This window comes from Physcomitrium patens, chromosome 20 (genome assembly GCF_059467195.1).
Source record: "Physcomitrium patens ecotype Gransden chromosome 20, ASM5946719v1, whole genome shotgun sequence".
Classification (NCBI taxonomy): Eukaryota; Viridiplantae; Streptophyta; class Bryopsida; order Funariales; family Funariaceae; genus Physcomitrium; species Physcomitrium patens.
The window spans coordinates 2,101,082-2,243,372 of NC_143429.1; the positions used below are offsets into that span (position 1 = coordinate 2,101,082).

At 34.0% G+C, this 142,291-nt stretch overlaps 13 protein-coding genes and 1 long non-coding RNA gene across 42 annotated transcripts; 6 read left to right on the top strand and 8 right to left on the bottom strand.

The window, feature by feature from the left end:
• Positions 1-2,928: 2,928 nt before the first annotated feature.
• LOC112273577 (2-oxoisovalerate dehydrogenase subunit beta 2, mitochondrial) lies at positions 2,929-7,451 on the bottom strand. Of its 3 annotated transcripts, none has more exons than XM_024502513.3 (12): positions 6,820-7,451; positions 6,578-6,689; positions 6,337-6,372; positions 6,160-6,219; positions 5,977-6,034; positions 5,784-5,881; positions 5,578-5,667; positions 5,355-5,423; positions 5,061-5,243; positions 4,789-4,866; positions 4,491-4,577; positions 2,929-3,232 (listed from the first exon to the last, which is right to left on the bottom strand). In XM_024502513.3, exons 1-12 carry the CDS (start codon positions 7,050-7,052, stop codon positions 3,140-3,142), a joined length of 1,197 nt encoding a protein of 398 aa, XP_024358281.1. In that variant the 5' UTR covers positions 7,053-7,451; the 3' UTR covers positions 2,929-3,139. The 3 variants fall into 3 exon arrangements, with proteins under 3 accessions (XP_024358281.1, XP_024358283.1, XP_024358282.1); XM_024502515.3 differs by lacking the exon at positions 2,929-3,232 and adding an exon at positions 3,750-3,851; XM_024502514.3 differs by lacking the exon at positions 2,929-3,232 and adding an exon at positions 3,951-4,304.
• Positions 7,452-19,470: 12,019 nt separating this feature from the next.
• LOC112273109 (vacuolar iron transporter homolog 2) lies at positions 19,471-21,594 on the bottom strand. The gene is made up of 2 exons (XM_024501511.3): positions 20,640-21,594; positions 19,471-20,153 (listed from the first exon to the last, which is right to left on the bottom strand). The coding sequence occupies exons 1-2, from the start codon at positions 21,030-21,032 to the stop codon at positions 19,698-19,700; spliced, it is 849 nt and encodes a 282-aa protein (XP_024357279.1). The 5' UTR covers positions 21,033-21,594; the 3' UTR covers positions 19,471-19,697.
• Positions 21,595-47,514: 25,920 nt separating this feature from the next.
• On the top strand, positions 47,515-49,808 carry LOC112273248 (uncharacterized). 2 transcript variants are annotated; one of them, XM_024501750.3, is made up of 6 exons: positions 47,518-47,997; positions 48,409-48,515; positions 48,635-48,707; positions 48,828-48,889; positions 49,045-49,135; positions 49,288-49,808. In XM_024501750.3, the coding sequence occupies exons 1-6, from the start codon at positions 47,682-47,684 to the stop codon at positions 49,374-49,376; spliced, it is 738 nt and encodes a 245-aa protein (XP_024357518.1). In that variant the 5' UTR covers positions 47,518-47,681; the 3' UTR covers positions 49,377-49,808. The 2 variants fall into 2 exon arrangements, with proteins under 2 accessions (XP_024357519.1, XP_024357518.1); XM_024501751.3 differs by lacking the exons at positions 48,409-48,515; positions 48,635-48,707 and having other exon boundaries at positions 47,515-47,997.
• A 528-nt stretch (positions 49,809-50,336) lies between these two features.
• LOC112273247 (digalactosyldiacylglycerol synthase 2, chloroplastic) lies at positions 50,337-55,753 on the bottom strand. Its single transcript, XM_024501749.3, has 8 exons — positions 55,405-55,753; positions 53,700-54,490; positions 53,430-53,562; positions 52,750-53,237; positions 52,254-52,520; positions 51,669-52,018; positions 51,194-51,525; positions 50,337-51,033 (listed from the first exon to the last, which is right to left on the bottom strand). The coding sequence occupies exons 2-8, from the start codon at positions 54,453-54,455 to the stop codon at positions 50,810-50,812; spliced, it is 2,550 nt and encodes an 849-aa protein (XP_024357517.1). The 5' UTR covers positions 54,456-54,490; positions 55,405-55,753; the 3' UTR covers positions 50,337-50,809.
• A 2,310-nt stretch (positions 55,754-58,063) lies between these two features.
• Positions 58,064-64,624, bottom strand: LOC112272938 (uncharacterized). Of its 4 annotated transcripts, XM_073529579.2 has the most exons (15): positions 63,956-64,619; positions 63,559-63,787; positions 63,219-63,320; positions 62,946-63,116; positions 62,647-62,796; positions 62,153-62,239; positions 61,873-61,995; positions 61,408-61,590; positions 61,050-61,241; positions 60,716-60,934; positions 60,392-60,583; positions 60,095-60,274; positions 59,707-59,994; positions 59,322-59,584; positions 58,064-59,144 (listed from the first exon to the last, which is right to left on the bottom strand). In XM_073529579.2, the coding sequence occupies exons 2-15, from the start codon at positions 63,757-63,759 to the stop codon at positions 58,892-58,894; spliced, it is 2,604 nt and encodes an 867-aa protein (XP_073385680.1). In that variant the 5' UTR covers positions 63,760-63,787; positions 63,956-64,619; the 3' UTR covers positions 58,064-58,891. The 4 variants fall into 4 exon arrangements, with proteins under 4 accessions (XP_073385680.1, XP_073385681.1, XP_090101283.1 ...); XM_073529580.2 differs by having other exon boundaries at positions 60,392-60,493; positions 63,559-64,624; XM_090245157.1 differs by having other exon boundaries at positions 63,559-64,618.
• Positions 64,625-64,998: 374 nt separating this feature from the next.
• LOC112272940 (uncharacterized) lies at positions 64,999-66,089 on the bottom strand. The gene is made up of 2 exons (XM_024501140.3): positions 65,775-66,089; positions 64,999-65,494 (listed from the first exon to the last, which is right to left on the bottom strand). Exons 1-2 carry the CDS (start codon positions 65,958-65,960, stop codon positions 65,339-65,341), a joined length of 342 nt encoding a protein of 113 aa, XP_024356908.1. The 5' UTR covers positions 65,961-66,089; the 3' UTR covers positions 64,999-65,338.
• A 973-nt stretch (positions 66,090-67,062) lies between these two features.
• LOC112273317 (uncharacterized) lies at positions 67,063-68,083 on the bottom strand. The gene is made up of 2 exons (XM_024501955.3): positions 67,855-68,083; positions 67,063-67,678 (listed from the first exon to the last, which is right to left on the bottom strand). Exons 1-2 carry the CDS (start codon positions 67,922-67,924, stop codon positions 67,317-67,319), a joined length of 432 nt encoding a protein of 143 aa, XP_024357723.1. The 5' UTR covers positions 67,925-68,083; the 3' UTR covers positions 67,063-67,316.
• On the top strand, positions 67,063-74,089 carry LOC112273314 (uncharacterized). 6 transcript variants are annotated; one of them, XM_024501943.3, is made up of 8 exons: positions 67,063-68,620; positions 69,634-69,857; positions 69,986-70,063; positions 70,282-70,489; positions 70,778-71,020; positions 71,461-71,670; positions 72,007-73,523; positions 73,633-74,089. In XM_024501943.3, the coding sequence occupies exons 2-8, from the start codon at positions 69,675-69,677 to the stop codon at positions 73,816-73,818; spliced, it is 2,625 nt and encodes an 874-aa protein (XP_024357711.1). In that variant the 5' UTR covers positions 67,063-68,620; positions 69,634-69,674; the 3' UTR covers positions 73,819-74,089. The 6 variants fall into 6 exon arrangements, with proteins under 6 accessions (XP_024357711.1, XP_024357710.1, XP_090101282.1 ...); XM_024501942.3 differs by lacking the exon at positions 67,063-68,620 and adding an exon at positions 68,663-69,181; XM_090245156.1 differs by lacking the exons at positions 67,063-68,620; positions 69,986-70,063 and adding an exon at positions 68,664-69,181.
• A 1,018-nt stretch (positions 74,090-75,107) lies between these two features.
• Positions 75,108-78,976, top strand: LOC112273315 (uncharacterized). Of its 9 annotated transcripts, XM_073529412.1 has the most exons (8): positions 75,165-75,319; positions 75,582-75,706; positions 75,988-76,076; positions 76,195-76,363; positions 76,517-76,784; positions 77,594-77,874; positions 78,445-78,504; positions 78,765-78,976. In XM_073529412.1, the coding sequence occupies exons 2-7, from the start codon at positions 75,703-75,705 to the stop codon at positions 78,501-78,503; spliced, it is 870 nt and encodes a 289-aa protein (XP_073385513.1). In that variant the 5' UTR covers positions 75,165-75,319; positions 75,582-75,702; the 3' UTR covers position 78,504; positions 78,765-78,976. The 9 variants fall into 9 exon arrangements, with proteins under 9 accessions (XP_024357715.1, XP_024357717.1, XP_073385515.1 ...); XM_024501947.3 differs by lacking the exon at positions 78,765-78,976 and having other exon boundaries at positions 75,108-75,255; positions 78,445-78,713; XM_024501949.2 differs by lacking the exon at positions 78,765-78,976 and having other exon boundaries at positions 75,120-75,255; positions 75,593-75,706; positions 78,445-78,713.
• A 973-nt stretch (positions 78,977-79,949) lies between these two features.
• On the top strand, positions 79,950-82,973 carry LOC112272930 (uncharacterized). Of its 2 annotated transcripts, XM_024501122.3 has the most exons (4): positions 79,950-80,442; positions 80,963-81,055; positions 81,242-81,858; positions 82,008-82,973. In XM_024501122.3, the coding sequence occupies exons 1-4, from the start codon at positions 80,341-80,343 to the stop codon at positions 82,024-82,026; spliced, it is 831 nt and encodes a 276-aa protein (XP_024356890.1). In that variant the 5' UTR covers positions 79,950-80,340; the 3' UTR covers positions 82,027-82,973. The 2 variants fall into 2 exon arrangements, with proteins under 2 accessions (XP_024356890.1, XP_024356889.1); XM_024501121.3 differs by having other exon boundaries at positions 79,953-80,442; positions 81,242-82,973.
• A 466-nt stretch (positions 82,974-83,439) lies between these two features.
• Positions 83,440-86,338, top strand: LOC112272931 (uncharacterized). Of its 4 annotated transcripts, none has more exons than XM_073529599.2 (7): positions 83,440-83,960; positions 84,365-84,506; positions 84,735-84,892; positions 85,272-85,325; positions 85,426-85,467; positions 85,691-85,749; positions 85,886-86,057. In XM_073529599.2, exons 1-7 carry the CDS (start codon positions 83,739-83,741, stop codon positions 85,908-85,910), a joined length of 702 nt encoding a protein of 233 aa, XP_073385700.1. In that variant the 5' UTR covers positions 83,440-83,738; the 3' UTR covers positions 85,911-86,057. The 4 variants fall into 4 exon arrangements, with proteins under 4 accessions (XP_073385700.1, XP_073385699.1, XP_024356891.1 ...); XM_073529598.2 differs by having other exon boundaries at positions 83,448-83,960; positions 85,894-86,338; XM_073529600.1 differs by lacking the exon at positions 83,440-83,960 and adding an exon at positions 83,967-84,191 and having other exon boundaries at positions 85,894-86,338.
• Positions 86,339-114,750: 28,412 nt separating this feature from the next.
• Positions 114,751-119,692, top strand: LOC112272914 (amine oxidase [copper-containing] gamma 1). Of its 3 annotated transcripts, none has more exons than XM_024501070.3 (6): positions 114,751-115,400; positions 116,220-117,459; positions 117,731-117,844; positions 118,139-118,597; positions 118,824-118,918; positions 119,059-119,692. In XM_024501070.3, exons 2-6 carry the CDS (start codon positions 116,227-116,229, stop codon positions 119,225-119,227), a joined length of 2,070 nt encoding a protein of 689 aa, XP_024356838.1. In that variant the 5' UTR covers positions 114,751-115,400; positions 116,220-116,226; the 3' UTR covers positions 119,228-119,692. The 3 variants fall into 3 exon arrangements, with proteins under 3 accessions (XP_024356838.1, XP_024356844.1, XP_024356839.1); XM_024501076.3 differs by having other exon boundaries at positions 115,118-115,304; XM_024501071.3 differs by lacking the exon at positions 114,751-115,400 and adding an exon at positions 115,514-115,609.
• A 6,218-nt stretch (positions 119,693-125,910) lies between these two features.
• Positions 125,911-128,747, bottom strand: LOC112273576 (uncharacterized). Its single transcript, XM_024502512.3, has 2 exons — positions 127,636-128,747; positions 125,911-127,380 (listed from the first exon to the last, which is right to left on the bottom strand). Exons 1-2 carry the CDS (start codon positions 128,023-128,025, stop codon positions 126,652-126,654), a joined length of 1,119 nt encoding a protein of 372 aa, XP_024358280.1. The 5' UTR covers positions 128,026-128,747; the 3' UTR covers positions 125,911-126,651.
• A 10,163-nt stretch (positions 128,748-138,910) lies between these two features.
• On the bottom strand, positions 138,911-141,044 carry LOC149987251 (uncharacterized). Of its 4 annotated transcripts, none has more exons than XR_016498990.1 (5): positions 140,881-141,038; positions 140,286-140,775; positions 139,705-139,929; positions 139,270-139,453; positions 138,911-139,105 (listed from the first exon to the last, which is right to left on the bottom strand). It is a non-coding gene; the product is annotated as an uncharacterized LOC149987251 (long non-coding RNA). The 4 variants fall into 4 exon arrangements; XR_016498992.1 differs by having other exon boundaries at positions 138,911-139,453; positions 140,286-140,420; positions 140,711-140,775; positions 140,881-141,021; XR_016498993.1 differs by having other exon boundaries at positions 138,911-139,453; positions 140,286-140,420; positions 140,881-141,044.
• Positions 141,045-142,291: the final 1,247 nt, after the last annotated feature.

The following is a 142,291-nucleotide window of genomic DNA, read 5'->3' on the forward strand; positions in this document are numbered from 1 at the left end:
TAAGTAAAAAAAATCCAATAATTTCTATACTATCCACAAATTTTTTTTAAACTATTATGCAAATTTTATCTTATATTATATTAATAATTAGATAAAATCTTTAAAAAATCTATTAAATAAGAATTTAGAATTTATTTATTAAAATAATAAAATTATAATAAAATTATTAGTAATGTACTATAAATTCAAAGTTTTTCAAAAAATTTATAATATAATAAAAAATTACAAAAATAACCAATTTAATAACTCTTAATTCACAATGTGTCTTATTTGTCTAATTTTTATTAACATCAAAGTCAAAATATATGATTGCAAGGTATATAAAATTTAAAACATATATATATATATATATATATATATATATATATACCTCAAGAGCTTTTAAAAACTATTCCAATATAAATGTCATAAGAAATTCTAACATCTATAAAAGAATTTTTAATTAAAACTTTCAAAAAACATATGTTGATCTTAATTATCTAAAATAGTTCAAAATGGTGAAATTATGTAACTATTATTTAAAAAATCAAGCATCATTGAGTATCAAAATTAAACAAGCATGATTTTATTCAACTATAAGGTATTACTTCTATTCAATTTTAGATGTATGGTATGAATCTTCTTCTAAATTAATTATTTGTCTTAATTTATATTTAAAATTATTGTATATATATAATACAAAGTAAAAAATATCATAATAAATTAATAATTTAAAAACCTAATCTTATAATATAAAAAAGATGGTTTATCATAATATAGAAAGGCCACTATTATTATTGTATTTGTTTTGCAACATCCATATGAAATGCTTAAAATCTTACTTAAATGATCTATATATATTTTATGATTTAGTAGTATTATTTACATCCAGCAAAGTTCAAAAAAATTATAAGATAAAAAATATATCTTATGACATATTATCTAATTTCTTCACATTAGTTACAAAAATATATAATACATATCAATATACTATAATTAAAGTACTTTAATCTTCAATATAAAAATTTATAAATTACCCATTATAAATATACTATTAAATTTATACTATTAAGTCTATAATATTAATTTGAATAATTGAATTCTATATAATATTCAAATAATAAAGAAATCTTACTTATTATTAAAATACTACATTGTATAATAGAAATACTAGAAGTATACACAATAAAATATAAATAAAAAATATGAATATGATCCAAATCAAAAAATAAAAATAAAAACCTTGACAAGGAAAAATATCATTCTTCAAAAGTTTCTAAATCTAATAATTAAAAAAGTTATAATTTAATATCACACCTATTGTCAATGTCATATGAACATATTTATAACATCTTTAACACAAAATTCTAAACAATTCAAGACTTCAATGTCAAGAATAAATACAACTATCATAAAGTTCAATACATATAATTTGCAAGAAGATCGTTGTTTAAACTATTTCTTCAAGTCAAAAGTTTTTTTAATATTACATCTTGAGTCAAAAATAAACCTACAAAATCACCATCACTTATTTTGAATAACATTTGTTTTTTTACTTTTGATTACTTCATTCTACAACCTATAATCTACATCTTAACTCTCATATAAATCATTCACTATATATTAGTTATGTAATTATTAGAATAATTCAAAACAACACATATTTTTAAGCATTTAAAAAAAAATCACCAATTCAATTCAACTATAGCAATATAAAAAATAAAAATCATCCAAAACATACAAAACAAGTAAGACTTTTTTACATTATATATGACATAAACATAAGCCAAAGCAAAATTCTACATAGCCAACCTAAAATAACATGCAAACTAAATCAAGTAGTAATTTAATCAAATATAAATTCTAAAAAAACACTTCATATAAAACTAAAAGTCATCATCTAATAAGTCAAAAAAGCAAATGATTTTGTAACTTAAGCTAAAGTGAAAATCTTTATTAACAATTATATGCAAATCAATCTATTGATGATCCAAGTAACATTGTTGTAATCTCAAGTAATAAATCAATTTGGCCTTGAGGATATTAATCTCAAATACTAGTATTCATCCTAGAATCTATCTAATCTACTGCACTCTCAATAGATCTCTCCTTAGTCCAAATGGATTTAAACAACCATGTATTCATTGAAAGAAGCAAATAAAGTAAAGAAATCTTCATCAACCTCTTTGATGACAATATCTGCATCAAAGAGAGCAACGTCATAGCCTATGGATTTGTGAGCAAGAAAAAATACACGAAATCTTTAATAATTGTGAGATAAGACAAGAAACTATAGGAGAGGTTAAACAAGGCTTTGTTTATTAGGATCTCATCATGCTACGGATGAGAATGAAACTAATTGGTGGTCATTATCTAATTGACAAATAAAAACTTGACAAAGACATCCACTATATTGGCATGCAAAGGCATGGTTGTTAAATGTAGTCATCATTGTGTCAAAATCTTATCATTGGCTTATCATAGACATATACATTTATGTAGATTGAAGAATTAGATAGAAGTAAGTAGAAGTAAGTAGATTTGATAATATGTTATGGAAAAGCTTCTTAAAAGCTTTCTAAATGTGAATTTGACTTTATACATGTTTGTAGGTGATTGGTAAGTTGAAAACTTGGCTAACAAGTTGGCCATGTGGTGCACATGTTGGTGACTTGTACAAGTTGGCCATGTGTTGCAGATGGTGGTGACTTGTACAAGTTGGCCACGTGGTGCACATGTAGGAATTTTTTTTTCCTAGTTAGATATGTATCTTCCAAGTTGGAAACGTTTCAAGGCTCTTTTAGAATGTTGTCACATAGCTCCTAATTTGATAGTATATATAGAGATATAAATAAGCTTTTTTCATTCTTATCAATATCTTTCTTATACTTAGCCATGAGAAAGAGAGGAAACCTTCCAATGACAAGAAGCACACAACAACAGGAAAGAAACGCACCTCCAACTGTCACATGCATGTAGAAACTTGATTAAGAAACATGAAGTAAACTTCTTACATTTAGCAAGTTGAGTAATGAGATTATTGGTTCCTCTACAATGAAAACACTCACCCATTGATAAGTCAAGAGCACCTGGATCTTCAAAAGCTAACCCCTGGAATAATTTGTGGGCACGATATATATCTTCAAGCTTCTCAGCTTCATCACAACACAGCATGCGGCGCTCGTTTCCCAAATAGAATCGGTCTGGTGCAGTCTATATCAAGGATGACGTTATTTTGATTCGAGAGAAGACACTGCGTTTGAAAAGCAAAGGCAGCATCAAGACACACAACCTATCACAGATAGATTTAGATGCCATCCTGTTGTAATACATGCTGTAAAGCCTCTGATTCATACAGGATAAAACTAGTGAACTCAAATAGCCCTTGATAGACTTTGTACACGTGACTGACCATGTTTAACCAACATCAATCAACCTTGTCGTAGTTTAAAAGTGACATGTAATTACAAAAAATTACATGTCACTTTAAAATTTAGACTATCTCCTATATATCTAATATTGATAAAATAAAATAAAAAATTGGGAAAATTTATCAATTTAGTGTTTGTACTTCCAATTTAGTGTGTCATACTTCCAATCTTTTTTGAGGAATGTCAACATCTTTATTCAAGATACACTTCTCATCAATTGATGCTATTTCCTTTAAACAATTTTCTTCCATGCATCCTTTCCGCTTTCTATTGTTAAGTCGATCACCAAAAACTGTAAAACATATATTTGACACCCAATCAGCAGGATTTGGATTCCCATCTTCAAAGTATCAGTTACGTAATTATGGTTCTATTGTGAACAAGTCTCTCGGAAGAACTACCAAATCAACTCCTCACTTATAAACCTAAAGTTTGTAGTTCCTGTGCACAAGATCAAAAATTCGAAGAATGGGCTTAGAAGACTCTCTGATCTCGTCTTCAACATTTCATATAAATCGCACACAAGAATGAAGCTGCATAGGTAAGCGAAGCCAAGCTGAAGTTGCTCTCAGCAGCATTGCTTAAAGCTTAGAGGATCCCTCACAAATGTCATTTACATAGGTCTAGCATCCTATTGATACAATCTTCATGCTGAAATTCTATACAGTTGATACTAACAGAAATCTCATTCTGAACTTGACAATTCAATCACAAGGCAGCATCTGATCATGTCTCCTGATATCCACTGGAAGTTTTTTGCCCTAATAACTCATGCTCTTGGACTAAGGGGAAAGAAATTGCCAGCATGCCACGCTTCTAGTTTGCAGCTCACGAACAAGTTGGGTGTTTCTTCAAGTGCTAGAAGTTCACAGAAGCCTTGATGGCATCCACTATCTACAGTTCAAAAAGAAAAGAAAAGAAAACAATAGATGCAAGAAATCAGCCACAATAGCAGTTTTCCCCAATTGGAAATCTGAAGTCGACAGCAGAGGTTTACAAGATCGAGAAATCTACTCAACCACACATGCTTTGGAAGCTGATTCTACAGTTTGTATGCTTGGAATGTTGTATCATGCTTACCTTGTTCTTGGTCGGCATGTAGAAAGGCTCGAACACCAACGGAAACGGGGTATCAAGGCCACAAACGCGCGACACCGGAGCTTGCAACTGTGCTCAAGCAAAAAGAGTCAACTAAGAACTGAGAAGAAAAACCTGAGAGTTGAGGAGCTTAACGGAAGAGACTGAGTTTGCTGGTGCAAGTCGAATCATAAGAATGTCTATGTGGAGCAAAATGGAAGAAGTGACGACCTAGATTTCCCATGAAGGGATTCTAAGAAAAAGCAGGTGTTGAAATCTGGGGTTGTGTGAGAGATTGTACTCGCAAGAAGCAGCTGTTGGTAATGGATGCTGCTATTTCAGCTCCAAATCCTCCGGTAACTGGCGCCTCGTGACTCACCTGCCACATTTAAAGTTCTTTCAGTTTCTCAAAGGGGAAAATAAGCTTGCCAGACTACTATATCCGAACCAACTTCAGTATTGCGAACATTAAGTTTCCAAGCTCGAGAGGAACCCAATAATCCGGCAGAGCTGACATGCAACTAGAATGAGATTCGAATCGCAGTATGCATGTCTGTTGAGCTTGTGATTTACCAACAGTCTTCCTGTTTTGTTGACAGAATCTTCGACGAGCTCCTTGTCCCATGGTATGAGCGTCCTCAGGTCGATGAGCTCGCATGAGATGCCCAATTTGCTAACCTCGTCGCAAGCTTCTTCCATGATCGCCAGCTGCGCGCCCCATCCGACTAGAGTGATATCGCTTCCCTTCCTCATGACCTGGTTTGCAACCACAAAAAAATTACACACATAGTTTAATGAATATGCACGATACACAATCACCGATGCGAAGTTCGAGATTTCTGACAGCAAATTTTAGGGTTAGCTCACCTCTGCGCTTGATAAAGGAAGCGTGTAATCATCCACTGGAACTTCCTCCACCGCTAATCTGTACAGCCACTATCTTCCCCAACACAACAGTCCCACCGTGCAAGAGCTCAGGAGGTTGAAAAGCAGAATCACCAGAACCTTAGCAGTACTATTTCAGATCCCTTCCAGCTTGGGTATGATGTTAAAATTTGTCATCTATGGCAAAATTTTGTAGAGTAGAAACCTTAGGCTCGAAGAAGACGACAGGATTAGGATCGCGAATCGAAGCTAGAAGGAGTCCTTTCGCTTGAGACGGGCTCCTCGGAATAACCACCTGGATTCCAACGAAGCATTGTCTCCTTCAGCTCAAGCCTTCAAAATGATTGACTCACCGTGTCAACTGCTTTTGTTGCGACACACTTTGCTACAGAAGAGAAGGACACGACTAACCTTGATGCCAGGGACATGGCAGAAAAAGGCTTCGGGAGACTGCGAGTGGTAGTGTCCCCCGTGTCCCACCGCTCCGTATGGCGCCCTAACCGTAAGCCCTGCATGTAGCGAAGCACCCGTTTGGGCTCAATATTCGACTAAGCTGTTGGAATCTGAACAAGTTACAGCCAATTGTGTTTAGTGGAGCGTTTACCTCCACAATTGAAGAGGTTTCCGCTCCTGTACCGGTACTTTGCGGCTTCATTCACGATCTGAAGTTCCACAAGAAGCAATCACGTCAGAAGCCAATGCCGCAGTCAAAGACCAGACACAAGATAATTGAATAAACAACAAGTGGCCTCAACAGAAATCCCCCCTGGATAACCCCGCCCTTTACCTGGTCCAGCGCGGGGAAGATGTAGTCGGCGAATTGAATCTCCGCTATGGCACGGTTACCCTGTTCGCAGCAAAAGCGGATAGCTTTAACTTAAAGAAGCATTCAAAAAATATCAGAAGTAGTCCCTACAGATAGCGAAGAAGCAGCGAGAGCGAGAGAGAGGTTACAAACTCTCACCATGGAGGCCAACCCGATCCCAAAACCTACAATGGCCTGCACACGACAATTAAAAAGGCAATTGAATACAGAGTATGCAATCAATAGGAATCGTAGGATTCTCAACTCAAGTCCCTTGCCTGGTATCTGTGGCTCAGGGAAAGGTGTATTCAAATTGCAGTAGCGAACTCGCTCACGATTTCAAAGACATGTAAAATTCTACTGCAAAGATTCCTGATCGAATGGCAAATATGAGAAGAACCTGTTCACATAGGGGAGTGTTGAAGACACGATGCCTTCCAAATTTGTCACGTAATGCTGTTGTGCACCGGAACACGCCGCCGAACCCCACGTCTTCTCCAAAGACGTATGATCTGTGAAGAGCGCCCACAACGTAAACGTAAGCCTCCCGTCGATCGCACAAAACTGGACCATTAATCGCATATCTAGTTCAACGGATGGAATTAACAATTGTGCCATCTAGTGGAATAGGGAGTACAGTACTTGGGATCGGAGTCGAGGACTGTATGTAGAGCTTGATTAATAGCAGAGAACATATTTATCCTGTTCGTGACTTTCTTCTCCGGCTCCTCGCTTTCCACAAGATCCTTCGCTGTCATGAAAGACCTCTTCTGGCCCAAACATGGCGTCCAAATGCCTCCCGAGCACGGGCTTCGGCCATAAATCGGCGACGAGAGCCTCGAAACCAAACCAAAAGAAAACCTTCGCCGGACCATTGTCGACCTAATCGTGCAGTTCTCCAAGCTCACATACTCAAAAGCGAAACAAAAACTGCGAAGGGCAAAGAATCATAACTGCAGGTAAAATTCCAAAGCCGATGATTTCAAATCCAACACGGAAGTAGCAACCAAGGCCAAGGCTGGTTTGTGAAACGATTCTCGCGGTGGGTTAAAAAGCAACAACAGCTACGAAACTACCAAATTCTTCGAAAACGGGGTTCCTATACAAATTGAAAACGCTTTCTTCTCGTTTCTGCAACTCATCTGAGTCCCAACCGCCTTCAGATTCCCCCTGTCCACAGTGAACCCACGAAACTGCGAACCCAGCCGTGGTACAGAATGTCCTGGAAAACACCCCCCACACACACAGCCCTGGCACTTGTATCCCCGAATTGAAGCAGCAACAGCAGCACGGAGCTGTGGAAGTGATTCCTTGATATACGCTTTGGATCGAAGGGAGAGATGATCGCGGCATAGATCCATCGATGCCAGGCCAGGGCAGATTGCTTGCGTCGATGGGCCGCACTCCGACGAGGCTGGGTAACGACGACGACGGGCAGGCCAGCCCAGGCCAGGCTGAGTCGGAGCCCACGAGGCGATAGGGGCTGTCCTAGCTGGCAGGTGGCCTCCGTGACGTGGTGGCAGGACCCCACTTGGCCTTGTGTGCACGCGTCTCCTTTCTGCGATAGGACCCATTTCAGTGGGCTGGGTGAGTGTTAGTTCCTTGGTTGAGGAGGGATCAAATTTGATTCAAGAGGAACATGTTAGAGTAACAAAGCTTTAAATAACTTTTAGGGACGTGGAAATTAATTGCTGCAGCAGCAGGGAGTTTTTTTCTTTACAATAATATCATAGTAATAAAAATTGAACTAGAAGAATGTTGTGTGTCTCTTACAAATTGATTAAAATGTAATTAAAATCCATGGAGTTGAGACCCTTGATATCAAATTTTGATGTTGGATCTCTTCTTCTTTTTTCAATTATTGAGATACTTAAATGAGACAGAAATCAATTATAAATTTTAGTAATTTTTTGATAAAATTATAAAAAGATGTATGTATAAAAAGATAAATGGTGCTATAAATGGATGCATATCAATAGACATTACAGACTTTAATATATAAGATAGATATATTTATATTTATATTTACACTTATTTTTATATGTATAAGTATATATTATAGTTCATCAAAAAAATATTTGATGTATTAAATTTAGAAGAATGATAAATTGTTCCTAACTTTTATTAAATCAATCCACCTATCAAAACCATTATTAAAACCCTCCCTTCTCCTTGTCCTCCATCCTTGATCTCTTGTCTTTTTATCTCCATTTTTAGCCTCCATTTTAATTCTTAGCATCTATCTCTTATACCAACATCCTCATCTTAATTTTCCTATTCTCACCATCCTTCGTTCCAACTTCCTTGTTTCAACATCTCTATTCTCAACCTCCTCAATCTCAACCTCCTTGTTCCAACCTTCCTATTTCAACCATTCCTCATCCTTATTCCCTATCTTTGATTCATTCCTTCTCCAATGTTCCAATTTATAATACTTTAAAATAAAGACAAATTTTTTTGAAGCTCTACCATTTGATATAAAAAAGGTTATTGTAGCAACAAATATTGTTGAGACTTCTTTCACAATCAAAGGAATTTATTATATTGTAGCTTTTAGATTTGCAAAGCAAAAAATTTACAATCCAAAATTGAAATTAAACTGTTTGATGATCACTCTAATATTGCAAGCTTTTGCAAAGCCATGAACATGACATGCAAGAAGAATTAAACCTAACAAGTACTAGTGATTGTATATAAGAAGCATGTATATGAATGAAATATTGCCAACAATAGTACCAAATATGCAAAAGGTCAATTTGTATTTGACAACATTGATAATTAAAATAATAGAAATAAATGATTTTTTATTATTTAATTTTATGGATTCGACTCTACTTCAAGTACTTATTTCACTATAGAATAAATTTAGAGCCTTTGAACCTTAAATGAAGAAGATCTATTGATTAAGGTAGGAAGAAAGATGATGGAGTTTTCATTGGAGCCACCTCTTTCTACAATGCTTCTAGCTAATGTGAACTTGGATTGATGTGATATCTTAACTATTATTTCTATGTTGCAAGGTCAAATTATTTTTTACCAACCAAAAGAAAAATAAGCATATATTAATCAAAAGATGATAATTTTTTTTCAAGTATAGAGCAATCATCTGACACTTCTAGTAGTCTCACGGGCATACACATGTAAGCCAATAATTACTTGTATAAATAGGTAGAAATAGATAGAAGTAGGTAAAAGTAAGTTAATTCTATAATATCTTCTAAAGAAGTTTCTTAGAAGCTTAATAGACACTTCTTTGACTTTATAAGTGTCCATTATTGATTTTTAGGTTAGAAACTTGATCAACAAATTAATCATATATCATACATGTTGATAGCTTGAAGAACAAGCTAACTATGTGGTGCATGTATAGAAAAACTTGCCTTGTAAGTCAAAGCATGTGTCCTACAAAGTTAACACATATTCGAGGTCCTATAGAACATTGCTACATAGTCCCTAGTTAGATAATATTTTTAGAAACAAGAGTGAAGTCCTCTTCACTCTTGTCATTTTTTTTTTTTTGTTTTTAGTCTAGTTTCAAGAGTCTCACGTTTTCTTGTCTTTTGACAATAAGTTATTCTAATTTCTTTTTAATTTACTTACTTCTTTATTTTTACTTTTTTACTTTTTTCTTTGACATGGATTTCATTGATTTATGCATCATCTTCCAGTTCATGTCCTTGACAGATTGATAATAATACATTTACAATATCAGAGCTTTGTCTTGTCTTAATTAAGAATAGATTATTCCTTTCTCATGATAAGACATAAGCATATTAGAAGTTGTGGATTATCCTCTTCTAAACTGATATTGTTCTTACTATTTTCTTTGTCCTCAAGTCCTTTCTTCTACTTGTTTAGAGTGGTATTAGATATTTTTTTAAGTGTTATTATGATAGAGCTTATTGAAATGAAGAGTGCAATGACACAAATACAAGAACAATTGAAGAAATTGATGCTTGCAATGCACCAACCTAGCTTACCACCATAAAGATCAACAAGAATGGCAAGAAGTGAGGATAAAGAAATGATTAGAGTTGTCTCAACATCTGCACCAAATCATGTCCCTCCACCTATGGTGAAACATCCTTTAAGTATTAGAGAACTAAGAGTTGCCCTAATTGAGAAGTTTGATGGTACAAGATCCAAATTTTGAGGATTTATCAATCAAGTACAACTTGCGATTGAACTTCAATCGCAAAGCTATCCAATTCCAATATCACAAGTTAGATTCATTAGTACACTTCTTTCAAGTTTAGCACTATCATGGTTTTCATCTTTTTTTAAATGATAAGATCAAATATTAGATAATTTGGAGGCATTTTTGGTAGAATTTTGTTTCATGTATGGAAAATATGATGCAACTCGTATTGCAACCAATAAGATCCATATTTTATAACAAGAGAATTGATCTATAACATTATATATTTTACAGTTTTGACAACTATCAACTGCTATGAAGTGAGATGAAGTTGCATTTATTAGCCAATTTTTTTATGGATTATAATATGAAATAAAAAAATTGATGTTCAATTTATGTGATCCTCAACCATTGAGTCAAGCAATTAACTTTGCTATGAAGTGCAACAATTTTATTTTTAAATTTTGATCTGAGAGTTGCACAAGTGGGATTTAATATTACTACAATTTGATGGCAACACCAACATCTTCTCAATATATACATTCAAAAGTAGAGGATATGCAAATTAATAAAATATGTTTTAAACCTCTTACCAAGCAAGATAAGACTCATCGATGTTAAGAAGGATTGTGCTTATATTATGAAAAACCTAAATACAGTACTCAACATTATTCAAAGAAGTGACAAAACCACAAAATGAGGAGCATAGTTGTCAAAGAAGACAATGTGACAGAAAACAAATTTGTCCAACTACAATAGGAACTGTGCGGTTAGAATCTTATACAATTTCTAATGAAGGTCTTATCCTCTCTTCAAAATCCTCTCTTTGTTTTATAATAGATGTGCATTTAGGACCTAATAATTATAAAGCCTCCATCTTGATAGATTCAGGAGCCTCAGCTTATTTTTTAGATGTAGAATTTATTAAAAGTTATAAAATATCATTAGTACAAAAAACTAAACTTGTTCATGTAGAAATTATAGATGGTCTTCCATTATCTTTTGAAGATGTTACTCATAAAATACTTCCTATAAATGTAGCAATAAATAGTCATAGTAATTGTATAATCTTTAATATAATTAGATCTCCTTCTAATCTAGTTATTTTAGGTTTATCATAGTTAAAAAAGTATAATCCTTACAAAGATTGGATTTCTCGTATTCTTGACTTCTTGAAAAGTATAACTAAGAATGAAATTAATGTATAGAAAGTCATAAGTCTAGCACAATAAAACCTATGTTTTTAGGTGCAAGAACTTTCTTGCATGCTATGAAAGAAGGATTACCTTATGTCATTTATGCCACACTTATTTCTAATAATGTAAAGACTTCAAGTGGCATTCCAAGCCAATATCAAGAATTTTAAGATATATTTAAGAAAAAAAATGCACATATTTTTTCAAAACATCATCTCTATGACTACTCAATTGACCTTCAAGAAGGAGCACAATCGCCATTTGGACCAATTTATAATTTATCACAAAATGAATTAGCTGAATTCAAGGAATATATTAAAAAAAATCTAGCCAAGAATTTTACATGTCAATCCAAATCACCAATAGGAGCTCCAATCTTATTTGTAAAGAAAAAAGATGGATCATTCTGAATGTGAGTTGATTATCAAGGATTCAACAAGATCACCATTAAGAATAGGTAACCTTTATCTTTGATATCCAAACTTCTCGATCAATTGAATGAAGCTAAGATCTACACTTTAATAGATCTAAGAAAAGCATTCAATTTAGTACAAATTAAAAAACGAGATGAATGAAAGAGTGTATTTTGAACTAGATATGGACATTTTGAATACAACGTCATGCCTTTTAGACTTACAAATATACCAGCAGCTTTTTAACACCTAATGAATGAGATTTTAAAAAAAAAATTAGATGATTTTTTTATTTGTTATTTGGACAACATCTTGATCTACTTTAAAAACATAGATGAATATGAATTTCATGTTCGTCATGTGTTATAAAAATTAAAAGATGGAGGATTCTATGCTAAGATAGAAAAGTGTGTAATCTATACTACTCAAGTCGACTTCTTAAAATACATCATTTCAAATGATGAATTGCTGATGGATCTTAAGAAAGTTCAAACTATTATGGATTGGAAGATTTTAAAAATGGTAAGAGATATCCAATGCTTTTTGAGCTTTATCAACTATTATTGGATCTTCATCAAAGACTTTTCTTGAGTTGTAGCTCCACTTAAACATTTGACTTGCAAAGACAAACTTGAGTGGAGCAGCAAAGTTGAAGCATCTTTTGAAGCATTTAAGTCAGATTTTTTTTTTGCACCAATCTTGTATCAGGTTGACTTTTCTAAGGCATTTTTTATGGAAACGGACACATCAGACTTTGCTTTGGATGCCATATTATTACAAATAGGAATAGATGATAAACTTCACCTAGTAGCTTTTCATTCTAAAAAAATTTTAGCAGCTGAGATTAACTATGAAATCTATGACAAAGAGCTTCTTGCAATTCAGGATTCATTTTAAGAATGTCGTCATCATCTAGAAGGCACTTCGAATCCAATCACCATATATACAAACCACAAGAATCTCAAGTACTTCATGTCAACACGTGTTTTGAATCATTGCCAAGTCGATTGGACCATGTCTTTATCAAGATTTAATTTCAAAATCAGATATCGACCCGAAAAATAACAAGGTTTGTCAAACATTCTTTCTAGATGTTCTTATCTTGTACTAAAAGAAAGAGATGCACCTTTTGATCTACAAAGAAAAATTTTCTTGAAACTAGAGCATTTTCATCTTTGAATAATGAAATCAACATTGACTATTGATTCTACCGTTGTGAAATAAATCCAATCTAGTATGTCTTCTAATCCTCTTGTTCAAAATATCAAGAATCCTTCTTCTAAGTCCTAAGATACTTCTAAGTTTGAGTTCAAAAATAACCTACTTTATTTTGAAAGTCGATTATATGTTCAAAAAGAAGAAGCATGATTACATATTCTTCAAACACATTAGGATTTTACAGCAGCATAACATTTTGGATACAATAAGACTTTGGAGCTTATATCCAAAGATTTTTGGTGGCCACAAATGTAGAAGGGTGTAAAAGAATTTATTTAGTCATGCAACATTTGTTCAAGATCAAAACTCCCCATTATCAACCTTACGGACTTCTTCAACCATTATCCATTCCAAAACAACTATTGTCTTCCATTTCTATGGATTTTATTACAGATCTTCCAATCTCAGGTTCTTATGATTTTATATTTATGATAGTAGATTGTTTTTCTAAGATGGTAAATTTTATACCATGTATAAAATCTATCACATGTGAAGAAATAGCTAAACTCTTTCCTAACAATATCTATCCCTATCATGGATTATCCAAGGATATTACATCAAATAGGAGAACTCAATTTGTATTAAGATTTTGGTGGACTCTTTTTAAGATTCTAAAAGTAGACATAAAACTATCTTCGGCATTCCAACCTCAAATTGATGGACAAACACAGCGTGTTAATCTAGTTTTGAAGCAATATTTCAGATGTACCATCAACAACCAACAAGATGATTGGATAACTCTTTTCCTATTGGTAAAGTTTGCTTATAATAATACCATATATTCTTCTAGAAAATAAATACCTTTATTTACTAATTATGGTTATCATCCATGATTTGATACTTTTAATTTTTTAAAAGTTGATAATTTGTGACAAAAGATTTGACAAATCATTTGTCAAAGCTATATGCAACAATGAAGGTGTAATTAAAAGAAGCTCAAGAACAACAAAAGATGAATGTGGATGTCTATCAAAAAGAAAACCACCATTCCATGTGGATGACAAGATATGCTTACTTCATCGCAATATCAAGACTACTCGTCTTTGTAACAAGTTGGATTATCATAGGCTTGGATCATTTCCTATTTCTACACAGATCAATCCAATTGCATATCATTTATACCTATCAATGTCAATGGAAATCCATCTAGTATTTCACGTGTCTCTTCTTGAACTATATAAGACAATGGACATATCAACAAGAAGACATGTACCACATCCTTTTATAAAAGTGGATAATAATAAAAAAATTTAAATGAAAAAAGTCTTAGACTCAAGGTGGCACCAAAATAAGTTAGAATATCTTGTTCATTAGTATGGATATAATATTAGTAAACACACATGGAAATATCTCCTTCAAGACGTTTATTAGAAGTAGGAACAACTCCTGACAGATTTTTAAATGTTTTATTTGAAGGAAGTTATGAAGGCCTCAATAATTATCAAATAATATGGTGGTCTTCTCGCCCTAGTATAAAACACTGTCGATGGTTGAAAGGCCCTACCAACCATCTTTAAAGAGAACAAAGATCTGAGTATGTGGCGAATATAATTCATCACATCATAGATTTTTTCAACATATAATGACCGCTCTTTATAGAACTCATCCCTAGAAAGAGGGAGAATGTCACGGACATACATATGTAAGCTAATAATTACTTATATAAATAGGTAGAAGTAGATAGAAGTAAATAAAAGTAAGTTAATTCTATAATATCTTCTAAATTAGCTTCTAAGAAGCTTTATAGACATTGCTTTGACTTCATAGGTATCCATTGTTGATTTTTAGGTTAGAAACATGGTCAACAAGTTAACCATGTACCACACATGTTGGTAGCTTGAAGAGTAAGCTAACTATAAGGGGCACATATAGAAAAACTTGCCTTGTAAGTCAAAGCATGTATCCTACAAAGTCAACACATATTAGAGATTCTATAGAACATTGCCACGTAGCCCTTAGTTAAATAGTATATATAAAGATAAGAGTGAAGCCCTCTTCACTCTTGTCAATTCCTTTCTTGCTTTTAATCTAGTTTCAAGAATCTCAAGTTTTCTTGTCTTTTGGCAATAGGCCATTCCAGTTTCTTTTTAATATACATACTTATTTATTTCTATTTTGTCACTTTTTCTTTGATACATATTTCATTATTTTATGCATCATCTTCTAGTTCATGTCCTTGACAAGTAGTATACAAAGATTAGAAAGTAAAGAATATTACAAGTCTTTGGTGCTTTGAAAATTTTATGCAATCTTTGTGATTGAAGAGGGCTGAAGATGTATCAAAGTGTCTTCTTATAATTATAAAAACGTACAAGTTGAATATAGTAAGCATGAGTAAGAACTTTAGTAGAATAATGAAAGCAATAGGAGTAGGTTTTTTCTTCTATGTAACACGGAAGGACTTATATTAAGATTATCAAACTCTAGTAAAAAATCAACCAATTTATATTCATTTAAATAGTGCTTTATTTTAGAAATAGCTTGATTGGATTATGTATCATGAGTTGGTCATGACCACAAAGAAAACACATGTGAGAAATGATCATAATGGATCCTAAATGGTAAATTGAATTAATTCTTTGTTTCTTCAAAGTTATTGATCTAACAAAGATGAACAAGCAGGAACAAGAAGAGAAAATCAAAGTTCTTAATAATTGGTACCATGAGCCAAATTCATAGCAAATTAATAAAAGATGAGCTTAAGTGCCTAACATTGGAATTAAATTTTATGTAAGTTAAATTTTTCTCCACTTTGATGGAGGTGATGTTATGATCTTTAAGAAATTATAAGAAAAGACTAATATAAAGCAAACTCTCTACCAACAAGTGACATTTCTCTAATGTGTTAATTTTGCTCTACCAAATCTTAATTGTCATGATTTTACAGTAATGCAAAGAATTGGAAGAAGAAACAAGTGTTAAGAATAAGAATGGAGAGATATAAAGATAGTTTTGAAAGGTGGATTGATTTAATAAAAGCTGAGGTTAATTTGACATTCTCTCAAATTTATCATATATATATATATATATACATAAATAAAAATTTATTTTTTAAAGTGCTTTAAAAAAAATAAATGATTATCAATAAAAATAAATATATTTTATATTATTTTAGTCTTAAATTGACTTTATTTTATAAATTAAAGTAGTCTTTGGCACATTAGTATGAGATATATGACACAATTAGTATTGTTAAAAATATATTCTATTCATGATATGAAATAATATAAATTAGATATCCATTAATTAGAGTATATTTTTAAAATACGTTTTTACCAAAACAAATCAAAAATTATTTCTTTTAAAAATATATTTAAGATAATAATAACTAAATATTAAATTCTATTTATTTAAAAAATAAAAATTTATAAATAATATGAACATTGAATATAAATCATATAAACTCCTTTAAAAACAGAAATTGGTATAATTTATATTCTATCAATTTTATAATTGGTTTTGAAAACTAGATATTCTAATTAAAATTTTTATATTATACAATAAAAAAAATATTATATCTTGTATATTTTTTCACAAAACTAATAATTTTTAATATGTATTAAAATAAATAAAATAAATATTATTTTTTTAATTAAAAGATAAAATTATTTTTCATACTAAAAATATTATACATTAAAAGATAAGATTACAATATAATATTAAGAAAGAAAAGAATAAGACAAATATTTTTAGAATTTCTAAAAACTTTCTTAAATCTTCTAAAAATTTCTACGAGATTTCAATGCCTTCCATAATCTTTTAAAAGCTTTTGTACAAAAGTTTTAAGACTTCTAGGATATTTTACAATACTTAGAACTTCTTCTCAAAGCTTTCAAAAATGAACTACTTGCTTACTCACAAACATGAGAGCAAAACTAAGAAGATCCTAATTCAAACAAAAAAACTTTAAAACTATTTAAAATATTTTCATCTATCTAAATTAATATCTTATTCTTCTAAATTTTTTATTTTTTAATATCCTTGTCTATATGTTTTATAAAAGTTGGCTAATTTTAAATACATATATTTTGTATTCTATTTAATTACTTAAATATATTTATTTATACTTAATAATTAAAATATTATTAAAAAAATGTGATATTGCAAGTAAGTTTGCAATCTTGAAGTGTAATAGCTATGCATAAACAGTAAGGTTTGGTTTATCAAAATAATGCTTGAAGTTTTATTGCAAAAATTATAAAAAAATATTATAAAGAATTAATTAATTGATTGATATAAAAGTTTAAAAAATTAAAATATATTTTTAATATGCTATTTTTATAATTAAATGATAAAGTGACCCAAATTTTGACTAAATCAACCCACATGTTTAAACCATCATTGTACCCTTTTAATCTCATCTCTATTCTCAACCATTTCCTTGTTCCCAACTACTGCCCCTGTTTCTAACATCCCCATCTCTCCCCCCCCCCCCCCCTCCTCCCTCTTATTATTAGCAACCGTTGGGAATAAGAAACACTTGAGAATAAAGATGAAGACTACAAGGGTGCAATGGTGGTCAAGATAAAGTGGGTCTTTTATCATTTCTCTAATTATATATAATTTAAATTTAAAAAAATTAAGGTAATAAAATATAATATATAATGAAAAAAATGCTATATATTCTATGCTCAAAAAATACTAATAACTTGTATAATCATTTATCATTTTAAAATTATTTTTCATATTACAAAAGTTAAAATTTTGTAATAATTTTATAAAACAAAAAACAAAAAATATATATATATATATATATATATATATATATATATTAAATCTAAAAAATTTATAAAATTTATATATTTTTAAAAAACCATAAGACTTTAAGAGAATTAAAACTAATGTATCAAAAAAAAAAAAAAAAAAAAAAAAAAAAAAAAAAACATAAACATAAACATTAACATTAACAAAACAAGTATGTGTTTTTTAAGAAACATGTTTGTTCACATAAATATAAGAAATAATATTTTATCTTATATTATGTGTATGTGCGTATGTATGTATGTATATTTATTTATACATACACACACATATATATATATATATATATATATATCACCATACATAAAAAAATTATAACTCTTAAAAAAACCAAAAATTTGTTTTGTATATTTTTTTTATTGTTTCGTTATTTTATACCGAATTCCATGGTATACAAAACAAATTCTGTTTAAAGAAGGACAAAGTAACTGAACTTTAAGTTAAAATAAAAAATAGATAAATCTTCCTTATTATATGTATATGCAATATTATAAAGTTAATCTAAAACAATGGAACCAAGTTGTTATGTTAGGGAGTATGACTATAGATTGATAAAAAAAAATAGAAAACTAAAAGAATACCTATACTTTAAAATATATAATTGGTTAAATACTGATAAATTAGTTGTACCTGTATACTACATATAATTAGAGAAAATATTGGATATTTAAATTTATAAACACATTAATATATAATATTTATTTGATTTTTTATCCTAACATTACAAAATCTATGCATTACCATCGTATCTATTATAAACTAAAAATAGTTATATTATATAGTCAATTAGATATTTATTTGAGAAAATTGAAATTTATTTTCATAAGTATATTAAATTTAAAATGAATTATTAAACCAGACAAAATATATAATTTTCTGTTTTGTAAAGTAGACCTACAAATAAATGATTAGTTGAAGTGGCCATAAGCTATTATTTAACTATTTTAATATAATAAATATGTAAAAAATGTTTTCCTTAAATATTTCTAAATAATTCATTTAATAAACCAACCAAAAAGTAATATTCTTTGGATTTAGGTGTTGAAAATATATAAAAATTCTTTTTTCTCATTAAAAAGAGAAAAAAAGAAAATTATATATTCATCAATATATATATATATATATATATATATTGTTATTTTATATTTTAAATGCTTTTGAAGAACATTTATGTGCAACAGCTTAGTTGTTAATAATTCTAAACATCAATTATTTTGTAGACAACAGAAAAAAATAATTCTATAAATTTTCAAGTATTGGCCAATTCCCAAAAAAATTAAAAGTTAAAATTAAAATTGTGGCTGCAGTTTTATGTTTTGTACACAATAAAACATATCCATATTTATATGAATGAATGGGCATATGTGTTTATATAAAATGTAAATAGAGAAACTATAAGCATTGGTTATAACGTTGTGAACAATTCACTCCACCACAACATCCGACGCATGATTTCCGAGGATGAGGAATTTGAAGAGTTGGGTGAAACATTAGCAACCAAATTTTGATCACTTCTTTGTGAGGTTCATGACTCCGCTCCAATGCAGATGAAGGCATTGCAACAATGTGGAATAAAACAAATGACCATTTCAATAGAAAAGGTGGGTATTTTCACCAGCATTCTGCACTTCTTCATTTTATAGGGAGGCACTACAGGAGGCATACTGTCATTCTCTAATGACCGGCTAATATTTGCATGTTTCTCTTTATGGGTGTGTAATATACAATATCGTGTTCACAACAGAATGAAAAAGATCCGTTTTTTTCGACTACTATTATCTCCTCGTGCTCTCTCTACACCGACACTCCGGCGACACCGAAAAGCTTGAGAATTCCAAACGTGAGCAACATGGCGATCACACCCCCAGCTAAGACCCTGAATGCTGCTCTTGTCATGGGGGCTCCGCCAAGCTTAGCGCCGACGGCGCCAAACAGAGCAAGAGCGAGAGCAGTACAAATACCCACCGACGTGACCCTATACCTGATGTCCTGGATGAAGCCTCCAGCTAGGAGAGGGACCGCGCCCCCCGAAGCGAATGCAATAGACGAGGCGATGGCTGCTTGCATGGGGTTAGAGTAATCGTCCATGTCGATCCCGAGCTCGTCCCGAGCGTGCGCTCTGATTGGGTCGTCTTTTGATAGCGCTTCCGCTACCTGCTTCGCCAAGGAGTAGCTGAGCCCTCGTCCCACGTAGATCCAGGTTAATTCCTCCAGTTCTCGAGCTTGCGCCTCGGGTCCTTGAGCATGCTCCTGCAAAAGCGACAGGGTGATGATCGTTTACGTTAGAGCCGCTAGGGAATGCCAACTAACTACTGTTCTCTATCAGTTTTTACGCAACTATGGATTGATTTCATGAGGGACAGTTATAAGCATCGAGTCTTGGTAAGATTCGTGGTTTTGGTTGAGCTTCATGAAACAATCATGAGCGAGGACCCACCGGGTAACCAGATGATAGCTTGGTATGCCTACTCTCCACAAATATATATATATATATATATATATATATGAATGAAAGCAGTTTCTCTGGAGCTATAGTTATGTTCCAGAAAGTTTAGCTGTGCTATGATGGCACGTGTTTCTGCAGGTGTCTGTTGGGTGAGTATGTCTTAACATCACAAGGCAAACCATACGAAGAATCCATTCCGTCGAGATAAGGTTCATTCGGATAGAACTCGCAATCATCAAGATAGTTTTCACCGAAACATTCAGGAGAGGAGGGTAGGATGGCCGCCTCACCTGGCGCTCCTTCTCGACGTCGGCTTTCTCGGCATCTCGCTGCGAGAAGACTGAAACAAACTCTCCAATGGCCATGCTGCAAGCGCCTGCCACAAGGCCCGCAAGCCCGCCTACGACCATGGTCTTGACGCTGTGCTCCACGGCCCCCACGCCCAGCATGAGCGACGCAGTCGACACCATTCCGTCGTTTGCCCCGAGCACCAGCGCTCGCAACCACGGCGCTCTGTGGGAGTAGTGCTTGTGTCCGCATACTGCCTTAGACGTCTCTTCAGTGGTGGATGTTTGCGTGTCGCAGCCTTCTGATCCAGATTCAACATCGGGATGCACCTTAGGTTCTACTGCATACAATGATGCGGATCCTTGTGTCGAGTCGGTAGCTGCAGAGATCGTCATCTCTTTCGCCGTAAGACCAAAACCAGTTGAATCTTTGCAGAGATCTCTTGAAAGTTACAAATCATCTACGTATCTTATGAAGCTACGGAAATACAGTCAACATGCTCTTACAAGCCACACAGAGGATCACGACCTTCTGTTACAGATTCAAAGCTTCGCCGAAGTATCATATACGCATTGCAGCAACTTCGATTTCCAGTAAGGAAGAAACTGGTTCCAACGAGACAGCTAACGAAACCAAAATTCGAAAATACACAGATATGTGTATGTATATATATATATATATATATATTGTTTGTCTCATGAAACTTCTTGAGACAGGAGGTTCTCCCCCAAACGACCGAATCACGGCGCGAGCTCAACGCAGTGTCATCGAGGATCAGACGTCACGAAACGGAAAGACGACCATGCATGCGAAAGCTGCTCTCCTCGTACAAGAATGTGCACTGATCGATCAGCTGCGCGGCAAAATGGGGAGTACCTCGAAAACGGAGTCGATTCTCCAGACCCAGAACAGAAGCGTAGTCACCGTGCCTCAGGTACAGTCCTCACCTGAATTGCGTTGCACAATTAGCTTCGAAGGACGCACACTCTTATAGGCCCCATGCACAGCGGGCCTCAGCAGAAAAACGCCTCGCGAGATTGAATCCCTGCTTGGGACTCTTTCACCATCAGATTACGAAGGGCATAATCCTCATCACCCACATCGCCGGCTCCACGCATTCGATCGATAATTCGACAAATTTCCCAATTAAAGCCACAAATTCATTCGTCGTTTTCGCATTGCCGAGTGGGAAGGATCGAGAAGCAAAATAGAAGTGGCGGGTTCGTGTGCGGCACGCGCCCGCAACGACGTGGCGCCCCGCGTGCCACCGAGGTGCGCGACGCTTCACCGCTCGATATGCTCCTTGCGCATCGGACGGCCTCAGCGGGAGATAATGTGGGCCCCAAGGCGTGTGTCGCCCATGCGCAACTTGAGAAAGTATCGCGGGGACCCGGAAATTCCGGGTGGTGGATCGGGCCGCCACCCAATTTGTTTTGGTGTTGGGAATCACGCCGTGTATGTGTGTTTTTTTTAATCTGGGTGGGTTGGCCCCTTTTCCTGCGAGTGGGTGTCTACCCTTAGGAACACACTTGTGTATCAAAGCAACAAAGGGGCATGAGGAGATGGCCTCTTCAATGAGATTAGTGGATGGTGCCATTAAACGTGATCACTTATGACCTTCTACCAAAAGAAAAACGAAACTTTGTGTGTGCATCATTCATTTTTGTCCTTGTTTCGTTTGGATTTGGTCATACCATGGAGTCTTCGTGATGGATTTAACAATCCTGGAAGGAATATTGGAGCCTTCAAAAAGAAGTTGATGCAGTCCATCTATCATCATTTGATAAGATTTTGTTTTTGTTCTTGTTTTGTTTGTTTGTTTGTTTTTTCTTTTTTCCCCCTCTAATGGCACACCAAAAATGAGTTTTTATTTTCTTTTTTTTTTGTCATTTTTTTTTATATAGATGTAATCAATATATTTTAGGTAATGTATGAAGAATATAAATGGACTCTTCATGTAAAGTAGTCTTTACATTTAGGGGAACAGGTGAGAAGCCACCACTTTTAAACTCCTAGATTTATTTAAATTTAGAGATTTTAAAATTTCACCAAGATTTAAATGTTAAGGTATCTCTTTTTGTCCCCTGAAATAAACTTTAGTCTTCTGGAATATGAAGTATACAGAACAATTTTGAAACAAGATTGAGTGAGAGAGAACTGATTTATTTATATTTATATTTATTTTGTTAAAGTAAAATACATTAATAGAATTTTAGTTTATATTTTATTCTACAAATGCAAATTTGTGTTACATGAAATGTCACCAAACATTCATTTGTGGTATTTATTAAGAAAGATCAACATGTTTAAGATACCAAAGATAAAAATAAGTTTTTTTTTTTTTAAATGTATTTGGTTAAGATGTCACTTTCAATCCCAAGCTTTGTTCTGTTTTAATTTTTTTGGATGTACTAATGAGGCTTGATAAAATTGTAATTTCATATTATTTAACAATCGTTTTTGCAAAACAATAATATAGAAATAATTAAGTTATTTTTTTTTTTCAAAATGTAAATGAAATGTTTATATAACTATGGGAACAAATCAAATTTAAATTCTACAAAAGAGTTATACATATAAAATCATATATATATATATATATATATATATAGAAAAAATAAAAGATGATATTTTATATTATTTGAGTATATAAACACACAGAAATAGAAACATATATAAATGTCGTTTTCATGATCATTCATATAAATAATTAACATTAGATGCACCAATAGACATATTTTACCTTATTTTTCATTTCGGTGCTCGTTTAAAGCTCTCTGTCTATTGAAGACATCGACGGTTTTTTTCTTTTTTTATCACATACAATAATGAAAATAACCATGAATCTAAATATATATATATATATATATAATGAATTCAATTTCTTAGGTTTTTAACTAAGTATTGTCTAGATCTCAATTAATAAATTTACCTTGTCATCATTTTAGTGTGGGTTTTAGTATGTGTGTTGTGATGACTGGTATATATTTTTGTCTAATGTGATTTAGAATATTTATTATTCATTTTAAAATATAACTATCAACTTCTGTTTCATGAGCAATTTAATTATTATTATCATTATAACATATTGTCAAATGTTCAGCACTTAGAAGTTAAACAAATGAATGTTAAATGTGTCCAGAATGAAACTTTAAAGTACGTATTTGCTACCATGTTAGGAATGTACCAATTTATATATCATAACAATTTTTTAGTATATATATACATATATAAATAAATGTGTGTGTGTGAGAATAAATCATGAACTAATAATAGTCAGTCATAAAAATTGCTGGATAATTCATGGAATCCAATGTCCTACATGCATCTAAAATCATCTATACATGAAAACCCAATAACAATATCCATGACAACTACCAAACTCTGCAATATAAAAATAAAATAATCACATACTGAGAACCAAGAAAGCATTTCTTGTAGGTGCATTTAGTAATCTTGGTAATTCTTCCATATTTCCTTAGATGCTTTTATGATACATCACACGCTGTACTTATCATCATCATTAAAATAAACAACTAAGTAAGCAAATCATCCATCCATACATTCTCTGTACTAGTTTACCCCCAATTATTGAAAACCTTTCAAATGCCCCTTATGCTTATGTTTGGTGGGTGCATACCCATAAATAATAAGCAACATAGTGTGATTACAGACATAGTCTCCTGCTGATTCCACAAAGGTTGCTTTTCCCTATGACTGTCCCTTTTGTCTCTCTGTCACATGGAACTTGAAAATGTGACTTGGCAGAATCACAGCCAAGTGGACAGGCCACCCCAGTCAGCATTGTGATTTTACAAGGGAGTTAAACCTAATTATCTCACCCAACATGCTTTGTTTATCCAGCCATTCCTCTCATTTAAGTTCTGTCACCCACTGTGCCTCCCACAGAAGCTTTGTTCATGTGATTCCAGATGTGGTCTTTGTCTTCTTCACTTCTACCACCACCACCCAGGTTCCCAACCATGTTCCTATAGTTTCCTAGCTCCGCGCCCAGACACCCACCCTCACATTCTTCCCATAGTTCTCCCCACACAGCCCAACAAAGAGGGACCCAAATTTGTTGTGGAAAGAGAAACAAAAACCTGAAGTGCATTGTTAGGGAGGAAGAGGGAGGAAGGATGGGTGTGTAGATGAATATTGCGGATAGTTAGTTTGATGAAGAATGGACGATATATTGCATGGAGCAGTTAGGTCTGCCATATTAAATGTGCGAGAGCTGGGTACTGTGCAATGATACTACCTCAGAGGCTGGCCACACACACACACACACCAGGCATGGATTGCCACCAGCTCCACCAGGCAATAAATGATCAGGATAAACAATTGCATATTGTGTGACCGTATAACTCTGTTCATTTTGTTACTCATGTCACATCCCATTTTTCACCTTCCAACAGCATGATACATCAAAATGTTGTGACATGCTTCACAAGTTTGTGAAATGTGAAGCTGGGTTGAATAATATTAACATATTTTTATCACAAAATAAAGGACTGGATGGAATGTTTAAATCTATATATAGGGAAACTGAGCATTCAGGCTTGTAAGGTTTGTTCACAGAAAGAAAAATCCAGGTAGTTATGGCTTTCAAGTTGCCAGTATTTGAGCTTTGCTGCAGTGAGCAAATTAGAATATAATAATTTATTCAAGTCCTTAATTAAGGATTTAATGTCTTCACATTCAACTGTTGCATCTAATGTCTTCACATTACAATGTGTGAATTGAAGATTGTTCAATCTTTCCACCAAAACATTTCTCAACACATGCAAGTTTTAAGCATAGAATTAATAATTATAATAATAACTTGTTGCATAATTCTGTGGCAGTGGGTGAAGCCATATTAGTTAAGACACAAACATATAGATATATATATATATATATATATATATATTCCAGTAAAGTTGTCATGTTTCTTTAAAAAAAAGAAATTGTGAAAACATCACAATGTATTAAGGTTCAATTTACAGATTATTCAACAATCATTGTTGCCCACAATTTACTTTGGAAACCGTCATGGACGGAGTTCATCCAATTCGGAAGGTGGATGACAAACATCAAATTGAAAGCGAGAGACGTGTAAGCCATTAACACCAACAAAGCGTGTGGCCTCCATGCGGTGGATCCACGTGGGCCTCCATCTCAGAGCACCTCGACGGTCAAATTTAGCGGGAAAACGTGCTACAGTCATAATTTTCCAGCCTGGCATAGATGAGTGTGCCAACCACGCTCCCCCTCTTAAATGCGCAATTTGGGGATGAGCTGGATATCTTTGGATTGTTTTCTACTTATGAAAATGGCGGGAAGAAAGAGTATAAAAGGATAAATCAAATTTATAATGTGTACATAAATAGACAGGTTCATTTAGAGCCCACCTACTTTAATTCTGAAGTTTTTACAATGAAAACAACTGTACATTTTACCAGAGTGGAAATATCCATGCAGTTTGGCTTATAATTTTGAATGTAAGTTTTTTTTTATTTCAGTTGGGTTTGAGAGTGCATGATATCATTTTAAGTGATAGGTCATTTAAGATGAGGACCTATACTAGCATAAGAATGTTTGGACAAGGGGATGGTGTTGTGTGGCATTATTGAAGTGAATGATTGAAGGGATTTTTGACTTCCAAGATACCCATGCTACCTTGTCACCTTAAACTTGTCTGTTTTGAGTTACAAACATACTTTTTCGTGTATACATATATATAATTAAATAAATAAACAAATAAAAATAATTATTAAACTGACCTAAACATTTACTAAATCAACCTACCCACCTTAACCATCTTCAAAAAACTCAGCATTTGTGGATCTGCAAAAATGCCATTATAAGGACTATTTGTGCCAAACTCTTTCAAATGATGATGTTTCAAAAAACTTTAGAAATTTGACCTTTGGAAAGGCAATCTAATTTTTATGGGGCCATGAAAATCTCTACATGTTTGGTATTGCATGAGTGTCTATGTCCATGCCACAGAAGTGAGAGAAAATCATTGTATTGTCATTTGAAACTGTAACCAAGTTCACATGATGTATTTGAATTTGAAGAAGGTGTAAATATATATTTTGCATTCATGCAAAATTTTGTAAAATTGGCAATAAAATAAGGTCAGGGTTCAACACCTGTCGATGCAAAAGAATCATACAAATGATTTCTATGCAAATCATGAGAGAGAAGGAGAAAGGAGGGGAAGAGAATGAAAAACACTTTTTTGATAAGATTGTGTCTAGGCCATCACAATTAGAAATAAAAATAAAAACATCCATAATATCTATAAATATAAATATATATATACACACACACATAGACTAATTTTATTTAATTCTTCAAGATTTTTTAACCTTAAATACTTCAAAATAGTGATTTCATTTCATCCTTGTTTATAAATGTATTTTTTCTTAGTCTTCCTTTTTCTTATATAGTTGTATGTGAATATACTTTCTATAGTCAAGTTTTTTTTAGATTCTTGCTTTTAACAATTGAAGACCTCTATAGTTGCAGCACATGTAACAAAATGTGACAACTCTTAAAAAATTCATTAAAAATATTACAATTATCAAATAATCATAAAATATCTTTGAAATTATATTAATATCAAAAAAATGAAAATATAAATTACTTTAAAATAAAAATTAAAAATCTAAATTAATATAAAGGTAAAATATGTTGGACTTTAGAAGAAGCTCTCACTTCTTTAAAATATGCATTAGAATATAATATATTTAATCTATTTCAAAAAATCTAATAAAGACAAAATATATAAAATAATAATATTATTAAATTTATAAGTTATATCTTTAATAAAAATTAAGAAATAATAATTTTACTATTAATAGAATTTTTATGATAAAAATATATTAGGAATGCTTTTAAATAGAATCTAACATATATGCTAATTTTTTAAAACTTGCAATGAATTAAACCTAATAATTTTTACAGATCCAAACTCAAAAATCTAAGCTAAATTTTATATTTATTTAAATAAGTTTTAAAATAAAAATTATTTTATTATTATAATTATTTTTATTTTTATAATCTTGATTTAGATTATTTAAAATGTAAAAGAAATACTCTAAAATAAAGGAAGGAGAATTTTAAATAGACTTATGTTTTTACTAACTTAATCCGCCTATTTTTTCATTAAATCTACAATGAATAAAAACCAACCACGTTCATTATGATTATTGTATTCTTTATCAATGGTATGTCTATTAAATAAATAAAGTCAACCAAAAGATGAGAAGGCATTATAGTAGTGGAGTCTAATGAGGAAATTATAGCATAGGAGATATGGCAAAGTAATCCTAGATGGAGGCTCAAATACAACACTTCTTGGACCAGATAGATACTTTACAAGGATAAATATAAGCTTTTAGGACAAAGAAGTCGACATTTGCTAAGCTGAAATTGATTAAGTCTAATACATACTTTGAAACTATAAGATAAGAAGATGTATATCAATGGCTTTTCAACATGCAACAATACTTTCAACTATCTTGGACAAATACCAATGAAGGAATTATGTATGCAACTAACTATTTTAGAGAATACGACATTAAGTTCAAAGCTATGGAGTTCTAGGTGGATTTTGTGATTGGAAGGAGTTTGACACCAAGTTTATGAATCAATTGTGGCCCATCAATGCAGAGAAGATAACACATGATCAGTTAATAAATCTTATACAATTCAAGTAGGTGCAAGATTATGTTTTCCAATTTAAGTCCATATGTCTTCAAATTGACAATGTTTTAGAGGCAAAGATGATAGATCAATTTCTACAAGGATTTGAAACCTGAAATCTAGTGAGAAGTAGAACTAAAAGATCTACAAATATTTGAATAGACAATTAAGATTACAAAGAGGGTTGATGCTATAGATTTTAGAAATCGTGGAGTATAACCTATGGTATGAAGTCTTATGCCACTATCTAATGCTACGACACAATAATCAATGCCAATGGAAATTGATGCCTTATAAAGATCATTGATACCACAAAAGGACAAATATTAATGCAAAAAGAATTGTGTTTCTATTGTCAAGAATTAGGCTATTAGATTGAAGGTTGTCAAAAATGCCAAAATTCAATCATCAATAAAACAAGGCGAGTTCATAGTCTTAAGACTCACCAAGTTGATAATGAGACAAAGCAAGGAAATGAGGCTCCTTAATAAAGTTGCCAAAGGCTAGTACTAGAGATAGCTATTATCTCTCAAAGACAAATGTCATGGCCTTAAACAACTATAAAAAGAGCCAACTAGTGCATCTAATGGGATTACTAAGAGAATAGTCATGTTGAGTGCTTGTGGATTGTGATTCTATAAAAAATTACATCTTAATTGAAATTGTCAACCAACTTAGGATTAAAACTAAAGTAGTCAAGAGAAGAAGTATATAACTTACAATTGATCAAGAAAACATATTAAGTGAGACATATGAAGAAGAAACCTTAAAGTTGATTAACACCTACATCATGAGAGAAAGATTCAAGGTAATAAAGCTAAGATATGATGTTATTGTTGGTATTCCATGGTTAGAGGTGGAAAATACTCAAATTGATTAGATAGCAAGGACAATCTCCTTCAAAGATAGTGGACACAAGGTAATTCTTTGTATCTCCACATGAAGTGAAGAAAAAAAATAATTATACAACTAAAGAGTTACTTGTAGAGATGACCTTTATGAAGAAGCAAATACAACATAAGCAACCGATATATATATCGTGGTTTCAAATCTTACATTAGTGGTGGGAAAGATAGCTGAAGGAATAAAACAAGCAGAGCAACTCATATGAAAATATTGAGATGTCTTTTCAACTGGCCTATTTAGAGGCGTCTCTCCTAATAGAGGTGCCTCCTTTCAAATAGAACTACTGCATGAAGCCAAACTAGCAAGTCAGCTAATTTATTGCATAATACCAAATGAACTTAAAGAGCTGCAAAAAACATTCGATAAATGCTTGGAAAAGGGCCTCATTTGAGAAAGGACATCACTATGGAGAGTACTTATATTCTTTGCACGCAAGAAGGATGGTGGATTTTGGCTTTGCATCAACTATTGAGACTTCAATAAATGGATTGTTAAAAATGCATATCTACTTCCATGCGAGGATGATCTTCTTAATCAACTTTAAGGTGCAACTATCTTTAGTAAATTAGATCTTTGAAATGGATATTAGTAGACACCTATTGCAAGAGAGGATTTTAAAAATATGGCATTTTGTATATGCTATGGACATTTTGAATGGCTTATTTTACCTTTTGGCCTCACTAATGCTTTAGTTTCTTTCATGGATCTTATGAACAGATTGTTTTGAGACTTGTTAGACAAATATGTAGTTTTTTTTTATTGATGATATCCTCATATATAATAAAATCCTTGAGGAGCATGAAGAATACCCATAAGAAGTGCTACGCTGATTATAAAATAGTTACTTTTATTACAAGCAATCAAAATATGAACTTTGAAAGTCAAAAGTTATCTTTTTGGAGCATGTGGTGTCCTCTAAAGGAATGCGCATGGAACAAGATAAGGTAAAAGCATTGGAAGAATTGCCAATCTCTAAAGATGCTTGTGAAGTTTACTCATTTTTAGGCCTTATTGAATATTATTGCAGTTTTATTTGACGATTTGCGTACATTGCTACATCATTGACAAATCTATTGAAAAAAGGTGCTCTATTTGAATAGAAACTGGAGAAGCAAAGCACCTTTGATAGATTAAAGGAGGCACTCATTATTGCTCTAATATTACAATCGTATGATTCCAACCTTCCTTGTACACTTAACATTGATACTTTCAATTTTGCTATTGGAGTGGTTCTTCATTAAGACTTTAATAAGGGCCTTCAACTTGTGGCGTATTAATCATACAAGCTTGAAAGGGCAAAGTGCAATTACTCTACAAGTGATCAATATCAATTTGTGATTATACATGCCACAAAATTATAGCGATACTATTTGCTAAGAAAGCCATTAGTTGTTTGGATTGACCATTGATCCTTGCTACATAATTTGCATCTAAAAAATATGAAATTATAATATCATCATTAAAAAGAATAATTATAGCTTTTTGATATCCAACTTGAGTATAAATAAGGATGATAATATATTGTACTAGATAGCTTATTGTAAAGACCAGACTTGAAGGTTGAATTGAGAGACAAGATAAAAGTCATTATTATTAATAGTGTCATTTTAAGCCTAAATAAAGAGGCAAAATAGAAAGAAGCTATGCATTGGGATGCTTATTTTAAGATGGCTAGCGATTGGTTGAAGATATACAATATACAATATTAAGATTACAGTCTTCGTGATGGCTTGTTCTATTTCAAAAAGTGGATTTATGTACTTGACAATGTTATACTCCAGACGTGCATACTTCAAGAAGACATGACATCCTAATATTTGGACATCTAGGTTGAGAGAAGACTCTAGAATTGATTTCAAGGATATGATTTTAGACAGGTGTGAATCATGATGTTCAAGCTTTTGTGTACTCCCGCAAGTCATATCAACATTATAAAGCATGCAACGTAGCGTCTCCTAGACTATTGTATCCAATTCCACTACCTACGGCATATTGGAAGTAAGTGACTATGAATCTCATTATGTGTTTGCTATAGACATCTCATAATTACTTTGCGGTTTTCATCTTTATAGAAGGACTCTTGAAACAACTTTATTTGGCCACAATACAATCAAATATTATTGCCTTAGCACTTATTTGAATCTTCTTCGATACTATTTTTTGTCACCATAGATTACATCATATCATTATTTCAGATCCAGATCTACGCTTCACATGAAATTTTTGGCAAGCCTTGTTCAAGCTACTAGGTACATGACTTACAATGTTTCTAGATTTCCATCTCCAAATAGATAAACAAACAAAGCATGAAAATCAAACCTTGAAAGATATGTTGGAGGTATTTGTAGTGGTTCATCATAATGATTGAGATGAATATTTGACGCCTGTGGAGTTTACTTATAATAGTAATATTCAAGCAAGTATTGATCATTCACCATTTTTTCTTAATACTAGTCAGCATTTGATGATGCCAACAACTTTTCATTATTTCATCAATACCAACAACTTGATAATAAATGAGTTTATATAATGGCTTACAATGATCTTATAAGAGGTACGCTACTACCTCCTTACCACATAGAATCAACAAAAGTAATATATAGATAACTACTGACAACATAAGACCTTTTGAGAGGATAATTAAGTGTTACTCTCCAATGCCAACTTGCCACTTGCTACATCAACTCAAATCCGTAAACTAGCACTTGATGGCTTGAATCTTTTTGCATTTTTGAAGTGATTTTTGATGTCGCATACTACCTTGAGCTTCTGCCACATATCTAGGTCCATCTAATCTTTCATATTTTGAAAATAAAGAAATTTCATAGCAAACCAAAGTACTTTTCACATCGACATCAATCACCACAACTAGTTGTAGTTGATGACTAATAAGAGTATGAAGTGGATAGCATTTTGGAGCAGTGCTATCTTCGTCGTGGTAGTGGATATCCACAACACCAATAAAAAGTTCTTTGGAAAGGTTATCCCATCCACGATGCAATGTAGAAACCTGCACACAACCTCATTCATTCACAAGAGATAATTTGGAGATATCATAGGAAGCGAAACCAAAACATTTTGCATTAGCATAGGGGGATTAAATATAAGATAAGATATTTGTATCATTGACACATAAGAATAGATAATTGGAATCATATTTAAGAAGTTATGGAAGTTTCTAGAATTGAGGTTAGGTTAATGGACTATATAAGATTGACTATGGAACATTCTAAAAATAGCTTAGGATAGTGATCTAAATAGGATCTATCATCTAAGAACATTCTAAAAAGTTTAGGATTGTAGAAAAAAAATATTAATAGCATTGGTTAGTACTTTTTGGATATTTGGTTAAGTATGGCTTTATTCTTTCTTTCTTGATAAAATTTGATTTTGCATCTTCTTGTTAAGTTCTGTTTTGTTTTATTTTCATTTACATAGTTTTGTCTTTCATGTTCTATTTTTTTTGGTTTTGTTCAATTTTGTTTTGATCCATTTTGTCTTATTTTGTGATGAGATTTTATATTATTGTAAATTAGAAGAGTTTTAGACTCTTGAAATAGACTAATCTTATTTCAATTACTTATTAAAAATATGGTGCTCATTTCCAATTACATTGGATGAATAGATTTGGCCAATTTTGGACAACTACAAAATAAAGTTAATAAATTAATTAACATTTTTTTTGTTTATTTTTTCAAATAAAATACATAAACTAATTTTTATTTAAAAAAATGAAGCATAAATTAGAATATGTCTTTTTAAGAAAAATAAATAAATAAATTAATGAATGATATTATGTTATATTATATTTTAAATCATCTTAATTTAAATAAAATAAAATTTGAAACTAATAAAAAAAAGTAAATACTATAAAACAAAGTATTCTATTTAATAAGTTCAATTTGTTAACTATTATCAAAATAAAGACGAAATTGGCATTAAAAAACTATAAAATTATTTTTTATAGCCTTTTTTTGTTTATTTTTTTTGTTTTAAAATTTTAATTATAAAAACCTATTATTAAAATTAAAATACCAAATTTTTTTATGTGCCAAAAAAAAACTAAATTAATCTTTTTTATAATAGGTATTTAATCAAGAATTTTATTTTAAAATTAAAAAATATTTAAATATCTTTAAATTAGACAAAAAAAACAAAAAAAATTACAAAAATATTATGGTTTTTGGATTTTACAAGATAGTTTAGGTAAAGAATTGGAAAAGATAATCTTAAATTCTTTTATGATAGAATTAATGATTTCAAATTTGGCCTTTAAAAAAGTTGTTAATTTTGTGGAAAATATTTAGAGCTTTACATGAACTAATTCAATAATGAAAATATTTTAGAATACTTAAAAGAATTGATATTTGATATCATCTAAGTGGAGGGGAAAACATAACTTCAACTTTAAACTTGATTGAGAATGCATGATTTAGATCTAAAATTCAATAAGAAATAATGCTAAGGTAATTAATTTACATCTAAAAATAACTAAAAATACAAATTAATTTTAAAAATTACTATTTACATAAGTTATGTTAGCACGATAAAATAAATTATTTTTTAGATAGATTCTAAAAACATTCTTAAGCACATTGTCTTTTAAAACTAGGCCATATCTTTTATTTACAAATAGTTCATTTTAAAATATGAAAATTAATAAAAAAAAAAAGAAAAAAAATAAAACAACAAAAAATTGGTGTAGATAATATTTAAAAACAATTCAAAAGTTAGGAAAAATTTAGACTTTGTTTAGAGGGATGCAATTGTGGATCATATTTCAACCAAATATTACTTATTTATTTCAAAAAAGAAAAAAATATTAAAAGATTAAACTAAAAAAATACAAAAAATGCCTGATTTCATAGGATAAAGGCAAAAAATGTGTGAAATAAATCATGAAAAAATAATAAAAAAAAATAATAGTTATAAAAAATTTATTTTAGATGCAAACTAAACCACATATGATCCAAAACATATAAGATACTATAATGAGAATAGAAATATGTTGCAACTCTATTGTTCTATAAAATAATATTATAATCTACAAGGCAAATGAATTTGGAGGTAAATAAATACAACATTATAAAGTGGGTCTTTGTATTTTGAACATTGCCTTGCTATTAGAATTTTAGAGCTAAAAGTGCCTTGTTTTTATGCTAACTTTTTAATCTCAGTATTTGATATAACATGATTATATATATGTATGTATGTATGTGTGTATGTCAAAAAGAATGATGTAAAGTGGTTATTTGTTTTCAACAATGTTTTGATTAAATTGTGTCAACAGATTATTGCATTCTTCAAAAATGTTTTTATGTCATGAATTTTATGTATCAATGTACTTTAAGATCTGAAATAATTTTATCAAGGTTATATAAAACTATCTTCAATTCTAAATACATTTTAAGTTACAATATTTATAGCTGAATCATCTATTTAATTAGAAATCAACAATTGTCTTTCATTTATATATGTATATAATATACATGTGTAACATAAAGAAATGAAAGATTTTATATTATTAAAATATTTTTATAATTGTAATTTCATTTAATCTGAATATAGAATCAACTTTTGTACAATTTTACGTATTCAAAACCGTTACTAAAAAATAAAGTCTTCATTTATGAATATGAATGAAATTCTTTACCATAAAAATTGAAAACTGAAGCAATTTTACTAAGAATTCAAAAATAAATAAATGTAAACAACGCAATGAATTAGAATTATCACACAACTACTCTGCAGCAACGAAGAAGCCATCTCAAATTTCTACCTTCAAAAGCTTGTAAACTATTGCATAATGTTGAGAGCATTAAATGTAGCCGGTGCTCTCCATAATATTTAATGTAGACTATAATAAATACTGTAGCTACAATATTTAGAGTCTAATAGAAAAGAACTATTTATCCTCTCCCTTTTCTCTTCTTTTATACAAGACACAACCACATCAATAGATTTTTATGTGTGAAGCTTTCTCTCCTTAGAAACCCTCTTGTGTGTATGACTTATTACTATTCTTGTGTGTATGTATTACTTACTACTACTCTTGTGTCTTTCTAAATATTCTCAACACGTTACTAGCATGACCCTCTTCTACACACTATCACAATTTTTAATTTTTTTAATTTTTTTAGTTAATTTTTTTTTAGTCTTGACTCTTCAAATCTGTTGCTATTCTTGCTTAGTGTGTGCCTCATGATCTTGCTATTCTTCTTGTTGGCCCTTTACACATCAACTACTTATTTTGAGCACTTGTTCCACTCTCTGCCCTGCTTGCTTAGAATATTTGATCCAACCCAGCTTCAACCCAGCTTCAACCCAGCTTGCTACTTATTGTGCCCTGCACCTGTCGTTGAACAACCGTTGAGCAGCCGCTAAATTGCCGCCAATTCCACCGCTGCCACCATACTGTCGATCCCGCCACTAACACTGCCGCTGGTCACTGCCATGCCACCGCTATCATTGTTGCCCGTTGCCGCTGCCATCTTGCTGCCTTACCATTGCCACCCATCATTGCCGCTGCCTACTGCCACCATCCTATTGTTGTTTTGCTGCTTTAATCTACAATCTTGTTTAAAAAAATAAAAAATAAATAAAAAAATTAATATTTTTATTTTTCAACTTCAAGTTTATCATTTTATTTGACTTTATATTTTAAGGTACATTTTACTCAACTTTTCTACTTGATCTTATATTTTCTTTACAGATTTATTTATAAATAGTGCTTCTACATCTTCAACTGATTCTACTATGGTTCCAACTATTATCAGTGCATCCCAATATTTTCAAGCTCTTTTATTTCTACCATTGAGTGTAGATGGAAAGAATTATCTATTATAGAAAAAAATGGCAAAAGCAAATTTATTTGTAGAACAACTCTAGGATGTCATTATGTTTGAAGAATCTCCTATAATAAGTATTTTTATTCTTCTTACTATTTATTGGAAAGGACTTCTTCTCTTTTGTCGTCATCTTATACCTACATTAGAACATCAATATTTATAAATGGAAGATCCTGCAGAACTTTGAAAGAATCTTAAATCTAGGTTTGATCATCAAAAGACCATTTTCCTTCCACACATACGTCATAATTGGACACATTTATGTGTCTTGGATTTTCTAAAATTTAAATGCTTTCAATAGTGAAATATATAATATTGTCTCACAATTACGATTATGTGGACAAAGCATCTCTGAAGAAGAAATGATCGAGAAAACTCTCTCTACATTTCTCCTTGTATCTGTTGTGCTTGTGTCATGGACATACTCATGTAAGCTAGTAATTACATATACAAATAGGTGGAAGTAAGTAAAAGTAGATAAAAATAAGTTAATTCTATAGTATTTAATATGAAAGCTTCTTAGAAGCTTCATAGACGTTGCTTTGACTTCATAGGTATCTTTAATTGACTTTTTGGATTAGAAACGTGGTCAACAAATTGGCCATGTGCCACACATGTTGTTAGCTTGAAGATCAAGCTAACTATGTGGCCCACACGTAGAAAAACTTGTCTTGTAAGTCAAGGCATGTGTCCTACAAAGTCAACACATATTGGAGGTCCTATAGAACGTCACCACGTAGTCGCTAGTTAGATAGTATATATAGAGACAAGAGTGAAGCCCTCTTCACTCTTATCAACTCCTTTTTTGCTTCCAGTCTAGTTTCAAGGGTCTCTAGTTTTCTTGTCTTTTGGCAATAGCTATTCCAATTTCTCTTTCAATATACATACTTGTTTATTTATATTTTGTTACCTTTCTTTGAACGAAGGCTCACTTGTCTGAATTATTTTTTCATCGAGTTCTTGTCCTTGACAGCTTGATAAGAGTACACCTACAATATCAAAGCTTTGTCTAATCTTGATTAAGAATAGATTATCCTTTTTTCTTGATAAGATATAAGCATATTAGAAGTTGCGGATTACCCTCTTCTAAACTGATATTGTGTTTAGTATTTTCTTTGTTCTCAAGTCCTCTCTTCTATTTGTCTTGAGCGATATTAGACATCTTCTCTTCTCTAAGTGTTATCATGACAAAACTTGTTGAAATGAAGAATGCAATGGCACAAATGCAAGAGCAATTGAGAGAGTTAATACTTGCGATGCATCAATTCAATTTACCACCACAAGAAGCAATAAGAATGGCAGGAAGTGAAGATATAGAAATGGTTGGAGCTGCTTCAACATCTGTACCAAACCATGTCCTTTCTCCTATGGTGGAACGCCCTTCCAGTGTGAGAGAACCAAGAATTGCCCTACTCGAGAAGTTTGATGGTACCATATTCAAGTTTTGAGGATTTATCAATCAAGTGCAACTTGTGATTGAACTTCAACCCCAAAGCTATCCAACTCCAAGATCGCAAGTTAGATTCATTAGTACGCTTCTTTCAGGTTCAGCACTATCGTGGTTTTCATCTTTTCTTGAACGACGAGATCCAATATTGGATAATATAGAGGCTTTTCTGGCGGAGTTTTAATCCATGTATGGAGAACATGATGCAATTCGTACTGCAACCAATAAGATCCATATTTTACGACAAGATAATCGATCAATAACGTTGTATGCTTCACAATTTCGACAACTTGCAACTGATATCAAGTGGGATGATGCTGCACTTATTAGCCAATTTCTCTATGGATTAAAATATGAGGTAAAAAAATTAATGCTCAACTTGACTGATTCTCAAACATTGAGTCAAGCAATTGACTTTGCTGTGAAGTACGACAATCGTCTTTTTGAATTTCGATTTGAAAACCGTACAAGTGGACCTTAACGTTACTATAATTCAATGGCAACACCAACACCTCTTCAACACATACATTCGGAAGTAGAGGATATGTAAATTGATGCAGTACATTTCAAACCTCTTATTGAGCAAGAAAAGAGTCATCATCGTCAAGAAGGATTATGTTTATATTATGGAGAACCAAAGCACACTACTCAACATTTTCCAAAGAAACAACGCAATCACAAAATGAGGAGTGTGGCTGTAAAAGAAGACAATATGTCAAAAAACGAGTTTGTCCAGTTACAATAGGGATCGTACGGCTGGAATCTTGCACAACATCTAGTAAAGGTCCTATTCTCTCCTCAGAGCCCTCTCCTTGTTTTACATTAAATATTATTTTAGGACCTAAACATGACAAAGTCTTTGCCTTGTTAGATTCAGGAGCCTCAGCGTGTTTTTTACATGAAGAATTTACTAAAAGACATAGCATATCTTTAGTAAAGAAAACTAAACCTATTCATGTAGAAGTCATAGATGGTCGTCCATTGTCTTCTAGAGATATTACTCACGAAACCCTTCCTATAGAAGTAATAATCAATGGATATAATAGTTTTGTAGTATTTAATATCATTAGATCTCCATCTAATCCAGTCATTTTAGGTTTATCGTGGTTAGAAAAATACAACCCACAAATAGATTGGATTTTTTGAACTCTTATTTTTTCTAAAAGTATAATAAATAGTGTAGTTAATCAAGTTCAGAGTCATAAGTGCAGTTCAATTAAACCCGTATTGATAGGTATAAAAGCTTTCTTGCATGTTGCTATAAAAGAATCACCATATATTATTTATGCCACACCCATTTCTACTAGTGAAAAGACTTCAAGTGGCATTCCAAGCGAATATCAAGAATTTCAAGATGTATTCAAAAAAAAATGCGGATACACTCCCGGAACATTGTCCCTATGATTGCTCAATTGACCTTCAAGAAGGAGCACAACCGCCATTCGGACCAATCTATAGTTTATCACAAAATGAATTGATTGAACTCAAGGAGTATATTGAAGAAAATCTAGCCAAGAATTTCATACGCCATTGTAAATCTCTGGCAGGAGCTCCAATTCTATTTGTGAAGAAAAAAGATGGATCATTGCGGATGTGTGTTGATTATCGAGGACTTAAGAAGATTACCATCAAGAACAGGTATCCACTACCTTTAATATGTGGATTTCTTGATCAGTTGAATTAAACTAAGATCTATACAAAAATAGATCTCTGGGGAGCATACAATCTAGTACACATCAAAGAAGGAGATGAACGGAAGACTGCGTTTTGAATTAGGTATGGATATTTTGAATACAACGTCATGCCTTTTGGACATACAAATGCACCAGCAGCTTTTTAACATCTAATGAATGATGTTTTTTGAGAGTTTTTGGACGATTTTGTAGTATGTTATCTAGATGACATCTTGATCTATTCTAAGAATCCAGAAGAACATGAACTTCATGTTCGTCGTGTCTTACAAAAATTAAGAGATGCAGGACTCTATGCCAAGATAAAAAAAGTATGTATTCCATACTACTCAAGTCAATTTCTTAGGTTACATCATTTCAAATGATGGACTTATGATGGATCCTAAGTAAGTTCAAACTATTATGGATTGGAAGATCCCTAAAACGGTAAGAAATGTCTAATGTTTTTTGGGATTTGCCAATTATTATTGAATCTTCATCAAAAACTTCTCTTGAGTTGCAGCTCCACTTACACGTTTGACTTGTAAAGACAAACTCCAATGGAATCAAGAAGTGGAAGTTGCTTTTGAATCTTTGAAGACAACGTTTGTTTCTACACCAATCTTGTATCATGTTGATTTTTCCAAAGCATTCTTTATGGAAATAAATGCATCAGACTTTGCTCTGAGTGCGATTTTATCACAAATGGGAATAGATGACAAACTTCATCTAGTAGCCTTTCATTCAAGAAAATTCTCAGCAACAAAAATCAATTATGAGATCCACGACAAAGAACTTCTTACGATCGTGGATTCTTTTCAAGAATGGCATCATTATCTAGAAGGCGCTTCCAGTCCAGTCACCGTATATACGGATCACAAGAACCTCAAGTATTTTATGTCAGCACGCGTATTAAATCGTCATCAAGCTCGTTGGAGCATGTCTTTATCAAGATTCGAGTTCATCATCACTTATCAGCCAGGAAAACAACAAGGTTTGTCCGATGCCTTGTCTAAACGTTCTTATCTTGCCCCAAAAGAAGGAGATGCAGCTTTTGAACAACAAAGAACTGTTCTCTTGAAGCCGGAGTAATTTCATCTTCGAGCAATAAAATCAACATCGACTGTTGATTTAACTTTTTTTAAGCAAGTCCAGTTAAGTATGTCTTCAAATCCTCTTGTTCATGATATTAAGAATAATTCTTCTAAATCTCATGATCCCTCTAAATTTGAATTCAAGAACAACCTACTCTATTTTGAAGGATGCCTATATGTTCTAGAAAGAGAAGCACGTTTACGTATTCTTCAAGCTCATCATGACTTGCCAGCAGCATGACATTTTGGATGTAATAAGACTTTAGAGCTGATATCTAGGGATTTTTGGTAGTCTCAAATGTGGAAGGCAGTCAAAGATTTTGTACAATCATGTGATGTTTGCTCAAGATCAAAAACTCCTCGTCATCGACCTTTTGGACTTCTTCAGCCATTATCCATTCCAGAACAACCATGGTCTTCTGTTTCTATGGACTTCATCACTAATCTTCAAATCTCAAGTTCTTATGATTCTATATTCGTGATAGTAGATCATTTTACCAAGATGGCACATTTTGTACCATGTACAAAATCTATCATAGGTGAAGAAACAGCTAAGCTCTTTCTTGACAATATCTATCGCTATCATGGATTACCTAAGGATATTATATTAGATAGGGGAACTCAATTTGTATCAAGATTTTGGCGGACTCTTTTCAAGTATCTAAAAGTGGATATAAAACTATCTTCGGTATTCCATCCTCAAATTGATGGACAAACAGAGTGTGTTAATCAAGTTTTGGAGCAATATTTAAGATGTACCATTAATTACCAACAAGATGATTGGACAACTCTTTTGCCATTGGCAGAGTTTGCTTACAATAACACGGTACATTCTTCTACAAAACAAACACCTTTCTTTGCTAATCATGGTTATCATCCATAACTTGATACTTTTGACTTTTCAAAAGTTGATAATCCTGCTGCAAAAGTTTTGGCGATTCATTTATCAGAGCTACATGCAACGATGAAGGCGTAGTTAAAAGAGGCTCAAGAACAACAAAAGATTAATGCGGATGTCTATCAAAAAGAACAACCACCATTCCTCTTGGGTGATAAGATATGGCTACTTCGTCGTAATATCAAGACCACTCGTCCTTGTGACAAGTTGGACTATCGAAGACTTGGACCATTTTCTATTTCTGCACAAATCAATCCAGTTGCATATCGTTTACATCTACCAGAGTCAATGAAAATCCATCCAGTATTCTACGTATCTCTTCTTGAACCATACAAGACAGTGGACATACCAAGAAGACGACAAGCTCGACCTCCTCCTATAAAAGTGGACAATAATGAAGAGTTTGAAGTAAAAGAAGTCTTAGATTTAAGGCGGCGCCAATATAAATTGGAATATCTTTTCCATCGGCACGGATATGATATTAGTGAATACACATGGGAGCCAATAAAGAATATTATAAATGCAATAAAGACGGTGGAGGCTTTTCATCGATGACATCTATCAAAATCAAGATGAAAACTTTCTTTATAAAAGAAATAACATCTAGGCAAGATAACATTCTACTTTCAATATTTGTTTGTTGCTTCTTTGTAGTTGTGACGCTCAGGAGATGGAGAACTAACAACCAGCGGATTTGACTTAAGAGCTTTCATTTGCTGACCTGCCGGACGAGACATTACGATTGTCACAACCTTCAAGACGATACAATCGAGATAAAGATCTTCAAGAACGACATATTCTTCCTCTAATAGATGGTAAGATACAACGCGTTTGGTATCACGATTTGGGAAGGGACTCCCGATGTTTGGTGATTTTGCTAGAGGTAGGAAGAACTCTTGATGGTGTTCCAAATATTCTATTCGAAGGAAGTTATGAAGGCTTCAACAATAATCAAATAATTGAGTGGTCTTCCCGCCTTGGTATGGGATACTACCGATGGTTGAGAGGCCCTATCAATCATCTTTGAAGAGAACAAAGATCAGAGTATGTGGCGAATACAATTCGTCATATCATAGATTTCCTCAACACATGATGACCGCTCCTCGTGGAACTCGTCCCTAGAAGGAGGGATAATGTCACGGACATACTCATGTAAGCTAGTAATTACAAATACAAATAGGTGGAAGTAAGTAAAAGTAGGTAAAAATAAGTTAATTCTATAGTATTTAATATGGTAGCTTCCTAGAAGCTTCATAGATGCTGCTTTGACTTCATAGGTGTCTTTAATTGACTTTTTGGATTAGAAACATGGTCAACAAATTGGCCATGTGCCACACATGTTGTTAGCTTGAAGATCAAGCTAACCCTCTCGCCCACACGTAGAAAAACTTGCCTTGTAAGTCAAGGCAAGTGTCCTATAAAGTCAACACATATTGGAGGTCCTATAGAACGTCGCCATGTAGCCGCTAGTTAGATAGTATATATAGAGACAAGAGTGAAGCCCTCTTCACTCTTGTCAACTCCTTTTTTGCTTCCAGTCTAGTTTCAAGGGTCTCTAGTTTTCTTGTCTTTTGGCAATAGCCATTCTAATTTCTCTTTCAATATACATACTTATTTATTTATATTTTGTTACCTTTCTTTGAATGAAGGCTCACTTGTCTGAATTATTTTTTCATCGAGTTCTTGCCCTTGACAGCTTGTACAATAATATAAAAACATGAAATTTCAGAGTCATTGTAATCTCATGTCTTATCTACTTGTTACGAAAAAGAAAAATGAGCTACTCTTGCGTAATGCGGAAGCTCATCCTATTGGAATTAGAGTTCCAGAATCTCATGCACTTAATATTTCAAAGTCTAAAAAAAAATTATATAAACATGAAAAACGTACTCATAAGTATCAGGGTAGTCATAGTCATGACCATTTCTATCCATATGGAAAGAATAAATGTTCTACTATTAGTTATAGTAGAAAACAAAAATTAGAGATACATTCTTGCGATAAGTGTGGAATGATTGGATATTTAGTACAAGAGTGCCGTACTTCAAAGTATTTTATTAAAATATTCAAAAAAAATAAGATATTACAAGTTGAGGCTCGTGAAGTTCATACCATAGATATGTTGATGGATTCAATTGGTGTTAATGACTTAGAGGCTTAAATGAATGACAAAACATCTAATGATGAATCAAATGATGTGCTCATTGATTTTGCAACAACACATACTATCTTGCAAGATAGATGATTTTTTATTGAAAAATCTTCAACTTCGCAAACTAAAAATATGATGACCATGGTTGGAGCAAATACGTTTTGTTTTGAAGAGGGCCCAGTGATGGTAAAATTACCTATGGGTTCCATCATAAAATGTAAACATGCAATGTTTGCACCTTCAATACTTCAAAGTTTGGTTAGCTATGGAGATGTGCATATTAATGGTTATCACCTCTTAACCACCATTTTAAATAGAAAAGAGGCTTTGATTCTTGCAAAGAACCATAAAGTTGTTAAAAAAGCTTTTGCTACAGAAAATGATTTATACCAAATTGTGATTTGGCTTCTTATTATATTTAATTTTGCATCATCTATCACAGAGAGTTGTGTTTCTCTCTGGCATAGACGATTGGGACATCCAGGATCTATATTATTTAGAAGGATCATTCCATGTATAATTGGACATAATTTAAAGCCTACGGATGTAGACTCTATAGAATTATGTCATGCATGTGTGCAAGGTAAAATGATTACTTGGCCTTCAATTTAGAAACTCCCACAAGAATTACTACCAATGCTTGAAAGATTGCATGGTGATATTTGTGATCTTATTAATCCAATATCGAGACTATTTCGTTATTTTTTGGTCCTTATTGATGCATCAAGTAAACAATCACATGTTTCATTATTATCAACTTAAAACATGGTATTTACCAATCTTATATCTATGCTTATTTGTTTTTAAGCACATTTTCTTGATTATCCTATAAAAACATTATGTATAGATAATGCAAAAGAATTCACATCAAAGTCTTTTGAAGACTATTATACTGTAACAAGAATTAAGTTGACATATTGTGTTCTATATGAACATGCTCAAAATGGACTTACAGAGCCATTTATAAAGCATATACAACTCATTATCCGGCCACTCCTCCTTCACGTAAATTTACTTGTATCTATGTGAGGTCATGCAGTTTTACATGCTGCAACATTAATATGCCTCCGTCCTTCTTCTCTTGAAATTGTTTCACCACATGAGCTCATTTTGGATTGTATTCCAAATATATTTCACTTACGAGTATTTGGTTGCCGTGCTTGGATTCCAGTACCAGAACCTCAATGACATACCATTGGAGCTCATTGACAAGAAGGCATATATGTTGGTTTTGATTCACCAAGCATTATTCGTATTGTTGATCGATCAATTGGCACATTATTATGTGGATGTTTGTAAAATTGTCGTTTTGAAGAAAATGTATTTCCATCTCTTCAAAGAAGAGTATCCAATCAACAAAGAAATAAAGCACTTATATTTGAAGCACTAGAAATATTTACAATGAATCCCAATCCTAAGACATCTTTGACAGAAACTGAAGTTTTTAAGATTTTACATCTAAAACGGATTATAGATGAAACATCTGATGGCTTTAATGATGTACCTAGGATTACAAGAGTTCATATTAATGAGGATTAGAATGCACTTTCTGAGATTGCAGTGCCATTGACTAGAATACCTCAAGTTATAATAACAACTAAAAGAACTTATGGACGAGATAAGCAACCATGTAAGAAAAAGCTATAATATTAACTAATCATGGTATTATTTCTCAAGAAATTGCCACTCATCTTGTGGGACTACCAATTCATGATGATATATTCATACATAATGTACCTTCAATTCCTATGAAAAATAATCTTTGAACTAGAAAGAATAAGAACAAGTTGAGTAAAGAATTATTTATTTTGTATTATATTACAGATGATATTTGGGACAGACCATCTATTATGGTAGATGAATCATTTGCATGTATGATTATAGAAGCCCTTTCTTGTGAGGAAGACAATCCTAAACCTTAAACCATCAAAGAGGCAATGTGTCACTCTGATTGGTCAAAATGGAAAATTGCTATTGAGGAGGAATATGCTTCTTTGCATAAGAGGAAAGTCTTTGGTTCAATTGTAGATACTCTTACATCTTGTCCTGTGGGATATAAGATGGTATTAATATGCAAGCAAGATGCTCAAGGTCAAATAACCCGCTGTAAAGCTTGTCTTCTTGCTTAAGGATTTATTCAATAATTTGGCATTGATTATGAATCCACATATTTTTTAGTCATGGATTCAATTACATTTCTATATATTATTGGGATGATAGTTCATGCCATCCTTGAGATACATTTGATGGATGTAATAATTGCATATTTATATGGTTCTTTTGATACAAATATTTATATAAAAGTTCCACCTGGCTTAGAAATAGGAATTCCAAATGGACGTGCTCCAAGATAATATCATGGTATTAAATTATGTAAGGCCTTGTATGGTTTAAAAAAATTTGGACACATAAGGTATCAACATCTTCGAGATTATTTAATTACAAATAAATTTGTAAATGATCTACTAATCCATTGTTTATTTATCAAACGAAATAAAACTGGTTTTGTAATCATTGCTATATATGTTGATGATCTTAACCTAGTAGGCACTACATCTGCATGTATTACAACTACTAACCTACTTATACATGAATTTGAGATAAAAATGCTAAGAAAAATAACTTTCAACATTGGTCTTCAAATTATGCATCTAATAGATGGTAGCATTTTTTTCTACCAACTAACATATATTAAACGAATCTTGCGAAGATTTAATATGATTGGTGCTTATTCATTGTCCACACCAATGGTTGGACGTGCTCGTGATGGTCATGATCTATAACGTCCATGCAAGGAGGAAGAGGAAATATTGGAAGATCAATATCCATACCTTGCAACGATTGGAGTACTTTTATATTTAATTACATCTACAAGACCAGATATTACATTTGCAGTTAGTGTTCTTGCAAGACATAGTGCACATCCAACACTACAACATTGGAATGGCATCAAACATTTATTACATTATTTAAAAGGTACTAAAGACTTGGGATTATACTACACATAATCTGCAGATCCAAAATTAATTGGATATTGTGATGGAGGATATAAATCTGATACTACAACAGCTAAATCTCAAACAAGATATGTATTTTTAAGACATAGAGCTGCAATATCATGGAAATGAGTGAAACAAACAATAAATGCAACTTCATCCAACCATGCAGAAATTATTGCCTTATATGAAGCATCTCAAGAATGTATTTGGTTGCAATCAATTGATAAATTCATTCAAACAACTTAAGGATTTTCATATGATGATTCTCTAATTATTTTGTATGAAGATAATAGTGCTTGTATTGCACAAATGCAAGTTGGTTTCATTAAAGGCGATAGGACAAAGCATATTAATCCAAAGTATTTAAAAATATATCCATGACTTGATTACTCATCAAACACTTATAATTAAGAAAATAGAATCTACAAATAACCTTGCTGATCTCTTCACCAAAGCTCTCCCACTGTGCAACCATCATCCACTTGCTTATGGCATTGATATGCCCCAACTTGCTTTTCTTAAATAAGAAAGTTAATGAGTTCTTTAAATAATTAAAGAAAATGATGTTGTACTCTTTTTCCTTCATCTATGGTTTTATCCTTAAATACAATAAGGTTTTCCTAGATAAGGTTTTAATGAAGCAACAATTGTTGATCTTGCAAGTTCACAGAAAAATATAGATCATAATTCTATATAAATTTTATATTATGTAAATATTATGATGAATAAGGAAGAGTGTTGAGAGCATTAAATGTAGCCAGCGCTCTCCATAATATTTACTATAGACTACAGTAAATACCATAGCTACAATATTTAGAGTCTAGTGGAAAAGAACTATTTATCTTCTCCCCTTTCTCTTCTTGTATACAAGACACAACGAGATCAATAGATTTTTATGTGTGAAGCTCTCTCTCCTTAGAAACCGTCTTGTGTATATGACTTACAACTACTCTTGTGTGTGTGTATTACTTACTACTACTCTTGTGCCTTTCTAAACATTCTCAACACATAATATGGTTTTCAGACCAATACGTTGAAAACACTTAGGATATAGAAAAGGATACTTTGGGAGCCCTTGGAGATGCCAACACCGCGGACTCACGGGATTGGGTGCCCGTAGACGCATCATTCATGCTCCTCGCGTCGCTCCACTGCCCTTCTTCGCAGTGCCGCTCTCAGCCTCAATGACGAGCACTCCTTGCAACCTCGCGTGATCCGTAACCGACAGTGTGCTTGAATCCTGAGACTAGAGATTGTGGGGTGCCGAGTTTCTCAAGCAAGAGGACTTCGGTGGAATTTGTGGGTTGTGCGCCGATGTCATGAGACAAGAGCATGAGACTCAGCGGGGTTGCGACGCGGGTCCTGATCGTGGTCGGATGGCTGGGGATGCTCCTTGCTCTTGCCTGTGGGCATCATCAACTCACGCAATCTGCAGCAATGCAGTCCCAATCCCTGCAGGTTAATAGTGCTGCGGCTTCGTTGGAGGAAGGAGCGCCGAGGGAATCTTTGAAAGCTCACGGCGCAGAGTCGGAGTTCGTGAACCAGATGAAGAAGATGGAATTTCACAAAGGGCTCAATACCTCGTACAAGAGGGCGGAGCCGATTCCGCAGCTTCGGTGCTTGGAAGGGTGTGATAATTATGAGCCCTGTGAGTTTCATGCATTTTTTTGTCGCAATTGTTGCCTGGAAAGAATATCCTTCACAGTAGAAAATTGAATTTGGGTTGTTCGGAGATTACAATCTAAGTTTCGTAGCCAGTTGCATACCGATTACAAGGTTGTTACTGTGATTTAGTAAATGAAAATAGATGGATAGATAGCACATCGTTTTTCATGGGATGTCAGAAGATCGAAAGGCATCGTTTACATATTTTCAATGATGTACTGATACATCCCAAACTGAACATTCCTGAACCTGAAAAGAAAACCAACAGATCCAAATTTTTAGCATCATTTTGCAACAGCTTGGTAGGCTTAAAAGCTTCAATCAGATGAGGAAATCATCTTAGCGTTTGAAAGATATTCACCATGGTGTTGTCATGCAAACGTGGGGGGCGTAGCAATGGTGCAATGCTCGAATATCAAGAACGATCGAAACCCTAAATGGCAGTGCGAGGCAGATCTACCTCGGCATCTCAAATTCCATAAAACGACCATAAATTGCGAGGCATTCACTTACCTATTGCTCGAAGGCCTATTTAATGATCGAATTATAGAGAGGGTTGCTCAAGGAGGAAAGTTCCACACCTCTTTGGGAACTGAGGAATGGGATTGTTTTGGCAACAGGGGTTTGATTCGGTGAAAGACGAGAAAGTCCTTCAAGGCAGCTGCGGGTTGGAATACAGCTTAATCAATAGCGGCATGGCACAACCTCACACCTGCCCTGATTTTCCTTGTTCACATAGCTTCGTTTTCTAAGAACAGATTGCTTCTCTGAGCTGAGATCTGAATGCTCCCTATTCGGAGTTTCTCTGTGCAGATTTGCAACCAATTGCAGATCGAGTCCACCGACACTTTTACACAGTAGGCCGAAATGACACGGTACGGCATCCAAAAGTGCTAACCAAGACATGATCTATCCATAAGTCATCAATCGCCTCTGTTTCTCGCTCTCTCTCTGCATATTGACTTAAGACTTCCTCCACTAGATTCATCAAAAATATGAGCCTCACAGCTTTTGTAAGTTGTACAAGCAGATGGAGGGCTGGACCGCGAGCTGGTTCGTGGTGATCGGCGTCGTGGCCTACATCATCAACCGCAACGTGCAAACATTCAGGAGCACAACAGGTTCAACTGCGCCCTATCTACCCTCCTTAAAACCCTGATCCCACCCTAGAAAGCCAGCGTGTGACTACAACACAATCCAGTGTTGTGAATCATCTCAACCACGGTTATACATAGACTCGACTAAAGTTGATGACCCCCATGTCTAAACCCAGCGGAGGAGCGCGGAGGGCTGCGTGCCCAAGTCGTTAGAGCTCGCACAGCGTGGAGAGTAGAACGAAGCTCATCCCTGTGCTCGAATTGAAGGGGGAAGCCGCCATCCCGATCAGAGCCATGAGCTTCGCCGTTCAATTTGTGAGTGCTCTTCTTCTACTTCAGCATGACCTCCCCGTCTTCGAGGTGAGGGGTGGTTTTCTCGCCATCCTTCTGCATCGGAGCATCAGTTTGGTCATCAAGCGATGAAGACAAGTTGCTTCGTCCTCGCCATGTCGGAGACGAAGGCTCTCCATTTGGACGAAGAATATGTTTCGGGTGTTAAAATGTTTGCCATAGATGCACATTTAAGTGTTAATATACTTTCGTATTTTCCTCTTCGAACATGAAAGTAAACAAATACGACATTAGGACATTTTTATTTATTTATTTATTTATTTATTTATTTTTAAATTACAGTTCACGGTGAGAACCAACAATTTGCAAAAATGTAATCGTTAAAGTAGTAATTCTCTTTCTGAAATCTATCTTGGAAATTTTGATTCTACTACATCAAAAATATCACAAAACAATGGAGAGCACTGGATCAATAGAAAGCTAATCAATCCAGTTCTCTTGTTGGTCATTATTCTACAACATTTGTATATAACGAGTAAGCACATATTGCAGTTTGTTAAGTAATTCATTTGCTATAATATTTGTACATGTATTAGATTTTGAGTGCACGAGAATAATGGTAGTAGAATTATATTGAAGACATGTTGAGGCAAAAAATTACATTTTGTGTTCGTATCACTGAGTTCGTCTTTTCAGACTTTCGTATTGTGTTAGGTACACAGGTGTTTTACTCATCAATGGGTTAAATATAAACAAGATGATAATTTGGTTGAACAGTTAATCAATCAAGTAATGAAGATTCTCGTATGGGCACCTTTTTATCATACAAACGTCGAATCTCTTTTTGTGAATTCAACATATACAATAGTTTGTTTTTTCGACAACGCAATTGAAAAGTATTATATCGATTGAGCACAGTGCAGAAATCTAATCATGTCGGAAAAAATAAGCCATCACCCAACAGTGGGGCATGAAATTGACTTACAAAACATGAAAATTGGAGACTATCAAGAAAATTGATAATGTACAATCTCCGGGGCAGTGGATTTGAACCTGGTTTTGCAGAACACCACTGCTCTCTTTTCCGTTCCAAATCCGTCCCGTAGCTACTACCAAAAGAATATTGCACACATAACAACCCTGTCGCTCTTCATACCATACACTCGATTTGTTATGTATAGTCCCGTAGCAGTTCTATGAAGGCGCAGCAAAATTACAACCGACAAAGGAAGTCTTTTCCCATGATGCGTTAGAAAACCATCTGGCTTCGTCGCGTTCGAATGTGACCAAACCCCGGTTCTTTGTCCCAACCTCCTCTCCGATTTTGCAGTGAAAGCTTTAGCAATTACCACCAATCCTTTCCCTTCGTGTAGCGGATTCAGACAGGAATATGTTTCAATCTGTTCTTTACCAGCCATACACAGGCCTTTGTACATGAGGAGGTGGCAACCCTAGATCCTTACAATGTTGAGCATCAATATGCTTTGTCTCTGGAAGTGCTCCCATCAAGCTCCGCCATGGGTCAATGCCAGCCAGCAAGTAGTGGGAGACGTAGAGACCCTTATCCACAATACCAGCAAGATCTGGTGTCGATGTAGATAATGTCATTGTCTTCTGCTCCACTCCCTCACCTGTTAAAAGCAACTCAGAAAATTATGACCTGATAAGAACGTTCAAAGAGACAATCTAGCTATCCACTTCATAGAACAGATTAAAACAATCTCAACCAAAAAAAAAAAAAAAAAAAAAAAACAGACAGACAGAAACTCAAAAGTAGCTAAGCCCACTCACTCAACAAAACTGGTTCCTTCGGTCTTGACTTCTTGGCACCCTTGGGTGGCAGCTTGTTAATACCAGCTGAGTCGATGAACCGGTCTGTGGCAGCTTCCCATGATAAGAGATGTTGAAGCTCAGGAGACAGAGGCTCTGGCTCAGAGGACATAGCTTGCTGAACCTTCTCGACAAACTCTTCAGGTGTCCGATAAATGTAGCAGTTGGGAAAGGATCGGAAGAAGTCGTTGGACGGGTGGTCTGCACACACCACTATTTTGCCCATCGCTAGAGCCTCTGCGGTAGTGGTGCATACAACATCGCTCAAACTTGGATTTATGAAAATCTTGTAACTGCACAAGACAAAAGGTGCAGAACTCGTCAAAGAAAAAACAATGAACTAAACTCCGATGCAAAGACTATTGTATAGATGTAAAATACATGATGATTGGAATATAAAAGAGCATTCAAGCACTGTCTAAAGTGAAGGTCATACTCATGGAGTGATTTGTCGCCATGGTCTCGCCCCTGATAAAATTTCATGCGTAGACCATTCTGTTGAGCCTCGGCATGGACTTCATGAGAGTCTTCACCGCTTCCAAAGACGTCGAGTTCCACATTGGACAGCAGATCTTTGTTGTCCACAAAAAGATCAACAAGTTCCCTGTATCCCTTCCCCCAAATCATTTTTCCCAAGTAATAGGCACCCTTCGAGAATGTAGGCTTCCCGTCTGGAGCTTCACTTGCCAGTCGCTTGCCTGTCTCCAGGAATCTCGGGCCAACCCCATGGACATTCATAACCGAGGATTTGGGCAATTCTTGAGTAGCTGCTGAGAGTCGCAGTACCTGGCAAGTATAGAAGTACGTTACACATGACCAAATAGGCCAAACTAGGACGATAAACATGTTAAAAGCATTGATTGCAACGTCAGGCCCAATGATTGATCTAATCGTTTTCACGGAAGACCTTTTGTGGTAGAATAATATTCGAAACATAAAATGCGTGTAAATAAATAGAAAAGGCAGAATTGCGCGCGCAATTCAGACAAGGCAAAGACGGTAAAAAAAAAAAGGAGAGTACCTTGTTGCAATACGCACGAACCATCCAGTTGTTGATATGCTCCAGAAAAAAGGCTTGGACTGCTCCATTTTTCTCTCTCTTCACGTACTCCAAGTAATTAGTGTGAACGATTCCAACGACATGCTGAAACTTGTCTGTCCAGCGTTTCCCATGATAATACCAGGTTAAATGTTCGGGTTCCTCGAGCACAGCAACATCCGCTTCCTCATTTGGAATGAACTCAGAAATATCGCCCGCTGCTAAGATACTTCGTTTCTCAACTGAAAACTGTGCGCAATACCAACATTTGTACAACATAAGGATACCAGCATGTGAAATAAATGCCACGTCTCATCAACCCTTTGAATGTCTCACAACTGAGGCGTGTGAAAATGAATAAAATGACACAAGGACTAACGAAAGAATAGAGTTGTTCGCATTCACTAGAACGTATCAAAAAGGCGATGATACAAGCATACTGAATAGTTTCAAGAACTCAGCTAATCACTGCACCTACCTTCCCAGGATAAAATGCGATCTTGAAGTCAGACTTGAATCCAACACGAGCTTCCACCCAGTCACGCACATAACTCTCTTGATCCTCGGGAGAATCGAAAGTCATACGATTAGGGTAAACCTGTTGTTGATCATTCTTGGACAACCAAGGCACTAGAAGGGTAACATTCTGCTTTCCAGTCTTCGCAAGAAAAGCAGCCCGAAAGAGTGGATTTACAGCTGTCCCGGTCATCCATGGCAAGCTTGCAGTGGTGACAATTGCTATGTTACGACGACAATCTTGATCATGAGAATCCTTCGCATCCTCGTGATCACTCCATAGACCCCCTTTGTATCTGTAGCCTGTACTTTGACAAACACTAGCTATGCGCAGATCCAGATTGTCTTGATTTTTAGTAGAATCCTTTCTCATTTTGGACGCTGGACGAAATAGCTGTTGATCTTCTCTCTTGCAACTTCTTATAAGATCACGAACTTTCTCTGAGACATCTGTGCAGCCATCGATCAGACGCATTAATATAAGGGGAAATCGTGTTCGTGCGTAAAAAACCCTTCGTTAAACGACTGCTCCAATTTAGAAATGTATCGACAACATTTACTGAGATTTCTCAGAAACTACTTTCACATGAAAGAAAATACCCTTATTGACCTTCAACTCGGTAGAAGATGCTAGAAACGCACCTTTCTTGACACCAAGATGATCAAGCAGAGGTTCAGACTGCCTGACTAAATTCTCCAGCAACTCTGGCACATCCAAAGGCGCTACATTCAACCCATATTGCTCCTTACTTGTGTCTGCGCTCGATGACAATTTCTGCAACATAAGAATGCAAAACTGACTTAATTTTACCAGTGTGAATTGCTAAGAACACGAAGAATGATAAACTTCCTTAGTATGAACACATTCTAAAGGATAGAACAATAATGAAGATGCAAAGAAAGCAATCTCACCAAGTTCTTCTTCACATTCTCATAGAATTCTGTGTTCTTAACATTCTCAAAAAACTCAGAAGGCGTCTTGCTTGTAGCAGCAGTGCTTTCCAGCTCTTGCAAACTCTCCTTCACACTTTCCTTCACACGCCGAAAAGGTTCCCAATCGTCCATCCAGTCGTCTACAGACGCTGGTTTTAGTTTTCTATTTGATTTCTTCCTCTTTGATCCTTTCTGCCGATCTCTAACCACCATTCTCCTATCAGTAATCTTTCGAGAAGAAGGCCGCCCATTTTGAAGCCCGTCTCGTGCATTCCGAGAGAACAAATCAAGCCCAGAATCCACGTCTTTCGAAAACGGTGACGTCCGAAGCCGGAGATCCATTCCCGTGGAGTCGTCTCGATATTGGCTCTGAAATTCAGAATCAGTAAAAAAGCCGTGGAATTCAGATAAGGTTGGCTTAAGGCTTTTCAGAAAACCGAAATCGGCTGCAGAAGATATTGTAGTTCCTGCAGTTCGTTTGCTAGTGTCCGTCATCATCCTCAAGATCTTTCCGGAATTTTTCAGATTGTTCACTGCAGGAATCTTCAAACTTTCCCATTCTTTGTCGAGCGCCTCAGATAGGTTCTTGAAAGACTTCACACGGGCTTTGATGAGCATTATGTCGGATTCGGCAGATTTCTGCACTTCAGAAATGCTCTTGGACAAGAACGAAAAAGCTTTCTCGGCTCCTACGCCAGTCCTGGCATCCGCGGCGGTGGCATCCCAGGGAGCCATGTCGATTTTCTTACACCAGTAAAAACCAGTAAAAACTGCGAGAACAAAATTGCGGTAATAAGATTTTCCTCCCGTTTAGCCTACTTAAAGAGTTTCAAAATACTATCACGTGAAAAAAATAACTTAAAAGTCATCCTTCGCCTTCGCAGGAAGCAGCTCCTCTTATGAACTAGAGCATACAAGCTTGTAAGGATCCCGATTGCACAGATCTAAGCAACTTCGATATGTGTTATCTTGTAACAAAGGCGACGGAAGGAACAGAAATGCAGGATATCGCGTCCAGGTTGCTGAGAACCTGAAAAGATTATTCCTCAGCAGCAGCGAAACATGCAGCCTTAAAAGAGATCTTTCCAATTGCTAGCGAACGACTCGAGCACACAAAAGAACCAAACCACCACGCAAAGATTCCAGGAGTGCAAATGTCTTCATCACCACCGGTGGCTGCGGGGTATACCCGAGTGAAACTCGTTCCATTGACCCGAACTAGGAATCATTTCCGGAACATCATCGGAATAGAGTGCAGCCACGAACGGGAGACTTTAACAGCGTGGCGTACCGCACGAGGAGAGGAAATTCTAAACATGACTTGAACACAATCTCTCAACAACTTCTACACAATCTTTCAACTATATTGCAACAAAGCAAGCCGAATTTAGCGGAGCGAAACATTCACGCAACCGCAAACAAAGCTCGGGTGTTCCGTACACGCTATTCAACCTCAAACAGACCGTAGAACCGACATCGGCTTTTCTGAGTTCAAGAAGATAAGTTGTCTAGAATAGTCCCGTCCTCAAACCTCACTAATATTCACATGTTAAACGACAGCATTCACAGGAAAAAACACAAAAAGAACAAAAAGAAAAGTCCTGGAGTTCACGAGGAGTACTTAGTATCGTCTAGGGTAAGAGCAAGAAAGAAATTCGGAACCAAAAAAGACACCAATCCTAACCTCGTTAGCGTCTTCACAGAGCAGATTGCACCAGACTTGAATCCGTAAGAACAATTGAAACGCGCAACTGCGATATAAACCACACCACACGGCCCTTTAATTCGTTCGCACGCGTTCCGCCTCTAAGAGTCCTCCACCCCCTTCGTCTCCATCTCTGTCTGCGACCCCAAAATGGGCCAAAACGGGTCAAATCAGTCCCGAAATTTCGTCAGCTGCGTCACAGATGCATCAAGATGCAGCAGCAATCAACAAAATCCGCTCAACGTGAGAGGGATTCGGGGCAAGACGGACGCGAAATGTTTGAATACTGCAGTACTAACATGATCCACACTGACGACCGCGGGAGGGAGGAGCGACCAGTGCGCTGTCCTGATCGGAACCAGAACGGACCAAAGCTTAGCTTCGGTAAGATTCCGAGCCTCATGCTCCGCCACGTAGGGTTGACGATCCCATACCATACCACGGATATTCTCCAGCTAGCATCAAGTATCCCTAGCGAATCGAACTGTTCCTATTGCCACGTATGAAACCATTAAACAAGTTACGTTTACAGAATTTGCCACGTAGGACCCGTACCTAAGGACCAGCTTCAGGGGTCCAGCTATGGTGGACTGGTTGATGTGGTTGATGGATGAATGACGTCCACGTATGTACATAAGCTCATTCATATTGCGGAGCTCCTTTGAGGTAATGCGGCTGGTTGGGATCATTTGCAGCCATTTGTTTGGCTTTCGGAAGTGTCAACAGAAAACAGACACCGATTGGTGGCGTACTCCTGGCCTCAGGACTGGACGTTCGTTTTAAACCGAGCCTGCTTTAATCGCTGGCCGCTCAGAATGGTTGGCGAAGTGACAACGTTGTTGCACTTGGTAGTGACCAGCACACACACTACCAATTTGGTGGTTCCATATAAATAGAATTAATAAAGAATGGCTGAGTTGAATCACTATTTCCCAGTCACAAATATGAATAACACGCTACATATACATGAATATGTATATATATATATACATATATATGGTATAAAACTAATGTTTTAATTATCAAAGAATTATTGTCAACAATTTTTTTACAAATTAAGAATATGTTTTCTTAGGTTTTAATAAATGTTGTGTGCTTGCCAATATAAATGGTCAACATTGTGGTGCCAATTGACCTTTTCGAGCCACCATTAGTTGGTGGTTAAACCAAATGGTTGTTCTAGGCTACTAGATAGTCAAATAAAACAGACATTTTTTTTTTGGGGCCTTAAATATATACATGAATTATTAACAAGCTCAATGAAATAATCCCATTTAGTTAAAGAATAAACTTGTGTTCTACACATATTATAAAAGTAAAGGCTTGTTGTAAAATCAAATAAATTTTACTGATTTTTAGTAGCAAAGTAGTGATATATGTATATATAATCAAGATTTTTTTCTATTTCAACAATATGGTGTGTTACTATCATTTAAATTTTCAATTTGTTAACAACATTGTGTTTTCTAATAATGTAAGAAATCTGTATGTTTTGTCACTAGCATTGTATTCACTAATGACTGTAAGAAGGTAATAATGTTACTTTATGATAAACTATTTATTTTAAATAGACTAGTTTATTCATCTGAAATCATTTTTAGCCTTGTGTGTTTTTGAAATTAAACAAATAAATGTTAAGTAAATCCAAATATTTTATATTTTATAATATATATATATATATATATATATATATATGGTTTATAAGATGTCTATGAATCAAATACAATTTGATGCAATATATTCATTTTTGTTTATCCATCATATTTTGAAAGTCCAAATTTTTACCACTATTTTTTAAATTTATGCAATGTTAAATTTAATTATAGTTTATATCCAAAATTTTAAAATTAAATTATTTTTTTGTATCACTTTATTACAATTTAAAATATCACAATTATTTCATAGACCATTTATAGTGGTTTCATGACTTCTTTAATCACCTATCTTTGAAATAGTAAAGATCATATATAAATATTTAATTTTTATTAAAACTTTATAGTAATTTTTTATTTTTTTATTCATTTATTTATTTATTATTATGTATTTATAATTAAAAATATTGCTAGTTATATTGCATTAAATAAATTATATTATTTTATTATTATTTAATTAAAACTATATTAGCATGTACATAAAAGATGAGAGAAACAAATCAAATTTCTTATAATTTATAAAAAAATTAGATCTAATTGTTGCATTCTTCTCTCTATTTAATCTTTTACATATTTTTCTTTCTTTTCTTCTAATAGATCTAAATAAACTTATTATAAGACCACCTCAAATTGTTTTAAAATCCTTAAGACCATTATAAAATTACTCTATGGATATATATGTGTACATGTATATGAATAATGTTTTTTTTATTAAATAATTTCTTCCATAGATAATAATAATAATAATAATAATAATAGGTTATTTTTTTGTTTTACTAAAGTTCCTAACACATTTTTATGTAGTGTAGTTAAGGGTTTTATATTCTGATAAACCCACTTTAAAAAGTCATGGTACAAAAAAAATTCAGCTTTGTAGTGAAAAACTCTTTCTCAAAATTCTTGGTTTTTGAAGATAATATACAGTAGAAACGTGAATCACATAATTTTTTATATTATAAGTTTGAATATGTTAACTCATATCTTGATTTTGACAATTGTAATACACATAAAAAGAATTATTTCTTATTGTCAACAATTATTTCTAGTAATTTAAACAAAATTTCTCTAACTTTTGTAAAAGCCACCTTTTGAGGTGAAGCTACCGCAAACCTGAGGAAACGGATGTGGGTCTGTTCACCTACTCTTAAAACAAATCTCACTTGCACCACATGCATCTACAGGACTTGTTGAAATGGTGAAGAGCTTTGTTTGACTTGCTGCTTGGATTGCATACTCCATTCCATCACACTTTCTTCCACCCCAGACTAAGTTCAGTTTGAGGATGTGGGTCCATATGCACCACTTTCCCTTTATCCACAGAAGCTTTACTTATCATGCTGCTGCTGCTGCGTTGCCAAAGAAGCAACTGAACCGGCCAGCTAATTCTCATCATCTTGGACTCATATGTCCTTTCTTGTAATCTTTCAGGGTCTAAAAATCACTCACATCTGTGTTGGGACGTTAAGACAGGTGTTTTTGGGTATGGTTTTCACAAACCCATGTAACATTGTTCGTTTAGATAAGATGAGCCGCGACATGACATCATTTTGACCACCTGCGGTGCTGAGACATTCACCAAGGCAACGAACATGATGCATTGTAGACTAGCCTGGACAGAATTGTTTTGGAATCGTTTCAGAACGCCCCGGACTTCGAGCATAATCTCCCAGGATACATTAGTATAAAAAAAAAAGAACAAGAGAAGGTTGAAGGATGACCGGTCTCAACTCCAGCTTCGTCTGATCCAAAAACCTTCTTCCAGTTGTTTGAATTAGATCGAAGCAATCAACACTTACTGATGAATGTACAAGGAGCTACATGGGCAAGAGGTCGTCTCCAAGCTCTGGCCAGACTTCTTCCTCCCGCTGGCCTGGTGGTTTCTTCTTTGTGGAGCCACGCAAGGTCTTCTGTGGTAAGGGAGACGAGGACACGGAAGACGAAGTGAACAAGTTTGAGTTGAAAACTCTAGATCCAAACAAGGACGATCCTGGAGACTCTGATGATCTGGGTGAAAGATACGTGTCGTCCCTTGTGCTGTGTCGAGACTCGCCTCGAAACTCAATAAACCTGCAATTGATGTTAAGGAGTGAATTCAAATCGGGCATACACTCATGTTCTTGGAAACGGTCACATGCATGAAAGAATGTGAAAGCAACCATACACTCACAGGAGGCAACCTATGGTCACTCATCTAAAAATACATGTACAGGAAAAATTCCTGCAATGGCTCAAGACATTGATCACCTTAAGGGCACTTCATTGGCAGATTCTAATCTGAGCAGATGAGATCTGGATTCAGAAGCCAACTCCATCTCTGCCTTTCTCAGTTGGGCCTCATAGGTCCGCACTTCATCCCTCCTGCCAAGGCCCGTGCACATGTGCAGCAAATACCTCAAACACTCCGTGTTGTCCGGATGTTTTGAGAGAATCGCCTTGTACTTTGCCAAAGCTTCAGTGTGGGCACCTGTTCGCCTGTGGCATGACGCAACCATCAACTGCCACTTGATCTGTTCCAAACGGAAAAACAAACGGGTGTATCCATCAATTAATCCTCTCGCCATGGAGGACAATGGCTACGTCATTTAGTAGTCATTTCATTAACAATTCCGGAATCTAGTCAGAGGGTGACCTCAGTTGGTTGAAGCTTCGACGCAAGATCAAAGAAGGGCATGGCTTTCTCGTAAACTTCATTCTTCACATAGTAGGCACCCAGCCACGACGTAATGTCCATGTTAGCGGGATATACCCTATGGGACTCACTGTAGTAATATAACGCCTTGGGTTCATCATCACATTTGGCATGCAGGCGACCTAACATTGCTAGAACTCCTGGATCGTGCATGGTCCGTGTGTTAACAATCTCTAGGCACTTTATAGCTTGCTTGATATTCCCCATCAGCCCGTTAACATCTCCAACCTGGTAAGAGCACTTCCGTGAAATCTTTAAATATGAATTTACGAACTTTAAGCCTATCAAAGTAAGAAGAATTATTCCCAGTAAAAGAACGCTACATGACCTGGAACAAGACTTCGATGCTGTTGGGTATGGAGTTGCTGAGTTTCTTGAAGGTAGATAGGGCATCTCCTAGAGCACCAAGTCTCTTGTGGCAAAGTCCAAGATTATAGACTGCCTCAACACAATCAAGTTCTACTTCTGCTGCCTCCTGATACACTGCCTTAGCTTCCTCCACGCGCCCCTGCATACGGTACATGATTCTAATGTACTGTTGGGAATTGACAGCCTTGAGTTCACAATATATGGAAACGAGCTACTTTCATTACAGTTAATAGGAATAAGCGGAAAACATCCATACCCGGCTGTACAAGCAGTTGCCTTGGTTTACAAGCGCCTGTGCATTATACCGGTTGGTTTTTACAGCAACCTCTGCATGCTTCTCAGCATTGGAAATGTCTCCCTCCAAGAAATATAGAAAAGATAAGTTGGTTGCTGCACGGGCTTTCAAGTCCTTTTCTTTCTTCTCAAAATCCTTCAGGAGCACTATAGCCTGAATCGCGTACAACACGTTGTCTAATACTTAATTACGGCGTGCTAAAATTACTAAAGCTAACCCTATTACGTGTGTACTTTGATAAAAATCCATAATCAATTCACGTTGTTCATTTAGTAGTATCGCTACCTGGGTAAAGTCTCGCCGATGCAGATGCTGGATAGCCTTTTCCAATTCCATCTCATTTGCCAGCGCAGCATACTGTTGATCTTTCAATCCCTCTACAACCCAATCATACCCTTCCACAAAGTTGTGATACAGCACAGGTGCGATGAGTCTTGCTGCAGTTGAGATGTATTTCAAGGCCTGATTTTGCTTTGTCCTTAACTCTTCCCGTAGCTCGTTATTCTGTACAACACATTACAGGAAAAATAAATAAATAAATAAATTGTGCTGCTTGAGATGGATAGGTGTCGATGTGTTCAACTAATAGCAATGTGACTAATACAGGAGAAGGGTATACCCGCAAAACGGAGTTCTCATCATCATTTTCGTCATCAGAATCAGAGTCATAGTACTTCACAAGCAGCATTTTTGTGAAGCAGTTCTTCATCTGCTCTGTGTTTTCGAGGACGTAGTAGCAAACTATGAGATTGTAAGTAGTCTGATGGTCAACCTTGTTCTCCATTACTAACTCGAAAGCTTGGACTGCATCCTGATCAAGTAATATTCAACGGAAATGATTCATATGAAAGCTTCTGCAAGTGAATTTGTGAATATAATGAATAACACGAACAGTTCAGGTTTTGGATGTGTTTTATATGACAGTCTTGGAACGGAGCCAGAAGACGACTACAAGAAAGATAAAATAGAAAAGAAACCTGATATTTGCCTAATCGCATCAAGGCATTGCCAATATTTCGTAAGATGCTATAGCGAGTCTCTTTGTAAGCACTGGGAGTTAGATCAAGAGCCATGCGATACATCTTAACAGCCAATGGAAAATTCTTCTGCTTGTAGTAAATGTTCCCCATGTTTACCTTCAATCTACCGAGATGGGTGAACTGAAATACATAAATATTTTCAATTAGCTTCACCTTCACTAAACAAGTTTGCTCAGGAAGTGAATCTCGATTAAATATAAATCTGGAAAATCCATATAATATTTTATCTCTTAAACCACTTATTTAAACCACTTAATGATTGATCCTTATTCTCTCGAAATCAAGCAGCAGCTTCATACCCGTGTACTGAATCTGATTACTAATAGTTAAACTCAAATCATATAGTACAACACACTAACTCGATGGCCAACTAATATTCAAAACCATTAATGAAAGATTTACCTGCTTATTTTTCATAATTTGAGTGTAAGTATTCAAAGCTTCTGACTGCAGACCACCACATTGATATTGGTATCCTAGGTTGAAGCAAACAGCAAAAGTGAGCTCCATATTCATTTGATCAGCCTGCATCAACAAACCCACTACTGTGATGGCCTTCTAGAGTCACGCAACTCAAACATCAAAAGTTCATCTAATTCATGGGGTATCGGGAAAAAAATAAATTTCTGGTTACCACTGAAAGGGCAACCAACAAGGATTCATAAAATATTAGAAACTTTACCAACCCTGCCTGCTCCCTGGTTCGACACAAAGCCCTATCTTTTTTGCCTGCTTCCTTAGCTTTCTGAAGAGCTGTTTGAAAATCCCCCTGCTCTCACAAGCCATCTGTACCACTCGTGAGTTGCACAGACAACTCTGCTGCTCAAAAAAGGATTGATCATCGTTCATTTTAATAAAGATTCTTAAGCACTGAACAACATTATCTAAATAAGATTTCAGCAATGGTTAAGTACACATTAAGTATCAAAGCTTCGATCCATAGTGCATTAAATCAACGACAGAAAAACTGTACAACTTCCCTCTTAAGGTTTCAATTTCAATGACAAAAACTTAGTTTTATTCCTATCATCATGCATACCTGTGATTATTGAATTATAACCGTTCCATCACATTTCCAAGCAGAAACTCTGGTAGAAATCTTATCAGACCTAAAATAGTCAAAGGCAAGCTGAATGATACTGAATGCACCGTTAGACAGAGTTGAGCAGACCTTACAGCAAGGCCAGCGGCCGCACTCGCTTCAAGCAGCTGGTTTACCGCTCGCTCTATTTCTCGACATTGATACTCAGGATTGGCCTCCTCTTTCTTCTGTGATCCAGACGTCGAGATTGGGGCGCCCTGGTTCATAGGATCAAACTTGCTTCCCTACATCGACCAAGTTCAACCAAGTTGATCGTCTCAGAGTATCACGCCCAAACCAACACCAGCTATGTGCATTAAGACATCCTCGAAACATTCTTGAAACACCAGTAATAGATATAAAGTGGAGCACGAGGCATATTATGAGGAATTACTCTAGATGAGTAGCCTGCGGCACGAATAGCAGTCATAGGTCGCGAAGAATCCGTGAAGAAGAAGGGACTGTGTTGCGCCCGGCTGCTCACGCAGGTACTGGGAGGCCGCCATATCATCGACGCTGTTGTGCCTGCAGTCAAGGTCTTGGCGAAAGGATCCAGCTTTTGTCCCTATTTCGTGCACCAGCGTATGCAAAAGTTCAGAATGATCGTTCTGAGGACTCTCTATAAAATTATTTGCAGCTGAATTTAGAGGATTCTAAAGATGATCACCTGAACGTCAGATGCGGACGACGATCGGCTGTATGCCAATCCGTGGTCATAAATCCCAGTTGTATCCGTCTTGCTTCCAAGACCCTCTCCAAATGATCCAATCTATGTAAATATTTCCATATTGTCAGTGCTCAATTCAGGGTGACATCAAGAATGGCTACCGGAAGCATTCTCAAAAACGAACGAACACAATGCTACATAAATCTCAACATTTCCCCAACCTCGGAAAGTGACGGAGTTGGGTGGTGACCAGGAAATGAAGAATGACCGTATGTTGAGTAGCGAGTGAGAGATTCAATGCAAGTAATAATCATTTCGAAGTGTGCGACATGACGATTACCTGGCTTTGCGGACCCGTATAAGTATGATGTAGCTGGGGATCATAGTCGTTGTATCCTTCGTACAATTCATCGCAAGAATCACTTGGCGAACTGCTTGCTAAGCTAGGAAACGGAGGAAACTTGCAGAAGTTAGGGCTGGCCATTCTCTCCTTTGCAGCTTCAAGGAAGTTCGACCCGGGTTCTCCAGCGTGACGACCCATTAATTCAAAAGCCTCATCTTCTTTTTATCTTAAATACGTGCTGCATGTAATGCTTCAATATCCTAAATATCACATTGAAAGAATCCTTCGATAGCTGACCTAAAACAGTAATGATGGCCCTATTCGGCCTTCACAAACACAGTAGCCATGCAAGAAACAGTTAATGAACTTCCAAAGAAACAATTACGCCGACAACCTTGAAAATGTCCTCTTGTTTCTCGCCGAAGAACAGCAACTTCCAGCCCGAATACACTTATCAACAAAAGTCCCTCAAGGTACACAAAGTGAAAAGTTCTCTTGGTGACATCCACCAACGAACAAAAGATCAGACCCTCAAATCCTGATGAAATCACATCATGACTTAATGCACCCTAAACTGCACTCCACATAACTCGATGTAATAGAATTATTCCGATTGGTTTAGGTTGCAAATAGAAGATGAGATTCGAAAGAAAGAAAGTGCATGTATATCAGAAAGAACACACAGCAATTCACATAACAACCTCAACATTTTCCGAAATACCACGAGATATAACTATTTATGCACTAGCAATATGGGGTTTGAGATGACGTAGACAGAAAATACGACTTTGACGATGCAAGATAAACGTCTTCAAGATGAAGCGATATACGAAGTATGAATACGGTGAAAACATGTATTATTCATTCAATCCTCGCACATTGCACAGATTAAAACCCGCGCCCGTTGAGGATACCCGTGTCCCACTTAAATTAAAACCGCTGGAACGCCTTAGCCACTGACATACATGTGAGGTAGGAACCTGTTGGTTAGGATGACCAAACAGATAGTTGTCCATCTCGTCTTACACAGCCGCTTGAGGTTTGCCCTCGTGAAAGGAAAATTCAAGACGACATTGCTGAGCAAGTTTGCCATTCAATTGCCAGCCGGAAGGTAGCGGTGAAGACATTGAGGTGAAAGACTCAACGAAAGGTGAGATTGCAAGAGAGCATCCAATTCTTCCCTTCGCAGCGAAACGCCAGTGTAAATGAGAGGAATTGACGCTCAGGACATGGAAAGATAACAGTTCTCATAGATAATACGTGGATAAAAGCAAGGAGAGTAGTCCTGTCCATATGAGCTTCCCAAAATAGCCGATCTTCCAAAGGCAATGAAGAGCGAACCATTTCGAAGTAATAACCAATCTACTGCATCACCAAGTCACTACTTTTGGCATGAAGAGCTTTTCTTAAATCCAGCAAAGAACAGAGTGAAACGAGTTGATAAAGAAATAGGACAAATATATTGATAACTTTGTCAATTCATTCTCTAAACTCCAAGGTCATCTACGAGGCCTCCGCACATCTAGCTGTGGCTAAATCAAGATTTCAGTTCCTATCATTACTTGGAAAATAAATGAGTGAATAGACAACCTCGTGAAGTGATGAAGTCTTCACAATGTATCAGACACCAAGAGAGAAAGATAGCCCTGTGCCTCTGAGCTGCAAAATTGGCCACATTCTCGAAAAGCTTGAGAATTGTGAGCGTGCCAAATCGCATGTTAAGAATCGAGTTGGCCAGTTTTCCCGAAACAAAAAACAGCTACTCTACAGGGATAAACTACTGCTTGGTTTTGACTTGGGTGAAAGCAATGCGAGAAATATCGACTAGAGATTTGAAGCTGTAAGGTTCGTGCATAGCAAGCTCTGACAGCACCTTCCGGTTCAGGTCAATATTCTCCTTGGAAAGCCCGTTCATAAAATCCCCGTAGTTAACCTGCACCAAAACAACTTTATTCAGCGTAAACCAGAACAAATTCAATGTTGGAGTTAGTCTCGTGAAGAAACCTACGATTAGAATCTAATTCTAAGCAGCGCAAAGGCTCTGGCAGGCAAGTGAAAGCAATGACGAGAATGTAATCTAACTCCAACACCAGAAAACTAGTCATGCAAACCTGAGGCCGGCCAGCAGTAGAATTCTTCTAAATGCCTACATTGAAACTTAAGAAGAGGAAAATCAAATGAGCCCTCTCCGCTGCGCGGTGTGGAAAACTTACCCCATGCTGACGAGTGCCGGCATTAATGCGCTGGATCCACAATCCACGCATGTCACGCTTCTTGTTGCGCCGATCCCTGTATGCATACTGCAGGGCTTTCTCGACGCGCTCCCTCGCCGCGCGAATGCAGTTCTTGCTGCGCCCTCGGAAGCCCTTGGCGAGCTGCAAAATCTTCTGGTTGTTCATCTCCGAAGCGCTCCTGATTTCTCGTCCTCCTACACAGGTCCAGTAAGTGCCATATCCCTCGTACAAGTGCTAAAAGCCCTAGTCGAAGCCCCCGAGTTAGAGGTGGTCCAAACAACAACAACAGCAAGCTCCAAAAACCCTAAACCCTGATTTCACACCATTGTGAATTTTGGGCAGTAGCAAGTAGCGTAGGTAGAACCGGAATGATGGTTAAATTTCATCTCGACCGTTCAAAATCAACGGTGGCCCATCAGCCAAGGAGACGGATGAATGATGTATATTTGGATGAATAACTATAGAACGAACAGTTGAGCAAAGGGGAATGGGGTTGGATATTCCTTTTTAACTTATTTATTTATTATACAAATGCTTACCAATGAACTCTATTTTTTTCTATTTTTTCACAAGTCATGTATAATTAACTGAGATAATTATAAATAACAGATTTTTTTTTATGTTGTAAGCGGTAGGAACCTTACAAGTTGTTTCATAACTAAACGAAATAAAATACAGTTAAACTGTTTCTTCTTAGTTAATTCTACACTGGATATCAACTTTTCATTGTATTAAAACTAAGACATGTTTGTACATACCCATTTTTTTATATTTATATTTATATCCTTGAAATAGTGATAAACAATTATTGAATTTTGTGTTGTAACGTAAAAACGGTAGTTGAGACATTTGTTTCAGTGGTACTTTGAAAGTCAGTGATTCAATCATAACATATATCTAAAGGTGGTGAGAATCTATTTGGGTATTAGAAAGTGGTTGTGTTTCTTGTAGTATGTTGCCATACAAAGTCTATATTTTCATTCACTAGTTACTGAGTTGGTTGAGCAGGCTAACAAAACCCAAATCTCATTTCACAAAAAGTTGGAGAATATAACTTAAACATTAATACAAATAATAAGTGATGAAATCTACATCTTAAATTTAGCAAGAAAACAGTGTACAAAAAATTGAAAATAAAAATAAAAATAAATCCAAAACCAATACATTTCTCAAAAATATAAGTACTAAAAGAACTTTCAACCAATTCATGAGCTGAAAATAGAGAAATGACAAAGACAAATTAAATTCCAGAAACCTTGAAGCAAAATAGCAAAAATCATTGTTTGATAACAATTTTATATTTGACGTTGAAGTAGCTGTTTCACATGCGAAGCTGCGTAGCAGCTGAGTGATGAGCTTCACTTCTACAAGCCCACACTCACAACAACTATGCATAAAAGAATAGCAATACATTGTCACTAAGACTCCAAAATCAGCAACAAAGGCAGAAACCAACTGTTTTTTTTCTCTACAAAAATCTGCTTATTTACAGCTCCACTACTTCGGAGCTCAGTGCTGCGCTCACAAGTGCCCGGTGAGCTTGAGCTTGGCCTTCTCCGCCATGCTTAGATGCGTCCCTGTGACGTGCGGCGTTGCGCCGACGTGACTAGTTGGTGCTGTTCCATAGCCAGTTCCAGTTGTGTGGGTTCCATAGCCAGTACCGGTGGTGTGTCCTAGGCCAGTGCCGGTGGTGTGGGTTCCATGCGTGCCGTGGCCTGCAATGGCATTTTCTACTTTGCCAAGCAATCCCCCCCCTGTCGCGTGGGTTCCCGTTGTGTGACCAGCAGTAGCACCGTAGCCAGTGCCAACGCCATGGGTGCCGTGAGTGCCGTGGGTAGCAGTGTGGCCGGTCGTTGGGCCTCCGATGCCGTATGTGTGATGGTCTGTGTCAACAAGTTCACAACAGTTGTGAGATCACGAGAACAAGCCAAAGAGTTCCAGAGTGCAAAAAAAACGAATCGTGAACATGAGGTGATCGAGGGAGGCAAAACATTCTCTTGATGGTTGACAGTGGTCGCAAATTGGAGCAGATAGATGTGTAGTGGTTGAATGCGTGTACCTGCAGCGTGGTTGTGAGTGCCATGCAACAAGTTCTTCGCCTTGTCTGTAAGGCTCTGGTGGTGCGCCATTGGTATCTAATTGCCTGAGTGGTGATACAAGGTGATTCTTCTCTCGCTCGACAAGTGCTCCAATCGCAAGCCTAGGTACTTGGAAATTAGATTCAGTACCGAACTATCCAACTGCAGAAAAAACAGAAGCTGAACTTCGAATGTTGAAGTAGAGAGTTTGAGAGATAATTTGGAAGTATCGTAAGATTGCTGGGGTTATATTGACGGTGAGAGCAGTTGAGAAGATGGTGCTGAGACGTATCACTGGCTGACGTGTGTGATCGATTGAAGCTGTTGGTGCTGATCTTGGTGATCATCGCTGAGGGGACGACACCTATCACAGCACGGATGAATTGTGTCAACGCAAGACTGCTGCGAGGGTACCTGGGCAACAAGATTGGTAGACTTACTTCCTTGCGATTATTCAGTACGTAAATATAGAACCCATACGTGGCCAATTGCGCCAGACGTCGGCTTCGAGATGCCTCCAGCGCACAACGAAGCGCATCTATCTTGAGGTGGACCTCGGGAAATGTGATGAAGATTCACTACGTTTTGCACGATTAATCCGCGGCAGAGCGGCTTATTTACTTGAATGCTTGGGACACGGTGGGCCACTCTGGTTGCCGCAGCTGGCTAGAAGGCGATTCGATTTCGGTAAACGGCACAGAAATGGAGCTGTTGATTGCTAAGCAAGCGGGAAGTTCAATCAGAATGGTTGTCCAATTTTCATGATTTTTTTTGTTTCTAGGCTTTATTTAGCATGAACATTGAAGTTATATTTAATTTGGGATTTTGTCGCACGACATAGCAACTGCCCTTTTTGATTAGTCCAACGTAGTTCGCATCTTGAGTGAGTGACACTTTTGACGGAGGAGCAATGAATTTAGTACGTACTCAGGTTTTTTTTTTTTTTCATTTCTTGTTACTATTGCGGACATTGGCAAAGATCATCTACTCTGATATTCAGGCTTAACAACATCCTGCAACATTTTTCTCAAACCATGGAACAAAATACTGGCTTAATATCACAACTGCCAAACCCTTAATGTCAAATAGCAATTGGTGAATCTCAGTTACCCTGCCGCAAATTTAACATGTTCAATGAAACTAAACACCAAAGCTTAGCTGAGTGTGTAAGCGAAGGTGGGGTCCAGAGTACTAGGGTGGAGTAGCCAAGTATGGAGATAAAAGCTTGGAGAATGTTTGTTGTGCCTTCAGAAAGCACAGAAGTGCTAAATACTGCAAGGAAACGGAATTAGGATTTCACGGTGACGGGTTAGTAGTCGCATTGCAAACTCCGGATTCCTAAGTGGACTGCTTCAACACAGACAAGCCAAGTGTCTGGCTTGCCTTGTCATCTTTTGGTTCCCTAATCTCGCCAATTTTCATGCACTTTAGATGATGATTTCGGTCCCACTAGAGGCTAATTCTCTCGCAGGCTTTGAATTGTTGAGGGCTGGGCTAGTTTGCGCGCTTTTCATGGGTTCTTTTGTTTGTCTCTTTAGCCGTGTCGGAATAGTTTGCTCAGCCTCGTTTAGGTTATCATTCGATAGGTGCAATCGGATGTTTGATGTTTACTGAATGGAAACTTTCATCTTTCCCTTTATCGGTTCCTCTCGATTTGTGTCGTGAATTTCTCCGGGACTACCTGTAAACATTTGAAGAAAACGATGTTTTAGTGGATCGTGTGATTTATATGTTGGATGATGCACCTTCCCTTGTGATAGAGGATTCGTGGGTTGGCGTGTATGTCGATGCGTTGGAGCTGATGGAAAAAGCTGAAGAGAGCTCAGCACTTGAAAGCGTTGAAGTATTGGATGAGGGAGGGGTTCATCAAAATGAGAATAACATCGAAGAAAACAGAAGCAGGAAAGATGCAGACCTCCAGGAAGACTACAATACCGAGCATCAAAGGGTTAGCGGGGAGAGCCCTGAAGAGTTTACCTCACAGGTAGTGCAGTTTCTGTCCTCCATCTATTTTCTATTATAAACAAAGATAGATTCTCTCTCGAATTGTTCTTTTCGTAACTAGCGGAGTCGAGGTTTTGCGGCCGTGACCTCTTAAGCATGATGAATCAGGTCAAGATATTATGCAGAATTTGTTTCTTTGCTGCAATCATCGAGCTTTCGGAGGGTTGCCACATCAAATTTTTGTTGGTACAAACTATGAACCTTCTTGCGCCTTTAGGTCTTACAGAATGGTACAGTTAAGATAGTTGTGTACACAGGAGATCTTGGATTAGGTGACTAGAATCCATGAAAATTTATGAGCGGTGAACTAAATGCAGACAATGATGTTTTGTGTAAATATAAATGTTGCTGTCATTCAGCAGCAGGAAATGGCTGGTTTTAATATTGAGCTTGAGCACCTGCAGGCAGCTGTGGTCCCCGATGACCAGACAGGGGTTTTGGAAGAGAGCCCCCTCGATCTTGCATCGTATTTGACTGTTCATAAAGGGGAGGACAATGCTTCAGGGGATGCAAGTGAGCCGCTTAAGGAAGCCATTGAATTTAGGTCCTTGGGGGATGATGGCAATAGTGCAGATTTTGCCGGCAATTTTGAACACATCTTAGACCCATCAGGTATATGATCCGTCCTGCTCAATCAGTTTTTCGAGATCAAGCCTGACCAGAAAGAACCCAGAAATTTATCCCTTTATTTTTCGATAGGGAGTTACTAGATTGACTAGTGAATTGGACGGGACGAATGGGGCACTTTGTATGTAGATGCTGCACAAGTTATACATAGATCTGCTGGATATCAGGTCTTGAATGCAATCAATGTTTTACGCGTGTACGTTCTGGTTTCTGTAGGAGAGATTGGTTTTGTACTAAGACAGTTTTATGTCTCTGTCTATCTCAAACACAAAGATACGGGTCTGGAAGATGTGGATTTAGTCGAACATATTGACATCGACTTCGACCAATTTGGAGCTCAACCGCCAGATTTGCCCGTACTTGACACCTCGAATAATGAAGAGGTGGAGATGAATGTGAACGAAGTGGATGGGATCTTCAGCTCCAGTGGTGAAGAAGGAACAGATACAAGCACAGAGGCTAGTGAGTCTGAACATCAAATTAAGAAACTGGTTTCTGAGAACGAGGATGAGCAAGGTGGGTCATCTTTGTGTGGTGACAGTGTAAGAACGGAATGTCTCAGGACCTTGGTATTTCCAGTCATCATTTTTTTTTTGGAAGTCTTATAGTATGTTGGGCCTGTAAATTTATCCACAATATTTGGCCTGTAGCTGTTTTTTAGCCAACTTAGGTTACACTGAAAACTTGCATAGTGTTGATACTTAAAGGTGGAGAGGGTTTTCTTACGATCTTTGATAAATGATCTGATGAGAACGATGATCATAATTGCAAGTGAGAGAAGTACGTACACATGTTTCATGGTTTAAGTCTTTGACGAAAAAGAAATAACCATAAAGTTGAGTGACTTCTGGTGGGTTGGAAACTGGACAAGATTTAGAAGGGAATATCCTTTGTTCTCACTTGTTGTGTAGCCACTCCAAAGGGCTGCATTTCATCATTAATTGTTGCGTCTGCAGAAATGAAGGAACTGGATGACGTTCCAGTGAAGATAGACCTGAACGATGTATCAGAAGAGCAACTTCTGAAAGAGCTGGATTCAGAGTCGAATGCGGATCTTCATAATACTATGAAAATCTCAGAAAACATTGAAGGACATGGTGTGCTTAGAGGTTCTGGCTCTGAGACAACTCTGGATGAGAAGGGAGTAGACGATGCTTCATTGGGAAGTAAGTGTGGTCTAACCCACCTCTACGACGCGCCTTGGTCAAGCTTATCGTCTTACAATTACATCATCGAATACCGAACTTACATCTTCAACACAAAAATATTTATGTTGATTTTTTTCCTCCTAGGCGGCACCATGTTTTCATTTTCTTCTTTGTTCTTCCATCCAGTTGTTTTCTCATTCTTCTCCGGATGCACGTACAATTGATGCAAAATAAATGCATTTCAACATGTTACTCCTCTTGATTGTCATGTACGTATATTTTTAATTAATTGTCATACCTAGAGCACTTCTGCGTTATGCTGAACTCTGATTTCAATGGCAATTTTTCATGCAGGCTTGACAAGAGGGTTAGCAAATAACGCGGAAGTGAAAGGGTCTTCTGCACATAAGGAAGTTCTGAGGCATACCTACGGTCCCAAGCAGTTAACTGAGAAGCAAGTGAAACAGCTTGAGGAGATTCGTTGTCAAGTAGACTTGTTGTCGTTAAAGCGTAAACTTGAGGCTGAATGCGGAAAGCGTCTGAAGAATGAAGCAAAGTTGATGGTGCTACATGAAATTCTGCCCAACGTGGAGGAGAAGATGAAAGTTCTATGTGATGAGGTGCTATTCCTGGAAGTGCAGTTTAAGGAGCAGGTTGACTTCAGCAACAAACTTGAAGCAAATTTGGTGCAGGAACGTGAGAGAGTGCAGCATGTAGCGCAAGTACTGAAGGAGGAGATTCATTTGAAGAAAAAACTTCAGGAAACATTGGAATTCGAACGCAATAAGAGGGTACAGTATGTTGTACAATTGGAGGAGAAGACCAGATTGCAGGAAGAATTGACACATAAACTTGAGGAGGAGCGAGTTGTCCGGATCCAGAGCGAAGCGGGCCTCATGGTGCTTCACGAGATGTTACCTGACGTTGAGGAGAAGTTGAATGACCTTCGCGACCAAATTGAGACACTGATTGCGCAGTTACAGGATCAGAAAAGATTGAGGGAAGAGGTCGAACAGAAATTGGACTGTGAACGCAAGGAAAGGTTGCAACATGTGGCAAAAGTAGAGGAACGAACGAAATTTTATGAGGAAACATTGGAACAGGAACGCATTGAGAGGTTACAATTTGTTGCGCAACTGGAGAAGAGAACCAGATTGCAGGAAGAGTTGGCACGAAAACTTGAGGAGGAGCGGGTTATGCGGATCCAAAGTGAAGCGGGCCTAGCTGTTTTCCATGAGATGTTACCTGACGCTGAGAAGAAGCTGAATGATCTACTTGCGCAGTTGCAATCACAGAATGGATTGAAGAAAGAGATTGAAGAGAAATTGGATTGGGAACGCAGAGAAAGGATGGAACATGTGGCAAAAACAGAGGGAGAAGCGAAAATGCATGAGGAAGCGTTGGAACAGGAACGCAATAAGAGGGTGCAATATGTTGTGCAACTGGAGGAGAAAACCAAATTACAGGAAGAGTTGGCTCGAAAACTTGAGGAGGAGCGAGATGAGCGGCTCATAAGTGAAACTAGTTTGAAGGAGCTACTACATGAGAGATTGCCAAACGATGAAGAGAAGATAAAAGAGCTATATAATCAGGTCATGTCGCTCTCTGCGCAGCTTGAGGAGCAGAGAGAACTGAGGAAGGAGCTTGAAGAGAGGTTAGAACAGGAACGAGAAGAGAGAAGCCAAAGAGCGGTTGTGGTGTCAGAAACTTCAAACGAGAGTCTCCTTGTTTCGTCGGTGCCATGGCCAGAGGAGAAATACGAGTGTGTGAAGTTGTTGGATGAGCAAAAGGCATTGTTGGCGCACCAAATGGAAGAAGCAGAGAAAATAAAGAGTACGGCCCAGATGAAAGTGGGGCAGCTGAACAATCAGGTAGTTGAAGAATGCTAGAATGAAGACCATTTTTTCAAAAAAGTGTGCTGTATTTATCAAGGGTAATTTTTTCAGTTTTTGACGTTCGTTCGTTGGGGTTTTTGAGCAGGTGCAAAACTTGGAGGTGCTCACAGACATTGCAGAAACTATGGAGTGTGTGTTCAGCGCAAAGGATCGGGCTATAAGTCAGGCCATTTGGACAACATTTCAGGCCCTGTGCCTTGGTTTAGGATTCATCCACTTCATCACTGCATACAGGGACCCAGTCGTACAGAACTCCCTGCTGCCCACTTAGTTGGTTAAGAATGAAATTGAAGTGCAACCTATGTCATTCCATTGGTACAACAATGTGTAACATATTGTAGATCTCTGTTAATCTCGCAAGTTTGCTGTTGAGAAGACCAATGTGATACAGGGCTAGTGCGTCAGCCACTTTGTATTCTGTTCAATGTAGAGTTCAAACACATGCTTCAAAACATTTCATTGTATGTGCTATGCAGGTCTAAAAGCCTACCATGGTCATTCCTTTGAAATCTTTAATCGGATCTGATGTTGTATGTCCTCGATCTTTGATAGTCATAGCTGTCAATAACTTTGTTGGTGTGGCTGCAAGTGTTCATAACCCCTTCTCTGACTGGATTGCCGTCGTCATTGGTTTTATATCAACTTTCAACTGGCTTGTTTGCAACTAATGAAGCTCGGCATTGTAACTCTTAATTTTATGATTTTTACTTGTTTGCTATTAAGGTAGGAGAATTTCCTTAATTGTTCGTTTGTATAGGGTTTACTCACCCTCCAATCCAGCCCTGGACCTCTACGCATAAGTTGGAAGGAGCAATAATCTTGATGGTTTGGTTTCATTATTACTTGCAATTACCAGGATGTCTTGTTCACTTCTGCGCTACCGCTCTTCTATATAGTTTTTGCTGATTGTCGTGCACCAGGTGCTGAAGAGCAAGAGAGGTGAAGATGGGCGATTGTTTAGAAAGCCAAATAATCATGTATGAAGCCACTTGAAGATTACTCCTGCTGGTGAAGCATAAGAATTGATGCGTAATGTAAAAGAACATGACGTTGCAGCTATCAACCGAAGATAGTTGCTCGTAAGAAGACAATCTTAGAACTTTGCTGGAGGATCCTTCTTAGTTCTCATTGTTGTGCTCATAAATTTTTTTTCTTTCAGTTTAGTGAGCCTGGGAAGAGAGTCAAAGAATTCTTTTGTTCTTAAAATCGATCAACGAGAGTGTCTCTCAACCGATACACATGATATTTATGCAATCGCTGTCAGTATTTTCCACTACTGATACTGCAGACGCGACAATTTTGCTTCAATTCAGTATGTGAAGGCGTTTCTCAAGATCGAAACAGTGCTGGCAGTCAGACTTTGAAGCTTTGACTGATTATTGTTGTCAGAAACAAGCCTCCTCTGCAAAGTGATTCAGAGTTCTTTGCTCTACTCTTACATCAGCTTTCCTACGACCCTAGGCACCCGGTTCCTGGTTGGTTTATTCCAGCAGGACTCCAGGCTCTGGGTGAGACCGACGGTTTCATGAGATCCACGTCAAGAGTCAAGGGTTAAACGATTGTTGTCTTAAATACTGAAATTTATCGTATACACCTCCGACTTGTCGCTTGACACCTCCTGATTATGCCTCTTCCCATCTGACCTTTCAGCACAATCCACAATGCAAGTTCAATCTCGAGCGAACATGATGATGCAACACCTCACTCGGTGCGTAATTCGCAGCCCCAAACTATCACTTTGGTTTTATTGCTCGCTCCCATTCCTGGACATGGTAGCATCTCAGTTGCTCTTCATAAATTTGGGTTACTCGTGAGATCTACTCCTATTAGCCATCAGCTTCATGATTTTGTTTTACATCCTTGTTAGTAATTTACATAATTGTTATGAAGTCTGTTTCTCATTATTTGAGCTTATCTTCTTTTACACACTTTCGCACATAACTCCAGCAAGTTTTGGGATGTTAGAGTGTTTAGCTGCAATGCGCAGCGCAATGCATTCCTCTCTGATCCAAGCCTGCTGCACTCACTTGATAGATGATCCCCAGAGCTGCTGGAAGTGGACCAATCCGCCGACCCAGCTTTACTTTTACAAGTTGTAGTTGCGTGAGAGGTGGAGAAGTACTCATCCTTACGGGATTGATGAGTGGCTGCATCGATGGGTACTTTCTCAACCAAATTTCTGTCTATCACCTCCACACTTCGATCCCAGAAGCTTAAATGTCCATCACATGGATGAACTGAAGCTTATCGAAACCAAGTCTCCTCTTGTAGAATGCATTGAATCGTGTTGTGGGCTTCTTCTCAGTTGATAGCAATACAATTCACAGGATATCCATCGTGGAATTCATTTGTGCTAATCAATTGTATTGCCATCGGTAGAGTGCCGTAGATTGATAAACAATGGAAAAGGGGATTAAGATGCAGTGTGTTGAAATGACAGAGTTTTTGCAATCTCCACTCCAACCTCGGCATCCATGGAAGACCACAAACTCATCGTATGGGAACTTTTATGTTCCTGTTCACAGAGAGGTATGCATGTCATGAACTCCCCTCGTCCCAAAGCTGCGCCTCACCACAGACCTCCATCATATTCTCAGACCACTCTTGTTCAAATCAGTCCGTTATTATCACTCATGCAAATCCGTAGGTTCGGAAGCCACCGGAGCCAGTGGCCCACGATGCGTGCAACAAGAAGGCTGACGCTTTGGGCAAGGAGCTGTGCGAAATCAAATCGAAGGTCGAATGTTTGACGCAACGATGTGGAAACAAGCTGTACTCAGAATGGCCCCCAAAAACTGGTGAAAAGGAACACACATGTGCTGAATCCATCACCACATGAGATCCATGCTGCTGTTCGATCTGCTTTGATAACTCATGACTTACAGGGGACAAGCTCGGATGGTCCTTTTTTTCTTCTAATTGGGCTATGTTTGTATGCTTGTTTGTTTGTATGATATGTTTGCGATCAGGTTTCATCCTACCACCGACGGGGGGAGTGAACAGAAGCATGTTTTCACCGAAGATAGGATTGTGTGCGTGTCCTGAGAACCCGGGTCCACCGAATGCCAACCCGTATGAGACGGAGTGCAGGACGGAGTACAACGGGGCGAAGAAAAACGATGCTCAGTTTCTGGAGGAGCACATCAAGACGGAGCATCCTCGGCTGGTGAAGCACCTGCACCCTTGCCTCCCCTTCTCCGCTCCATGTGCCGTCGGTGACCACTTCCCCAGCCCCATGTAATGCTCCATCTCCCTGCCCTGCCCTGCCTCTCCGCTTCCTCCTCCTCTCGCACATCATCCAATTCTCTCATTCTTTTGTACACACACACACACACATATATATATATATATATATACATATATTTGTCTGTCTCTGTGTGTGCGTGTGTGTGTGCGTATGTACATATGTGTATATAAACATATTTTTCTGTGAGTGTGTGTGTGTTTTCTCATATTATTCCATTCACTTTCACACACACACACAGAAACACAACTATATATATACACATATAGTTATGTTTTTGTGTGTGTTTTAGCTCGAGAGCTTTATCATCAGCCCACACCACATGGCACTGGGAGTTGTGGGCCCACAAAGCTGGAAACTTTTCGTGTTTAGTTTTGATTCGATATGTTTGATTTGTTTGTTGTTTTTCTTCATTTAGATTTCATTGCACAGCTGAGATGCATGTGGGGTCTCTCCGGGAATTTGGGTTCTCGAGATATGTTTGTGTTTTTTTTTTTTTATTATTATTATTATTATTATTATGAAACCCACTTTGTAGTGTTGCAATTTGAGTCACTTCTTGGCTGAAACTAAGAGTTCAATTTCATAAATAAACTATGGATAAGAAATCAGTTTATAGGCATGTAATACGTAGAAAACAAGAATAACGAACAGGTTCATACATATCTCTTAGTTTCGTTTTTCATATTTTCCACGTATTCATTTTGTATATTTGGTCGCATGAAATGTACCTTTTCTTTTCTTTTGGTGTATTAATGAAATGATATGTTAACATGATTTTTAATAAAACTTTTTTATACAGAGATGATTATAAGCAAAGTGGAAGCAAGAGTGGAAGCAGAAGTAGTGAAAGGCATCGACAGTGCAAAATGATTGGCCTTTATAAGCGCTCAAATAAGGAATATCATTTGAATTATGGACATGAACAAGGAAATTCCAATCGCAAACACCACAACGATAATAATTTCCAAATAAGAATTATGGGGAATAATAATAACTACAATCCTTCAAGACCAATTAACAAGCCTCATTTGAAGCCCAGACCAGCTTACGACCAATGCTACAATTATTATAGATATTATGGTACAACTTCCATTCTATTTTTGGATAAATTATGCATTAATGCTTCTTATGAGGACATTGTCTTATGTACATTTATAGTGTTACTAAATATAAGTTGCATGAAACCAAATATTCAAATGTTCAAATGTTCATTAAATTTCATATTTGTGGTGTGAATATATTAGCTTTCCTTAGATAAATTATAAAAAACTAGATAAATGATTTTAAAATAAAATAAAAGCCCCACTTGAATAAATTACATCTTGAATTCTGAATACTTTTAAAAATTTCAGATCATTCAACTTTAAAATTAAAGAATCGGATTTAATAAATTAACCAAGCTTAAAGTAATATACTTGAAATAAAATCCTGAGATATGTATTGAAAATAAGTATCGTAGGCTTGGGACTACACCATTTATTTAAGTATTCATAGAAATTATATTTGTATCACTAAATTTATTATAAGAATAAAAAGTACATGCCTGTTAGTGTGTGTGTGCGACAACAGACATCCTCATTTATAAATTTGAAATCATGTACTATATGTATTAAAAAAAATATCATAATAAACTTTTACGAATTGTTTAAGGTTATGCTGGAAAGGGAGCTAAAACAAGCAAAGGATGGCAACCAAAACTAAAGTTTTAAAGTACTTAAAAAAAACCAGATATATAATCAACAACTTAAATAAATCATTTCTTTTGATTACAATAAAAATGTAAAACATGACTTTATATGGTAGATTTTACATTGTTTTCTAGTGAGCTTTAAAAAGAAATGAGGACATCTTACCCACTTTAATTTGTGAATACATACATGTAAAAATATGGATTTTGAATATGCTAATGTTTCAGCAAAGAGACTGAATGTTCTGAATAGAACTAACATCTATGCTTATGTACTCTTCAGCAAACATTTTTGAAGAATCAAGTTTTTTATCAAAATAAATAAAGTCAAAATGATAAATTTTACATGACAGAATAATAATAATAATAATAATGATAAATTATTTGTAAATTCTATTTTAATACGTTTTTAGTACTTGGTTTTGTAAAAAAATAATGATAAAGTTGACATTCTAAAGAATTCTTGTCATCATAAATAATATATGTTTATCATTATCTTCGGTTTTTTATTAAACAAATTAGATGTTAAAAATTTAACTTATAGATTGTACAAAAAAACTATTTACTATAAGTCTTTAGATATAAAAAAGATAAAATTTTATGCTTTTAATCTTGAACACTTCACAAAAAAGAAGTAAAAACAACAAAATGCTCAATACTAATTAAATTGATATTATGTGTTGCATAAATTTAATACTTTTAAACATTGTATAGTAAAAGTTTTAGTGGTTGCACAAATATAACTTGTTTGTATATGTTTCAAGTCTTACTATTATATGTATATAATTTTTACAATCTGCATTTCTTAATATTTATTTAAATATTTTATTTTTATTTTTCTTAAAAAGTGTCATTCTTTTGTTATACAATATCCAAAGTATATGTTTTTTTTTTTTTTTTTTTTTTTTTTTTTTTTTTTTTTTTTTGCATTTTTTGCACTTAATTTAACCCAAAATAAAATCCAAGCTTTACAAAATATTTAATTACTTAGAACCATCATCACATAATACTAAATTAAAAATTTATTTCATGGACCATATAATCTTTTCTATTTATCAAATTAATTCTTTACTTTCAGAAAAAAAATGCAAGAGTTTCAAAGACACATACAATGTATAATTGAAACCATTCACTTCATCATTAAATTAAACAAAAACTAGCATGATTTTTTTTTTTTTTTAAGTTTTAATTTTATCAAAAACCACTCTAATGACACAATTCACGTAATTAGAGAAGAAATAGAGTGGTTGTTGATAAAATTTCTACTTTACAAGTGATTAAACCAAACATCAAACATGAAATACTTGCATGTCCACATTTGTATACACAACAAACGAATTAATGTTAAACTAAACGCACACTAAATACGTATAGTACACATCAAGTACGAATACACGGTGGAGCATGTATCCGCGGCACGCATTTACGCCCACTGAGGTTCGAGCCCTATAACCGCGGAATTAGGATTTTAGGCCTTTGAGAATTAGGGTCGGGGTTTTAGCAGTTTGCTGCAGCCTGATTATGCGAAGAACATGGACTTTCATTAGGGTTTCATGCGATTCCAGTAGCAATTTTTGGCTGTGATTAATCTGCGAAGGAAGCGAGGGACACAACGCGTCACTGATAATCATCCTGGGAATTTCGCATTCAGCCACAGGCTGCCGAGGTGTGCGCAAGGGCCGCATTTCTGCAGCCATTACAGAGCCACTTGCGAGTCACGTTACCTCGAACTGAGCAACTTGACGTATATTTTGTGGCGTTTCTCGACGCGTACGTTGGATTCGCCGCGAGGGGCACGTCGCAGGGTTATGAATAAATGAGGTTTTAGTCGACCTCGGTGGTGGAAATTGGGGGTCGTCATGATGCGTAAGGTTCCGTGGGAGAGCTGGCAGTATTGGCACCGTGTGCGTCCCTGGTTCTTCTCGAATTCCTCTGCTCAAGCTGCTCACGCTCTGGATCGGGTGAGCGATTCGAAGTCCGATTCTACGTGTTAATGACTGGTTGTGTCGTACTGTTGAGTAATGGGAAATGAGAATCAACTGAAGGAGTGTCTAATTATGTGCGGGCAATAGCATTTGGGTTAATTTAGCTTGAATTTTGACTTGATTTCTGTCCCGCGATTTTGAGATACTTGACTTGGTTTTTCCGTTTGTATCAATTTAGAGGCATGAGGTTGCAAGAGCTTCCATTTACTAGACCGCATTCCAGCTTCATGTAATGGACCACCATGTCAGGATCGTCCGATCACGTCATGATTTTTTATGTGATAGAAGAAAGAAAAGAAAAAAGAAAAAAAAAAGGTAAATCCTTAATAGTAGTCTTACATTAGTAGGAGATTGGATACGAGCAGGAAGTGCCAAAGGATTCAATAGCGCTAATGAACATACCATCTTACGCAGTGCTTCTGATGGGTTGTGTTTGATCTCCACAAGAAATGTACGAAGGAGTCAATTGAGCTAACTCATAATTATTCTCTTGCAGGCTTTTGGAGTAATTGAACAAAGCCTGGGTTTACCTATACAGCCTATGTACAAGGGGCGTGGACTGCGTGGATGTTCTACCTTTGGAATCAAGGTTAATTTCCCGAAGGCTGTAACGTGATCAGTTCTTCAAATGGATGATTTCATCTAATGCAATCTATCACTCACTAAGTAATCGGTTTCTGAGATTGTTGTCTTCTATCACCTCCCTACTTTCCAGGTTTGTGAATCATTTTCTCTTCATGATGCAATATTCGTTCCTTGTGATTCCTTTGTGCAGAAGTCGCAGCAATCAGAATTACCGACTTGCAGGGTTAGGCACATTTTAGAAAGGGGCATCCACTATCGGCTTTACCACGTTCTCCAAGGGACCGAATCTCGAAGGGATAATAGGATTTCGTATGCGAATGTGTATGATGTGGATAATCTCAGGGCCGCTTATGAAAGACTTCATCGAACAGTTTCACCGGGCATAGACGGTAGAGCCCAAACAGAGTTGACTGAACGAGGCCTTGAAAGACTATCAGAGGAGCTACGAAGGCATAGATACGCTCCCAAGCCGGCGCAACGCATAACCCTCCCGACACCAGAAGGGGGACGGCCTCTTTCCATCGCCTCTACCATAGACAAAGTGGTTCAAACAGCTATGCTTCAGGTTTTAGAGGCTGCTTTTGAGCCTACTTTTCGAGACTCAAGCCATGGCTTTCGCGTAGGGCGGAATTGCCACACTTGTCTTAAGGTATTGCGGTCATCCTGGATTGGAATTTCATGGCTCGTTCAAATTGATTTGCAGAAGATTTGGACCAAGCTTCATCACGAAATTCTTCTTGAGCTCATGGCTCCCGTTCTCTACTCAAAATCTATGGAGGATTTAATGCGCAAGCTTCTTAATGCCGGGTATGTTGACATCTACAACCTCACTGATCGCACTCAGTACAACATAGAGCTAGTAATGGGTTCAATTATCTCCCCACTGTGTAACAACATTCTACTCCATGAGCTGGACTGCTACGTGGAGGATGAGCTTATTCCCATGTTCGGGGCAGGTGCAATGAGTTCCTCTGAAGACAAAGGAGCGAAGAAGCTGAAGTACCTGCGGTTTGCTGACAATATTTTGTTCGGTCTAAAGGGTAGCAAGCAAGATGGCATCGCCATTCGCGAAGCAGTGAAAACCTTCTTGCAACAGAAGCTAAAGTTTGATATCAATGAGTCAACAAGCCCTGTTTTGAATGCACACACGGACATGACGAAATTCTTGGGTGCCTTAATACAATATGGCTGACGGGCTACCATTGCTGAATGTTACCGCATTCATTTTTGGATGTCACCTGTCGTTGCTCCAAGAGGACGGTGTGGTCTAAAGGTCATCCAAGCTTGTTGCTTGAAGCACTACAAGCTCCATGTGACTAAGATCATGCAGATCCGTGTTTGTTGGAATTTTCGGAAGTCAAGTCGCGGATCGCTCACAACACAAGCTTTCGCTGCCTTAGCTTTCAAGTTCTTATCCCATGGGAGATGCCTGATGTTCTGAACGGCGTCCTCGCACCAGGCTACCTGGTATATTCAATGATGCGTACAGGAATATTCGCATTGGTTAGATATGAGCAGTTCTGGAACGTGGGGACCAGCTAAATGAATTGCTATGGTTGAAATTGTTGGATGGCGAACCTCTGAGCACTGATAACGACCTAATTTCCCCTTCCAGTGGCGAGTCCAAGCTGCCAAGTATAGCTTTCTCAACTGCTAGGTTTGAATCTCTCATAAAAACTTCGTATTGGACACAAGGTTGAAGGGATTTGCCAAACGTATAGAATAGTCATTTTTCCTCGAGAAGAGGTATCCTAATCGATTGGTCCTCTGTAGTAAACACCATTTGGACATACTGTTCATTTGAGGGACATCGATAGAGTAGGATATTGGTGATGGCAAGCCTGTTACCTTTATTTGCTGCTCTTATTTCAACAGCTTGAGACCCTTCAGCCTTAAAATGATGAAGCAATTATTTTTTTGTCTTTCTTGTTTTGTTTTTGTTTTTGTTTTGTTGCTTAACGTATGGTTTAATTTCCTTTATTTTAAGAAGAAAAATCTGAGAAAATTCAAAATACTTTTGTGGGACAAATATTTTCTGTTTGGAACTGTTGCTGTCAAAGACTTTGCTGTTTCAAGGCTTCCACTATTATAATTCATGAATTTCACTTATATTGAATTTTAAACCACATAAAATGACTCAGTTGAATGAACTCAAAACAGACTTTCTAAAATCCTAATTATTAAATTTCCAATATCTCTCGGTTCGACAATACTTTTTCAACGGATTGGCAAGACACTGTATTATACACAAAAACTCTCTAGCAATTTGAAATTCTACATTGGCGTTTGTGAAAGCAGCGTAACAATCATGAATTCATTCGTGGCAACTGTGTAGGTCCTACGCTGCCATTTTTATTTTTTACTTATTTTTTTGTTTTTTGTTTTTTGTTTCTTGTTTCCCAATGTTCGTCAACTTTCACTTTCTCAACAAGGCATAAAAAATTACGAAATCGAACAATGTGGTATCAGATAAAATCAAATCAACCATTCATTAGCTCGGCATGTGTGACAGTTTTCACAAATTCTCCCACCAAAAACCCTCTTTTATCAACACGGGTCGAACCATTAAATGAAAACACCAGAATGAGTGAGTGCACCACACTTCCTAACTGGAGGGTGGTTTGTAGTGCCGAAGAGGAATGGAGAACAGACTGAAGCTCATGAAAACAGAGCAATGACGCTCATCAATGGCGAGGAGGTGGAGGAGGAAGAAGAAGAGGGAGAATAGGAGGAATGGACATAGACTTGGCAACCGCAGTTTGAGAATTGCTAGGAAGAGTAATTATTTTGCTTTGCTCTTCGTTGTTGTTGTGCATTCGGGACGATGGCGATGGCATGGCATCCATGACATCCCAATGGGTACGACCTCAGGAAGGGGTTTCTCTCGTTTCATGCGCCATCTTCGTCTGGTTCGTGGATATCCCACTCTTTACCACATCTCTCAAGGAGTGCTATCTCATTAGACCTGTCCTCTGTTTTTTCAAGCAACTTGTAATTTCTGTGAGCAAAAATTTGTCGTTCTTGGGGTAGTCCCCGAAGGACTTCTGTTTCTGCTTGGATTAGTGCGAGGTTATTTCGGATCGTTACCAGTGGTTGGGGATAAGTTGTAGCGATTCTGCTGGTAGAATTGCCCAATGCAGGTCAGTTGGTTGAGGGATTGTATCAATCGTTTAGTTGATTGATCCGGTTGTAGGCGTTCCTTTTAATGCACCTTTGCAGGCTTTATGTCGCTGGCTGAGGGGATTACGAGGAAGCCCGAGGCTATGCTGGATGTGACTAATTTATGCGTTGTTTTTGTGGTGAGACTTTGTAGCGCCGCAGTAAAATGCCCGCTGAGAAAGAGGGTTTTGAGGGTGCGGCGTATGTCCCACCCGAGTCACCAGAGATGCGCATCGGAGAGTTCCCTGAGTTCTACTTGCCACAAGTGGAGAGCATGAGTGCCCTGAGTTCCGCATGTAAGCGACTACGTAACTTTTCTCGACTAAAAATTCACCGCTGCATTTGTCGAGCTGAAGTCGGCCTCAGAATGCTTCATGACATAAACCTTCACTTCAGAGAATTAAGCGTTGGTGGCGGTGAAATCTGTTTTTCTGTTACATGAGATTGATCACACAAAAACGATAACTACTACTGACTACTTTTCTCCTTTGATCCATTGCGACTGTTGAATGTGAACCGAGCAGTCCAGCCGCCATGGGAAGATTGGCCGGCGTGGCCACCTCCTCTTTCATGGCAGTATCCCGAACCTATTGACGCTTTGCACGATGCATCTTGTGCACCGCACCAGTTACCGTACAACGTGGAGATGTGTTATGGCCCGCCTAATCCTTGGATATGGCCGGTATGTGGATCTATATTACTATTTTAATCTTCTGTAGTTCATTGGTATTGCTTGAACGCACAAGAGTGACTTGAAGATTCTGCGATAATCGCCGCAGTCGTCATTCTGAGGCTTTCAGAATCTAAAATAATTGTTGTGAATGCGACGGGAACCTCTTTAATTCGAGCCTGTTGCGGAGAGTTTCAGGCGTTTCCTCTAAAACCCTTTGAGTCTCGAAATCCCACAAAAGTATGAAAATATTCAATTGGGTGTTACAAGTGTATTTTGCATGTCTGATTTGGTCTATGTGACTGGTGGGGGTGTCATGAATTAGAATGTGTAAATCGAAACGGGGGGATTTCATGATACCGAATAAACATGGCTGTATTTGAGGTTGCAGGATCCACCCAAGCTGCAAAACCCCCACAAAGATCTGCCTGTTCGAGAATACCTGGTATGAAGATTCTATTAAGTCAAAAACTGTCAGTAATTTTGAAAACCATGGTGAAAATATCTAATGAGGAACGTTATGTGGATTCCTGTCCGAACGACAGGTTGTGAGTGTTTCACACATCAACTGCTACCATTACTTGAAGGTTCTCTGTATATCTGAGACAATTTTCCATGTGTGAGAAATAATAGCACCCTGCAGCTACAATTCACTGAACATGCAGCACGGTGATGCATGTCAGTCATTGCGGTCACTGTTTCATTATGGTCTGCATATCAATGAATAAAAAAGCGCTCTTCTTTCTTACCAATTTTCAATCCATGGTCCAAACGAGATGATCTTGCGAATGTTGGAATTGTGTGCCACAGATGATTGAAAAGGTTTACGACCTTTGTCTCGAAGCCATGAAGTTGATTGTGATTGAAAGGTGCGTGCACTGTCAATCATTTCTAGCACATATAGCAGATCATTTATGAAAGTAGTGTAACCTACAGTAAATACTGGCGGGTTGCTCTCTGACACCACAAACCTTACAAATGTGTATAAAACTCGTGGCAAGTAAGTTTTTCAGACCAGAGAGACCAGTGAAGTATGTAGCCCTGTACATACGAGAGAAGAACCCACTCGCTTGCAAGGTCAAGTGCAGAAGGCATGTTGGAGATACTTGTCACTGCAAGATCCTTCCAACCCCATCACCTCCTCCACAACCAGAACCAGAACCTGGCAAGGTAGAAGCAAATGAGGAACCGAAGTGAGGAAGGTGATGAAGATGAAGGTATTGACATATTCTCGCATTTCTCAGAGCTCAGCTGCTTGTGTAGCACCCGGCTCTGCACTAGCTTTCAACCGTTTTTTGCTAAGACAAAGGTGCATGTCCATTCCTTCTTACTTAACAAAGCAAACTCCATTAAGACTATCCCACACATACACACACGCACAGTAGAGTTATCAAGACACGTTTCCCATCGCATATGTAAAATATAATTTGTAAATGTAATATCAGTGATTTGTTAATATTTCACGTGTCCTGAAACCTGCTCTCTACATGCCTACCTCTTTTCAAATGTCGACATAAACTCCCCACATAGTAGCTTATTAGCCATTTTTTGAAATTTGGGTTTCATAGGAACTGTGTGTCTGCAGTGATTTGATGTTGTAACTGAAAAGAATATATGTTGGTGTGCGTTAGTAGATTTGTAGTTTCACTGGTATTTTTAATGCGTGTACATATGCAGTTAAAATTAGAATTGTTTGTATGTTGTGTAATGATTTGTTAAGAAGTTATCCAAATCTCAAATTGAGAATATGTAGTTGTTTAATTATTTCAAAAAGAAATACAAGTAATCCGTGAAAATAGTTTGTGGTTTCTAATAAGTATATGTATGCATGTATATACGTATGTAGATATATATATAGGTATGTATGTATGTACAATAGTAAGTTTGTACACAATACAATCAAATGTCTTCTTAGAGATTCTAAAGAGGAACATGGGCATTGTCTTAATCCTCCTTTGGTAGGAAAAGTAGGTGCATTATTTCTGTAGCAAGATGTCCGTTCCATTTTGTCCGCATTCAAAAGAATATTTGTGGCTTTGGTGCTTGTGCTAATTGTAATGGCTCAGGTGCTTAGCCTGTTTGAATTAAAATCATGCATATTTATAACTTCAAATCCTAGTAAAAAAAAACTTTTATTTTGCATTTATTTTTTGTAAACATATGATTTGTTATTTATCTTCTTAATATACAATACCATAGGAAATACAAGTAGAAAGAAACATTATATATATGTATATTTATATATTTATATATATAATAATATATATAATAATATATATATATATAATAATATATTTATATATAATAATATATTTATATATAATAATATATTTATATATAATAATATATTTATATATAATAATATATTTATATATTTATATATAAAATAATATTTATAAAATTATGTAAAAATAACTTATCTTACAAATAAAGAAATCATTAAAAGACTGATTTATATTGATTTTGTATTTCAAAAAAGAAATTGATAGATCCATCTAAAAAACAGAATATGATAAATCACTATTTTTATTATAAATAAAAATTTAAAGAAATTATTACTAAAATATTGTAGTAGTTTGTTTACCTTATCCTCGCAAATTTATGTGTGTTTTAGTTATTAGAATCTTTTTTTTGTTTAGCATTAAATTCTTACGTAAGTCACATAACTAGAGATGATAATGACCAACCTTCTACTAAATAATTTGTTTTATAATAATATCTATTTTTATAATGAAGATGTTTCTATAAGATTGTATAGTAATTGTATTATTTGTTGCATATCAATTTTTTTAAAGTATTTTATTAAATATTATTAAATAATTAACTTACTCAAAAGAAAAATTACTACCATCTTATATCAAAATAAGTTAAAATAAAGAATTTGAGGTAGTAAGAGACTTAGATTTAAAGAAATTCCAAAATTAATTAAAACATATTATACATTTGTGCAAACATGCTATAGCTGCAAAAACATAGAAGTCATTAAAAAGTTATTTTGTCTTTTCTTTAAGAACATTTATCCATACTAATTGTCAAGGATACAAATTTTTAAAAAATAAAAAATAAAAAACATGTATTCATATACCATTCAAAAAGAAAGAAGAAGGTAATGAATAATAATAATTAAAAGATAGAAATGTATTAGAATAGTTGTTAATAAATACAAATATAATAGAGAATTTTGAATTATGATAAGAATATAAGAAAGAATTAAAATAGTTTAATAATTATCTTATTCTTTCTTCTACATATATTAATTAATAAGAAAGCCATATACAAGCTTTTAAAAAATCATAAAGATAGTAGGCTACTATCTAAATTGTAGATTGTCTACATATGAGTTTCAAAAAGACAAAAAAATCTAAAAAATAATTTATATAGCTATGTTGCATATCTAAAAAAATCTATAGACCTACTTTTTGTATAAAAAATATTTTTAATGTTTTTTGTGAAAAATATTATAAACCTAACATATTTCTATTTACATCTAATTAATTTGATTAACCTCCATTTCTTAGAATTGTACATGTGTCTATTGAACCAAAGACCAATTAGTAATAAAAGCAGTATAATTAGAAAATAATGAGAATATCTGGATTTTTCATTATAACATAGATTGGAAATAAAAAAGTTCAAGAAATAATCGTATTTTTTTAATGTAATTATGACTTTTTTATACAATTTTTTATAACAATTGAAAAATTTAATAATAAAAATTTATTTTTTAAAACCAAGCAATTGTAAAATTTCAAAATTAATTACTTAAATAATGTGAATTTAAAGTAAATAATGACAAGTTAGGCTCAAAGATTTCTTTGAAGCAAGTTTAAGAGTATTAAAAATAATAAAAATTTGTACAAGTTTATATGTCTAATCTTATCTCAATATCCACATAATTCAACTATAATGCAATATATTGATATTCTTATATATTATTTTTTTAAGATCCTAATACTATTTTTAGCAACTAAAATTTATTCTATTATCTTAATTTTTTTCTATTTTGATAATAAAGCTTTACAATAGACTTATGCATGCCTTCTTATGTTGTACATCTATAATCTTAGATATTATATCAAAAAATTTGACTTAAGATTATTTTTTATATATATATATATATATATATATATATATATATATATATCATTTTTAATTATTAATGTTTTTAAATTTTTTTTAAAGATAATCTACTAAAATATTCTTTAGGAAATTTTTTAGTCAATACAAAATCTTTAAATTTAAGAAGTTTTATGACAGTAATATTGACTTGTTTTTATATAAATACCTTCTAGATTCTTTATTTGATTTGATAGGATGCTATTTTATATAAAAATCATGTTGTCTAGTTTAAAATTCTAGATACATAAATATGTTCTTAAAATCTATAATAATTATCTTGTTGGATTATAAATGGATTATAAAAAATTACATTATAAAATAAAAAATTCTTTCATAAATATTAATTTATTTTATGAGATCTACTACGTTTGTTAAGTATGTCATCTAAATTTAAAGTGGGGCAATTCTTTGAGTATAATTAATCATATCAACAATTGATATATTTGGATATTTTTGTAAAAACCTATTCTATACATTATAATAAATTCAATGATTTTATATTGAGGTGGATTATCATCTTTATTTAAGTTTTTTATATTTTTTTACTATTTATTTAAACTTAATAATTTTTTTAAATTAGAGATTTAAAACTATTCAAAAACTAGATACCAATTCGTAAGTCATTCAAATGTTGATGTTTTTAATCTATCTTTATTGAAGTTTAGAATATTTAGCCCAAATATAGAAACTTTTAAAATTGATTTGCACTAAAAGATTATTATAGCTTCAACTATACTATTTGGCTCTAAATATTTTTATTTATTTTTTTAAAAAATCTTATAAATCTTAATTTTCATTAATATTTATATTTTATTCTATATATACTTTTGAATTAGTTTTAAAATTTTAAAATATCTTAAAAGGATTGGTCTATATAAAAGTGAAGATACATTAAAAAGATAAAAGGATATTGTTGGCTATTAAAATTATTTTTAGTACCTTGAGTCTTGAAAAGTAATTTTATTTTAGTTTACTTTGTAAATAATTTATAAAAAAATTCTACATTTCTTATTTTTAGAAAGAGACTCAAAGATATTTTTATAAATTTACTAATTTTTTGATTTTTTTTTCAAAGTTTATCTATTTTTTTAAATTTTTTTTTATTAAAACCTTGGATCTTTTAAAATTTTAATATTCAATAAGCTTGGACCAATTAATTTCTAATTCTAATATTTGGCTAAAATTATATAATTTATTTATAAATTTTTAATTTTTTAAATTTTTTCTCACTATATTAATTTTAGTATTATTTTTTGACATATTTTTAAGATTTTTTATTTTTTCTTAAATTAGTAGAAAAATCTCTCCTAATCTCTTATACTTTATAATTGAATTAACAGAAAATTTAAGTATCTTTTTATACCATGAAGAATAAACATGTAGCAAGATGACATCTTTTTCTTATTACCAGTTAGATGTCAAAAATTTTCATTATGATTCTATTAACATTAGTTATAGCTTTTTTTTTATTTAATTATTATTATCATTTTTATGGAAATGAATTAGTCTTAAAAGTCCAATTATACTTTAATTTGAAATGAAGTCTAATAACCTTCAATCATATCCTTTAAAAAAATCTAACTACACCATAAAAATAGTTGATTGGATTTTATTAATTTCAAAAAAACTTACCATCTTTTTAGGTAGTCTTATACTTTGTAAAATTAATTTTAAACCTCCAAGTCCTCTAAGATTATTAAATCCCTCTTATAAAAAAAATCTTTAAATTATGTATTTTTTATTTTTAAATATTTCTACAAAAAAGTAATCTAAAAGGGCTTTATTACCTTATGTACCAAATGAAGTGTTTTTGTGTTTTTTTAAAAGTATGTTTTACTAGTATAAAATATATGTAAGCTTATAATTCTTTGATTCTTACTCTTTGATTATCCCATAAATATTTGAAATATCCCCTTGCTATAAAGGAGTCTTCTAATTTCACTCAAGATTTCAAAAGACTTAATGCAATTACTTCTTCTTTGAGAAATATTCTTTTGTAGTTTAAATTTTTATTTATTTATTTATTTTAGCATAATTAAATTTCCTTCTCAAATCCTTGTCATTCCTTTTAGAGTATGGTCAATCAAATTCTTTCATAATTATTCTTATATATATATATATATGAATCTATGTTAAGAAATATGAAGGTAATCTTTAAGAAACAACTATAGAATAAAGAGCTTATAGTATTCAATAAGTCTTTGATAAAAGATAATAGACTAATTCATATGTATTTATATTAATATTCAAATTATTCTAAGATTTTTAACTTAACCTAGTATTGCTTCTAGGATGAAAAAATTAATTTTGGACTATAAATATATATTTAACTTTTATCTTTGTTTGTAAAAACATTTATGAACTTAAATTAATAGAATGTTTTACTTATAGTAAAGCCTATAAATATAATCTTTTAACTTATGTACCTTAGTAAGATTACTTGAACTTCTTGCATTATATGAAAGATCAAAAAATATCATAATTATTTTTTTAGTAAGAAAGTAGAGATAATAATATTTATAATAAGTTATATCTTTACAATAGTTGGTAGATATTTAAATTAAAATTTTACTTTACAATATACTTAAATCCTTTTAACAATTACAATAGAATATAGAACTATTGCAAAAATAACTAAAGAAGAAATATGGTTGAAAAGACTTGTTAATGAACTTGGTTTGGTACAAGATTAAACTTTATTATATTTTATTAATAAAAATATAATATATTTAATAAATAATCTAGTATACCTATTCTAAAAAAATATATAGTAATTAGACATCGTTACATTTAATATGTCATAGCTTATGATAAATTTTATTTAGAAAAAAGAAAATTTAAAAGTAAATTTAGTAATTATATTTAAAAATAGTAAATTTTAAGGAATTTAACTTTAGTATGAATTTTTTGAATGCAAAATGTATTTAATAGAAGATTATATATCAAAATCTAGAATATCATATCAAAACTTAGTTTTACTAATTTAGAAAAAATTCAAATCAAATTAGATATTTTTATAAAAATATTATATCTATATATATATATATATATATATATATATATTTAAATTAATATATAGTAGAGTAGGTTTGTTTACCATATAATCAAACTACTTTCTTAGAAGTTCTAAAGAGAGATGGAAGCATTAACCTATTACCTTACAACATTGTATGTACCTTATTTAGTAGGTACTTAGAATATTTTTAAAATACTCTTTGAAGATTTCAATAGCTTTAATACTTAGCTTTGCAAAATAATAATTGTATGCATATTTTGTTTTAGATTTTGTTAAAGCAACTGTATTTTATATTTATTTTTTAATGCATATAATTTTTTATCACTTTTTTATAGTGATTTGAAAATAGATATAATAAGATATTAATGATTTCTTATAATTCTTCTTTGATTGCAGTTGGTTTTTGGTGAGTGTGTATATTTGTATAGATTATGCATAAGTGTTTAGTCTTATTTTATTTGAACTATGCAATTGGAAGATAATTTATTATGTGTACACAAAAAAAAAAAAAAGAAAAAAAAAGAAAAAAAAAGAGATGAATTTTTTTGCAATGTTAGAAAATTTAAGATTTTTTAGAATAACTAGAAATTCGTTTATTGTATGAAGCTAAACTTTTAATTGATACTAAGTTGTATTGAGATGTAAAAATTTTGATTTTTAAGAAAAAACTAATTTTTAGATTAGAAGATCTATTTAAAGTATTTTTAATTAAACTTGAAATACAATATCATGATATAGTATTGTAATTATTTTAAAAATCTCTCAAAATGTAAGTTAGATTTGTATAAACATTTGAACTAATCAAATAGACTTATGGCAAAATAATGTGCAAAATTTAACACTAACTTAAAGAATTAATTAGAAGATAAATTTTATTAAAATCTATTAATAAGAATTATCATTTTTTAAATAAATTTAAGTTGTAATTAGATAAAATAAAAGCAAGTATTACGGTTCTTAAAAAAGTATTTTGATTTATTTATTTATTTTTAAATTAAATATTTAAGAATTAAAATTAGGATATTTTTTATATTTAGAAATATTAAAATTTACCCAAATTATATAATAATTGTTATTGAATGAATTTTTTTCTTCTATAACCAAATTTCTTGTACATTCCTGAATAAGACTTTTTGTAATATAATAGCAATGGTTAGATTTCAAACTTTGTGGTATTAAAAACTTTGTATGTATAAATTAAATATTATTTAAAAATTTCCTCATCTATTTCAATAAAATTATTGGATTTTTTTTAATGATTTTAATATTTTTTTTATTAAATATTAATTTTAAAATTCTACAATATTGATGGTTTTAAAGAATGTTAATTTGATTAGAGACTCTTATGCTTTTGAAATTGACAAGATTATTATTTCTATTTTTTTTTGTCATTGCTAATATCAATATATTTTCTTTACAAAAACTTTAAAATGACTTGAAGGCATTCTAATGAGCTTTATTTTGAACAAGCTATTATATTATTTTTTTATAGCTAATAGAAATATATAAACATTGATTTATGGCCAATGTAGTTTGCATTTTGTTTCTCATTTTTACAACTAGTCTTTTATTGTATCTTTTTTGCAATTCTATCAAAATAAAATCTTTGATGTTAATTTAAATTATTTATTTATTTATTTATTTGTATAGTAGCCTATAATATCTTATTCTATTATTCTTCAATAAAGTAAATAAATTAATAAGTATACTATAAAACTTCAAAAGCCAATTTATAGATTATAAGCTTTTCATTAAAAAATTGCATTAAACAAAATGAAGAGACAACTAAATATGAGCAAAAAAACAATTTATACAAAGAATAGATTATAAATAGGTAGAAAGATATTAGATATAAGAGTAGATGTAAAATATTATTAATAATTTAGAATTCTATAAAATATATTTATAATTGAAAATATAAAAGAGCCAAATTAATGTTAATAGAATTAAATTAGATTAATCAAAATTCTTCCTATTCTACATTATTTGTAAGATGGTGGAACATTAGATGGTTTATTGTAAGCATTCAAATTCATTGATGCATTCAAAATATTCTCCTTGTATTTTAAAAAAACCAAACAAAAAAAATACAAAATAAAATAAGAATAAATAAAAAAAAAGAAGAAAAAACAAAACATAACATAATAAATGTAAAAATAAAAAAATACGAGAATAAAAAAATAAAAAGTAAAAATTAAAATACCGAAAATACTTAAAATAATGTCAAATGGATTCACATGAATTTTATTTTCAAACTACTATGAAACAACCTTAAAAAATAATTGTAAGTAGAAAAACTAAAGCAAAAAGCACAAAAAGCCACAAATTCAAATGATCTTTATATAATCACATACATGCCTTTTTATAGGGATTTCTAAACAAGCTCATATATATTTATTATTATTTTTTTGACATATGTTGATTATAAGAGATAATAGGATAAAATCACAAAAAGCCACAAATGCTAATACTCTACACAATCACATACATACCTTTTTAGTAAAAAATCTCTAAGCATATTTTACCCCATTTCCATTATTTTTTTTGACACATATTGATTATAAGTGGTATTAGGACATATTCCTCAATAATTAATAATACAATAATAAAAAGAAAAAAAATCATGCAAAAAAAAATCCTTCCTTTGTACCAAACTTTAAATGCTTTTGTAAGTTCATGTCCTACTATCAAGGATATACATATTTATTCCAATAATTACCTATATGATTAAGTGAAAATAGATAAAAGTAGATTAATTTTATAATATCTTCTAGAAAAAGCTTTTTAAAAGCTTCATAGATGCAATTTTGACTTTATATGTATTTGTAGTTAATTAGTAGGTATGAAACTTAATCAACAAGTTAACCATGTATCATACATGTTAGTATCTTGTGGGACAAGCTAACTATATGGTATACATATAGATAATTTACCTTGCAAGTTAAGACATGTGTAGCAAAGTCAATAAGTGTTGGAGGTCCTATAAAATATTGCCATATGGCTCTTAAATATATATATATATAAGAGTGAAGCCTTCTTCACTCTTTTCAATACCTTTTTAATCCTTAGTTATATTTTAAGACTTTATGATATTCTTGTCTTTAGCAATAGCCATTCTAATTCAATATATTACCATCTTTGAGTGATTTTCTAGTATTATTAAGTGATACAAGAATGTATTTAGAATTCCTTTCTTTGAGATTTATATCCTTGATAGTTTGATAAGAATGTTAATTTATTATTCTTATCTTATTTTAGATATAAGTGGATTATTTTATTTCTATTATTATATTTAAAAGATTATAAGCTATTCATCTTTAAATAAATAGTTTATTTTTTAACATTGATTTTTTCTTTAAAGAGAGTCGATTATCCTTCTCTATGGAAATTTTTATTTGATATTAAAGATTACAAATAACCCTCCTCAAATTTAACTTTTTGGATTTGTTTGAATTATTTATGAAAGAAAAATTATAGATGCTACTCTTAGTAGAAGTAAGAATAGGTTTGCAACTATTGTAGATTTTTACAAGCTTCTTAATACTCTAAGAGTAGAAATTTCATATATTTCTAATAAGAATCATGGAGGTACTATTCCTATATATATATATACATATAAAAGAAGTCTAAAGTCTATGCCAAGAAGTTATGTAATTGAAAGAAGCAAGTAAATCAGGCTCACAACCAAATCTAAAAAGTCTCACTTCTACAAGCACAAGAAAGGTAAGAATTAGTATGCTTGAAAAGTTTGATAGAAAAAGATCAAAATTTTGAAGATTTTTGCAAAAAATTATGCTTTATTTAAAATTACATCCTTTTTAATAATTCAATGGATTTATTCAAGTTGGATTCATAAATATACTTCTAAAATTGCTCTCTCTTAATTTATACCTTTGATAGAAAAATATTTATAATTATTCTATGATTTGAATTTATTTTTAGATTTATTTATAGCTATATTTAAAAAAATAATCAAAAAAGAATATTAGAGACTAAGATCATATTGCTATGACAAAGATTACGTTCAACCACCACATATGCTGTTAAATTCCAAAAATTTGTATATAATATAGATTAAAATGATAAAGCTCTTATCAATCAATTTTGATATGAATTAAAAGATAATGTCAAAGATTTATTCCTGATAATACCAAGAGCAAATTTATTAGAGCAATTTATTTCTTAAGCCATCGCATGTAATAATCCAATCTTTAAAAATTACCATGAACAAAGATTTGATCGAAGAAATATAAGTTAAGCCATAGCAATACCTTTTAAGTTTTTAAAATCTTATTTATCTAAGCCAAAGCCTATACAAATTGATATAGTATATTTTAAATCTCTTACTGAGCAAGAAAAGACTTATGATTGTTAAAAAAGTTAGTACCTATATTGTAGGAAATTCAGACATACTACTCAACATTATCTTAAGAAGCAACGCAATCACAAAATAAAGAACAGGCTTACCAAAGATGATAATGTGTTCAAAAATAATTCTTTTCAACTATAATAGGGATCGTACAATTAAAATCTCATGTAACTTCTTGAAAAGATCACATTCGTTTTTCAAATCTTTCACCTTATTTTACAATAGAAGTTTTTTTAGGACCAAAAAATCACAAATTCGTAGCTTTGTTGGATTCAAGAGCCTTAATCTATTTTATAAACAAAGACTTTGTTAAAAAAATAAGATATATTTTTAATTAAAAAAATCAAACATGTGCATGTAGAAGTAATAGATGATTATTTTTTGACTTTTGGAGATGTTACACATAAAATTATTCTTTTAGAAGTAGCAACTAGTAGTCATAATATTTTAGTAATATTTAATGTGATTAAAAGACCTTTTAATTCAATTATTTTAAGGTTATTATAGTTAGAAAGGTATAATCTTCAAAAAGATTGAATTTCTTGTAACTTTGATTTTTTCCATAGTTTAATCCAAGGTTTTGATAGGCAAATATATTTAATTTATAATTGGCAAGTGCAAAAACTTTCATACATACTACAAAAAAAGGATCAACTTTTTCTATATATGTTACATCTATTATTGATGAAAAAAAGATTTCAAGTGGTATTCTAAGCCAATACTAAGATTATCAAGATGTTTGTATAAGAATAATATAGATATTTTTTTTAGAGTATTATCTTTATGATTATTCTTTCAATCCTTAAGAAAGAGCTCAACAACTATTCGAACTAATCTATAGTCTATCATAGCAAGAATTGGCTGCATTTAAGGAATACATTGATGAAAATTTTGCTAAAAATATCAAACACCAGTCTAAATCTCTAGTAAAGGCTTCTATCTTATTTGTAAAGAAAAAAGACAGATCTTTGTGGATGTGTGTGGACTATTGAAGATTCAATAAGATCACTATCAAGAATAGGTATCTTCTATCTTTGATTTTAAGACTTCTTGATCAATTGAATCAATGAAAGTTTTATATAAAAATAGATCTATAATAAATATAAAATTTGATATACATTAAAAAATGAGATGAATAAAAAACTATTTTTGAATTAAGTATAGATATTTTGAATATAATATCATGTCTTTTGGACTTACAAACATACTAATTTTTTTTTAATATTTGATGAATGATATTTTTTGTGAATTTTTTTGATGATTTTGTTATTTTTTATTTAGACAATATTTTAATCTATTCTAAAAATATAAAAAGTATGAAATTTATATTTATTGTGTATTATAAAAACTAAAAGATACAAGATTATATACCAAGATAAAAAAAAAATACATATATATTTTACACTACTCAAGTTGACTTCTTAAGATACATCATTTAAAACAATGGTCTTATGATGGATTCCAAAAAGGTCTACATTATAATAGATTGGAAGATTTCAAAAGCAGTTAAAGATGTGGAATGTTTTTTGGAATTCACCAATTATTATAAGATTTTTACTAAGAATTTTTTTCAAGTTGCAACTCTCTTATATATCTGATATGTACAGACAAACTTGAATGGACTTATGAAGTTGAAGCATGTTTTGAATTCTTGAAGATAACATTTATTTTTGCATCAATCTTGTATCATATCAATTTTTTTAAGGAATTTTTTATGCACACAATCGCATTAGACTTTGCCATCAGTGTTGTTTTGTCAATCATGGATTCATTTCAAGAGTGGTGTCATTATCTAAAAGGCACATCAAGTCCAATCATTATATATATAAATCACAAGAACCTCCAGTACTTCATGACAGTAGATATTTTGAATTGTTGCAAAGTCCATTAGAACATGTCTTTATTAAGATTTGATTTTAAGATCACTTATTAATCCAAAAAATAACAAGGTTTATCAAATGCACTTTCTAAATGTTCTTATTTGTATCAAAAGAAGGAAATTTATCTTTTGATTAACAAAGAATAATTTTCTTGAAGCCAAATCATTTTTGGCTTTGACGAATAAAATAAACATTGACTATTGATTCAACGTTTCCCAAGTAAGTTTAATTGAGTATGTCGTCAAATTCACTTATTTATGATATTAAGAATAATTCTTCTAAGTCTCATGATTTTTTGAAATTCAAATTCAAAAATAATCTATTCTATTTCAAGGGATGATTATATATTTCAAAAGGTGAAATATGATTACATGTTCTTTAAGCTCATCATAACTTTTTAACAACTAGACATTTTGGATATAATAAGATTTTGAAGCTAATATCTAAAGATTTTTTGCAACCTCAAATATGAAAGGCAGTCAAAAATTTTGTACAATCATGTGATATTTGTTTGAAATCTAAATTTTTTTATCATTGATCTAATAGACTTCTTCAAACATCACTTATTTTAAAACAACCATAGCCTGCTATTTCTCTGGATTTTATTACAGAATTTTTGGTCTTAAGTTTGTATGATTCTATATTTGTAATAGTAGATTATTTTATTAAGATGGTATATTTTGTATCATGTATAAAATCTATCTCAAGTAAAAAAATGGCTAAGTTTTTTTTGACAATATCTATTGCTATCATGAATTACTTAAAGATATTATATTAGATATAGAAATCCAATTTTTATCATTGGAAAAATTTGTGTATAATAATTTGATACATTCTTCTATTCAATAAATAATTTTTTTTACTAATTATGGTTACCATCTATGACTTAATATTTTTGACTTTTCAAAAGTTAATAATCTTACAATAAAATATTAGACAAATCATTTGTCAAAGCTACATGAAATAATAAAGATGTAGTTAAAAGAAGCTCAAGACAACAAAAGTTCAATGCGGTGTGGTATTGTAATACAACTATATGATAAAATATAATAAAAATAAATTTCTAATTAATATTTAATTATCTTGGTTTAATAATAATTCAAGATATTTAAAAATGGCTCTTATAAAAGCTTCTTAGTTTATTTTCTTGTCTTAATAGTTAGTAGATTAAAGGTTGGTTAGTAATTTTATCTTCTAGGCTATAGAGACTCTTTTACTACTTTAAAAAGATTAAAAATTAATAAAATTACATTAAAAGAGATAAATAATTAGCATGGTTGATACTAAGATTAAATTAAAAATAAGATTGAACTAAAAAAATCCCTAATACATGTTAAATTGATACGTGAGGATCAACCATTTGTGAGATAGGGTCAAAATCAAACCTCTAGTCACTAAAATGACGACCTGGGACAAAATAGGATTTCATTTGAAAATTGGTAATTAAAATTGGAGAATTAACTTAGAGCTTATTGTAAAAATATAAGACTTTTTTTGTAGGGTTTATTTAGACTTAGTAATTATTATTCAAAGTCAAGATTTGTATTAGCAACTTAGAATTTATACAATATAATTAGGGCTAGCACTCTCAGCTAGTTTGTGAAATTTCTATCACATCTATAGTTCAAAATTTGATAATACTTGTTTAATTGGATGTGCTAAGTGGATGTAAAATTTTATAATAATCTAATGGTGCAGTAGAGAGATACCTGGATTTTGGTACAAGGTATTAAAAGTTGGCAGTTTGGAATTGGAAAGGATTTCTATGATATCTAAAGATCTATTAATTGAATTAAGGTGAAATTTGGAATATTTTTAGAAGACTTGAAGATAAAACTATATATCAATTTTGAATTGAAGTTAACGATTGAAGAAGGAAAAATCACTGCCAAAACATTTGTATCAACTTTCAAGTTGGCAATTAAATAATATGAGTGTGGTTTTTGGGTGTTTTTTCATGATTTGTAAGTTGGATTGGGATGAATTTTTTTGAGCACATAGAAGATTTATAGTCGTATTTGTATGCAAAATTTTGCTCCAAGTAAATAGTTAGGTTAAAAGCTACAACTTGCTAAAGTTTATTGATTATGATTAAGATTTCCAAAGAAAATTTAGAATTACTTAGTTATGTAAGTAATAAGGAAATTGGAGTTTATGTATGGTTGAAATTACTAAGAAGAGTGTTTTTGAGCACTTAGTATTGGTTTTAAGAACTTTTGAATTAAAATTCAAATTACATTTTTTTTTATAAGGATGAAACATATTAGAATGCTTGAATACTTTTAAAACACAATCCTACCTTTCATAGCCATATGCTTGGTGGATTTTCAAACAAGAAAATACATAATATAATAGTAGATGCTTATTACAAGGAATAATCATAATTTAACTTGGGTGATAAGGTATGATTATTTTGTAGTAATATTGAGACTACTTGTCTTTATGATAAGTTGGACTATTACAAACTTAAATCTTTTCTTATTTGTGAATAAGTCAATCTTATTACTTATTGATTATATCTAAAAAATCCTATAAAGATCCATCTTATATTCCACATATCTCTTTTTAAGCCATATAAGATAGTGAATATCTTGAGAAGAAGACAAATGCCACTTCCTCTTATAGAAGTAGATAATAATCAAAAGTTTGAGGTAGAAAAAATCTTAGATTCAATGCAACGTCAAAATAGATTAAAATTTATTATTCATTAGCTTGGATATGATATTAGTAAATGCACATAGGAGCCAATAAAGAATGTTGCAAATACAACAAAAAAATTGAAGCTTTTCATCAACAACATCCATTAAAACCAAGATCAAGAATAACAAATTTTTGCTTTAGAAGAAACAAGATTCAAAGAAGATACCATTTTATTTTCTTTCCTTGTTTGTAGCTTTTATATATTTGTGGTACTAAGAAGATGAAAAATCAACAACCAATAGATTTAACTCAAGAGCTATCATTTGCTAACTTATGAAATGATGCATTGTAATTTTCATAATCTTCAAGATAACATAATTAAAATGAAGATTCTCAAGAATGACATGTCTTTTTTCAAATAAATGGTAAAATATAATATATTTTGTATCATGACCTTCAAAGAGATTTCTAATTTTTGATAATTTTATTAGAAGTAAGAATGATTCTTGACGGTATTTGAAATATTTTATTTAAAAAGAATTATAAAGGCCTTAATAATGATCAAATAATAAGGTAGACTTTTTGCCCTAGTATGAGACACTGTTGATGGCTGAGAAGACCTATCAACCATTTTTAAAGAGAACAAAGATTAGAGTATGTAGCAAACTTAATTTGTTATATTTTGGATCTTTTCAATGTATGATGATTGCTCCTAATTAAACTCATCTCTAAAAGAAAGGATAATATCAAAAATATATATACTTATTTCAATAATTATCTATATAATTAAATAGAAGTAAATAAAAATAGATTAATTTTATAATATCTTCTAAAAAATATTCTTAAAAGCTGGACTTTATAAATCCCAATTAAAGAATCAAACAAAATAGCTAGTAGCATCCAAAGGTTGTGTTATATATATTAAATGTGCATCAATCGTAGATGGCATCTACTTGATTCATGCTCATAGGATTTAACCACCTATTATTTTGTATTGTTATATCAAAAAAGGTTCCTATAAGTCACATATCTTATTGAAAATTAAGGAGAAACAAAGAATGGTGGGATTACAATTATGGATTGATGTCAAAGACATGAATCTCAAAGAAAGAAAATCTTCAATATACTCTTATGTCACTGAAAAGAACTAGAAAGTCATTTTAAGTTGATATACTATTGAACTAATATAGCTATTGCCAAAGATAAGAAGACTAGAAAATCTTAAAATAAGATTAAAGACTAAAAAGGCAATGATAAGAGTGAAGAAGGCTTTATTCTTCCATCCATATATACTTTCTAACTAGGAACTGCATGGCAATATTCTATAGGACCTCCAACATGTGTTGACTTTTCTAGCCACATGTCTTAACTTTCAAGGTAAGTTATCTATGTGTGCACCACATAATTAGCTTGTTCCTCAAGCTACTATACAGAGTTAACTTATTCCACAACGTGCCAATATGTGATTAACTTATTGACAAAGTTTTTAATCTATAAGCACATCTAAAGTCAAAACAATGTTTGTGAAGCTTTTAAGAAGCTCTTGTAGAAGATTTTATGAAATTAATCTATATTTATCTACTTCTATTTAATCATATAAATAACTATTAGGATATAATCTATATTTATATACTTCTACTTAATCATATAAGTAACTATTAGGATATATATATATATATATATATATATATATATATATATATATATATGTGTCATTACATTCTCTTCTAGAGGCGAGTTCCATGAAGAGTAGTCCTTATCTTTTATGGATCTTGTAATTCTTCATCTTGGTTTTGATAGGTGTCATCAATGAAAGGCTTCAAACTTCTTTGTTGCATTTGTAAGATTCTTTGCTGGTTCCTATGTGCATTCTTTAATATCATATCTATGCCAATAAACAAGATATTTTAATATTCTAATATGATCTTTGAATCTAAGATTTCTTCTACCTCAAATTTTTTATTATTGTCCACTTTTATAGGAAGATATAAAATTTGTCTTCTTCCCAAAATATCCACTATCTTATATGGCTCAAGAAGAGACATGTGAAATATATAGTGGATCTTTATAAACTTTGATAGATGTAATTAATAAGCAAGAAGATTGATTTATTTACAAATAGAAAAAGGTCATAGCTTACAATAGTTCAACTTATCACAATGACAAGTAATCTTGATATTGTGACAAAGTAACCATACCTTGTTACCCACATTGAATTAAGGTTGCTCCTTGCAATAGGCATCCGTGTTGATCTTTTGTTGTTCTTGAGCTTCCTTTAATTGTATCTTTGTTGTTGCATGTAGCTTTAAAAAATGATTTCTTAAATCTTTTGTCGCAAGATTATGAACTTTTGAAAAGTCAAAAGTATCAAGTCCTAGATGATAACCATAATTGGCAAAGAAAGGTGTTTATTGACTAGAAAAGTGTACCAAATTATTGTATGCAAACTCTCCCAATGGCAAAAGAGTTGTCCAAATATCTTGATGATAGTTGATGGTATACTTCAAATATTGCTCCAGAACTTTATTCACTTGTTCAATTTGCCTATCAATTTAAAGATGAAAAGTCAAAAAGAGCTTTATATTGACCTTTAGAAACTTAAATAGGATTTTCTAAAATCTTGATACAAATTGAATCTTCCTATCTGATATAATATCCTTTGTCAATCCATGATAGCAATAGATATTGTGAATGGAAAGCTTAGTTGTTTCTTCACTTGAAATAGATTTTATACATAATACAAAATGTGTTATTTTAGTGAAGCAATCTACAATTATAAATATAGAGTCAATTGAACTTGAATTTTGAAGATTTGTAATAAAATCCATAGAAATGAAAGACCATGGTTGTTTGGATATAGACAATGGTTGGAGAAATCTATAGACTTGATGACAAGAAGTTTTTGATCTTGAATAAATGTCATATGACTAGACAAAGTCTTTTATTGCCTTTGATATTTGCGGCTACTAAAAATCTCTGGATATAAGCTCTAAAGTCTTATTATATCCAAAATATCCTGCTATTGGAAAGTTGTGATGTGCTCAAAGAACATGTAAACATGTTCTCTTTTTGAATCATATAGACAACTTTTGAAATAGAATAAGTTGTTCTTGAACTCAAAATTTGAAACATCATGAGACTTAAAAGAAAGATTCTTAATATCATGAATAAGAAGATTACAGGATATACTTAATTAAATTTGTTTGACAAAGGTCAAATCAACAATTAATGTTGATTTTATTTCTTAAAGATAAAAATGCTCTAGCTTCAAGAAGATTATTCTTTGATGATTAAAAGTTATATTTCTTTCTTTTAATACAAGATAAAAGTATCTAAAAAGAGCATCTGATAAAGCTTATTATTTTTTAAGTTGATAGATGATCTTGAAATCAAATCTTGATAATAATATACTCCAATAAGTTTGGCAACAATTCAAAATACATGCCAACATGAAATACTTAAGATTCTTATAATTTGTATATATTCTAACTGGAGTTGAAGTACCTTCTAGATAATGATGCCATTCTTGAAATGAATCCACAATTGTAAGAAGTTCTTTGTTATAGATCTCATAACTAATCTTTGCTACTAAAAATTTCTTAAAATAAAAATTTATTAAATTAAGTTTGTCATTTTTTTCCATTTATGATAATACTACATTCAACGCAAAGTTTGATGCATCTATTTCTATAAAGAATGCCTTAGAAAAGTCGACATAATATAAAGTTGATACAAAAGTAAATTTCTTCATTAAAGCAACAAACAATACTTTGGCTTCTTTATTCCACTTAAGTTTGTCTTTACAAGTCAAACGTGTAAGTAGAGCTACAACTTCAAAAAAAATCTTAATAAAGATTTTATAATAATTAACAAAGTCCAAAAAGCATTGCACATTTCTTATTGCTCTTGAAATCTTTGAATTTATGATAGTTTGGATCTTCTTTAGATCCATCACAAGGCCTTCATTGGAAATTATGTTTTCCAAAAAGTCAAGTTGAGTAGTGTTGAATACACACTTTTTTATCTTTGCATACAATCTTACATATTTTACTTTTTATAGCATATGATAAACATAAAATTTATACTCTTCTATATTTTTAGAATAGATTAAAATATCATTCAAATAACAAACAATAAAATCATCAAGAAACTCACAAAAGACTTGTAATTAGAAAGATATAATCCTCAAATAGACTAGATTTTTGAAAAATATAAAAGGCCATCTTTTACTATATATGCCATACCCATTGTTGATGGTGAAAAGATATCAAGTAGAATTCCTAGTCAGTATCAAGATTTTTGAGATGTTTTTGAAAAAAAAATGGAGATATCCTAAAGTAATTGAATTAGAAGGAGATTTAATCACATCAAATATTATTAAACTATTGTGACGACTAGTTCCTACCTCTAGAAGAATAGTTTTATGTGTAATATCTCCAAAAGACAATAAACATCCATCTATTACTTCTACATGTACAAATTTGATTTTCTTAACTAAGGATATATCTTGTTTTTTGACAAAGTCTTCATCTATAAAACAAGTTAAGGCTCTTAAATCCAACAAGACTAAAACTTTGTGATTTTTTGGTCCTAAATAGACTTCTATTATAAAACAAGGTGAGGGATCTGAAGAAAGAATAGGATCTTTATTAGATGTTATACATGATTCTAGCTGCATGGTTCCTATTGTAGCTGGAGTAACTCATTTTTTAATATATTATCTTTTTTGGCAATCATGCTTCTCATTTTATAATTACATTGCTTCTTTGGATAATGTTGAGTAATATATTTAGCTTCTCTATAATATAAGCAAAGTTCCTATTCTTGACGTCAATTTTTTTCTTCTCCTATGAAGAATCTAAAACATATCATATCAATTTGTATTAGTTCTAGCCTTGATGAATAAGTTTCAAAAAACTTAAGAATTTCCATCATTACTAGACTTGTTCCTCTTCAGCTAATTCTTTTTTCTTGACTTCTTTCAAATAATCTATTGTTGCATATAATGACTTGAATAATAAATTGTTCCAAAGATTTTACCTTTGACATTATCAATAATAAATCTTTGACATTGTCCTTCAATCCATACCGAAATTGATTGATAAGGGATTTATCATTCCAATCCACGTTACAAGCAAGGTTTTGGAATTCAACAACATATATAGTGGTTGATTATGGCTGAAAAAGAATAGTAGATTTCAAGCTCTTAACTTTACGACAACTTGAGTAAATCCATCATGGTATTGGAAAGGATAGAATCTTAGATAGAGCTTGACTTATTACAAAAATTCTCAAAATTTTGATTTTATTCTATAAAACTTCTCGAACATACTAATCTTCATTCCCATTGTACTTGTAGAAATATAACTTCTTACATTTGATTGTAAAGTTGATGTACTTGCTTCTGTTAACTGCATAACTTCTTGATGTAGACTTTAAACTTCTTCCATAGGCATAGGAATAATAACTCTATGATTTATGTTAGAAATATGTAAAAATTTTACTCTTAGAATATTGATAAGCTCATAAAGATCTGCAATAGTTACAAATCTATTCTCACTTCTTTTGAGAATAGCATCCATAATCTTTCTTTCCATAGACAACTCGAAAAAAAATTCAAAAAATTTAATTAGAGGAAGGTAATCTGCAACCTCTAATATCAAATAAAAATTTCTATGAAAATGGATAATCCACTTTTTTTTTAGAAAAAAAATCAATGTTAGAAAATAAAATTATTTCTTTAAAGGTGGATAGTTCGCAACCTTCAAAACACAACAATAGAAGTAGCATAATCCACTCACTTCTAAAACAAGATAAAAACAATAAGTTAGAAGTCTTTATAAAATTAATCTATATTTACCTACTTCTACTTAATCATATAACTATTGGGATAAATGTATATGTCCACGATAATTGGTGACCATGCATGTAGTTTATATAAGTTATATTTTTAATTATTTTATATATGAATGAATGTCTGTACAATTGTAATGGCAACATACATTGATCTTATTGGAAGGGAGTCTTAAATAGAATATTATGACCGCATCTACATGAAATCTAAACAAAAGTATCAATTGGAAGCAAAGAATAAAATTATGGATTTGGAAGAAATATTATTTAATATCTTTTTTTAGAAATTTAATTTAATTAAGGTGTTCTACCTTATAAATGTACAATCAAGTGAAGATTTATCTAAAGGATACTTTCATAGCTATACAAGATTTTTGCTACAAGAAACTAACTCTATAATCTTTGTCAATTAAGTAGCAATCAAAAAAGAAATGAATTACCTTCTAACTTTGTAAAAATTACATGTTTTGTGGAATGTAAGTTTTGTGAAATTTTAAATTAGTGTATTGAGAGGGAAGTCAATCTCGAGAAAATTAAAATAATTACTTTGCTAAGATCTAATGAATTCTAAATAATGATTCAATATGCCAATAATTTGTTATTGATGTTATAAAGAAAAAAAATCCAACATTAGACAATCAATAACTAGACTTAATATTTTTAATGCAATAATAAGTCTTATCATTAACTAAAACAAATAAATTACCTACTTGTGGTGCCTAAAGAAAGGACTAAGACTGAGCTAGTTGAATTTGATAAGATTGTAATGCATGCAAGAAAAAAAGGTGTGAAAATTATAAAGCACCTTTTTTTACCTATGTTTAAATATAATACAAATAAATTAGTTCTTTCTCAACTGAGTCCAAAAATAAATATAATATTGAATCACAACTCAAATCAATACCATTGGCAAAGGCAATCATTTTGAATTGCATCATTTTTTCTACTACATTATATTTCTAGTCAATTTAGAAGGGCATTAGGATGAAAATTTGAAAATTAATTAAAAAAGCCAAAAACTTCTTATGAATCGGCTCTAACCAGCTTATTCGTACATATATATTGCTTGAAAAAAAAATAAAGGTAATTTGAACCTCATTGATTTAGAGGACATAGTCTTACTTTTATATATAAATAAATAGTAATGGCTTGCAAACTTGGATCATCTAACTTCAAATCTTTATTGCAATTCAAGCTAACAAACTACCACTCAAAAGCATGTGAAAAATAGAGTGCATAACTTCACTAATTTACATAAGTAAACTATAAAGTGCCTAGAAACTTTATCCTCTGAAATCGGGTAAGTAAAACAAGGAAAAACATGGTGCATGAGATAACCATCCTTCTCTCTAAATCCTACAAAGAATATTTGAGTTTTTCTTTCTAATGGCATCCAAAAATGGCTATTCTTAGGCCAATATTTTTTAGAGTTAGAATAGAAGAATTATTTATAATAAAATTATAAATCATTTGTCATATTTGATGTATAATTAAAGAAAGGGCCCTAACAAGGTCTAAAGTGATAAATCGATTTGGCCTTCAACTTATTGAGATTTCCTAGTAGAAGCAAATAAGCAACTTCATATGTGTTGAAGGAAGGTGGCTACTCATTTAATACTAAGCATGTCTAGATGTCAAAGATTGGTTTGATATTTATACTTCAGAGTCTTGTAAACTACCATTAATATTACATAGAGGCAAAGCAATCTAAATATATACTAATAATACATAGAAATAGGTGATTTTTTTCTCATGCTAGCAAGAAATCTTTGAGATAATGCCCTCAATCCAAAAATTATTGACCATGCTCCTTTTAATGCAAATAATCTATGGAATTATAAAACAACTCCAAGTACAATTAATATTACAAGGCCCACAAATACATACAATCTTTTTCTTTTATGATTCAATTAGTTAATTACTATAGAACTTTGGATGCATCAAATGGTCCATTGTTAGGGGCTCATGAAATACTTCACCCAATATAAAAGAAAAAAGGATAAAGAGGGAAAAGAGAAGAGGAGGGAGAAGAAGAGGGAGAAGAGGAAGGGGCAATATTTCATAAATGCCACCTTCTACTTATATTAGGCTACAAGAATTGAAAGTCCCTATTATAGTATAAATTTAAGTGGAATCACATATCAAATCTTGAGTGTGCTAAAAAAGTGATTCGATTCCTATAGCAGCTTTGGCATAAAGCTGTAGTAGCAAACGTATGGAAGAGCCCTACTTTAGAATAAATCAATCTTGACTATCTTACGTGCATTAAAGGATGCAACGGAAACCTCTGTCTATCAATTCTTGGAGTGTTCCTTCTCCCAACAAGCATAGATATTTATATGCTTTATAGTGGGATAAGTAATACAATCATATGATCAAAGGATGTGGCTTCCCTCAGACTAGAAATATTTTAAGTTTATAGTTAGAACTCTAAGATAATAATGCAAGATGGATAAATTTTGGTCACTCATCCAAAAAATCATACTATAGAATATTTGGCTAGCTTGAAATGACAAAGTATTTAACCACGTGATGTGAAAAAAAGACAAGTTTCAACAAATGGTATAATAAAAGTTGGACAATTATGAAAAGATTGCATAGTCTAAGAGCCATAAATACTGTAGACTATAATAAATAGTATGGAGAGTACTAGCTATATTTAATGCTCTGAACACTCTTCCTTACTCATCATAATATTTATATATATAGAATTATGATCTATATTTTTTTGTAATCTCGTAAGATTAATAATTCTTGCCTCATTAAAACCTTATCTAAGAAAACCTTATTATATTAAAGGACAAAACTATAGATGAAGAAAAAAAATTACAATATTATCTCAAGAGTTTATTAACTTTCTTACTCTAAAAAAAACAAATCTCCTCATACCAATGCTATAAGTAAGTCCACGATGGTTATACAAAGAGAGAGTTTTGATAAGGAGATCAGCAAGGTTATTTACATATTCAATTTTCTTGATCTTAAGTATTTGATCTATAATCAAGTCATTGATATAATTAAAATACTTTGGATCAATATACTTTGTCCTATTTCCTTTAATGAAACCAATTTGCATCTATGAAATACAAGTACTATTATTTTCATACAAGATAGTTGGAGAATCATCATATGAAAATGTACATGTTGTTTGAATGAGTTTATCAATTGATTGTAATCAAATACATTCTAGAGATATTTCATGTGAGGCAATAATTTCTACATAGTTTGATAAAGTTGCAGTTATAGTTTGTTTCATTGATTTCCATGATATTACAGTTCTATATCTTAAGAATATATAGCTTATTTGAGATTTAGCTGTTGTAATATGAGATTTATATCTTGCATCAAAATATCCAACCAATTTGAAATCTATAGATTGTGTGTATTATAATTCCAAATCTTCAGTACCTTTTAAATAACATAATAAATATTTGATGCCATTCCAATGTCATAGTGTTAGATGTACACTGTGTCTTATAAGAATACTAAGTGCAAATACAATACCTAGTCTAATAGATGTGGCTAAATATAAAAGTGTTCCAATTGCTACGAGGTATGAATGTTGCTCTCATAATATTTCTCTTCCTCCTCACACTGACAGTATAGATCATGACCATCACAACCACATCCAATCATTAGTGTAGAAAATAGATAAGCATCAATCATATTGAATCTCCGTAAGATTTGTCTAATATACATTAATTGATAGAAAAAAATACTACCATCTATGAGATGCATAATCTAAAGACCAATACAAAAAGTTATTTTTCGTAGCATTTTTATCTCAAATTCTTATATAAGTAGGTTAATAGCTACAATGCATGTAGATCTAATATCTACTAGGTTAAAATCATCAATATATATAGTGATGATTACAAAATCAATTTAATCTCATTTGATAAATAAACAAGGAATTAGTGGATTACTTACAAACTTATTTATAATTAAATAATCTCAAAGACATTAATACCACATGCATCTAGATTATTTTAGTCCATACATAGCCTTGTATAATTTAATACCATGATATCGTCTAAGAGTAGGTACATTTGGAATTCCTATTTTCAAAACAAGTGGAACTTTCATATAAATATCTACATCAAATGAACCATACAAATATGCACTTACCACATCCATGAGACACATCTCAAAGATGGTATGAACTGCTATTCCAATAATATATTGAAATATAATTGAATCCATGACTAGACAATATGTAGATTCATAATCAATGCCAAACCGTTGAATAAATCCTTGAGCAACAAAATGAGCTTTATAGTGGATTATTTCACCTTTAGCATCTCGCTTACATATCAATACCATCTTATATCCTTTAGGGCAAGAAATAAGAGTGTCCACAATTGGACTGAAGACTTTCTTCTTATGCAAAGAAGCATACTCCTCCTCAATGATAGTTTTCTATTTTAACCAGTCAGAGCAATGCATAGCTTCTTGAATGGTTTGAGATTGAAAATCCTCTTTCTTATAAAAAAGAGCTTCTTCCATCATGAATATAAACGATTCATCTATTATAATAGATAGTCTATCTCAAAGGTTATTGTAGCACAATATAGAACAAATTCTCTATTCAACTTGATTTTATTCCTCATAATTTCAAATTTTTCTATAGCATGAGGTAAAGGTATAATGTACTTGGATATATTTTTATTAATTGATGATTCCATAGATTTAGTAAGAACTTCTACAGAAACAATATCAAAATCACATGTTATAGCTTTCTTTTTTTGTGGTTGCTTATTTAATCCACAAGTCCTTTTAATTATTGATATTTTAACTTGATGTATATTTATTGGTGGTATTACAATCTGAATAAGTTCATTTTGAGCTTCATTAATTAGAAGTCTTCTAATCCAAGGCGCATTATTGAAGCCATCAAGTGTTTCATTTGCAATCCATTTTAGATACAAAATCTTGGCAACTTCACTTTTAACCAAAGATGTTCTAGAATCATGATTCATTATAAATATTTTTTATGCTCCAAATGCAAGTACTATATTTCTTTGTTGATTAAATATTCCTCCTAGAAGAGATGGAATATGTTTTCTTCGAAATGGTAATTTTAAAAATATGCATGTAATAATGAGCAAGTTGATGGATCAACTATACAAATAATACTTGATGAATCAAAACCAACATATATGCCTTCTTGTCAATGAGCTCCAATGATATGCCATTGAGGTTCTTGTATTAGAACTCAAGTATAGCAACCAAATATCTATAGGTGAGATACATTTAGAATACAACCTAAAATGAGCTCTTATGGTGTAATAATTTCAAGAGAAGAAGGATGGATGCATATTAATACTATAGCATGCAAAACTGCATGACTCCACATAGATGTAGGTAAATTTGCATGAAGAAGATGTGGCCCAGTAATGAGTTGTATATGCTTTATAAATGACTCTATAAGTCTATTTTGAGCATGTTCATATAGAATACAATATGTCAACTCAATCCTTGTTGCAGTACAATAGTCTTCAAAGGACTTTGATGCAAATTCTTTTGCATTATTTATATGTAATAATTTAATAGGATAATCAAAAAAATATGCTAAAAAATGCATAAGCATAGATATAAGATTAGCAAATATCATATTTTGAGATGATAATAATAAAACATGTGATTTTTTTGCTTGATACATTAAAAAAGATCAAAAAATAATAAAATAATTTAGATATTGGATTAATACGACCAAAAATATCACCATGCAACCTTTTAAGCATTGGTGGTAATTCTTGTAGAAGTTTTCAAATTGATGGCTGAGCAATCATCTTGCCTTAGATACATGCACGACATAATTCTATAGAATCTCCATCTACAAGTCTTAAATTATACCTAGTTATACATAAAATTATCTTCCAAAATAATATAGATTTTAGATGTTCCAATCGTCCATGCAAAAAAAAAACGTGATTCTCTATTATAAATGATATAAAATTAAATATAATAAGAGGCCAAATTACAATTTGGTATAAACCATTTTTTGCAACAAAGACTTTTTCTACAATTTTATGGTTCTATTCAAGAACCAAAAGCTCTCGCCTATCTAGAATTGGAGTTAAAAAGTCAAAACCATTAACAAGCACATCTTAGTAGCTGATCAGTCTCTGAGATACTGAAGGTGCAAATATTACATGTTTACATTTTATGATAGAGCCTATAGGTAATTTTATCATAATGCTATTCTTTCTTAGAAACAAAATGCATTTGTTTCAGCCAAAGTCATCAAATTTTTAATTTGCTAAGTTGAAGATTTTTCAATAAAAAACTGTCTATCCTATAAAATAGTATGTGTTGTTGCATAATCAATGAGTACATCATTTGATTCATCATTAGAGGTTTTGTCATTCATATAAGCCTCTAAATCATCAACACCAATTGAATCTATGGATACATCCATAGTATGAACTTCACAAGTCTCAACTCAAAGTTTCTTATTTTTTTGGAATATTTTAATAAAGTATTCTAAAATACAACATGTATGAGTCAAATGTCCAATTATGCCATATTTATGGCAAGAATGCATCTTTGATTTTTATTTTCTACTATAATTAGTTATAGAACGTTTATTCTTTCTATATGGGCAGAAATGATCATGACCATGACTGATCTGGTGCTTATGAGCATTTTTTCCATGTTTGTATAATTGTTTCTTAGACTTTGGAATATTAAATGCATGAGATTTTGGAATCGTGGTTTGAATAAGACGAGCTTCTATATTCCATAAGAATAATTCGTTTTGTTTTTCCACAAGAAATAGATAGGACATATGATCAAGATGATTCTACAATTTCATATTCCTATATTATTGTACAAGTACAACAGATGCGAGAGAAAATATAGAGAGAGTTTTCTCAATCATTTCTTCTTCAGAGATGCTTTGTTTATATAATCGTAGTTGTGAGACAATACGATATATTTCACTATTGAAAGCATTTAAATTTGGAAAATCCAAGACACATAAATGTATCGAATCATAATGTGCACATGGAAGAAAAATAGTCTTTTGATAATCAAATCTAGATTTAAGATTCTCCCAGAGCTTGGCTGAAATTTATTTGCAAAACAACTATCCGCTGAAGAATAAAGTATGTTAGGGTGTGGTAGTTCAATGGTAGGTTGTGATAGTTTGACTGCAATTGGGGACAATCGACAGCAGGGTATGTCAGTCAATAGCAATCGACAGCAAGGAGCAACAATCAGTGACAATCGGTGATAGTAAGTAGCAATCAGCAGCAGTCAGTGGGAGCAACAACAGCAGTAAAAACAGCAATAGCAACAACAACAATAATAGTGACACAAGAGAACAGCAATAGCAACAATAGAGGACAGCAACAACACCAACAGCAGCAGGACAAGAAGGGGAAATTTTTTTTGGAGAAAATGAAAGAAAAAATGCACATAAGTTTTTCAGAACTAAGACTAGAGTATAGAAGCAATCATGTTGATAACGTGTTGAGAATGTTTTAGAGAAAGAGAGACAATAGTAGCTAGAAGTAATATGCACAAAAATATAAAACACACACACAAACACAAGAAGTGAGTTCATTGATAGGATTATATCCTTTATACAAAGAGAAGGGGAGAAGATAAATAGTGTCTCCCCACTTCATTCCAAACATTGTTGTTACGGTAAATACTGTAGACTACAATAAATAGCATGGAGAGCACCAGCTACATTTAATGCTCTGTTGAGAGCATTAAATGTAGGCGGGATCCAATGGCCTCCGGAACCACGGCTTTGCATTCAAACACGGCACATCAGCATCTTAGAATAATTTTTCTTTTAGTTTTTCCTTCAACCACGATGAGCACAGCATTATTGTAATTTTGCTTTCAAAATGGAAAGTCTTCGAGGCACAATGCAAAGTTCGTGTCTTCGGTCTCCTTGGAATCCACGCGTCGGCGGAGCTGCGATCTATCGGAACGTCCATTTTGGGGGATCCCGCAGCGATTACGATGGCCGTCGCGCTTTTGCGAATCACGCTACCTGGCACCTAATTTGAGCCTCCCGTGTGTTATTATTTTTCTTATTTCATAGCCGATTCCCACGCTGTGCATTACTGTAATGTGGCTGGCTGCGCCTGGACCACCGCTTAAGGGCATTGCGCAAAGCTGGGATGCGATGATCCAAGCTCGGCGGAGCTCGACCCTGGAGCGCACTCGAAACCACCCAACTTGTGCAAGGATTCCTACCCATGAATTCTTTACTGGATAGGGAATTGTTCCTCCCCTACACTCATTGTAATTATCGGTTATCAACTGAAGCAATCTCGTCGATCGATGCGGTGACGAATATATAAACTATGGTCTGAGCTTGCACAGTTACGGACCAGTGCCGGAGTGTCCTAGTCCACTGGTGCTGCCCAGTCTCTCAGGTCGTGGGCTTCTCTTCGCGGTAGGATATTTTTAGTATATCACCAGCTGAGGTGGGAGCTTTTTTCTCTGAGAGCGTGTGTTGAGAAACAATTCATACACCATCCTTGATTGCAGTCAGGATTCTAGTTCCAACAGTGGGCGGAGTTGGTAATTCTCTTTTTTGCTTCAGCTCCCTCATTCTCTGCCTCAAACCCTAAACCTAGAGGATACGGGAGGCTGCCTCGAAGCTGGGGTCTTTGAAAGGTTGGTAAAAGTTGAGTCTCGTCAATGGTGTTGTTATAGGTATCACCAATGGCCAATGAGGCGGTTAACCTGAAGGCACGAGTCTCTTTCGGAGGCAAACTACCGTGGCCATTCCTATCATTTCTGTCTTGAATTGCTGCATGCATGTGTTCAAACGCTCATCCCTTGACATACTTCGAGGTGGATTTTGCAGGAACTTTTCATGGAAGGTTGTTGGTTGATGAATCTCCTGAGGATTTCTGTTCTTGGGTGCATGTTTTCTTGGGTGCATGTTTTCTTGGATGCATGTTTTCATGGGGTTGTTCTCAAATTTTGATGGTGGATACTTTCGTAGTAAGTTGAGAAGCTGTGATAATACAAGATAAATTTGTATATCACCCAAACGCTGGAACCCCAAATTTGTGTGATTGATGCCAGTCATGAACGATTGGTCATGCCTGGCAAATTGTAACAGAGAAAATGATAGAGTCGACCGCTAGCGAGTGTGGTTAATTTTCCAGTTATCTGCGTCTGTTTTCAGCTGTCAAGATATTTGCTGTTTCAATCCCATGGATTGTCTCTGCAATTCAGCAAAATAATCATGGCTCTTGAATTCTCCTTCAATCGCAATAGTTTCCACCATGCAAAATACTCAACGCACCGAGCAGAGCAGAAAATGAGCCTAGTCGATGACCAACCAAGCCTCAGTATTCGACGAGTTCAGCTTCAACTCCTCGAGTGATGCGGACAAATGTCGTTCTCACGTTTTACTACACTTAATTGCTCGTTAATTGCGGCAACTAGATGTTCTGAATGGAACTTGTGCGTTTGTTTTCACAGGTAAGCGATGATGAACCCACTGAAGACTTCGCATGGTCCGAAACGTGTTCTCCCTGCTGCGACGATAATTCTATTCTTCGCGTTGCTCATCCTGTATGGAAGCTACAAGCAGCCTGAACCGGGGACTAAGTATGCGACCTGGAGCAAAACCTGGGATGTCACGGATCAGAGGGTGCTGCATCCCTTGGACCCTCTCACGACTTCCGAGTTCTTAAGAATTCAAGAAACTTTGCGAAACAAGAAGCTGCTAGGGAGAGAGAAGCAGGTGCTTCACAGCATCGAGCTTGATGATCCTGAGAAACATGGAGTTCTGCAATGGGAGACCGGGAACCCCATCCCAGCTCGTTGTGCGGAGGTGATCTCGAGCTATGACGGAGTGCCGCACAGAATTATCGTTGACGTCGACAATAGAGTCGTCCGCGAGAACACTGTGATTTCCACTACGGGCTACCCTCCATTAACAAGTGATGACTGGAAGATGTCCATGCAACTCCCCGCAACATATCAACCTTTCCTTGATTCGATCGCTAGATATGGTCTTCGACTCGAGGAGGTTACATGCCTCCCCTTAAGCCCGGGTTGGTTCGGAGTTCCGGAAGAAGGGAATAGACGGCTGGCGAAACTGGGGTGCTTCGTCACAACCGGCACGACCAATTTCTACTTGCGACCCATTGAGGGGATGATCGTGATTGTCGATTTGAACGAGAACAAAATCTTGAAGTTCATTGATGGAAACAAGTCGCCGATTCCGAAGAATGAAGGCACGGATTACCGCCTCTCTACTCAGAAACCCCCTTTCTTCCCTCGGATCAACCCCATCTCGATTGAGCAGCCACTGGGTCCGAGCTTCACCATTGATGGCCACCACGTGAAGTGGGCGAACTGGGAGTTTCACGTCCGGCCTCATTTGCGAGTGGGCAGCGTAATCTCGCAAGCTAAGGTGGACGGCCGGAGCGTGTTATACCAGGGTTTTGTTTCCGAGCTCTATGTGCCATACCAAACGGCGGAGGAAGCCTGGTATTTCCGGACATACCTCGATGCTGGAGAGTATGGGTTGGGGCTTTTGGCACACCCTCTGCAGCCGCTTAACGATTGCCCCCAGAATGCGAAGTATATGGACGCCGTTTTCGCTGGCCCGGATGGAACCCCCTACACCACCCCGAACATGATGTGCATTTTCGAGCGATACGCTGGCAATATTGCATGGCAACACGCTGAATCGCTTTCTAGTGACATGGAGGTATGCTCTGCCTTTTTGTGTTTTTTTTTTTTTTTTTTTTTTTTTTTTTGTCCAGGGACACAGTTAATCCCATCTACAGTTCAGTGAAATCAATGGTTGAGGCTAATCGTATGTCCATCTTTGTTACGGGTCGAGAAGTGTAGTTTGTGGGAAGCCTTGGGTGAAGAAGTAAATTGGTGAATTGAGTAAGAAATGAGCTTATGTATCTACTGTAGAGCATGGAATGCAAGAAGTTTTCATACGTTGATTAGCTGTTGTTTTTGGCGAGCAGCTTCACGAAGTAAGGCCGAAGGTGAGCCTGGTGGTACGAATGATCGCCTCAGTTGGAAACTACGACTATATCATTGACTGGGAGTTTCAAACAGATGGAGTCGTTCGTGTTGAGGTACATATCATCACGTTTGAAGCAGGATTTTGCTTCCTGTCATTCACGATTCGAATTTCAGTTTCTGTAGGAAAACGAACCATATACCCGGGTTCATTGTCGCAGCAATCATGAACCAAGTTGTGCTTTTGAATTCTCACTTTCTTCTTGACGAATCCAAAAGCATAAAATACTGAAATGTTTGTATAAAAACAGCTCACTCTGTTTTCACTCCTTGTATGCTATATCCCATGAAGAAGCTTGATAGACGGTATGTTTGTTTGAGGGGAAATTGATTCGAGTTTACCGACGCAGGTGGGAGCAACGGGGGTTGTGATTGTGAAAGGTACCCCAATTGAGACTATGAAAGAGAAAAGGATGAAGGAAGAGCTTGATGGCATGTATGGACCCCTGATTTCGGAGAACACCATCGGAGTGATTCACGACCATTTCTTAACTTTCCACATGGACCTGGATGTAGACGGACCCAGCAACTCATTCGTTGTAGGGGAGTTAGTCAAACACAACGTAACCACGGGGGAATCTCCGAGGAAAAGCTATTGGAGCATAGAAAAGCGTGTTGCAAAGACAGAGGAGGATGGTCGCATCAAGTTCAGCCCTGACCATCCATCTCAGTATTACATGAAGAACCCCTCTAGAACAACGCGACTAGGAAATGAAGTGAGCTACCGAATCGTACCCGGTTCGTTCATTGGGTCATTAATGGATCCAAATGATTTTCCTCAACTTCGAGCTGCCTTCACTAACAATCAGGTATGATTCTCACAGCTACTACATGGATATTTTCCATGAAAATCTATGCTAAAATATAGGATTAGTTTTCGTTGATGCTTTCAGAGTCTGCTGCAGTTTGTTTCTTGTCTTCAAATCGTAGCACTGAATCGTGGAAAAATCCGTTGCGTCTGTGTAATCTGATGTCTGCTTCAAGAATATCTTCACCTTCCTAAATTTTATGCGATATGGGTATCCGTGAAAACAGATGTGGGTTACGCCTTATAATCGGTCTGAGAAATATGCTGGCGGCTTCTTCCCATACCAAAATCATGGTGACGATGGTCTTGCAATCTGGTCGAGGTAACCCTTCTCAGCTTATTTCAAACCACGAGAGTGAGAAGTTTTGCCGATAATTCACGATTTTACTGTAAAGCTTGACGATGAAACCCTCATAATTTCTGGACTTGAATCTGAGGTATGAACATCCATTCACTGTGCAGGAATCGCCCTGTCGAGGACACAGACGTCGTGTTGTGGTACACTTTCGGTTTCCATCACGTGCCTTGTCAAGAGGATTTCCCCATAATGCCTACAGTGACAGCGAGTTTTGAAATAAAGCCCACAAACTTCTTTGAGAGCAACCCAATTTTGAAGCTCCAACCGAACTAATGGACGCAGCGCTTTCGAAACCCTTTCCCACACACGGGGAAAGCTCTGGTCACAGGAGGACATTTTTCAATCACTCATTGAAACTCATCACAGATCTGTGAATATTCAATCCTCGATGTTCATCAGCAAAAAAGATTCTGCGCAGAAATCACAGGTTTCAAGTTCAGGACATCGTTATTTATACTTGTACAGCGACCAGCTAAGTATATAAGAAGTCCTCATCCAGGAACATATATCTAGAGGCAAAATTCAGTGTCGAAATATGTATACATGTATATTAACTTTCAGACGTGTAGTACTCATTTTAGACAAAGGACTTATTATCCTTCAGGTTGTCTCCAAATAAGCTCCGCACAGGATGTGCATTGTATTTTAGTTTCTTACTGTTATTCAGTTACAAACCACGAACTATGATTGTAAAGTGAAGTGAACATGCTTTGGAAATGAAAGAACATATGAACAGGACGAGTGAGTCACTGGTCTCCTTGTTAATCCCATGCGTCATGCTTTGGTTTTTTACTCAGTTTTCTACTCTGCGAGCCTGTTTTGTGAAACGGACGATCGAAAGACTGTCTCCGGTCCTCAGTGATCCCGACCGAATCCTGAAGTGCACATGGGATTAGAGGGGTTTGATGGGTGCTCTTGGCTTCATGTCTATGGCGCTCTGGATTTTTGTGACCTACTTATAAGACTGCAATCGAGATCCTTCAAGGACGCCCACGCACATTGTGCCCTTCCTCTCGTTTTCACCAGACTTATTCATTCTTCTCCCATTTGTGGCCCACAAACACTTGTACTTGTTGCGATACGAATGACGGCAGCATCAAGCTTGAGCAAAACGATTTTTCACTCTCAGAGAAAAGGCAATGCAGTGAGCGTGTCGACTAATTCAAACCCATTATACCAGTACGACTCGTATATATACACGATGCCATACTGTGCCATTTTGTCTGGACAGATTACGTGATTCTCCCCGACGAATCATGCTATGTTTGCTCTCCCTCTGTAGCTCTTTTTCCTCTCTCGATCCTCGTTGCAGAACCAGCCTTTGATTCCACTGCACTGCTGCCTTGGTCCGAACTACGACCACTGATATATCCCTCACCTACATCGATCCTCCCAAACCAAGTCCCACCAGAATCATTCTGAGCCTACAACCAGGACTCATCTTCACGCATATTCACTTCGAATTTTTCAGCGTTGTGCAACACCACTCACCCCCATCGACATACACAAAACATACAAAACGTAAGCGCTGTGTGTCGTGGTCTCCGCCGGTGAGGTGTAAGACTAGCCGGGACCTTGAAACCCCCCGAAGAGCCTGCGCACAAGCTCGACGATCCCACGGCCTCGCCCATTTTCCTGCAATGCAACCAACTGGGTAGTGAGAAGAAGATCTGAAGCATCCGCTTTGCATTGTCTCAAGCGTGATGGATTGCTCAGGAAATTGCGTCATGGTTCGGAGGTCAGAATCCTTCGAAACGCATCCGTGAGCTTCTAATCTCTGATCTGGCGTTCATTGTGTGAGGTTTTTCCTCGCACAACGCGCCTCGGCGTGTGTGTAATTGTCATCGGGTCAAGCGACAATCGATCGGGAAGTTGCAGCGCAAGCGATCGCGACCTCGATCGAGTAGACGTGCTGGCGCTTCAACGGAAGGGCCATATCACGGGCCTCGATGCAGTGGTCGGTGGAGGTTCCCCGCCGCTAAATCACGCAGTATATTTGTACATTAGACTTGCTACAATGTTATATATATATATATATATATATATGAACACAAGACAAATTCTCTTGTTTGCTACCAGATATTAGCAACAAGACTCATAATCCTTGACAACCAACTTACCATATAATACTTGGCAATCCTACACAAGACTTCCTCAAAGGGTTGTGTTGTCAGGAAATTAACCCCACTCCTTACTAATCCAAATAACACACACTAGGAGTATCTAGCTAATCCTAGTAGTATCCAAATGTCCCCTTGTAAACATTGGTATTTGGTTTAAAAAAACAACAAATAGATTTCTTAATAATTGCTCAATCAAATGCAAAAAACATATATTGTATATCTTAATAATATATATATATATATATATATATATACCACAACATTTCTAGGTAAAGCAAGATTGTTGATTACTAAATCATTTAGATTGTGAATTTTGATTAAAAATAAATAAATAATTTTATAATAAATGTTTAAAAATGATTTGGATGTTAGCAATGGCATTAATATAAGAATCTCACTAATCATTTCAACATTGTTATTTGTTCTTTACATGCTCTCTTTCTAATGCAAAGGTTTGGAGTCAATTTAAAAAACTAATTTCCATGTGAACAAAAAGTCTAAACCAATCCTGGTCAATGTTTATTATTCATGTTAATATTTGATAAATGCTCTATTTATTTATTTAAATAATTATTATTATTATTATTATAATAAACTGAAGGTTAATAGTTTTATTAAATTAAAGTTTAAAATCTCTAATTTTTCTTAAATATTTTATTCAACTTAAGAACACAGAAAAACAAATTATGAACGGCTTATGATAGAATATCAAGGATTTTCTTATTTGGGAGTATGAATATAAAATTTTGAAAATTTTAAGGATGTTATCATATTTTATTAATGCCCAAATATCCAAACAAAGGTTATTTTCATTAATTCATTTAAGATAACAAAATTATATTTGTTATTCTTTCTTTTTATAAAATTAACTTTGGTTAGGTAATTTTTTATATCAGTTGAAGTTTAAACTTACATTCTGTGACCTTAATAAAACCTAAAACTTATAAAAATAAATAAATAAATAAATATCTAATATAAAAAATGCATAAAAGATTTTTAGATATAAATAAATAAATAAATAATAAAAAAAAGTAAGTAAGTAAAACTTTTATATATATATATATATATATATACTTTTAATATTAAAACTAAATTATTTAGCAACTTGCAAGTTTATGCTTTGATTTAATTATTGAATTAATTAGAGATTTTTTGTAATAGATAAATATAATATGTTTTAAAGTAAACATATCTATTATGTATTTGTAAATGATATGTTCACTTTAAAACATATCGTTTTTTTATGTTGTACTCAATTTTTATCACGTCTAAAAATAAAAATAAGATCTTAAAAAAATAGTAGAAATGATATCAAGAATATGTGATTTTTGTATAATTTTTCAATTTATGTTGTACTGATTTGACAAAGATAATATTAAGTTTGGAATTGAACATTCAATTTTAACCATATATATATATATATATATATATATATATACGAAGAATAGAATAATCCTTTTTATTTTTTATATTGATACAGAACTCATATTTAATGTTATTATATTAGAAGATATTTTATGGGAAATGCATTGCGTGGTCAAAAAATTTAAGTTTATGAATATACTTGATTTCAATTTTTTTAAAAAAAAACTTTATATGTAAAGTGGCACAAAATTTTACGCATAAATAATTAATATATTTAGAGTAATGAAAATAAAATTATTACAGTTTAAGTAATTTATTAAAATTAATTGATAAAAATTATGTGTAATCTAAATCTGAAATCTATGTTTCATGTATTAAATTTTTACACTTGTAAATCAAATAATATTAGAATTTAAAATTTTAAAAAAAAATGTACCTAAAAATGTCTTACAATAACTGGTAGAAAAAGGAAAGAAAAAATCCAATTATAATTAAAAATAATAATTACAGTTGAACACAGTGTTACTATGAGTACCCAATACTAAGCTACTTTAGCTTTTGAAATGAGCTTTTGAATAAAGATGATAAAATATTAAATAAATCTACAATTGAAAAAAAATTAAAGATTTCAAAGAATATTAAAGGGCTAAGTGCTACTAAAAATTTACATCTTTACTTATCAACATAATTTTTTTTAAAAAATATATCAAATAATGGTATAAATATATATATATATATATATATACATATACACACTTAACTATTGAGGACAAATTAGGATGAAGGATGACAGACGATGATGAAGGATGACATAAGGGATCTCATCGACTGTGCGGCAGCGTGCGGCTTACCTGGCACGCCACGTGATCCCCCCCCGCACGGGTCCCCCCTCTAATACCGGGATCGCTCCCATTCTGAAGGGGCCCTCTGACCCAGCTCGTCTCCCTTGTTGTCTATACCATATTCAGTAGCGTATTATAACCGTATCCATATATATACGCTGGTGACAAATACAGCAATGTGGCGTGTTTGCTAGACTTGCCATAAAAGTTTTCCAGATCCTTCGAATTGTCAAAAATACCTTCGAATTAAAAAGTGAAAAGGTAATAATAATAATAATAATAAAACCCGAAGGTTTGTAAAGTAGATTAGATCAGAGTTTGACTTAACGGTTTGGTCAAACTCTGATGAAAGTACCATGCTCTCTCTCATGATAGTTTTTTTTACACAAGGAAGGAAAAAAAAGAGCAATGTGGGCTATTTAATTGAATGGCTTGTGTTTTCCTTTTTTTCTTATGAATTACTAATTAAGGTGGGAGAGGTAATTGTGATACAAAGCCGTCGTTTTGTTGGGCCATTCCTTCCTCTATTTGGTCTTATCCGAAAATACACCTAAAAATATTCCATTTCCAAATATACTTTCACCTTCGTCACATGAGACCCTTGATTTAATTCTTGATAAGCATCGTTTTGCCATTGCATGGAAGCTAATATATTGATATTGTTCGTATAATGTTTACTTAATTTATCGTAAAAAAACACTTAAAAAGTGGAAAGCACATGTTTTCCAAAATTAAGTGTGATTACATCTTATCTATTTGCATGCACAATCAATATTTAGCAACTCCAAATCTTGGTTCTTAGATTGTTGAGAGATTCGATGAGGGAGGCATCCTGGATTACTGTTTATCCAGAATGTTACTTGAAACAACTTCCTTCTTTCACTTTATTTCAACCTGTGATTCTTCTAATTTTCCTCTTTTATCTGGTGTTGACAATGCTGTATGCTTTGGAAGACTGATGGGTTTTTCATTTGTATATTTTTATTACATATTTTTAAAGGTTTAGAGCATCACTCACTCACTCAACCAACTTTTCATCAGTTGTCCACAAGTGCATTCAATTTACTTCACAACAATGCTTGACATTAACATGTAAATAATATATTCATATATATATATATACATATAAAAGAATTGAATGAATGAATGAATGTATGAATGAATGGGGTTGAGAGTAGATATTTGTAGGGAGGTGGGGAATGATGCCAGATGGTGCCAAATGAAGTAGAGTTGAACCAAATGCATGAGAAAAGAAAGGAGAGGAAAGGAAAGGAAAGGAAAGGAGAATCCACCAAAGCCACACTACAAATACATACAAAATAGGGTTTGCTTCCTGTCTCCACCTTCCTTTCCTTCCTTTCTCTGACCCCACCCACAGCAGCTGACCACGTCGACGACACACAGCACAATTCCTTTCATACGCGCACACACATGCATGCACACACTGGAAGAAGAAAAGAAAAAACATAAATAAAAAAAGTAAAGAATAAGAACAAATATCTTGAGTAGTAACAAACAAAGAGGGGGAATAGAAAACCATGGAAGAAACAAACAGGGAGGAGGAGGAGGGTGAGAAAGGAAGGCGAAGGAAGGAATCTCGACAGCTCTGCTTAATTGCCTGCCCAGTGCCTGCCTGAGTATTCGCAGATTCGAGTACCGGAACGTGATAGATGCTTTCTATTTCTTTTTCCGTTTCTTTCTTTCTGCAGTGGGTGGTGGTGGTGGTGATGTTAGTGCAGGATTGTCTTACCTTGTGGTTTCACACTTCATCATCTGTGGAAGAGAAAGGAAAATTTAATTTTTTTTCATTTTTTTAGTTATTTTATATAACTCACTGTCTCTCTCTCTCGCTCTTTCTCAACACCCTCCACCAAGCTTGACTACTGCTTTCCTCAAAGGGTAATCCTGCTTCTGACCCATCACCAACAAGTCGAGGGATGCGACGGACCTTTTACGACATGTCATGGTCCGAGAGCTGATCAGTGCGCATTCTGTAGCACACGTCTGTCTGAACATCCCAACCCAACATAACATAACCCCACCTTCCCTTCCCTGTTGCGCTTTTGTGTGAAGCTGGTGTGTTCGCTGCTGACACCGAGTTGGCTGTGTCGAAGCTGGCTGGGCTGGGTTTGTGCTCCGGGAGGCCTCCCTGCGTGCTCTGGGTGCCACAAGTTGTTCTGTCACTTGGTGTCTTTTGACCCCTCGCTTCAATCGAACATCCCTTTCTCTCGGGTATAGTGGAACCCCAAACGAGAAAAAGTACTTCGAATGTATCTCACTGCTTTTCTCCGGTTTTCCTTTTTTCTTTATGCTCAGCCAATTGTTTTTTTGATGCCGTTCCCCATGTGTTGGAGATTAGTTCGTCTCATGCACTTGAATGTATTGCATCATAAGAGCTCTGGAATAGTGAAGAGTTTGGTTTTTGTATGGCTGTGGCATTCGGAAAAGGACAGCTGCGGAACAGTCATGGATGTTTTAAGACCACACTGTTGTATACCCAACAAGAGTTTTGTCATCTTTCTTTTTTGGCTAAATTATCATTATTATTGAAAAAGCCCACACAACAATACATTGCACCCAGAGGACGGAGTTCCAAGGATAGACAAAGAAGACAGATGCTGAAAAATTGCATGAGAAAGCCATCCATTTGCGACGGCTGAATCCAGTTTATTCATCAAATGAAACTGCAGGAAATCCTCTTCATCGATGTGAATCATGTGTACCAAGCTACCTAACTGTCTATACATGGCGTAGCTGTTATCCTTTCTAATGCAGCTCAATCTGCCGGGACACTATCTGCGGTTCTAGCCTAATCAAAAACAAATCCTAAAACATCCTCGAAGCACCGAAGAGTCTCATTACAGTGTCGTTTGAGCCGCGGGGGAATCCTACATAAATGTACTGAACTTCTCCAAGGATGAACAGCGTCTTGCACGACATGCAAGATGCTGCATACCATGCTGCTACTAGGGATAATAGCTTCGAGAAGAAGGGTGCTGTGGTAAATGGTTTCTCTACATCTAGATACATATGTATACCAAAGATTGGCGTCAAAATGTTGGAAAGGCCTTCTACTGCACAAAAATCTCTTTAAACACTGACATGATTCAGAAAAGCTCGCGCTCTCGCCGTAAGGTGAAAATCCAACCTGGACCGCCAAATCGTCACTCCTACTCCAGTCTCTTTCTACAAATACTCTACTGCAAAGTTGGTACCTGAAAATTTATAGTTAAGAAAAATGAGAGGGCTGATGATGTCACTGGTTGTTGCTCCACTGCTGGACGCCATGCTGGGAAGAAGAAGAAGAAGAAGAAGAGGAGGCCTGCTTGATTTGCAAGCTGATGTTTGCATCATGCAGCAAGAGAATCTATGCTGCAGATCTGAGCAGTAAATTTGCACGGGAGCTTCGTCCCCGCGGCATATGGAACAATCCTGAGCCATTCGCTTCAACATGGAGCGGATTTTTCGTATGTCTGAACTCGTCGCCGAGATGCCTAGCCTCGTTGTTAAACGGAATCCTCTTTCCACGACAGTGAAGACTGCAAGGACCTCTGTGAGCCGAGGAAATTCCGAAATCAGATTTCCGCTCGAATTTGGATAACCACTTCGCCGTCATGTAGTCTAGTGTGCGCCATGGCGGCAGATGCATGTCGTTTTGCTCCAGAGAGACTTTGGCAGCCTCCGACATATGCCTCAAAACCTGCTCGAGATTGGGTATTGTGCCAACAAACACAATAGGAAGACATTTCAGAGCCGACTCGTATTGTGCGGTAGGCCTTGCGATCTCGAACTGGGTTTGGAAATTGATGTCTATGAGAAAACGGTCCACCGGTTGATCTCCCTCGAGCACAATGTCGATGTACTCGTACTCGCCTCCGGGAACACGGCCGGAGTTCGCCCACTCGGATTTGCAAACCGATGCATTGTAACCAGAGGCTTTCAAGTGCTTAACAATGTACCGTTTGATGCACGTTCCTTTGCAATCGGTGCCAATGGTGTCACAGATCAGGTTGGTATCCTCGTTCACTGTCAACATGAGGCGCTCCACGTCAGCTAGAAGCTCCCGTTCTCGTGTGTTGTGCGGCTTCGTCAGTGTCTGACACAATATGTGAGAAAAATGAGAATGAAACTTCTTCTTCCGTCACATTACTAAACCTTCAAGGTTTCTTTTACTGCAAGGCTGTTGTCTTGCTTAAAACCTACAGATATCCAAGTTTGGGGGAATCTCCACAGCTAATACAGGAAGCCCTTCCATCACTAAAGCCCTCTCCATGCAAAGCTGATCTACATCCACTCACAATTGGCGTTGCAACGTGAATCCAAGGTCAAAAACGAAGGATTAAAGCTCTACCTGCAAGTTTTCACTGAGCGTCAAGCCAATCGAGGCACCATCGCTATCGACTCCATCCATGTGTTCCACACAGTCGTTTTCAATGAAATCATGCACCATGGCTTGCAAGTCATCGCTCTCGCAGGTCGTGTCCGGCACGACGGCAGCGGAGCTCCAATGCTTACTTGTGCCAAGGAAATTAAGCTTGAACTCTTCTTTACTAGGCTGCAGCCATTGAGGAGAACGACGCATTTTGGTGGACTGATTAGGCGAGTAAGGCACGTTCTGAGGCCTTGACATCTCCCAGTCCCGCGAGATTCCACCAGTGTGATGCGCAAGAACGTTACCGTCACCTCGGTTTAGCGAGCTTGTAAAAGGACTCATGCCGAACTGGTATCTCAAACCAGGCATCCTGCTCCTAATGTGCAAAAAAAAATTAAATAAAATCCCTCCCTATTCCAATTCCCACTCCTCCAGCACTCAACCAACACTTCGCTCCATCTCAACAAAGCTTCGAATGCTCCACTCCCTTACTCTCAAAACCTCCCGGATCATCTTCTTTTACACGTCAAAAATCGTCTCTCTCTCTCTCTCTCTCTCTCTCTCTCTATCTCACAAACACACACATACATACAAAATCTCAAATGCATATATATCACAACGCATCTACAACTGGACCCTACAGCCTTCAAGCGGAGGATTGCCAAGCAAGGGCGAGGGGAGGAACGAGAGGGGAATGAAAGCAACTACAATACACAAACAGCAGCAGCAGTACCACCACCACCACCACTACCACCGATTCCAAACCTTGAAGAAAACCTTCAAGCGAAGCCGCAACCTGCAGCCATCAAGTGGCAAAAACTACATTGATGCAACAAAGGCACGATGATGCGTAGGAACAGCGAGGCCAGTACAGCAGAGGAAGTCCTTGAGACGAGGAAAGAGGAAGAAGAAGAAGAAGAAGAGTTGTTGTTGCGAGGGAGGAGGAGAAGAAAGCATTGAAGGCACCATGACGAAGTGGAGGAGCCAGGGAGACGACTCCATGGACATCGTCGCCGTAGTGGCCATGGGGGCATTGGCTTCACTGTGAGGCCATCAGCCTGCCTTGAGGGACGCAAAGCAGGCTCCTCTCTGCCACGGCACTGCCTCCCCCTCCTCCCCGCCACCCCAACATATATGCAACCCCCCCATCTACTGTATCCCTCTATCCATCCATCACGTCTTTCATACATCCATATCTTATATCTATCCATTCATTTCATCCAGAATACATCCTCTCTCTTCATCCATTAGACCCTACCTTCATCCATGCCCTCCCTCCCTTCCGGTATACTACGACATATCCGTCTAGCTCGTACCCTCTCTCCACAGTCTGTATTGATTCCCTCGTTCATCTACGCTTCGTATACAGTACGGGGTTCTTACGCTGAGTCAGCGTCCATGTCACTTGGTGCCTTCGCGGTGGAATTTCGGGGGTTCGGGGAAACTGGGAATGTTGTGGTCATGTGTGTGACTTTTGAATGACTCGTTGGCTTTACATCCATATGTGGATGAATGTGTGGATGTCGTAGAATTGTTTCAGCACCCTATTTCTATGTAAAAATTAATAAATGTTTTTTCTTTTGAAATAATTATATTAATATGAGTTATACGAACAAAACCCATGTTGTGCTTTATTGCATGATGTTTATGTGTAGATGATTTAATCACACTGACCTCGTTATGGACAAGATAGAATTATTGATGCATGGATATTTTATTTATTCATTTATTTGTTTATTTTTCAGTTTATATTTATGCAATGCTATTGCGTAAAAGAATCAATATAATCATACAATGGTGCTGTGATAGTTATCATGTAAAACAATAGAGGACTCTACCGAATAGTCATTATATTATTCATGTCTTGATTAAAGATTACATTGAGACGGATTCTCACTTCAAAACTTCATGAAAAAAATATAGATATAAATTAATAACGATGAATATTGACAGTCATTTTGTTGTATAGAAGAAGACTTCATTTTCTATTTATTACTTGGCATGCAATACCAAAAATATATATTCCAAGGAATGAAATTAGAATAAAATCATGGCTTGTACTTGAACACCTGTATTCATTCTCAAATGTATATATATATATATACACACACATATTATGTGCGTGTGGAAAAAGAATATCTTATCTTCAGAAGTTATGAATAGTAAATGAAGAATATTATAATTGACGTTATTTGTGTGTGTGCGAGTGTTTATAAATAAATATAGATATAGATATAGATATATTTAAACACATATTCTATGGGGCTCGTTGCGGAATGTTAAGGCTTGACCTTGGGCCATGGATGGATGAAAATTGTTCGTTTAAGTAGATGAATATATCCCAACCGTTCATTATATTGATATTTTTAGACTTTTGACTTAAAATTTGATACCTTGAATGAAAATAAAATATGACCTTAAATAAATGAATCAAAATAAAACCCAAATTATTCTTATCACCTTCCTTTGTGTTATATGCTCTTTTCTAAATACATGCTTTTAAAAAAGTTAATCTTAAAATTTAGACTCTTCTTCAAGGTTGATTGAAATTTTTAGAAGATAATTTCACAAAAGATCATGAAAGGCATTTTATTTGTTTACAACAAGTTTGTAATTTATTTTTAGTATTGTCGATGTATTTCTTTTTACTTTTTACTTTTTATATTACTTTTAGAAATCCATTTGATTGGTTTAAAATATAACATTAATGTCTAATCTTTTTTAATTGGTATTGTTTCCTTAAATAGACTGTTATTATTATCTACATATAAAATAATATTTCTTGACAATCAATTGTTTATTTATTTATTTATGTATTTATTTTTAAAGAATATTAAAACATTTGATTGGATTTGACTCAAATTAATCAATCTCAAAACCTGCCAAAACATGAAATTAATCATCATTTCCATTCTTTATACAACAAAATCAAGGATCCATTAAAAGAGTTGACTTTGAACAAATTTTCATATATGTGGGTAATGATATAAGTTTAAATTTCTAGAAGACATTAAAACATATACATCAAAACAAAATAAAACAACTTTAATTTGCACAATCACCTCCTATCACAAGTGTTTATGAAAATGATAAATCAACCTTTTTGTTCACTCATCAATGTTGTAACATGTGAATGAACTTCATTTATCTATTGCCTCTTATCCAAAAATATATATACATATATATAAGAATAGAATTTAAAGTATCTTATTTTTAATCAACTATAAGATAACCAAGTCTTGACATATGATTTATAAAACTAGTTTAAACAAAAAGAAGAGACAACATGAAGATAAAGTAGAAAAGAAAAAAAGAGAAAAAAGATGATTCCATTTTGCCAAGGTTGCTTCTTGTCTCAAGTTTGTCATACATTTGGAACCATGAGACCAAAATGAAGGTGGTCATTGTCTTTACAAAAGTTGAAAGCAAAGCTTGAGAGGATGCATGAATTTAAAAGGATGGATGGATGGATGATTTTTTTCTTTAGGTTGGTCTTTATTGCAACATATGGTGGTCAATTGTATTCAACAAGTAGACGCCATTTTCATTCCTTAGTCCATTTGAGCATGTTGCTTTTGAAGATGTGTAACATTTCCAATCTTTTAAATGGTCAAAAGCTTTGTCATGATCTCAAATATTTTTTGGAATTGATGTTTTGAAAGACAAGTTTGTAAAAATACTTGTTTATTCTTTTGTTTGAGATCTAAAGGTTTTTTTGACAATAAATAATTATATATATATATATATATATATATATAGTGGAAAAAACTTCTAAGTACCCAAATGGAAAAAAAAAATCAATAGTTTGTAGTCAATTAAAGGTGAAGGATTTATTTTTTTTTATTTATTTTTTTTTCTTCCAGTTCAATTGAGAGTGAAATTCAAGTTTTGAATAGTTATTGGACATGTATTTTATTGTTCTATAATGAGTGTATTTTACATGCACACATATAGATTTAATTCTGTTTTTCTCTTTAAAATAATATTCTTTAATGTGATACTAGTAATAATTAATACATAATAATGAAAAGATAATTTAAAATTTGACAGGAAAAAAAATGGTACTTAACAAACTAAATTTTACCAAACAGTTATGTTGTATGAAAATACGAGAAAGAAAATGTTTATATTTAAAGTTATTTAAAAAATAAAATAAAATTTAAGAAACTTGCAGAGTATTCTCACTTCCAAAAACATGCACTTGCAGTTTAAAATCTTCAGGGCTTTGATTTCGCTTGTTTTTTGTTTTATCGTTTTTTTTCTATTTTAAAAAGAAACTGTTTTCTACCGACATAAAAATTATTATAACATAAAAAATTTGGCTCAATTTAACGCATTAACTAAATACAGAAAATATTATTGTTCAGAATTTTGAAAAAAAAAAGCTACAAGCCTTGAAATCAATTATTCATCAATATGTTTTTTTATTATTTTTTTAAAAAACTTTAAGTGTCTAATTTTATTGTTATCACTTTCTTAAGACAAAAGAAGGTTTTCTTCTTTGCTTTATCTCATTTTGTAGAAATATTAAAATCTTCATAAGTTGATAGGTAACTTTATTCAAACCTGTTGAAAGTTTCTAATTTACAAAATATTTTAGCCATGGAAATTTCTTGTAGATCAGTCAATGAAAATGCAGAAAAAATTATGATTATTTTGCATTATATTAAAATATATAAAAAAAATCATGTAAATGAATGTTACATGTTACATGTTACATTCATTTACATGTTACATTCATTTACATGGTACTACACATGTATATATATATATATATATAGTATGAGTCTTAGAAGTGTTATATATATATATATATATATATATATATATTATTTACAAAAAATATAAAACACACCATGTACTAAAGGTTTAAAATATTTACTAAATAAATCTGAGCTGTAAAACACTATATTGGTCATTTTAATAGCATTTATGATTTAAAAAATATATCTTTAGAATACATTTACATTTGAACTTTCAATAGTAATAATGAAATTATATATTTAAACGCACATTCATAAATTCTAGGAAATAATAAATACTTGTAAATTCTTTCAATTTCAAATCAAAAATCGTACCTGTTTTTTTGTACCATGAAGCCAGATGGAGCCTTAACGTCACTTGTATATAAAATCAAACATCATACAACAGAAGTAAAAGCAACATGAATATATAATATCAAAAAAATATATTATTTGGGGCCATTAATATAGAAATGAGTATTGCACAAAATTATGGTAACTCATAATTTTAAGGTGGTCTGACCTATCAAGGGTTTTTTTAAATAGAATTTAGCATCATTACTGCTTATTGCCTACTGAATCACATTTAAAATCTTTAAAGAAAAAAACGATTATTTGGATTCGTGCAAATCTTGTAAGAATGTTGGTTATTTGTATTTCATGTTTATATATCTTCAAACAAATCTAAAGCAATTAAATGGTGGTGTGGTCAGCATTAGAGTTTTGTTGGTATTGATGGTATATATTCACAAGCAAATAAAGTTGTTCAATTTATATAATTCATTTAAGATTTGGTTAGGAATAAACAATGTCACTTAAGAAGTATTTTCACTTTCCTATACTACACTATGACAAAGTCATAATATCCCAATACCTTGAATGTAAGCAAAGTTTTAAAATGAACATAGAGGAATTCTAATTACTAGTATTAAAAGTAACAATCCTACCATATTGTGCAAGATGTTTGATACTTAATTTTAATTTTTTCTTTGAATTTCAAATTTAAATTTTGTGTAAAATTAGTGATATTTATTTATTAATAGTATTTGTAGTGCAAGATAAAATGATAATAATTTTTAATGGTTTATTTGTTTTTTATTTTAAAAAAATATACTATATCGATATATATATATATATATATATATATATATATAGACATTTCTACATATTTTAAAATCTCAATTTTTCATCATGCATATTCTTAAAATAAAACCCTAAACCCTAAAACAACACTCATGGTAAAAACTCCGAAGATATAACGAATGAGAACACGATCTCGATTTCATCCTCCACTGCCTCGTCGCACCAAATCACATCCAGTCGTCATCCGCCCCTCATTCATCCACACAGTCATAAGCTCCTGCAACATCGAAGAAGCAGCAAAGGTTCGAATCCGTCCGTCGGTATCATCATCCCCAGTTCTACCCACCTGAACCCTAATTTACCCAGAGAGAGAGAGCCTAGAGGGCTGCTTGGTCGGGGTAGAGCATCATCGCCCTACCCCTCGTCGTATTGATTGAGGTAACTCCGTCGAGGCATCTTCATCCCTGCCATTGCCCTCAAGGGCAAATTCCAGCCTGGTGTCAGAGTCGAGTTGGTGGCCGGAGCTATTCAGCCCCCTTGCAATCATACTGTGCAGCATTCAACCAAGCTCTCTCTCTCTCCTGGCCACAATCACCCCTTTGCGAAGAAGAAGAAACAGACGAAGATGAATGAGAGACGACGACGACGACGACGACGACGACGCTATGCTTCACCGACACCCGTCGAAGAAGGAAGGAAGGAAGGAGCCAACGAACGATGGTGAAGACGGACGGGACAGCGACAGATGGCGGACGGACGGATGAAGGGGGACGTGGACAGAGTTTCACTATCACCGGAGAAATCGTCCATCCTATGTGGGGTCCAGCCGTGCATGACGCAAACAGTGGGACCAAGGCCACAACTGCTCTGAAAGCGCAGTAATGAGCCCAAAAGCCGTGCATCAGGATTTGGGTGTCCTTGAGAAAGGAAGGAATGAATGTAAGGAATTGAATAATTGAGGGGAATAGCGCGAAGGAAGGAAGGGGTGGTGACGTGGAGGGGCTTCCGTTTCCACGTGTGATTGATTTGGATATGCTGGCGTGGCACCGCGAAGCACCACACTAAGACCAGGAAGGAAGAGAGAAAGAAAGAGAGAGAGAGAGCAAAAAGAAAAAAATTACATATTATAAATATAAATAAATTCTAGATTTATTTCTTTACAAACTTATTTGGTCGAGGGTCTCAAGTAAGTTTGTTAACTTATTTGGTCGAGGGTCTAATTAGTGCTAATATGGTGTGTGCTCTACAATGTGTGCTCAACAAAGTTTCCATTTACACACTCACACAAATTTTCACGCTTTTTTCTTTTTCTTTTTCTTATTCCAGCCTATTGGTGGATGGATGATACCCTTGCTGTCTCGCGTTCTCATCCACGGCTCGTCCACGCTGGCCCACGGGTCACATTGCACAGCTGTCGATGAATCGCCAGTGGTTTATATATTTGCTTATTTATTGATTGATTGATTTATTTACTGACATTTATAATCCGACGACGTGTTGGGAACTTCAGAGAACTTGACGCTCCCTTGGATTGATGGATGAATGGTTGGGCTGTCGAAAGCTCATCGGGCAGGATGAAAGTTATGCTAAGTAAGCAAAATGGTGGGTATATACATGCTTCTTGCTAAATACTTGTACTCTCTGTTGTATTGTTACGTAATACTACATACATACATACATACATACATACATAAATATATATGTATGATGTTTTCTCAGAATGTTCCATATATGTATGTATGTGCATATGTACGTATTTTTATCTCTTATCTTTTTAAAAAGATGTGATTATTTTTCATAAATCAAAAAATATATATACTTCATTCACACAAGGTCAAATTTTATGATTACATCTCATTTTTGAATGGGATTGTTAGAAATTAACAAGGTTTACAGCTTAACATTGATTATATATATATATATATATATATACATATATTCTCCTAAAACGTGGTTTGTTCTCATGATTTGAACAAATATACATATACATAGTCACATACATCTAATGCTCTTGAAGCCCAAAAACATTAAAAACATATAATAAAAAGTTGAAGTGCAAGATGGATTACATTGCCTTCAAAGTTGGCCAAAAGCCATTCCTCCTTCATTGGAATTAGGTTTGGAGAGTGAGTGTGTGTGTAAAGGATGTGAATGCAGTTGGGGATATTGTTTTGATAATGTATGGTATGGAGAAAGTACGTGGTGTGCTAATATTGAATAGTTGTGACTCCAATTCAATCTTCTTTCATGTGGAATAATGTGACCACTCATGGTACTTAGTACCACCATTGAGAGCACACATATAGAACATGGCCGGATTTTGCACGTACTCACCCCAATACAACCCAACACCTCAAATTTAATTTGAAGGGAATTATAGAAGAAGAGTTCATTTTCTATTTATTTGCAGCCACAAAAACCTTGTTTCTAATATGATTTGATGCATTTCAAAATGCACATTATCTATAATTAACTACACAAGAAAAAAGGAAGGGAAAAAGTAAAAAAAAGAAGCAAAACTACAACAACAATTGGTTCCAAATAGTAATATATATATATATATATATAATCAATTCAATAAAAAGAAATTATGTATTGAAGTTTTTGTATAATACATGTCTTATTGAAAGATATGAGGTGAGTATTTGTGTTTGGATGGATTCATATGGTTTTAGATTGGAATAAGTGTGTTTATAATTTTAATTTTTGCATCATGTTAGCATTTTATTTAAAAATTTAATAGTAAAAATATCATAGTAAATTCATTTATTAAAGAACTCATTGATAGATATATGATTAAAATCAAGTTTCAATGGCGAATGAATTTTATTCGTTTGATTTTTATTCAAGTTTCTAAAGCCATTTCTTGTCATGGATATAAAAGGCAAGGTTACTTTACACTAAAAAAAAACAAGGGGTTACAGTTTCAAACCTCAATGCTGATTTTATTTATTTATTGTATATCATGTAATTTGAAAATACTTATTTTATTGAAAGGACAGCATCCAATCTAGGTGCTTTTCAATGAAGTAATCAACAATTATATTACCTGAAGTTATGAATTAGAGGTGTTCAGCCTCATTGTTTTCATTTGTTTCTCTTTCTATGTATATCAAAAAGTGAACAAGGTGGAATTTGTAAAGAGAAAACCATCAAAACAACATAATAGTTATACTTTAAAAGATTAAAAACAATCATATGCAACATAAACATATAAAATTTAAATTTTGTAGGTAAGTAGTGTTGTTTTCTGTATATATATATATATATACATATATTTTTATGTAGATATACATATAAAGGAATTAAAATAAAAAGATATTATGAGTGCACATTACTAATTTTAGAAGTATACAATTTTGAATATAATTGCAAAACATAATTTACACAGAATGGATATATATATATATATATATATATATATATATTTATATATTAATGTGTACTTATCTTTATAATTTTAAAATTACATGAACAAAGCTTCAAAATAATTTTAATATTGATAAGGTTGTGATCATTTTATTTTTTGGATGTGCTCAAAGTGAACAAGGTGGAATTTTGATTTATGTTATAACTAAGTATTTATGTACCAGTAAAATATTAATATATATATATATATATATATACACACGCACACACACACATTTACCTTAAGCACTGAGTAATTAATTCTTTCCGAATGACATTTTGGAAATAATTAATTTGATTAATAAATTGTGTATGCAATGAAATAAACTTTAATCAACAGACTTAATTTGGATCTACATAAATGAATCCATTAGAAAATGTGTTTGTTTTACTTCATTCAAGTAAAATTTGATACTCTCAGTATCACACATTTGGAAGTGTTTTACAAAATAATTTATTATTCTTATTATAAATACATTTATAAACATAAATTCTTACATTCATATATATATATATATATATATTAGTTTTTATTACAATTCCTTCTTCATAATATTTAATTATATTAATCTAATAAATTTATATAAATATAAGATTACTGTGTGTTTTTGAAACAATTTAATATCTTAAGCACAAAGACAGAAAAACTTAAGTCCTCAATGAAGAATAAGTATATAATATTCATTAAAAAAAAATGTTATGAATGCCTTATTGAACCAATCTCATCCAGATTACATGGTCCACAGGTTTGGGTTTGTTTATAGTTTTCTATGCCAGGAAGTAGTTGCTCATGAATGCTAGATTTCATGATTAAGCCCCATGGGGCATGAGCCTTTGAGCTTAGGGAACTGGGGCCGTGCTTAATATTTTCCCTTGGTAATTGAGATTAAGGGCCCTGTAACTGCTTGTGAATACAACTATAACCTGGCATCCAAAGCCTGACCCACAATCTTAAGGGCAAATTCCCCCTTGTACACACTGAGCTGCAAGTCACCCACCAGGCCTTGAGTGATTGAATGAGTACCCAGGAGATGCCTCAAAAAGACACAATAGATACCATTGTACGCAGGAATTAGTGTACAAAAGCACACACAACTGAGTTGTAGAAATAGGGCTGTCCAACTCCACCTAATGGAATGCAGCGGGACATCCAACACAGTAGTAGTAGTACCTTGCTGCTGCTGGCTCCAAACTCAAGCCTAGTCCACAGAAACACACAACCGTAGAGTTGGGCTATACAACCAACTCGCAACCCAGTATTGCAAGATAATGTTGCAGTGAATTGTCATCAACGCAGGTCTCTCAAAGGCTGTTCAGTGAGTGAGCTCCTGGTTGTTCCAAAGCCCTGGTCAAAATGATTAAGACTAGCCCACCTGTGCACGCCAATTCACAACACTAAGCTGGTTATTATGAGATAGATATCTTCTAAAGCTTGTTTTGCACTCAACCAAGGCTTTCTATTTTTGTGACACGGGAATAACAAGGGTCTCTTTACTATCTTTACGAAAACAAGAAGTAATGCAAATGACTGATAAAAATACTAGCTCCGAAAAGGTTTCACGAGAACTATTGATGCTGAGTGATTCCAAACTCATGGAAAAGGTATGAAAGAAATGTAGCCAACCTAATTCACAACTGGCTTTACCTCGCGAAAATACTCTTTCAGGCCTTTTTGTTTGTTTGTTTGTTTTTGTTATTTTTTGTTTTGTTTTGTTTTTGTTTTGTTTTGTTTTTGTTTTTTGTTTTGTTTTGTTTTTGTTTTGTTTTTGTTTTGTTTTGTTTGTTTGTTTGTTTGTTTGTTTGTTTGTTTGTTTTTTTTTTTCAATCTTCCTTGTACGTAGGCCACTAAAGTGGAAAACATGATGTTTAATGAGTTGGTCTCCTAGTACTACTTACTTGTATCACTCTGGATAGTCCTACAAAAAGAATTCCCTCAACTAAAAGTATTCAATACTTAAAGCATCTCAGCATCCTCCTTCACGTGAATATACAATTTCAACCGAAACCATTGAACAAGATAATGCCTCTCAATCATATTCGCTTCAAATGCCCTTTCAAAAGTATCTACATTCTGCATAAATATGCCAACTCATTGTTGATGTATCGCACCGAAATGAAATCAAATATTAAGTGATTTCAAAACATGGAGGCGATTTAATTCAATCAACGTGGAGTACTTATCTATTCCGATTCGTAGTCAGAGACTCGTACATTTCCTGCAGGTCAATAACAAAAGATTGAAATAGATTGACTTGAAACACAACTAAACATTCAGCCTTAAACAGCATCCTAAAAGCGGTTTCTGCGAGGTCGCGAAACTAGTTATCGAGAAGTTACAAGTGACCTGCTATCAGTTGACGAAGGACTGACTGAAACAGACCTCCGCTTTTAATCACGTCATTCATAAACCCTTCAATACCAACGCACATATGCTGCTGAAGAAGATCTCAAAGGGTAGAAGCAGTAGGAACCATCAAAGCTCGAGCGGCTCCTCTAACAGTAGTTCGCCTACGTCCAACATGTGCTATAGCATAGAGCCGGTCCTCCTCCAGCTGTACATAGATCTGACACATAAAAGATGCATCTCAGGTGTCACTTGGTTTCCTCATCCAAGCCATATCTCGGCACACAACGTATCCATTTGGGTTCTTTCACAAAGCATAGTTTCTGAGAAGACAACCGACCTAATTGATGATAATGCACAAAAAATCATTGATGATGCAGATTCACCCACTCACCGATGTCCCTAAACGAACAGATAAGACATCAGTCATCAGCTCAAATCTAACAGCAAATCGTCGAAAAGCTTTCTTACCAGAATCTGGCCAGGAACTTCCTCTGATTCATCGATTCTTCTGCAATAGCAAGATGGACAAGAAGGGATCTCTTCCTGTACGAAGGATAGTTATAGATCATCTTGAACAATCATTTGTGCTAGTCTTTCACAATAAATGAGCTCCACGCTAAGAGTGTCAAACAGCTCTAGTAGTGCAGCTCATCCAAGTCGCTGAACTTCTAATTCAATATCACAAAATGCGTCCTGCATCGATCCACATAGAACACTGTCAAAATAATTCAGATAATTTAAGTCAACTCTGTTCTACTCCACATAACTACCTCGCAGCAACGAGATTGTCCAGAAAAGAGCACATGGGTCAAGAATATTATATTTTCTTTGCTATTAAGGATCGGCACTCAGGCTCTAGTTGCGTCATGATGATAAAGTCCAGAAGAAGAACTGTAAGGTTGCAGAATTCGAACTCTACAGACCAAGGTTATGGTTAAGGACAGAAAGTATGTCCTACATTACCAAATTATCAATTGACCGCCCGTCTATCTTACACCGCCATACTAGTTGCAAGACTCTGAAGAAATCGACAAAGGTGTCGAATCTACCTGAGCAGTGTGCTCTTTTCCGAAGACTGCGTGAAGCAGACCCGTAACCAGGAGGTGAAGCTCCACAACATTACTTTCTGAAAGACGAGCTTTTCGCTTCTGGTGCTCTTTACGGTCCAAATCCATTCTAATTAGCTATCACCAACAAGAAATTTAAAAATAAAAATAAAAATGCATTCAGGACTTCGTTTCATCTCATGATTATCTCTCGTTTATCTCTTCTTCGTCTTATCTTCCGGCAAACCAGAGAAGATCTCCAATTGCTTGCACCACTTCGCGGCAACAAACTTTCTCCTCTACTTCAATTCATCAAACAGAATTACCTGGCACGAAAGCTACCTTAACAACGAGTCATGTCATGAAACATTTCAAAAAGCGATCAAAAAGCAAAAAAGTAAAATAAATAAAAGAATTGGCACACGCACGCGCGACTCTGAAGCTCAAATCACATTCGAAGCTGTAGCCTGTTGACAAAACCTCCAACCGTGACCTAAAAAAAGCAGAGCAAAGATCTTCAAAATCCTTCCGCACACACCTCGGCTTCTTTCACAAATTCAATCACGCACACATGTAAATAAATCGGTGGACAAATCACCTGTCTGTCTGTCTGTCTGTCTGTCTGTCTGTCTAGATAGACTTTAAGGCGATGCGAACCCTAAGAATATGGTGCTACGATTTCTTTCACAAGCCATGGCGAGGAGGCTGCGATTTGGATTGCGAGGAAGAGGTGACGACGAGGAAGAAAATGAGCACGCCTTTGTTTGTTTGTATGAATTCATTTAAGCCCCTTTCGATGCTTTTCGAGCCCCTTCGCCCTTCATTTCAGAACATTTCTGGTATTAAAAAAAGATTCTTTGGACAAAAAATGTTGATAATGTAAAATATATAAAAAATTTGTGTAAGAAAAATTCTAATATCTATATATATATATATATATATATATATAATATTATTAGATATACTACTACATATGATGTTTGGATAGTAAATAATTGTCTTTGTAAAACAAGAACTACAAGCATTGGTTAATACATAATTATTTTATAGTTTGTAGTTATTATATCAAAATTAGTTCTTGAATTTCTAAGATTATATCAAAAGAAGCTTTTAATGCATTTTCAATACCTAAATTTTATTTTTATTTTTAAAAAAACTCAAGATTACTACAAAGTTGATGTCCATCCACATCTAGTTTAATACATAAAAGACAATCCTTGCACATATCTTCTAGCATTTCTTCTAATATTGCTAATATGTTTTACATTCAATTAGTCTAATGTGCATCATGTAGATTATCATAGGCACATCATCCAGATTTTATTTTTGTATGGCAGCCAATATTGTAAGTTACAAGAGTGTTTTAAAGTGAAAAGTCATAAAAGTAGAGTCTTAATACATTAAATAGGATTTAGAGTCTTAATTAGTTTTATAAAATCAAAAAGGTTAATCAAAACTTGAAGAAGTTAAGATGATATTAAAAGAATTTTTTGCTAAATTAAAAAAAGTTTGTTTTTTTGTTATTTTTTAAAATAAATAAAATTAAAATAAAAAATATTAGAATTTAAACTTCTAAATTCTTAAAATTAATAAAGATTAGTTGGAGTTATTTTAAATTTCTAACATATATATATAGCAACCAAATTTACATGAAAATTATCACATTTATAATAAAATTCAATTTTATTCAATTTTATTCAATTTTTGTATAAAGAAGGATTATAATAATCATCTTCATACAAAAATAAAAATAAATTTAAAAATAGGTCATAAACTATCAAATTGTTAAATGAACTCGAATTAAATTAAAATTTTTTAAATAATAAATAATAAAAAATCTCTACAAAAAAGAAGATTAAGTTTTTTAAATGTTGGAATAGATAAATTAAACAAATCCAAATCCAAAGAATAGAGGAATAAATTAGTAAGCATAGAATTTGACAAAGGTCCAAGAAGTAGGATTGAAGTAAAATAACAATTGAAAATAATAACATCAGACTTGTCAATAA

What these genes read in the sequence shown, in the direction of transcription:
- LOC112272931 (XM_073529598.2), top strand. Translation starts at nt 83,739, where the DNA reads ATGGCGAGGAGGTGGAGGAGGAAGAAGAAGAGGGAGAATAGGAGGAAT. An exon ending in TCATGCGCCATCTTCGTCTG is followed by an intron (nt 83,961 to 84,364) that starts GTTCGTGGATAT and finishes GAGACTTTGTAG; the next exon opens with CGCCGCAGTAAAATGCCCGC. An exon ending in ACTGCTACCATTACTTGAAG is followed by an intron (nt 85,468 to 85,690) that starts GTTCTCTGTATA and finishes TGTGTGCCACAG; the next exon opens with ATGATTGAAAAGGTTTACGA.
- LOC112272938 (XM_073529579.2), bottom strand. Translation starts at nt 63,759, where the DNA reads ATGGGTCGTCACGCTGGAGAACCCGGGTCGAACTTCCTTGAAGCTGCA. An exon ending in CCGCAGGCTACTCATCTAGA is followed by an intron (nt 62,797 to 62,945) that starts GTAATTCCTCAT and finishes TGGTCGATGTAG; the next exon opens with GGAAGCAAGTTTGATCCTAT. An exon ending in ATCGGCGAGACTTTACCCAG is followed by an intron (nt 60,584 to 60,715) that starts GTAGCGATACTA and finishes TACGCGATTCAG; the next exon opens with GCTATAGTGCTCCTGAAGGA.
- LOC112273247 (XM_024501749.3), bottom strand. Translation starts at nt 54,455, where the DNA reads ATGGCTCCCTGGGATGCCACCGCCGCGGATGCCAGGACTGGCGTAGGA. An exon ending in AGAATGTGAAGAAGAACTTG is followed by an intron (nt 53,563 to 53,699) that starts GTGAGATTGCTT and finishes CTTATGTTGCAG; the next exon opens with AAATTGTCATCGAGCGCAGA. An exon ending in TCATCTTGGTGTCAAGAAAG is followed by an intron (nt 53,238 to 53,429) that starts GTGCGTTTCTAG and finishes ATGGCTGCACAG; the next exon opens with ATGTCTCAGAGAAAGTTCGT.
- LOC112273248 (XM_024501750.3), top strand. Translation starts at nt 47,682, where the DNA reads ATGAGACTCAGCGGGGTTGCGACGCGGGTCCTGATCGTGGTCGGATGG. An exon ending in AAACGACCATAAATTGCGAG is followed by an intron (nt 48,516 to 48,634) that starts GCATTCACTTAC and finishes TTTTGGCAACAG; the next exon opens with GGGTTTGATTCGGTGAAAGA. An exon ending in AACATTCAGGAGCACAACAG is followed by an intron (nt 49,136 to 49,287) that starts GTTCAACTGCGC and finishes GTCTAAACCCAG; the next exon opens with CGGAGGAGCGCGGAGGGCTG.
- LOC112272930 (XM_024501121.3), top strand. Translation starts at nt 80,341, where the DNA reads ATGATGCGTAAGGTTCCGTGGGAGAGCTGGCAGTATTGGCACCGTGTG. An exon ending in CTGCTCACGCTCTGGATCGG is followed by an intron (nt 80,443 to 80,962) that starts GTGAGCGATTCG and finishes ATTCTCTTGCAG; the next exon opens with GCTTTTGGAGTAATTGAACA. An exon ending in GTTCTACCTTTGGAATCAAG is followed by an intron (nt 81,056 to 81,241) that starts GTTAATTTCCCG and finishes TCCTTTGTGCAG; the next exon opens with AAGTCGCAGCAATCAGAATT.
- LOC112273109 (XM_024501511.3), bottom strand. Translation starts at nt 21,032, where the DNA reads ATGACGATCTCTGCAGCTACCGACTCGACACAAGGATCCGCATCATTG. An exon ending in ACGTCGAGAAGGAGCGCCAG is followed by an intron (nt 20,154 to 20,639) that starts GTGAGGCGGCCA and finishes TCGCTTTTGCAG; the next exon opens with GAGCATGCTCAAGGACCCGA.
- LOC112273314 (XM_024501941.3), top strand. Translation starts at nt 69,603, where the DNA reads ATGTTGGATGATGCACCTTCCCTTGTGATAGAGGATTCGTGGGTTGGC. An exon ending in AGACGATGCTTCATTGGGAA is followed by an intron (nt 71,671 to 72,006) that starts GTAAGTGTGGTC and finishes TTTTTCATGCAG; the next exon opens with GCTTGACAAGAGGGTTAGCA. An exon ending in TGGGGCAGCTGAACAATCAG is followed by an intron (nt 73,524 to 73,632) that starts GTAGTTGAAGAA and finishes GTTTTTGAGCAG; the next exon opens with GTGCAAAACTTGGAGGTGCT.
- LOC112272940 (XM_024501140.3), bottom strand. Translation starts at nt 65,960, where the DNA reads ATGAACAACCAGAAGATTTTGCAGCTCGCCAAGGGCTTCCGAGGGCGC. An exon ending in CCGGCACTCGTCAGCATGGG is followed by an intron (nt 65,495 to 65,774) that starts GTAAGTTTTCCA and finishes GTTTTGGTGCAG; the next exon opens with GTTAACTACGGGGATTTTAT.
- LOC112272914 (XM_024501070.3), top strand. Translation starts at nt 116,227, where the DNA reads ATGATGAACCCACTGAAGACTTCGCATGGTCCGAAACGTGTTCTCCCT. An exon ending in CTGCCTTCACTAACAATCAG is followed by an intron (nt 118,598 to 118,823) that starts GTATGATTCTCA and finishes CCGTGAAAACAG; the next exon opens with ATGTGGGTTACGCCTTATAA. An exon ending in GGTCTTGCAATCTGGTCGAG is followed by an intron (nt 118,919 to 119,058) that starts GTAACCCTTCTC and finishes TTCACTGTGCAG; the next exon opens with GAATCGCCCTGTCGAGGACA.
- LOC112273315 (XM_024501947.3), top strand. An exon ending in ATGTTCCTGTTCACAGAGAG is followed by an intron (nt 76,077 to 76,194) that starts GTATGCATGTCA and finishes GCAAATCCGTAG; the next exon opens with GTTCGGAAGCCACCGGAGCC. An exon ending in GACCACTTCCCCAGCCCCAT is followed by an intron (nt 76,785 to 77,593) that starts GTAATGCTCCAT and finishes TTTTTTATACAG; the next exon opens with AGATGATTATAAGCAAAGTG.
- LOC112273577 (XM_024502513.3), bottom strand. Translation starts at nt 7,052, where the DNA reads ATGGTCCGGCGAAGGTTTTCTTTTGGTTTGGTTTCGAGGCTCTCGTCG. An exon ending in GCCATGTCCCTGGCATCAAG is followed by an intron (nt 5,668 to 5,783) that starts GTTAGTCGTGTC and finishes GTTGGAATCCAG; the next exon opens with GTGGTTATTCCGAGGAGCCC. An exon ending in TTCCTTTATCAAGCGCAGAG is followed by an intron (nt 5,244 to 5,354) that starts GTGAGCTAACCC and finishes GTTGCAAACCAG; the next exon opens with GTCATGAGGAAGGGAAGCGA.
- LOC112273317 (XM_024501955.3), bottom strand. Translation starts at nt 67,924, where the DNA reads ATGGCGCACCACCAGAGCCTTACAGACAAGGCGAAGAACTTGTTGCAT. An exon ending in CACTCACAACCACGCTGCAG is followed by an intron (nt 67,679 to 67,854) that starts GTACACGCATTC and finishes TTGTTGACACAG; the next exon opens with ACCATCACACATACGGCATC.
- LOC112273576 (XM_024502512.3), bottom strand. Translation starts at nt 128,025, where the DNA reads ATGCCTGGTTTGAGATACCAGTTCGGCATGAGTCCTTTTACAAGCTCG. An exon ending in CGCTCAGTGAAAACTTGCAG is followed by an intron (nt 127,381 to 127,635) that starts GTAGAGCTTTAA and finishes ATATTGTGTCAG; the next exon opens with ACACTGACGAAGCCGCACAA.